The sequence below is a fragment of the Monodelphis domestica genome, chromosome 1 (assembly GCF_027887165.1).
Source record: "Monodelphis domestica isolate mMonDom1 chromosome 1, mMonDom1.pri, whole genome shotgun sequence".
NCBI lineage: Eukaryota > Metazoa > Chordata > Mammalia > Didelphimorphia > Didelphidae > Monodelphis > Monodelphis domestica.
The window spans coordinates 85,046,471-85,190,649 of record NC_077227.1 but is presented as its reverse complement, the minus strand read 5'-3'; the positions used below and the strand labels follow the sequence as shown (position 1 = coordinate 85,190,649).

At 35.8% G+C, this 144,179-nt stretch overlaps 1 protein-coding gene and 1 non-coding gene across 2 annotated transcripts; both read right to left on the bottom strand.

Moving 5' to 3' along the window:
- Positions 1–38,802: 38,802 nt before the first annotated feature.
- LOC130456654 (U6 spliceosomal RNA) lies at positions 38,803–38,906 on the bottom strand. Its single transcript, XR_008915719.1, has one exon. It is a non-coding gene; the product is annotated as a U6 spliceosomal RNA (small nuclear RNA).
- Positions 38,907–52,823: 13,917 nt separating this feature from the next.
- HTR7 (5-hydroxytryptamine receptor 7) lies at positions 52,824–133,451 on the bottom strand. Its single transcript, XM_007478827.3, has 3 exons — positions 131,982–133,451; positions 65,293–66,045; positions 52,824–54,595 (listed from the first exon to the last, which is right to left on the bottom strand). Exons 1-3 carry the CDS (start codon positions 132,548–132,550, stop codon positions 54,553–54,555), a joined length of 1,365 nt encoding a protein of 454 aa, XP_007478889.1. The 5' UTR covers positions 132,551–133,451; the 3' UTR covers positions 52,824–54,552.
- Positions 133,452–144,179: the final 10,728 nt, after the last annotated feature.

Here is a 144,179-nt window from a genome sequence, read left to right as displayed (position 1 = left end):
GACCAGTCTGCTATGTGTAAGGCAGTACTCCAGAGTTGTTTTTATTTGCATTTCTCTAATCAGGAGGAATTTAGAACACTTTTTCCATGTGTTTATTGATAGTATTGACCTGGTCAGAAGCACTTTGCAGATTCAAGTCCCCAATAGACTTAGAAGTAATATTGAAAATATAAGCACACAGACCTTTTATATATGTAAAATTATGACAATATCCCTGGGCAGTATATGAAACCTTCTTTGCTCTCTCCTTCCTTAATGGGTATGGTATCATTTCAGTTTTTAAATGCATATTCGGCATCAAAGAGGTTTTTTGATGCCCTCCAAAGCATACAAATATGGAGACTCAGTCATAAAACTGCTAAAGGCCACATGTTTACCTTATGCTTTCTGAGAGGAGACTGGGACAAGGAGAGAATGTATACCATGAGGGAAGCTCAGACTATGACTGGGGTGTTGAAATATCCCTTCCACTAAGTAGGAGGCAGTCAGTGTATGAAAGCTGATTTGATGGAGATTGAATAGGGTGAACAGTGCAACCTGACCAGAGTCAGAGGCAACCAATTGAGCTAGTAGAGCAAGATCACATATCAAAAGTGTGAAAGTGGGGCAACAAAAGCTAAAGCTGAGCATCTCAGGGTGTAACCATCCTCTCCCTTCTATTTAGATTCTCTCTGTTCATCCTTTCCTCTTAAAACAAGCTCTCCTCAAACTTCCTCCCACATTCCCAGGATTATTTTCTTCTTCTGGGCCACTTGAGAACCCCCAAGACAAGGTGGTCACATCTTCTTACAAAAGTTCAGGTCATAATTAGCTGCCTCAGGCATGTATAAATGGAAATTTTATATACTTTGGACTTCGTCTACTAGCATTCTTTTCTCATCCCAAAATTCCATTTTCCCTTTCTGCTTACATGAGTCCTTTACATTATGAGTTTTAAGCTGTGGATAGTACCTCCCTCATTCTCCTTTCCATGTGGAAGGCTGGTGAGCTCCCTCGGTTTCTCTAGCCTTTTACTTTCCCTTTGCTTCAAGTTAAATATTAATAAATATTATTAAATCTAATAATTGGAGTATTAAATATTAATTTTTAAAATCTACAGGCATATTTCTATAATCTACCTTAAGGCAACTAGGTAGGCAAGGGGATAGAGTGTTAAACTTGGAGTTGTGAAGACCTGAGTTCAAATCCTGACTCAGAGTTATTCATTGTGTGATCCAGGCTCCCCTGGGCCTCAGTTTCCTCAAAATATAAGGGTCGGATTTTATGGTCTCTAGGATCCCTTCTTCCCCTAAATTTGCTTATCCTTGTATGACTATTTCTTCACTTTGGGGATGTATTAAAGAGAAGGAAGAGAAGTTACATTGATTCCATTTGGGTCTAGATCAGGGATCAGAAAACTACATCTAAAGAGCCAAATCCATTCCATGGACTTCCAGTTCAGAATAGTTTTTAGATTTTTAAGTACAGTAAAACTTGATCTTAAAATATATTAAGAAAAACATTTCTGGCTCATAGACCATACAAAAATAGATCAAAGGACCCTGTTCTAGATTAATAAGGGAAAGCTATTTTTTATTTCATGTTATCCCAAAGCTTGAAGTGGTAGACTAGAATTGGAATGGCTCCCTCAATTCCAAAAATACTACTTTATAGCTTCAGGGATTAGCATAGAGTAAATGGTTTATATATTTCAAAGAATTTGGAATCCTTTCTATCTCTCATTCTTTTGCTCTCTCTCATAGTCAGCTCTTTGGTCACATAACCCATCTTACCTCAAATAGACTAATCCCTACATCTTGGCCTGTTGAAGTAACTACCTTCTTTGAGAGATCCCTACACTTTCAAGGCACATCTCAGATACCAACACCTTCATGAAACTTTCTTCTACCTCCCTTTCCCAAAACGAGTGATCTCTCTCCTTAAATTCCTCAGGAAGATGACATAGTAGAAGAAAACTCACCTTATAGTCATTGGACCCAAGATTAAATCTTATCTATGGTACTTTTCTCTCCCTGGCACCTTGGGCAAATAATTAAATCCCTCTGAACCTCAGTTCCCTCACTTCTAAAAGAAGAGGATGGAACTAGGCAATCTCTTATGTCTCTTCCAGCTCCAGATCCACAATCCTAGAGCCTTGATAACTTAAATTTGTACTCCTTTACTTTCCCTTTTACTTATATCTTTCTTTTCTTATGTATTACTTTCTTTTGCTTATATCATAACATTTGGGTACATGTTGTTTTGTCTATTGCACTGTAAACTCCCTAACAGCAGCATTTGTGTTGTATCTATGTTTTAATTAATATGTTTTAATGTTTGTATATATAATGTTTCAAATATTTTATTGAATTTAATTAAATAATGAGTTTAAACATGGAAGAAAAAGTCAAGGGTGAAAGGTGACAGGGACAATATAGAGAAGCTTGTATACATTCAAAAGAAGGGAAGCAAAGAGAAAGTCACACATATACACACATGCCAGTTTTCCCAACTTCCCTGTTTAATTGATTGCTTTACTGTTTTGCTGAATAAAATAAAACCATTTTGAAAAATGAAAGATTGTAACTAATCATGGGACATGTTGGGGAACTGTAACAATTAAAATAGTTGTCTGCCATAAACTGTGGCAGTTAAAAGAGTTGGGGTCATAAACTGTAAGAGTTAAAATGGTTGAGATTGTAAACTGTAGTGAGTAAAATAGTGGAAGATATAAATTATAGTAGATATAACAGTGGGTGAGTAAATTTTTGACCGCAGAAAATATGTTTCACTACAGTGTCTTGGTTTTTAATCAAATATAAGGTGGTCACCAGGGAAATATTCCAAATTATGAATATACCCAAGTCAACTGGGTTTTATAGAGAATTTAATTAATAATACAAAGAGGAATTAAAGAAAGAGAGAAAGAGTAAAAAAGAAATAAGTATGAAGGGCCTTAAGCCAACATGGCCTAGACCTGAGTCTTAAGAGAGAGAGATCAGTCAGTCAGTCTTTTATCACTCACCACAAGGTCTGTCTAAGCAAGGATTCTAGTGACAAAGTCTCCTCAGAGAGAGTTCCAGCCAGAGTCCTCCTCAAAGAGCCTTCCAGCCAGAGACTGTTTCAAAGGGCCTCTTTCAAAAGCCTCCAGAGGGAAAGAGTCTCCTCAGAGGAGCTCCAGTGAGACCTCCTTAGAGATTGTCCTCCAAGAGCTTCCCTTCTTCAAAGCCTCTCCCAAGAGCTTTTCTCCAAAAGGATTTTCCTTAAGCCATCCTCATGAGAGATTCTGCTTTTTTTTATATAGGGGGTTTTCTCCTATGTCACCTCCCCTAAGTTCTTCCATCTACCAATCACAGTAGACGTTTTCCAAGGGACAGCCCATTCTGAATTCACTGCTGGGCCGACTAATCCCTTTAGTAAGTTTGAATCAAAAAAAAAAAAAAAAACACTGCTGGGTCGACTAATCCCTTTAGTAAGTTTGAACCAGAAAAACTTCTGAATAAGTTTTCACCTCTTTGCTCCTGGCAAGTTTACAAGTTGCCTGACCTTTAATAGGTACTTAGCACCCCACTGTATTAATTCTAAAAATAGGCATGGCTTAAAGAACTTTTTGCCTCATTATAAGTATGGGTTAAAGTACTTTCATTGTTTAGCAAGGAGTTCTCTCCCCCAAAGCAGTCCCAAGTACGGGTGGAGCAGAGGTCCTCCCATTTCTGATCCAAGTAGAGTTCTCACTGTCAAAATGGGGAATGTTCCCCGTAGGGAATTGTTCCAATGGAGAATTCCCCAATGTGGAAATTTTTAACATTCACAAGTCTGAGAAATTTCAAGATTTACAATCCCCCCTGATGATCATTGGGAGACTAGTCTCCCCATTGATCATTTAACATAATCATTCTGTAATCCTAAATGCACTTCTAACTATAGATATACACAATATTCAATTTTTCTAAGAGGAATTATAATAGTGAGGGAGGAAATAGAAAAGAAAGCAAAACCAATGTTTTGCTAGGCGCATTGACAGAAAGCCAAATTAGGGGCAGTCCCTTTTGGCATAAATGTCTACATTTACAATAAATGTTCATTTCAATCAAAGTTCAGTTCAATCAATCAATCATATCCAAAGTTCATTCTTATTGTAGTGTAGGTTTTCTGCACCTTTATGCAACAATCCATTCTCTGGATATAGGAGTTTCAAGCTTCTTTCTTGAAGATCTTTTCTCTTTTCTCAAACAAAATCAAAGTCTTGGATTTTCATAAAAATACAATCTCAAACAAAAAATCAAAATTCTTAGATTTTAAATTAAAATACAATCCCACCTGAAGTAGGTATTTAAAAAACATTCAATTCAACTCAGAATGCAATGTTGGGTTATGGGGGTGTATGAGTCAATTATCAAAAGAATAGAAAAAATAATCAAAAACATAAGGAGAAAAAACAATTCAAAATAGGTCCTTGAATAGGTCAAATTTAAAGTAATTTCTATCCCACAAGTCTGTAGGACAGAATGCAGTAATATTTCATTTAGCCATTCGTAGCCAAGACTACAGGAAGTTGCCATAATATAAGAAGAAACGTAACTAAAATTCTATTTTTATAGGGAAATGTTATTCCCTTGTCTGAAATTTTTTGTCATTCTCAGGGATATAGGGAGCCAGCATGATAGTCAAATTTTGTACTTGTATGAGTACTTCACAGAGAGTGTACATACAAGGAAGTCCTACAACTTAATGTATGTCAAGCGTCGCAACCTCGAGTCTCACACTAATTTCCTGTGTGCTCTTTTTGGCACTTTTCAGGTTAAGTCTGTGCTCCTTGTTTTTTATCCCTTTTTTCTAGAATCAGATACAAATATTAATCACAGTCCTATAATATTTTATCAATAAATAGCAGGTTCCCATAGTTTAAAGCTTTTAGGTATATATTGACATTATAGCAAGAATATATATGTATTAAACTTCTATTACTGCAGAAAAATAATATTAATTATGTGTACCTTTAGTACAAGAAATGAGAAAAAATCAAATATTCCAATCAAAATAAAGAAAATAAATAATAAAAAATAAGGAAAAAATCAGTAATTCAATGTGTTCTCAAAAAACAGCATCCATTTGTCTATGGATTATTATCTCTAATGCATGCGATAGGTTACAGTCAATCAGTCTCAGTAGAAGATGCTTTCTTCACATGTGAGCAATGAATCCAAGAGCCCTTTTCTCCAACCTTTATAGATGTTGGAGTAGTTAACAATATTTGGAATGGTCCTTCCCATGAAGATTGAGTTGCTGCAGTTCGCTTGAAATTCTTAATATAAACTTTATCTCCGGGATTTAGGTCATGCAGAGAAAAATCTAATGGTCCAGCCTGTACTGCAGCTCCAGATTCATGAAGTTCACGTAGTTTGTGCTGTAACTCCTATATATAGGAAGCAATAGTAATATCTCCCCCTAATAGTGATGTATATGCAGGGGGAAAAGGTTTAGCCTGTATAGGTGGATGTCCAAAAAGCATCTCAAATGGTGAGATGTGTAGGTCTCCTCTAGGCCTGCTTCTAAGATTAAAATAGGGCCAGAGGTAGGATTTCAGGCCATATTAAATGAGTCTCAGTGCATAATTTTCCATTCATAGTCTTAAGTTCTTTGTTCATTCTTTCCTACTCTTTGGAGTGGAGACAAAATTGAAAATGGTTAATTAATATCAACAAAATCAATACAATCTAAGAAGAATCATCTTCTTTATATTTGGGACATTCCTTGGGCACCCTCATGAAGGGCACCTCTCTGAGGGTAATTAGCACCTTGAGTATGTTTTGGACGAGCTCCATTTCTCATATTTCATTGTTGGGTATTATCATTTTCTTCATTTGGAGCATTGTCATTATTTTCCCAGTTCCTATTTCTATAATTTTGTTCCTAAAGTTCTTATTTCTATAGTTATTATAGTTATTTCCATAATCATTATTATAATTTCTAAAATTTCTAAAATTCTGGTTTCTATGACCATTATCATTTCTATAGTTGTCCTGGTTTCTATAACCATTACCATCATTTCTATAGTTATTATTTCTAAAGCTATTATTAAACTGTGTATTCCTTCCAATCATCTTAAGAAAGGTTCTACATTCCATCATTTTGTGGCCCTTCTTCTCACAGAAGTGGCAAGTTACTGATTTATTTGTGAATTCCCACAAAGGGGCTATAGTCTCTCCCTTATTTTTCAATTGTCTCTTTAACATTTCAATTTCCTTCTTTAAATCTTCCTCTGATGTATTGTCTTCCTCAGGTCTTTTTACACGACCTTTATAAACATAGGTTGCTACTCTCCTCAATTCTTCAAGGTCCATAGAGTCCCAATTAGGACAGCTCATTCTAAAATAGTCTTTTACCACTGAACAACAATTCTTAACAAATTGCCTACATATTTGTCTAATGTCTCTTTCTCTGGATAAATCAAGGTCCATATATGTATTCCCTACGTCAATAAGTCTGTCCATAAACTGGGAGGGTGTTTCATCAATATGTTGTCGGTTTTTTTCAAATTTTGACCATTTTTCAGGTCTATCAGAGCAAGCTCTCATGGCTGTCAATAATGCTTCTCTGGCCTGGTTTAGTTTTGTGTAATCTAATTCAACATTGGGGTTCCAGTGTGGATCTTCAGTTGGCCAATAACTTCCTTTTTTACCTCGTTTTTGATTAGCCAGAGAGAAGATATTATTTTTCTCTCTCTTTGTTAATAATTCTTCTAATATATTCTCAACATCTAACCAAGTGGGGTCAAAAGTTCTGAATATGTTCTCTATTTTTTTTATAATTAATATTGGTTCGTCCTCAAATGATGGCATATCTTCCTTCAATTTTTTTAAATCCTCAGGGGTAAAAGGTGTATGATGTCTTACAGATACCAAGTTTCCATTTTTATTAAAAGTGGGTACTTCCCTTAAAGGAAATAAGCTATCTGAATTATTTGGTACTCCTGTTTCTACACTTCTTGCTCCATTCTCAGTGGGGTAACTATGAGAAATAGAAGAGTTGGGCACATTAAAGGAGAGGGTTTGTTGTTGTCCCATAGTGCCAGAAAAATCAGAGGTAGGGTGTGAATTCAGGTTGGAATGTGAACTTAAAGTGGATTGTGTAGGATGAGAAGGAGGAGCCAAGGAAGAAGTGTGAAAGGATACAGAGGTGTTTGGATTGGAGGAATCAGTAAGTTGTGAAGTAGAGGGATTAAGATCAGAAGTATGGGTAGGGTGTGAACTTAGAGTTGATTGTGTTGGGTCGGAAGCCTGGGTGGGGTGTGTACTCAGAGTGGGTTGATTAGAATTAGGGTTCTCTGAGGCCAAGGGGCCAGGGGGAGGGGTGGGTTCGTTAAGAGGGTTATTGTCCAGAGCAGGGTGGGACAGAGATTCTGATATTGTTCTTAACTCTCTGTTCATGCTTCTTATAAAAGCAACAATCTCTCCCTGACTTTCCTCTATAAGCTCCTGCCGAGTATTTAGTTCTTCAATTTGTTGAATATGAGAGGGAGCAATTGGTTGGTTTGACTGAGAAGTGAGTTCTTCAAGGAAATACAATATTAAAATTACAATAATCAAAAACTCAAGGGAAAGTAGTATGTCAATTAGCCATAATTGTCAATTATGCCAAATTATGTCAAATTATGTCAAAATGTCAATTTGCCATAAATTCCATGGGATGAGCCGTTTCAGAGAGACAAAGAATTCTATATTTATAAGATTGGTCATGGGGCTAATGAGCCAGCTGTTAAGTAAGCTGCAGACCAATGCTTGTACTAAGAAAATAACAAAGTATTTACTGAAACTCCAGTTGTTAACTAAGTTCTGAACTGTCTGTAACTCCATATTTCTAAAGTAAACACGTGGGAAGCAGGATTTTTTAGTCCTAATTTAGGCAGTTGCTAGCCAGGACCTTAGGGCCCTGTTGCTAAGATCTAAAACAGCTTAATTTAAGGAGAATCAAAAAGGTTTTTTACTCACCCGTTCTTGCAGCTGTATTTTTGAAGCCAAGTTAAAAAAAAGAAAACAAAACTGACTGATAGAGCAAGTAATAAAGAGAGAAAGGAAGCACAACCACATGAAGAACCCTCAAAAAAGGAATTTTGAAAGTTGATCAATATGGAATATTAGCAAATTTGTTTCATATATCTCAATATTAGTTTCCTCGTCTGTAAAAATGAAGGGGTTGGTCCTGATAACCTCTAAAATTCGTCTCAGCTTTCTAGACTTGGAGGTAGGAGATTAGGTTTCTACCTTGACTGTAACATTTACTCCCTGAGTGACTCTGAATAAGTCATTGAATCTCTTTAAACCTGTCTGCTTATCTGCAAATGGGAATAATAATACTATTAGAGGAACTACCCTTCCCCATCTGTGATTTCACTTACTGCAGTTTGTGTTACCCATGGTCATTACAAGGGAAGGAGGATGACAGGAATGGAGCTACTATCAGATGAGGGAGATGCCAGGGTCTGCAGAGGGGAGCAAAGGTGCTCTCTACACTGGACGTCTGCCCATAGCAACAGTCTGCCCACAGTGGTCTCTCTGCCCTTTAGATCACTTGAAGGGGTTTTAGAGGGAGTGTTGTAGGGAAGATCAGGTAGCTCTGAACCAAGGAATAAGAGCATGGAGAGAGAACAGTTCTATACAGTAAAATTAACATATGTATTAAAAGTAAAAACAAGAACTGTCCATGGTTTCAGTAATCCAATAGGGGTCTTGGAACAGATCTCCCAAGCAGAAGGAGAAATTACTGTATAGTACTGCTGTATAATAATGTATAATATATTTTATGATTACTGTATTTAATGTTGGTAGTGTATTACTATTGTGGTTATCAATTAAATTTTAGCATAGTTATGTAGTAGTAATAGTCTCTCGGTAACTGAGGATGACTATTGTCTTTGTGTGTTTTTGTGCACAAAGACACTTGTGCATGAAGATTTAAGTGGAAAATTCGATGCACAGAGACAGTCCCACTCTCTCAGCGTTGGAAGCCTGGTTCCAGTGGCACGAAAAGTCATTACATCTGGAGACTTCCTCAGCTGCATTGAATGGCCATGTTGTCTTTTGTGCTCCAACATGCCCTAAGCACTCCACAGTGCCTTGCTGCGTCGGCATCTCAGCCGTTGAACCTTCTTATTGGTTTCTTCTGTCTGTTCAGCTGAAGCAGTCTTCACATGCTGGGTGAGCAAAGCCCTAGTTCACAAGGGGTCCATGAAGACCCGATGGCTACTTTCACAAGGTTTAGCTGGCCTGTTGAAGCCGTTGCCCGGGGTGTAGCTGCTGCTGCATGCTAGCAGCAACTAGGAGCCACACACACACACACACACACACACACACACACACACACACACACTATATATATATATATATATATATATATATATATATATATATATATATATATATATATATATATATATATATATATGGCATCAACAGGTGTGTGCTCATTTCCAGAGTATCAGGCATTCATGCTAGGTCCCATAGGAGGTCTATCCTGATTCTCCTACTAGATGATGGTCCTTGAACCTGAAAATACTCTGCCCCTACTTCATATTTGCTTCTTTCTACACATGTTGTCTCTATACAATAGAATATAATAAGTATGAGAGCAGAAACTTTTTTCACTTTTATCTTTGTATTCTCAGTAACTGGCATACAGGTAGCACTTAATACATGTATGTTGAGTGTTAAGTGAAGCTATACCATTTAGGAAGAGGTTACCTAGCAGGAGGCACCATTATCATCATTCACATTTTTATATTATTAGAACTTTGAGCTCTGAGGATTAATAACACCCAAGAATCCAAACAGTGTGTTGAGATTTTTAGGGAGTGTATTATCTGGGCAATAGCTGTTGTTCTTGACTAATCCTACTTTATCCAAGGGGAATCTCATGCTGACAACTGAATGATATATAAATATATTTAGCTGTAAGATAAACTAGACAATTGGAGATGCAAGACTTATCAGTCACAGGGCAGGAGTGGGATTCTTCCTAGATTACAGCTCAGATGGTTTTGAAAGCAATCTGACTAAATAAGGAGACATACAAAATTAGGGGGACTTCTGGAATTTATTGTCCCACTTGCTCAAAATGTTGGAAAAAAGCATTGGAATTTGTGGTATAAAATCTATCTGAGATCACTGATCAAAAGTACAGTAGGGTACATGATAAAATTCTTTATTGTCCCAACACTGCCTATTTCCATATGTACTGCCCTTTACCTGTGCTTTATGTTTCCATATGTGATTTACACCTTAGAGCACCTTTGTTACAAAAACCCAGGGAGGCAGGCATTGCAAGTATTATTGTTCATATTTTACATATGAGAAAACAATCAGAAAGACTAAGTAATTTTCCCAGAGGTACTTTTATCAGAGCCAATGGAGAAATTCAGATTTCTAAGGGTTCTACACTCAATTTGGAAGGAATCATAGAAACTATCTAATCAAACTCCATTTTAAAGGGAAACTGAGGCTTTAAAAGGTTTTATTTGCTCCAGGCCATCCAACTAATAAATGGCAGGGACAAGAATCAAACCAAAGTCTTCTGATCCCAAATTCAGAACTCTCACTTCATGTTATGTTTATTATTTTCCTTCAAATTGTACTTCACATTTATCATTAAGAGAATCTTACTTTAGGTGAATCTCTTTGTCTCTGAAGGGAGAAATAAGAAAAGGATAGACTAATGCATATGTTCATATTTTTCCCCAAATTCATGTGATTATAATTCAATTTCTCTCTTCCAAATATCCCTTTTTCTATGGAAAGAACCATCATCTTTCCTTTGTCCCACCTTCCTAACCTCAGCATTATCCCAAAATCCATGTTCTTCCTCATCCCATAATTCAATTAGTTGCCAAATCTTTATACTCCAACCTCCACAAACTTTTTCATATCCCATTTCCTTCCAACTTCTTAAGCAGCTACTACCTTACTTCAAGCTCTCATCACCTTTTGACTACTTTATTTCAACAGCTTAACTGGTTTCCCCTTCTTCAATCTCCTCACAATCCAATCCATCCTATGCACTGATGCTAAAATAGCTTTTAGTACAAATCTATCCATTGAACAACTTCATCCATACACTACTCAACCAAACCTAGTGTCTTCTTATTATATCTAATATCAAATATAAACTACTCAGTTTAGTTTTTGAAACCCTACAGCACCTGGCCCCACTCTTTCTGAGCTCATTGGGCATCCCACTGTGATCCAGTCAAATGGGATTTTTCTCTTTTCTATTCCACTCTATGACCTGTCTTCATGCCTTTGCACTTCTCACTCCACTTTTCTAGAATATATTGCCTCCTCACCTTACTCCCCCCTTAAATGTCATTGATTGCCATTCTTCATTTAATATATAACTCAAGTATTTTCTTCTTCATGGAACTTTTCCTGATTACACTAAATGCTATTTTCCATCTTCTCAAACTACCATGTATTTAATGATTCTCTACATATTTGTATTTATTATTTTTATATAATCATATGTACTTATTGTCTACCCAAATAGGACATATGTTCTTTGTGAGTAGGGATTGCCATAATCTTTGTGCTGGTATCCCCAGTGCCTGATATATAGAAAAGTTTACAGTCATGTGTGTGAGTATCAAATAATTTCAGAGTTGGTTGCTATTATCACAGGCTAAAAGGATGGAACTTGGAAAGTTCGATGGCCAGGGAGATTATAAAAATACCCTAAGAAATTATGAAACACAAAAAAAAATCATCTGGAAACTGACTGAATCCTTCCTCATGGCTGTTAAAAATGGTCACTGCTCTATTATCATCTCAAGGTAGGAGATAATAGTTCCATTCTCTTAAAAGATTTTATTCTTAATCATGAAAGTAGCAGTGACTGCCTGGGCTTACCTAAAATCAATCCTTGGTGTATCCATAATCAATCTGGCCTAAATAAAGACAGCCAACCTTGGCTATTATTGTGAATAAACTGATTTAAATGGCTGATTTGAGCTCTGGAGCATGTTGATTTATTATTCAAAACATGCCAATTGCATAATAAATTGTGACCAGCCCTCCTTAGCTTGGCACTGAACCCTAAATACAAGGGAAGACAGATTTTTATGCATTAAAAGCTAACAACTAACAGGACGTAAACAAAGATACGGAATTATGTAATCTGATTTCTAACTGGAGGAAAGATTGGGGGCTTTCCAAGTTGGAAAGGGGAGAATGAACCAGTACAATTCTCTAAAATCATAAAGAGGGGTCTCTCTTCCCACCAACCAAGAGTCTGTATTCAAAAGAACAAAGAAACCAATAGACTAGAATGAAACCAATTTTAGATAAGACACAAGGGTTACTTGAGATGTATAATTGCAAGAAAACTCCTTGCATTAAATGGAGATTATTTGTAGGGGAAGGCCAACTCCAGTCTTTGGATCATTCACCAGTAATCTTGCCATTGATAAATATGAGAGTCTGTTCTCTACAGTATCATTGTCTCTTCACTGATCAAATTCCCCAGAAATTAATTCATTTGTCTCCTTAATTTTACTTTTTTAAATAATGTAGTACAATAGAAAATGTGCTAGACTTATTGGCAAAGATCACAGGTGTGAATGCTGGCTTTTAAATTTACTAAAGTAGCCTAGTTTCTTTGGTTTCTTCATCTATAAAATGGGGGAAACTTAGATTAGAGTACCTTTTCAGTCTCTTCCACTTCTAAGAACAAGGACAGAAATAAAAGTTTATTGCCTTTTTACTAACATTTTGTACACACTTCAGTATCATTTGGATTTGTTTATGAAGAAGCAGCTTGGTATGAAAGTAAATAATCCTAGAGTCAGCAAGTGACCTAGGTTCAAATTATGGTCTTGGCCCATCATAGATATGTGACCTTGAGTAAATTACAGCAGCTTTTCTCATCTGTATCATAAAAAGGGGGAATAAAATATTAGAAATACCTACCTCACTAAAATGAATGATGAGAAAGAGATTTCGACTACTGTGATGCACTAGTGCCAGAACACACAAAATGGCAGAGCTGACCTAAGAAAAAGGAGTGTCTCTCCTCCTTCTCACTCCCTCTGCTTCTGGGAGAGATAAAAAGTAAAAAGAGATAGAGAAAGCTTTAGTGTCCAACTGGCATTCAAGCATTAGAGGCAACTTCTGATCAAATTAATAGAAATGAAGGGCCAGCACAATGACAGATATTGACCCATAAGAGATGCACTGGAGAATTGTCTTCCCTGTAATCTTTATAGAAACCATGTTAAAGTCATGCCTGGCAGTATCAAATTATTTCAAAGTTGGCTGTCATTGTCAGGCTAAAAGGATGAAACTAGGAAAGTTGGCTGGCAGGGGAAATTATAAAAATTTCCCAACAAATTACTAAGCACTCAGCAATCATCTGGAAGAGATTGCTGGCTTACATAGCACTGTAAGTGCCCAAAGAAGCTAATAAGGTCAGTCAGAGGGAGAAAGGGGGTTATGGGAGCTGGAGATAGCAGATTATTTTCTTCATACTTCTCTATCCCCTCAAACAGAGCCTCTCCCCAGTAGAGAAATGGTCGGAAAAGTGAGTTACTTGAGACACACATTTGCCATAAGCCATGGAAATGGAAGAGAACTCCAGGATCCTCCACTAGAGTTGTAGGAGTTCCCCTCCTCCAAAAGAATCTCCAACCCTACATCGACATCTAGAAGCATTACATTCAACTGAATCACTACTGATATCGCAAGGATACCCAACATTCTATTGGGCAACAACAAAGAGAGGCATCATGCAGTGGCAAGAGACAGCATGCTGTAGCATCCCTACAGCTAGGGAGACTTGGGTTTGAATCTTGGCCCTAATATTTAGTTAATGCATAATAGCTCAAAGATAGAGAATAGAGAGGCTGCTCAAAGGTTCTCAATTCAAAATTAATATTTTAGATGATAAAACTAAGGCCCCAGGAAATTCAGTGACCTATAGAAAAGTACCAGAAGCAGAATTTTAGCCTAGTTTCCCTGAATAAGTCACTTAACCTCCCAGGAATCAGATTCTTTATCTATAAAATGGAGATGATAATAGTTGTATGACCTATCTTATAAGTTGTTGTGAGAAATCAGTTTTTATTAGTGCTATAAATGTGAATTTACTGTTATTTTCTTTAATTTGCAAAGCACTTTATATACAATACATAGTTTGATATATGCATGATATATACACATATTCATACATAAAAAGAAACAGAGAGAAAATTTGATCCACACAATTTTGTTATATCTATTTTACAGAAAAAGAAACTGAGGCCAAGAGAGGTTAAGTGGTTTCCATGGTCAGACAATTAGAGAGTGTTTTGGATGTTTGAGACAGATTCAAATTGAAGTCTTCCTGACTCCAATTCAGGCCTCTATCTATTATGCCACCTATCTGTTTCCAATTACTCTGACTCTCAGGTACCTGGATCATACTTGGTAGCTATTTTATGAATCAGAAAGAAGGAACAAGGGGGTTCTCCCAGTGAACACAACTTGAAAGGTAGTCAGAGGGAGTTGATTTTCACAGGATAAGGGCAGCACTGGAAGCAGAACTGCAGACAAAGGAGTGTTGACCAACCACTCCCAACCCCTGCCTACCGTGCTAGGTTCTGTGATTCAATGTAGAGTAACTTCAAGATCCCAGGAGGGGAGTTACACCAGAAAAAGAGCACTACAGACCCACCTTTTAAAGTTGCAGGTGCTAGCACCCAAAGGTCCATTGTGCTATGCCCTTTTAAACCTGCCCTGCTGCAGTACAGACCATAACCCAGGGCAAAATAGTTCACACTGCTGAAACTACCAGCATAGGAGAAAGATTAAGCAAACAGCTTCCAAAATTTCCAGGCAATGGGCAAACAAATGCTGGTAAGATGAGAAAACAGCAAAATAAATATTATTACTCAAAAATGTCTGTGGGAACAATCAGCAAAGCACAGAACAAATAGGAGATGGTGAGATCCAAGCAACCACATGATAAACTTTTAAAAAATGAGAATTGGTCTCAAGCTTGGGAAGAATTTAAAAAAGAATTGGAAATCACATAAGACAGGTCAAAGAAAATGGGGGAAGTATTAAAATAATCAAAAAAGAATATAACAGCTGAAAAAGAAAAATTAGTCAACTAGAAAAAGAGAAACAAAAATCCAATAAAGAAAAGAGGTTGTTTTTTTTTTAATAAACAGAATCAATCTAATGGAAAAAGAGGCAAAGAAATCCAATGAAGAAAAGAGTGTCATAGAAAGTAGAATGGACCAAATGGAAAAGGATGATAAAAAGGTCATGGAAGAAATTCAGTTCTTAAAAATTAGAATTGAGCAAAAGACATCAAGAAATAAGATCATAACAAAAGAATGAAAATATAGAAGAAAATATGAAATAAATATCTCAATAAAAAACATCTGACATGAAAAATGGATTCAGGGGAGGCAATTTAATAATTATTGTACTATCTTAAAGTCATAAAAGTCATAACAACAACCAAAAAAAGAGCCTAGACATCATATTACATGAAATTATTCAAGAAAACTGGCCTGATATTCTTGAACAAAAGGGTAAAATATACATTGAAAGAATCCACAGATCACCTCCTACAATAAAGCCCCAAATGACAACTCCTAGAAATGCAATAGACAATTTCAAGAGCTCCCAGTTCAAGGAGAAAATACTTAAAGCATCCAGAAAAAAAAATTCAAATATAATGAAGCCCCAGTCAAGATTACAAAGGATCCAGCAGATTCCCCACTGAAAGACCAGACAGATTAGAATATGATATTCTGGAAAGCAATGGATCTGGGTTTACATTCAAGAATCACCTACCCATCAAAATTGATTATATTATTTCAGAGGAAAGTATAGTATCTTAATAAAACAGAATATTTCCAGGCATTCCTGGAGAAAAGACTAGATTTAAAAAGAAAATTTGATGTCCAAATACAAAATACAAGTGAAACATAAAAAGGTAAATAAGAAAGAAAAAAATTACGGGCTTCAATAAGATTGTATTGCTTATACTATTATATGGAAAGTTGATATGTATAATTCTTAAAAATTGCTATCATTATCATAATAGGAGAAGTATACATAGACAGAGGGTGTGGGAGTAAGCTGTTTAGGTTGATATGTAAAAAAATCAGGGGTGAAAAAAAAAGATTGTACTAAGAGAAATAGGAAGACAGAGGTAAAATGGGGTAAATTATATCACATAAAGAGCCCTGGGTAGGGGAAAACTATTACAGTGCAGGAGAGAATGAGGATGGTGGCAGTAATACTTAAACCTTAATCTCATTGGAAATGACTTAGAGAGAGAAGAACAGCCAGATTCATTGGGATATAGAATCCTGTATTAGCCTATAGAGAAATAGAAGGGGAATAAAAAAGGGGTAATTGGAAGGGGAGTAATATAAGGGAGGGAGAAGTTGGGGGATGGTAAAAAGACTATAGAGAATCAGGAGGGGAAAAAGAAGAGTGGTGATAGGAAGGGGAGTAATATAAAGGGAGGGGGAAGTAGGGGAGTGATTACAAGCAAAACATTGGTGTGGAGGAAAAAGTGAAAGGGCAAGATTAAAAGAGGAATTCAATATGGAGGGAAATACACAGATGGTAATCATAATTGTGAATGCAAATTGAATGAACTCCTCCATAAAACAGAAGTAGATAGCAAAGTGGATTAAAAAAAGAATTGTATCATATGTTGTTTACAAGAAACACATTTGAGTCAAGTAGACATACACAAAGTAAAAGTATGAGGCTGGAGAAAAATCTATTGGTCTTCAATTGAGGGGAAAAAAACAGGAGTAGCCACCATGATCACAGACTAAGCTAAAGCAAAAATATATCTGAATAAAAGAGATAAGGAAGGTAATTACTTCTTGATAAAAGGTAGTGAAGATAATGAAGAATATCAGTACTTAAGATATATGCATCAAATGGTATAGCATACAAATTTTTAAAGGAGAAACTAAATGAGCTTAAGGAGGAAATAGATAGCAAAACAATAGTAGTGGAGAATCTCAACCTTCCCCTATCAGAACTACTTAAGTCAAACCAAAAAATAAATAAGAAAGAAATAATAGAAATGAGTTAAATTTTAGAAAAGTGATTTAATACACAATGGGAGAAAGTGGAATGGGGATAAAAATGAATATATTTTCTTTTTAAAAAAGCACATGACATATACACAAAAATTGACAATGTAGTAGGGCATAAAACTTCACAATCAAATGCATAAAAGCAGAAATAATAAATATAACTTTTTTCAGATCATAATGCAATAAAAATATAATCAATAAGGGTTCAAGGAGAGGCAAATTAAAAATTAATAGGAAACAAAATAATATAATTCTTCAAAACAAGTGGGTTAAGAGACAAAACACAGAAATAATCACTGACTTAATTAAAGAGAATGACAATAAGGAGACAATATATCAAGATTTGTGGGATGCAGCCAAAGTAGTACTAAGGAGAAAATTTATATCCCTAAATTCTTATATCAATAAAATAGAGAAAACTCAGATCAATGAATTGGGCATGCAAATAAAATAACTGAGGGGGAACAAATTAAAAATCCCCAATTAAAAACTAAATCAGAAATCCTAAAAATCACAGGACAAACTAATAAAATTGAAAGTAAAAGAAATATTGAACTAATAAATAACATTAGGAATTGTCTTGGGGGGGACAAATAAAAATAGATAGGGAATTGGTTAATTTGATTTTTAAAAGGAAAGAAGGAAATCAAATTAACAGTATCAAAAATGAAAACAGTGAGTTCACCTCCAATGAGCACAAAACTAAAGCAATCATTAGGAGCTATTTTGCCTAATTATATGGCAACAGATTTGACAGTCTAGGTGAAACAGATGAATATTTACAAAAAATGTAATTATTTAGATTTAGAAAAGAGGAAATATAATAGTTAAATGATCCCATTTCAGAGAAAGAAATTAAACAAGCTATCAAGGAATTCCTTAAGAAGAAAACAAATAAAATAAATACAGTACTAGTCAATCTAATAAAAAAAAAGAAAAGAAAATTAACAGTATCAAAGATGAAAGGGGCAATCTTATCTCTAATGAAGAGGAAATTAAGGCAATTATTAAAAACCACTTTGCTCAATTACATGGCAATAAATATGACAATCTACGTGAAATGGGTGCATATTTACAAAAATATAAATTTCCCAGATTAACAAAAGAGAAAATAGAATTCTTAAACGATCCCGTCTCAGAAAAATAAATTGAACAAGTCATCAAGGAACTTCCTAAAAAAAATCCTCAGGGCCAGATGGATTCACAAGTGAATTCTATCAAATGTTTAAAGGACAACTAATCCTAATACTATACAAAAGAAGGAGCCTTACCAAATTCTTTTTATGGCACAAATATATTTTGATAAAGTTTTCATTCAATTTCATGCCAATTGAGATATTGATTCCAAAAGACAGGCAGACCAAAAACAGAGAAAGAAAACTGTAGACCAATCTCCTTAATGAACATAGATGCAAAAATCTTAAATAAAATACTAGCAAAGAGACTACAGCAATATATCACAAGGATTATTCATTATGATAAGGTGGGATTTGTACCAGAAATGCAAGGCTGGTTTAATATCAGGAAAACTAACAGCATAATTGACCACATCAATAACCAAAAAAAAATCATATGATTATTTCAACAGATACAGAAAAAACCTTAGACAAAATACAATGCCTATTCTTATTAAAAGTAAGCATAGGAATAAAAGGGCCCTTCCTTAAAACAATAAGTAGTATTTGTCTAAAACCATCTGCAAGGGAGATGAGTTAAAAGTCTTCCCAGTAAGATCAGGAGTAAAACAAGGTTGTCCATTAACACCACTATTATTTAATATTGTACTAGAAATATTAGCTTTAGCAATAAGAGAAAAAAATTGAAGGAGTTATGATATGATGGTATACATGGAAAATCCTAGTGAATCAACTAAAAAATCACTTGAAATAATTAAAACTTTAGCAAAATTGCAGGATACAAAATAAACCCCAAAATCAGAAGCATTTCTATGTAATTCCATCAAAGTCCAATAGCAAGAATTAGAAAGAGAAATTCAACTTAAAATCACCCAACAAAATATTTGGGAATCTACTTGCCAAGACAAACCCAGGTATTATATGAACACATTTATAACAACACAATTAAAAAACACTTTTCACACAAAGAAATTTATATCTAAACAATTAGAAACACATTAATTGCTCATGAGTAGGACAAGCTATTATAATAAAAAAATAACCCTACCTAAATTAATTTACTTATTCCGTGCCACACCAATCAAACTACCAAAAAAGTATTTTACAGAACTAGAAAAAAATTCATCTATAAGAAGAAAAGGTCAAGAATTATCAAGGAAACTAATAGGAAAAATTTTGAAGAATGGTGAAGTAGCAGTATCAGATCAACAATCTGCAACTAGCTAAGAAATAAAAGTGTAGATCAATGGAATAGAGTAGGGGTAAATAACCTTAGTAATCTAGTGTTTGATAAACCAAACAATCCCAACTTTGGAGATAAAAACTCAGTATTTGACAAAAACTTCTGGGAAAATTGGGAAACAGGATGACAAAAATTAGGTATAGATCAACATCTCACACCCTATACCAAGATAAAGTAAAAATGCATTTATGATTTAAACACAAATGGTGATATTATAAATAAATTAGGACAACATGTAATGGTTTACCTGACAGATCTATTGAAAAAGGAAAAATTTATGGCCAAACAAGAGATAGAGAACTTTATAAGATGCAAAACCAATAATTTTGATTATATTAAATTAAAAAGGTTTTGTACAAACAAAACCAATTAAACCAAGATTAGAAGGGACATAATAAACTGAGGGAAATTTTATAAATTTTTTTCTGATAAAAGTCACATTTCTCAAATGCATAAAGAATTCAATCAAATTCATAAGAATACAAGTAATTCCCTAATTGATAAATGGTTAAAGGATATGAATAGGCAGTTTTCAGATGAAGAAATCAAAGTATTAATAATCACATGAGAAAATGTTCTAAATCCCTCTTGATTAGAAAAACACAAATTAAAAGAATGCTGAGGTACCACTTCACATGTATCAGATTGGCTAATATGATAGTAAAGGAAAATGATAAATGTTAGGGGCATATGGCAAAATTGGGACACTAATGTATTGCTGGTGGAGCTATGAACTAATCCAACCATTCTAGAAGGCAATTTGAAATTAAGCTGAAATGGCCATACACACACACACACACACACACACACACACACACACACACACACACACATATATATATATATATATATATATATATATATATATATATATATATATATATATATCAGTATTACTATCACCAGTTCTATATCCTAGAGATATAAAAAATGTGGGAAAGGACATATTTATACAAAAATATTGATAGCTGTTCTTTTTTGGTAGCAATAAATAGATAATTAAAGGGATGTCCTTCATATTGTAAACCTCAAAATTTCTCAGACTTATGAATGTTAGGGGTTTCCCCCATTGGGGAATCTTCTACTTAAAAAAATTCCCTAGCAGATGGTGAGAACTACTTGAGTGTGGGGGCTCCTTGCCTTGGGAATATCCCTACTCCACCCTACTTAGGACTGCTTTAGGACAGAGAGCTCCTTGAGAACAATGAAAAGTACTTTGATCCATGCTTATGGAAGGGACAGGAAGTTCTTTGAGTCATGACTGTTTTAGAATTGATACAATGGGATACTAAGTACCTATAAAGGTGGGGCAACTTGTAAACTACTTAAACCTAAAAGGGTGATAACTTATTCAGAGGTTTTTTCTAATGAAATTTGTCGACACAGCAGCATTTTTTCCTGACTTACTAAAGAGATTAAAAGTACTCAGCTGTGAATTCAAAATGGGAGGTCTTTTAGAAACATCTACAGTGATTGGTAGATGTAAGGACTTAGGGGAGGTAACAGAGAAGATTTTGCCCTTAAAAATAAGAGCTCAGGGAAGAGCTGAAAAGTGATTCTGAAACATTCAGATTGGAGAGACTCAGTCTGAGGAGACTGATTCTGAAACATTCAGATGGAGGAGGGAGCTGGTGAAAGCAGCTGAGATGCTGCTGGCCTGGTGTCATTAGAAATCCTTACTTAGACAGATCTTATGGTGAGTTATAAAAAACTGACTGATTTCTCTCTTAAGGCTCAGGTCTAGGCCATATTGGCTTGAGGCCCTTCATACTTATTCCTTTCTTACTCTCTCTCTCTTTCTTTGATTACTCATTGTATTGTTAATTAAAATCTCTATAAAACCCAATTGACTTGGGTATTTGAATAATTGGGAATATTTCCCTGGAGACCACCTTATATTTGATTTTAAAACCCAAGACACTGTAGTGAAACATATTTCTGCGGTCAAATTTGCTCACCCTCTCTTATGTCTATCACAATTTATATCTTCCACTATATTAATCACTACAGTTTAAGACCTCAATCATTTAAAATCTCACAATATGGGGAATGGCTGAACAAATTGTGGTTTATGATGGTGATAGAATACTATTGTATTGTAAGGAATGATGACCAGGATGATTTCAGAAAGACCTGGAAATCTTACATGAAGTGATGCAGTATGAGATAAACAGAAGTAGGAAAACATTGTAACCAGTAACAGCAATATTGTGGGAAGATCAACTGTTAAAGACTTGGCCATTATCAGCATTACAATGACCAAAAACAATTCTGGGCAATGTATGACAAATATGCTATCCACCACCTGAGAAAGAGATGTTCAAATCAGAATGCAGATGAAAGCATATGATTTTGTAATTGTTTATTTGGGTTTATGTTTGGGGGTTTTGGTTTTATAAGATTACTCATTTACAAAAATTAACAATAGTAAATATGTTATACATGATAATATGTGTATAACCCAGATGAAATTGCCTCTCGTTACCAGGAGGGGGAAAATAAGGGAAGGAGGAAGATAAGTTTCATCATATGATCTGGGAAAACTTGGGTGGAAATTTGTTATAACATGTAATTGGTGTGACATTCATAACTTTGAACGTGAATGGGATGAACTCCCCCATAAAACATAGGCGAATAGCAGAATGAATTAGAATCCAAGACCCTACCATATATTGTCTTCAAGAAACACACATGAGGTGGGTAGACACTCACTAGGTCAGAATTAAAGGATGGAGTAAGACCTTCTGGGCCTCAACTGACAGAAAGAAGGTAGGAGTTGCAATCATGATATCTGACAAAGCCAAAGCAAAAATAGACCTGATTAAAAGGGATAGGGAAGGTAATTATATTTTGTTAAAAGGGACTACAGATAATAAGGAAATATCACTAATCAGCATATATGCACCAAATGGTATAGCACCCAAATTTCTAATGGAGAAACTAGGAGAATTGAAGGAGGAAATAGACAGCAAAACCATATTAGTGGGAGATTTGAACCAACCACTATCAAATTTAGATAAATCAAACCAAAAAATAAATAAGAGGTAAAAGAAGTGAATGAAATCTTAGAAAAATTAGAGTTAATAGACATATGAAGAAAAATGAATAGGGACAAAAAGGAATACACCTTCTTCTTAGCACCACATGGCACATTCACAAAGATTAACCATACACTAGGTCACAGAAACCTGGCATACAAATGCAAAAAAGCAGAAATAATAAATTCAGCCTTTTCAGATCATAAGGCAATAAAAATAATGATCAGTAAGGGCACATGGAGAACCAAATCAAAAATTAATTGGAAATTGAATGATATGATACTCCAAAATCTGTTAGTTAGAGAACAAATCATACAAACAATAATTTCATCAAGGAAAATGGCAATGGTGAGACATCCTTTCAAACCTTATGGGATGCAGCCAAAGCAGTACTCAGAGGAAAATTCACATCCCTGAGTGCATATATTAACAATCTAGGGAGGGCAGAGATCAATGAATTGGAAATGTAAATTAAAAAAAAAACTTGAAAGCAAACAAATTAAAAACCCCCAGAAGAAAACCAAACTAGAGTTCCTAAAAATTAAGGGAGAAATTAATAAAATCGAAGGTGATAGAATTAATGAACTAATAAACAAGACTAGAAGCTGGGACTTTGAAAAAACAGACAAAATATACAAATTACTGGTCAATCTAATTTTAAAAAAAAGGAAAGAAGAAAGGCAAATTAACAGCATCAAGAATGAAAATGGGGACCTCACCTTCAATAAAGAGGAAATTAAGGCAATCATTAAAAACTTCTTTGCCCAACTATATGGCAATAAACATACCAACCTAGGTGATATGGATGAATATTTACAAAAATATAAAATGCCTAGACTAACAGAAGAAATCAAATTCTTAAATAATCCCATATCAGAAAATGAAATCCAACAGGCCATCAAAGAACTCCCTAAGAAAAAATTCCCAGGGCCTGATGGATTCACAAGTGAATTCTATCAAACATTCAAAGAAGAGCTAATCCCAATACTATACAAACTATTTGACATAATAAGCAAAGAGGAAGTTCTACCAAATTCCTTTTACGACACAAACATTGTATTGATTCCAAAGCCAGGCAGGTCAAAAACAGAGAAAGAAAATTATAGACCAATCTCCCTAATGAATATAGATGCAAAAATCTTAAATAGGATACTAGCAAAAAGACTCCAGCAAATGATCAGAAGGGTCATCCACCATGATCAAGTAGGATTTATACCAGGGATGCAGGGCTGGTTCAATATTAGGAAAACCATCCACATAATTGACCACATCAACAAGCAAACCAACAAAAATCACATGATTCTTTCAATAGATGCAGAAAAAGTCTTTGGTAAAATACAACACCCATTCCTATTAAAAACACTAGAAAGCATAGGAATAGAAGGGTCATTCCTAAAAATAATAAACAGTATATATCTAAAACCATCAGCTAATATTATCTGCAATAGGGATAAACTAGATGCATTCCCAATAAGATCAGGAGTGAAACAAGGATGCCCATTATCACCTCTATTATTTGACATCGTACTAGAAACACTAGCAGTAGCAATTAGAGAACAAAAAGAAATTGAAGGCATTAAAATAGGCAAGGAGGAGATCAACTCTTTGAGGATGACATGATGGTCTACTTAAAGAATCCTAGAGATTCAACCAAAAATCTAGTCGAAATAATCAACAACTTTAGCAAAGTTGCAGGATACAAAATAAGCCTGCATAAGTCATCAGCATTTCTATATATTTCCAACACAGCTAAGCAGCAAGAACTAGAAAGGGAAATCCCATTCAAAATCACCTTACACAAAATAAAATACTTAGGAATCTATCTCCCGAGAAAAACACAGGAACTATATGAACACAACTACAAAACACTCTCCACACAACTAAAACTAGACTTGAGCAATTGGAAAAACATTAACTGCTCATGGATAGGATGAGCCAATATAATAAAAATGACCATCCTACCCAAACTTATTTATGTATTTAGTGCCATACCTATTGAACTTCCAAAAATAATTTTTACTGATTGAGAAAATCATAACAAAGTTCATTTGGAAGAACAAAGGATCAAGGATATCCAGGGAAATAATGAAAAAAATACAGAGGAATGGGGCCTTGCAGTCCCAAATCTCAAACTATATTATAAAGCAGTAGTCATCAAAACAATTTGGTACTGGCTAAGAGACAGAAAGGAGGATCAGCGGAATAGACTTGGGGTAAGTGACCTCATCAAGACAGTCTATGACAAACCCAAAAACCCCAGCTTCTTGGACAAAAACACAGTATTTGATAAAAAACTGCTGGGAAAATTGGAAGACAGTGTGGGAGAGATTAGGTTTGGATCAGTACCTCACACCCTACACCAAGATAAATTCAAAATGGGTGAATGATTTGAACATAAAGAAGGAAACTATAAGTAAATTAGGTGAACACAGAATAGTATACATGTCAGACCTTTGGGAAGGGAAAGATTTTAAAATCAAGCAAGACTTAGAAAGAGTCACAAAATGTAAAATAAATAATTTTGACTACATCAAATTAAAAAGTTTTTGTACAAACAAAAACAATGTAACTAAAATCAGAAGGGTAGCAACAAATTGGGAAACAATCTTCATAAAAACCTCTGACAAAGGTTTAATTACTCAAATTTACAAAGAGCTAAATGAATTGTACAAAAAATCAAGCCATTCTCCAATTGATAAATGGGTAAGGGACATGAACAGGCAGTTTTCAGCCAAAGAAATCAAAACTATTAGTAAGCACATGAAAAAGTGTTCTAAATTTCTTATAATCTGAGAGATGCAAATCAAAACAACTCTGAGGTATCACCTCACACCTAGCAGATTGGCTAACATGACAGCAAAGGAAAGTAATGAATGCTGGAGGAGATGTGGCAAAGTAGGGACATTAATTCATTTCTGGTGGAGTTGTGAATTGATCCAACCATTCTGGAGGGCAATTTGGAACTATGCCCAAAGGGCGATAAAAGACTCTCTGCCCTTTGATCCAGCCATAGCACTGCTGGGTTTGTACCCCAAAGAGATAATAAGGAAAAAGACTTGTACAAGAATATTCATAGCTACACTCTTTGTGGTGGCCAAAAATTGGAAAAATGAGGGGATGCCCATCAATTGGAGAATGGCTGAACAAATTGTGGTATATGTTGGTGATGAAATACTATTAGGAATTATAAATTGGAGGAATTCCATGGAGACTGGAACAACCTCCAGGAAGTGATGCAGAGCGAAAGGAGCAGAACCAGGAAAACATTGTACACAGAGACTGATACACTGTGGTACAATCGAAGGTAATGGATTTCTCCATTAGTGTCAATGCAATATTTGCATTGGGATTTTTTTTTTTGCAGGGATCTAGGAGAAAAAACACTATCCACAAGCAGAGGACAAACCCTAGGATTAAAAACACTGAGGAAAAGCAACTGCTTGACTACAGGGGTGGAGGGGATATGACTGAGGAGAGACTCTAAATGAATACCCTAATGCAAATACCAACAACATGGAAATGGGTTCGAATCAAGAACACATGTGATACCCAGTGGAATTGTGCGTCGGCTATGGGGGTGGGGGGGAAGGCAAGAAAATGTTCTTTGTCTCCAATGAATAATGTTTGGAAATGACCAAATAAAATAATAATAATAAATATGTAATTGGTAACAATATATAAATACAAATATTTTAAAGATTTTTTAAATATTATTTTTGATACTGATTTGTAAAGAAGTCTATAATGATTATAGTCTCTGTTTCTTCTTTTAACTTTATGCATATTCACCTATCTGGAATACTTCCTTAAACCTCTCTTGGGAATATTGTCAGCCATCAATGTTTTAGTTAGACTAATAATCTGTACTGAATTCATTATCTTTCCCCAAAAATCTCTCTTCTCAACTTCCTTATTAGTGTTGATACAACCATTCTTCTACTCACCCAGTATGTTGCATGTCTTAGGTATGTTGAATGTCTGAGGCCAATTCAAATTGAAATCTTCCCAACTCCAAACCCAGGTCTCTCTCCACTATGCCCCCTGTTTCTAACTTGTGACTTTCAGGTCTCTTTCCAGGTATCATCTCAATTGTGTTTCTTCATTCTTTTAAATTCCTGATAACCAAAAGTCATGTCATTTCCACTTGGGAAGCCTAAGCAGCATTCTCATACAACTCCTCTTCTCTGACACTGCCATCACCCGGGTGCAAGCTCTCATCACCTCATACCTGACCTATTACAATAGCCTGCTTGTGGGTCTGCTTATCTCAAAACTCTTCCCAATTCCATCTGTCCTCCATTCAGCTGTCAAATAGATCTTACTAAAACTAATGCCTGAACATTTAACAGACCTCCACACATACTCTCTCCATGTTGAATGAATTCCAGTGGTTCCATATTGCTTCCAGAATCAAACTTAAAATCTTCTATTTGCCATTAAAATCCCTTCCTGGAGGCCCTTTCTAGTCTTCTTCCACCTTACTCTCTTTGACACATGTTGCAATCCAATGAAATTGGTCTCCCCACTATACCCTAAACACTCCATTTTCCAGCTCCAAGCATTCTCCCTAACTGTCCCCTATGCTTGGAATGTTCTCCCTCCTTATTTCTCCTTCCTGCTTTCTCTGGCTTCCATCAAGATCCACATAAGTATTATCTTCTGCAACAAGTCTTTCTCCTTAACCTTATTGCCTTTCCTCTGAGATTACCTCCATTTTACACTGTATGCCTCTTATTTGCATTTAATCTTACCAAAGACAGTTAGGTGACAATAGATAGAGCACCAAACCTGAAGCCAGGGAGTCCTTGAGTTCAAGTCTGAACTCCCAGACTTACTAGCTGTCTGACCTTGGGCAAATCACTTGACCTCTCTCTGCCTCAGTTTCCTACTGTTAAATGGAGATCATAATGGTATTTCCCTTTCAGGCTTGTTGTATGGATCAAAGTAAAATACTTAGCAAAGGGTCTGGCATATAGTAGGTGCTTAATAAATACTTATCCTCTTTTTCTCCTTCCCAATTAGACTATGAGCTCCTTTAGAAGAGGGATTATTTTTTTTTGTCTTTATTTTATCAGAGCTTGGCACAGTGCCTGACATAAAACAAGTGCCTAACAAATGCTAATTGACTGATTGATGCTACTAATTTGCACTTTCTATATTGTGTTGTAAGTGTTTTGTTATCCTATGTATTTATTATAAATTAATTGGGGCTCACAGTAGATTGTATGCCTAGAATTAGTTGCTAAGGAATTTGAAGTCAGAAATTCTCCTTCCAATTCTTATGAAATATTCTTGCCCTTGCACAAGGTCAGTTTGTGGCCTCATGGGAGTCCTTTCACTAAGGGCTGTGAGTATTAGCAGTTGCACAAGGTTGTGCTAACAGAAGCCACCAGATGATGCCCAGTGCTCAAGCTCTACCAACCCAATCAACTGAGCAATCCACAATAACACCTGGTCATCTACAAGCTTTTTTTTTTAAACCCTTGCCTTCTGTCTTGGAATCAATACTGTATAGTTCCAAGGCAGCAGAAGAGTGCAATGGGGGTCAAGTGACTTGTCCAGGGTCACACAGTTAGGAAGTGTCTGAGGCCAGATTTGAACCTAGGACCTCCCATCTCTAGGCCTGGCTCTTAATCCACTGAGCTACCCAGCTGTCCCACCATCTACAAGCTTTCACATCAGCTCAATACCAGCTAAGCAAGCTCAGAAACAATCTCCCCTATTGCACCAAGATTCCATATTTTAAATCTAGGGGAACATATTGATTATAGATATAACTAATAATTCTCTCTTGGCCAGTATCCCCACCCACTTGAATACCAAATCCCCTGCCTCCTTTTGCAATAGATTTCTAAAAAACTCACACATTCAACATAGTGGCCAAAAGCTATTAAATATGAAAGTAAAATATGACTATGCTCTGAACTTGTTAAACATACCCGTTTCTATTTAAGGTGTATTTTTAAACTACAAATAAACACATTCTTCTTTTCTTTGCTTTACTAGGTGAAGGGAAGGTAAATCCATTCAAAAGTTGTTATAGAAAAACATTATCAAGCAATTCAAGTTTCAAACTTACAGAGGAAAGAGAAAATAGCTACACCACATTTTAGCTCCCCATCTCCTTTGACTGGCCAGTGGCAAACCATACCAAAAGCTTTTCTGGGTTTGTAGAACTTGTCATGTTTTATATTTCACATTTTTTGGATTGGCCAGCAATTGCATATCTTGATGAAGCAAGAGCAGACCAGTCCATCCAAGTGTAAAATGTGAGATTTTAGTGGATGACTTTATATCAGTATATGTACTTTTATATGTTCCAAAGTTCTTTGCTTTCATCTACTATTTAGTTACTCCCTCCAATGATCTAGATTGCAACTCTTCTAATATTTTTAAAAGTGCTATACCCAAAGCATTTGCTGCCTAACATCCAACCATTGAACTGGGATTCAACATGGTATTATTATAGGAGGCTACAACAGAGCAGTGCACAGAATGCTGGATCAAGACCCATGAGTTCAAAATGCTTATTAGCTATATTACCCTGGGCAAATCATTTACCTTCTATTTGCCTATTTTCTCAACTATAAAATGAGAATAATAATAGCACCTACCTCCCAGGGTTGTTGTAAAGATAAAACGAGGTAACATTTCCAAAGCACTTAGCACAGTGCCTGGCACATAAACGACACTATGAAAATGGATAGTTCACCCCTTTATATTTGAAAAAGGCCTAGATTTGGCATGTTTTTGTTGTTTAGTCATTTTAATTGTGTCCAACTCTTCATGATCCCATTTAAGGTTTTCTTGGCAAAGATACTAGAATGGTTAACCATTTTCTTCTCTAGATCATTTTACAAGTAAAGAACTGAGGCAAATAGGGATAAAGTATATCAACAACAACACATTTAGTAAACGTCTAAAGCTAGATTTGATCTCATGAAGAGTCTTCCCAATTCCAAGCCCAGTGCTCTATCCACAGCACTTTTTAGCTTCCCCAAATATTAGGACATAGATTTTAATCATGGTGCAGTGGATAGAAATCTCTCCCTCAAACTAAGACAACAGGTTGAGTTGTCACCTCTTAAAGCATGTTGACTCTTAAGTAATCACTGAAGTCTTTCTGAGTTTCAGTATCTTCATCTATAAGATTAGAAGGATAAACAGATGACCTATGTTGTCATTTTTCAAATCTAAATCTATTATCCTATCTACTAATCCTGCCCCAAATGGCTTACCTCATCTTTAAACAATATCCTTTTGGTCTTACCATACTACACTTTGGCAGGACTTCTAAGGGCTTTGTTCCAGTGGTTTTAATGAAATTATGACATAATTTTATAAAAGATTAACTAGAAAGAAAATCCATAAAATCATGATCAAAATACACCACAAAAATGTATCCATTTTGAAATTTCTTACCTTTAGGCATATTACACTGTAGAATATATTGCCTATAGAGTCAAAGGACCTGGGTTCAGATCTTGACTTTGTCACTTTCTTTGTGTTAAATACTTTGCTGAACCTTTGGAGCTCTTGGTTTCCTTGTCTGCAACTTTACCTCACCTCTAAGATCCTTCCCAACTCTGATTCCATGAACTTAACATATTTATGATTTCTTACTATTCATTATGTTCAGATCATTTAAATAATTGAACCAAATTTTCTAATCCTCTCCTGGCTCTCTTTATGTACAATTATCCATCAAACTGATATACTTTCCTGTAAATTAAATTGTAATATAACAAGTTACTTAATCAGAAAAAAGTGTAATCAACAGTCTACTATGTCCATGGAAATATTTTAATAATCTAAATTAAAACCATCTAAAATAATGCACTTAGTGTTATCATTATATTTAGCAACTCTAGAATGCATATATGCCATGAGATTCACATGGATTGTGTTTGTATTTTATGATCTCAAAGTAATTTTCTTTAACTATAACTTAAATTTGCATTTTAATATCTCCCTACAGTTGTATGTAAGCAAGAGGAAAACATAACTTCTCAGTCAATTACATTTGGTGTTTTGAAAAAGAACATGGGAGATCATAACTGCATTCATTTAAAAACACTTATTAACCATCTCATGTTTACTAGGTGCTGGGAGATACACAAAATTTAGATAAGAAAGTTCTTTCATGTCATGAAACTTGGATTCTAATTGGACAGGGAGGAGAAGTACAAATGTATGATGAGTAGGGAAAACTGCATTGACAAGATAGCATTTGAAATAGGTTTTAGATGATAGGAAGGATATGGTGGAGGATTTTCCTCAATCAATAGGGATGGAAGTCCTTAAGAGAAGTTTACCTGTTAAGGAGTATCCAATGATTTTGGGGGAAAGATAGAAGGCCAGACTGAAAGCAAAGAAATGTATTAGTATGCTAATAAGTACTGCTTTCACCATATAGCAGTCCAAGCTTCCTAGAGTACAGATTTGGTTTATATAACCTTTCAGACCCACTTAGAGCACACAATCATCAATAAACTTAGGATAGATACATAAAGAATTTCATAGAGAGGGAGAGAAATATGGGGATCATGCAAGGGAAAAAATGAAAGTATATAGAGAGCACCTGGCAGGATTTATTTTAAGAAACCATTCCTTTTTCAAGGAAAGGAGACAAGGGAATTAACCTTTTTTTTTTTACATATGCTAAAGAAGTCCATTTAGACAAAAGTATGGAAACTCTTATCCAAGGACAAGCAGTGGTAACATCAGTGAATTTTACTTTAGTTCTCGTGTAATTTGTTGAATTTTATTTCTCCTTACTTTCCACTATTAGGTTATCAGGTATTTGGAAGATATCTACACTGTTAGTCCTTCAAGATGTAACAAAATAATTGTGCTTCCTATTTCCCCCTCAAATAATTCAACAAGCAAGGAAAGATCTATTGCAGGAACTATGCATATTCTACCTTGACTGGAACATAAAGTGTCTAGAAGGGAGTAAGTAGGATATCTGGCTAGAAAGATAATCACATTTGCATCATGAAGGCCTATGAAAGTCAGGAAAATTGATCTGAAATTTATTTAACAGCCAATAAGGAACAAGATTTTTTAAAAAGAAAACAAATGATATAATGAAATCTGTGCATGAGGAAGATTTTTCTTGTAGTAGGACAATGGAGGAAATGGGGGGAAAGAGAGAATAAAGGCTGAAAGACCAATTAGGAGGATGATAAAAATATATGAGTGGTCACTGGTGGCATTTAGATTAGAAAGGGAAAAGATATAAGTGTTGTATTGGATGTGCCATCAAGAGTAATTGGAAACTTCATGGATATGATAGGGATTCTAACCATAAATTGTCAAATAATCACAAGGTTTAAAACCTGTAAGAATGAATGAGAAAACTTGGGAGAGATGCTGATATAAATCACTAAATCGGGCAAAAAGCTTTGGAACTAAAGAGAATAAGCTCAATTCTTAAAATATTGAATACAAGATGTTGGTGGAATGTGATTCAGGGACCCCAAAAGAATTGGGGCTTAGAGGGGTCACTAAGGCAAGCTTGGGGCTGCTCCTTTATAGTGGTCAGCCTCTTGGAGGTATAAGTATCCCAGTGAAAAAATAGATAAGAAATTTGAGGATGGGTCTCCAGTATTAAAGAGCAAGACATATTTAATCACAAGAAGGAACAGAAATAAAACGGGAATAGAATAGTATTAGTCTCTGTGACAATATGTGTTAAAAAACAAACAACCCTATGTAGAAGTTCAGAGAGAAGGAGTTCTTAACACTCGTGTTGTGAATCCTTTTGGCCTCAGATTTGAATATTTTGATACTTACTAGTTGTGTGACACTAGGCAATTCACTTAACCTTATTTGCCTCAGTTTCTTCAGCTGTAAAAAGAGCTGGAGAAAGAAATGGTTAACCACTCCAGCATTTTTGCCAAGAAAACCCAAAATAGAGTCACAAAGAGTTGGACGCGACTGAAACAACTGAATGACAAAACTGTGCCAAAGAAATCATAGGTACAATCACTATTTTATTACTTTGCTTTTATTAATGTAGCCCATAATCATTTTGGTTGTTAGTTGTTTTCAGATTTTTTTGCATATGTTTGGCTTGTTTGTTTTTGAGTGTGAAAGTTAGGATATCATGCCTTACTTAATAGTTCATTCCTTCAAAACATATGATTTTTGCAACCCCTTTATAATTTAATTGCTAGATGGTCTTTGAGAGTTACTACAGCTGAAAAAAATCACCACCCTACAACCTACATTATGAGAAGCCTCTTTCAAGTTGGGCGGCTTGGTCCTCAGATGACAGCCACAGTGACCTTCCATTACTCTTTCCTAAGTGAACATTTTCTCCCTTGGCTGAATTGACCAAGGTTTTCACTCTAGGATCACAGCCTTTGGGAACTCAGGATCACCTCCATGCCATGATAAGATATCAGAGGGGGACTTTTTTCCTCCCCAATGTTAGCATTTTAAAATATCCTTTTCTCTTCATTGTATTTACTTCAAAATACCATATGAATATTTGATTTGTTTTCTCCCTGTTGAATATTCTCCTACCTCCCCAACAGATGTTTAAACTTTACAAGGACAGGAATGACATCTCCATTCATCTTTCTATGTAATCTTCATTCCTTATTTGGGGCTTTGCCCATAGTAAATAGTTTTTTTTTTTATTGCACTGTTAGATTATTTAAAGAATACATTAAAGCTCCTTAGCCTCATTGAGAGAGACTTCTAGTCTAAATGTCTACTTTTCAGGATTCAGGATCTGCCTTTGAGGGTTTATGATCTTTAAGGCACCTATTTTTTTAGTGGTCTAAGAAATAGATTAACAACAAACTAGCCAATGTTTCTCTCAATTGGTTCAGTCAGAGAAATATTAAAACCTTGGAAATAGGCTTAAAAGCAGAAAACATAAACCCTACTGTTAGGTAACTTGTAAGAACCCTGTGAGTAAATGACTTAATGGGCAATCTTTTATACTGAAAGAGATTCATCAGGTGTTAAGTATAGCTCAGCTACTAATATAATATCACCTTTTCACTGAAAAGCCATTTATGAGAGGGTTAGTATGATTACAGTGGTGACTCTGAGAATTAGTCATTGTACTCACATCTTTGTGATCTGGAAACTATGAAAACTCCCTCCCACTTCCCACTGGATATGTACAGAGAAAGCAATATAGAAACCTTAAGCCATTACCTCCAACATTAGACAAAACTCCTGTGGTTTCTAACTAATGGCCCCACTCAATTTTGCCTGAGGTTGTTGGTAAATGACCATAGGGTTCTGCTCCAAGATTGGCAGAAGAAAGAGACAAATCTGAAACTGTTCAAAATGGCTTTAATTAGGAGTCTCTTCTGAAATCTACTCTTTGCAATGGGGGCCTCCAATGAATCTGTGCTCAGTTTAGCAAAAAGAACTGGCCCTTCAATAGATGAAGAAAATTTCCTATATAGCATAACAGTCTTATTGGCTCATGGTTTTGACATTTAAGATAACAATTTTGTTCATATTCCTGTACCTTAATGCAAATCAGTTACTGGATTGCAACCTGTGAATACTGAAATTTCTCAGACTTGTGAATGTTAAAAATTTCCCCATTGGGGAATTCTCCATTGGAACAATTCCCTACTGGGAACATTCCCCATTTGAAATGTGAGAACTCTACTTGGATCAGAAATGGGAGGACCTCTACTCCACCTGTACTTAAGACTGCTTTAGGGGAAAAAAACTCCTTGCTGAACAATGGAAAGTACTTAAACCCACACCTAAGCCATGCCTATTTTTAGAAAGGGGTGCTAAGTACCTATAAAGGTCAGGCAACTTGTGAACTTACAAGGAGCAAAGAGGTGAAAACTTACTCAGACCTTTCCTGATGTGAATTACTCAGAAGTTTTAGTCTACCCAGAAAAGGTGAGAACAAAATGTGAATTAAGAATGGTCTGTCCTTTGGAAAACATCTACTGTGATTGGTAGATGTAAGAATTATGGGGAGGTGGCAATGGAAAAATTCCCTATATAAGGAAAAGAAAAAGTCTCTTAAAAAACAGTCAGCTGGGAAAGGCTGCCTTGAAGGGTCTCTCTCGAGACTCATTCTAAAACATTCAGATGGAGGATTGAGCTGCTGGAGGCAGCTGAGATGATGCTGGCCTGGTGTCACTAGAATCCTTGCTTGGACAGATCTTGTGGTGAGTGATTAAGGACTGACTGATCTCTCTCTTAAGACTCATGTCTAGGCCATGGTGGCTTAAGGCCCTTCATACTTATTCATTTCTCTCTCTCTCTCTCTCTCTCTCTCTCTCTCTTTCTCTGATTTCTCATTGTATTATTAATTAAATTCTCTATAAAACCCAGTTGACTTGGGCATATTTCATAATTGGGAATATTTCCCTGGCAACCACCTGATATATTGATTTAAAACAAAACACTGCAGTGAAAACATATTTTCTGAGGTCACACATTTACTCACCCACTCTTATATCTACTACAATTTATATCTTACAACTATTTTAATCACTACAGTTTACAATAATCAACCATTTTAATTCTCACAGTTTATGGCAGACAACTATTTTAAATGTAACAAACCTCCTGCTAAGAATCAAAGTTTCATGAGGACAGTCATCAAGGTGGAGTGAAATCTTCATTGCTTCTTTTCTGGAACACTGTAATAATCTATAAATAATTTCTTCTCACCTTCATTTTTCCCACTTCTCCAAACATTGTTAAAACTTTGAAACTACTTTTCAAAAATGGACTTTCTCAACTATTTACCAGAAAGGGCAATAATCACTAGAGTAACCAGGTAGCTAAGATTTTCCCTTTTTCTATATTTTTTGTTTCTTACATTGTCAGAAATAATAACACTTACTTTTTCAGATCATAATGCAATAAAAATTAAAATTAATAAGGGTTCATGGAGGGAGAAATGAAAAATTAATTGGAAACTAAATAATCTAATTCTTCAAAACTGATGAGTCAATGAACAAACCATAGAAACAATTATTGATTTCATTGAAGAGAATGACAATGAGGAGACAATGTATCAAAATTTATGGGATACAGCCAAAGTAGTACTCAGGGGAAATTTTATATCCCTAAGTGCCTATATCAACAAAATAGAGAAAAAGGAGATCAACAAATTGGGCATGCAACTGAAAAAAAAACTAGAAAAAGAAGAAATTTTAAATCCTCAGATTAAAACAAAATTGGAAATCCTAAAAACCAAAGAAGAAGCTAATAAAATTGGAAGTATAAAAAACTATTGAACAAATAAATAAGATTAGGGGCAGATTATTTGAAAAAGAAATAAAATAGATAAAGTACTAGTTAACCAAATTTTAAAAAAAGAAGGAAGAGAATCAGATTAACAGTATCAAAAATGAAAAGGGCAATCTTACTTATAATGAAGAGGAAATTAAGACAATTATTAAGAATTACTTTGCCCAACAATATGGCAATTAATATGACAATCTAGGTGAAGTGGGTGAATGTTTACAAAAATATAAATTGCCTAGATTAACATAAGAGAAAATAGAATACTTAAATAATCCCATCTCAGAAAAAGAAATTGAACAAGCCACCAATGAACTCCCTAAGAAAAAAAAAATCCCAGAGACAGAAGGATTCACAGGTGAATTCTATCAAACATTTAAAGAACAACTAATCCCAATATTATATAAACTATTTGAAAAAAATAAGCATAGAAAGAGTCTTAAAAATTCTTTTTATGACACAAATATGGTATTGATTCCAAAGCCAGGCAGAGCAAAAACATAGAAAGAAAACTACAGATGAATCTCTAGAAAAGAGATTACAGCAATTTATCACAAGGATTATTCACTAAAACTAGGTGGGATTCATATCAAGAATGCAAGACTGTTTTAATATTAGGAAAACCATCTGCATAATTGACCATATCATCAACAAAACTAACAGAAATCACATGATTATTTCAATAGATGCAGAAAAATGCTTTTGACAAAATACAATACCATTCCTATTGAAAACACTAGGAAATATATGTATAAAAGGTCTTTTCCTCAAAATAATTAGTATTTATTTAAAACCATCAGCAAGTATCATCTGCAATGGATATTTAGAAGCCTTCCCAATAAGATCAGGAGAGAAGCAAGAGTGCCTATTATCACCACTGTTATTTAATATCATACTAGAAATGCTAGTGGTAACAAATAGAGAAGAAAAATAAATTGAAGGGATTAAAGTAGGCAATGAAGAAATTAAACTATCACTTTTTGCAAATGATATGATGGTATACATAGAGGATTCTAGAAAATCAACTATAAAGGTAGTGGAAATAATTAGAAACTTTAGCAAATTTGCAGGATATGAAATAAACCCATATAAATCATTACCATTTCTATATATTTCCAAAAAAACTCAGCAGCCAGACTTAGAAATAAAAACTCCATTTAAAATTGATCTAAACAATATAAAATATTTGGGAATCTATCTGCCAAGAGAAATGCAAGAATTATGTGAGCACAACTACAAAACATTTTTCACACAAATAAAATGATCTAAACAATTGGAAGGGCATTAATTGCTCATGGGTAGGATGAGCTAATACAATAAAAATTATAATCCTACCTAAATTACTTTTCTTATTCAGTACCATATCCATCAAACTATGAAAAAAACTATTTTATAGAATTAGAAAGAATAATAACAAAAAGGCATCTGGAAAAACAAAAGATCAAGAATATCCAGGGAACTAATGAAAAAAAATGTGATGGATGGTAGTATGGCAGTACTAGATCTTCAACTGTACTATAAAGCAGTGATAATCAAAACTATATGATACTGGCTAAAAAACAGAAGGGAGGATCAATGGAATAGACATGGGATAAATGACCTCAGCAATTTAGTGTTCAATAAACCTAAATATCTTAGCTTTGGGGATAAGAACCCACTATTTGACAAAAACTGCTAGGAAAATTGGAAAACAGTATTGCAAAAATTTGGTTTAGAGAAATATCTCATTCAGTATTCCAAGATAAGTTCAAAATAGTTATATGATGAATATAAAGAGTGATATTATAAGTAAATTAGGTGAACATAGAATAGTATATCTGTCAGATAATGGGGAAGGAAAGAATTTAAGACTAAGAAAGAGATAGAGAACATTATAAGATGTAAAATGAATAACTTTTATTATATTAAATTAAAAAAGGCTTTGTACAAACAAAGCCAATGGAACCAAAATTAGAAGGGAAGCAACAAACTGGGGGGAAATTTTATAACAAATTACAAAGACAAATGTCTAATTTTTAAAATATAGAAAGAACTAAGTCAGATTTACAAGAAATCCATCCACTGTCCATTTGACAAATGGTCGAAGGATATGAATAGGCAGTTTTCAGATGAAGAAATCAAAACTATCAATACATATGAAAAAGTCTTTTAAATCCCTCCTGATGAGAGAAATGCAAATCAAAACAATTCTGAGGCACCACCTTATACCTAGTATATTGAACAATATGACAGTAAAGGAAAATAATAAATGTTGGAGGGGATGTGGCAAAATCGGGACACTAATATATTGCTGGTGGAGTTGTGAAGTGATCCAACCATACTGAAGGCAATTTGGAATTATGCCCAAAGGGCTTTAAAAGAATGCACACCCTTTAAACTAGTAATACCACTACTAGGTTGATATTCCAAAGAGATTTTTTTTAAAGGGAAAGGACCTGTTTGTACAAAAATATTTATAGCTGCCCTTTTTGTGGTAGCAAAAAATTGGAAAATGAAGGGATGCTCCTCAATTGGGGAATAGCTAAAAAAAATCATGGTATATGATGGCAATAGAATTCTATTGTACTCTAAGGAATGGTGAATCACTTGATTTCTATAAGACCTAGAAATACCTACATGAATTGATATGGAGTGAAATGAGCAGGACCAGGAGAACATTATGCACAATAACTAAAATATTGTGAGATGATCAAATGTAATAGACTTTTCTTCTAATAGCAATGCCATGATCCAGGACAATCCAGAGGGATTTATGAGAAAGAATACCATCCATATTTAGAGAAAGAACTGTGGGAGTAGGAATGCAGAAGAAAAACATATGATTTATCACCTGCTTATATGGGTATATGATTTGGGGTTGGAGTTTTTAAAGATTACTCTTTACAAAAATGAATAATATGAAAATGAGTTTTGAGTGATAATAAATGTATAGCTCAGTGAAGTCGCTTGTCTGCTCTGGGAGGAAGGAGGGAAGAGGGAGGGAGAAAATGTGAATCATGTAACCATGGAAAATTTTTTAAATAAAATTATATTGAAAATAATTAAAATTTTAAAAAATTATAACACTTCATGAATTTGTATGTTATCTTTGCACAGGGGCCATGGTAACCTTCTCATGTATTGCCCCAAATTTAGTGCATATGCTGCTGAAGCAAGCAAAAATCAAGACTCTCAAAAATAATGTATTTATAGAGCTTTATTGTCTCATGATATGGCTAGTCACAGAGATAGAAAGTACTATGCAGGAGAAATTTCCAGAGGTCATAAGGATTTCTCATGTTGAACACAAGAATCATTCCATACAGGCCTTCCTTTTATTATTCCTCCATCTTGCCTCTACGAAATCATTTACTATAATGATAGAAGGATCCTACCTTACTTCACTCAGGTGTAGACCCCTAAACTAATAGCCAACGAAGAGCCCAGCAGGATGGATATTCCCAGAGTGGGATTTTGAACCTAGTTCTGGAGAGTTATTGTGAATATGAGTTAGGGTGGTTCCAGAAGCAGGATAATCCTATATAGCAAATCTGTCAGAATAATTAATAGGATCATAGACTTAGATCATAACCTTAAATTCAGGAATCAATCCCTATGATTTGATATCTAAGTTGGCAAGATTCTGAGTCCCCAGTAGAAGGTTATTATGAGATAAAGTCCAATCAGAAGGTGATAGCCACAGGGTCTAGTTGGGGAAAAGTGTGTATGTGGATTCATTCAGCAGTGTAGAACTGATCATCTCAGTCTTTTGTTAAAATCTTTCGGTGGTTTCCTATTGCCTGTAAGTAAAGTTCAAACTCTTTAGATTGGTATTTAAAATCATCCATAATCTGATGCCATTCTATATTTCCAGGTTTATCTCATATTACTTACTTCCATGTCCACTTGGCTATAGCCACATGATGATCTATACATGTCCTGGGCTTTTCCACATCTCTTCCTTTGCGCATTCAAAAGAGCTTTGTTTGTTGATCATTTTATTCCTAGAAGTTGCCCTACTCCATACCCTCTCTACCATTCCTTGAGACCCAACTCAAATGCTACTTGCTTCATCATACCCATTCCTGATACTGGGTCAATCACAAATGGCCTCTCCTTTCACTCATCAGCCCTTTGATCAAAGATATTAATTATTTTATATTCAGCTATTTTTAAAACTCTTTTTAACTCTTATAATATGGTTTATTGGTTCCAAGCCATTATGGTGGTAAGGGCTAGGCAAAGGGGGAGGTGGTCAATTGACTTGCCCAGGGTCACACAGCTAGAAAGTGTCTGAGGCCAGATTTGAACCTAGGACCTCCTGTCTCTAGGCTTGGCTCTCAATTCACTGAGGTACCCCTCTTCTACCTATTCCAGCTATTTTTATAAATTTTGTATTCCCCAACTATACTGTAAGAGACCCATAAGAGTAGGGACAGTGGCTTATCTATATTTATACCCCATTCTCAAGGAGTCTCTACAGCCTTAGCATTCCAGGGTCCTATATAACTTCTAGGAGGTCACACATCAAATAATAAAAAGGAGCAGAAAATTCTTTCAGAAATAGTGGTCTCTCTAAAAAACAACACCATAGATTATACCCATTATTTTAATATAATTATAGTATTATATAAGGTCCCTATCTCGCATGATGGATTATCTAACTCTTTCCCTCTCATGAAAGATGCAATGGGAACTCTTTTAAATCTCTAAACTGAGATTTCCCTTTCTTTCTCTATTTCAATATTTTCTTTCACCACCTAACCTATTCTCTTGTGGTCTCTCTTCTTGAGAGGTTACAAAACACTTTCCATTCATTGTTTATTCTTAACTTAATAAAATTACATCATACATTCCCCTCTCTCTTCTTCCTTCCTTTTTCCCTTTTATGTATCCTCTTATTCTGAAATTTAATCTCACAAAACACTGGTTTAGATATAGATGAATCATCCTAAGGTTTAGTCAGAAACTACATTTTAGGGTTGCTCCTCCACTATCACTTCTATATAAATTCAATTTTCATTCATATATCCTTACTCATTTTTAGAAAGAAATTGCTTAATGATATCTCTGGGTTATTTTGTTGTTGTTACTGTTGTAGAACACCATAAATGTCTTTAATAGTTTTTTTTTTCATTTTTCCCTCTTTGGGCTAATTTATTTCATTACTTATGCTTTCTTTGGTTGTTGTATTTCTTTACCCTTTTTTGCCTGTTTTCTGAAATGTTTACAAAGCAAACTACTTTTGTGCTTTGTTTTCTCTTGGTAGAAATGCTTCAAGTATTACTCTCATTGATGGCCCATCTTTTTTTTAAATTGATGATTAAGGTTGGGTTTGCAGAGTATATATCAAATTGTATTTCAATTTGGGTTCCTATGTAATTACAAATGCATTTTATTTCTTTCTGTATTTTCTATTAGTAGAGAACAATCTGGTGTTATTCTGATTTCCTATATAATTGAAAATCTTTCTCCTAGTCACTTGCTGAAGATGTTATTTGCCAATGGAATTGTTCAATTTAGCCACATCATGGCTTGATATTTGCAAAAGAGTTTTTGTTTGTTTTCTGGATTTATTCTGCAGAGTCTTTTGATTGGATCCTTGTTTTCTGTGTTCAAAAGTTCTGGGCAGTTTTCTTGTGTTATTTCAAAGATTATAGTGTTGAAGTAAATACCAAATGAAGATTTTTAGTGAAGCTATCTATCAGCTTGTATATGACAAAATATGTTTTTTTTTAATCACATGCCATTCCAAAGATATTTTGATGTTTTGGAAGTATTTATTGACACTGGATGTCTCCTGGATACCATAGATAAATTATTTTCAAAACAATTTACTACTCACAACAGCAACAACTACCAGCAAATAAATCAGTCACCAACTAACAAACCAACAAAACACCACCAAATGAACCAGAAATCACCACATATCCATTCAATAACCCCCAGGCAAACCAGCAACAAACAAACAACCTACCTTGTCTTGTATTAAGTTCCCCATTTCTGTTGGTGGTAGTGCCATCTCCCCTTGGCTGGCTGACTCTTTTTCCACAAAATCTTTTTCATGTTCTTCTTTTCTTCACTCCTATTGTATTCTAGTTTAGTTCTTCATTAACTCTCAGATGAACTTTTGTAATAGCTTCCAAACTTGTCTGTCTTGCCTCCAGTATCTTTACCTCTCATAGCTACTCAAATTTATCTAATTTTCATGTCTGTATATGCCACTTCCCTTTTTAAATTCTGTTAGTGACTCTATAGTATCTTTTAAGATAAAATAGAAATTCCATATCTTGGTATTTTAGTCCCAACTTATCTATTCATACCAATAAGAAGGTTCAACGGCTGAGATGGTGACGCAGCAAAGCACTGTGGAGTGCTTAGGGCGTGTTGGAGCACAAAAAACAACACAGCCATCCAATGCAGCTGAGGAAGTCTCCAGGTGTAACGACTTTTCATGCCACTGGACCCAGGCTTCCAACACCGAGAGAGTGGGACTGTCTCTGTACATCGACTTTTCCACTTAAATCTCCTTCACGCACAAGTGTCTTTGTGCACAAAACGCACAAAGAAAATCGTCATCCTTGGTTACCAAGAGACTACTACTATACTAGTGTTCAAGTTTTCTGTCTTGTCATGTTGTTCTGGGAGATAAGTTCTCCCTGTGCATCCTGTCTGAAATCCAGTTTTTATTTGCAAAAAGAACATGTTTTCTTTTAATGTTATTGCTTTTTGCTTCTTATCTTCTAAATTGTCTTTCATTTCTGTGTATTTGCATTCCCATTCAGTTGGACTCCCTGATTTCTTTGGTGAGATTCACTACTGTAAATTCAAATTTTCATTCTGCCAATTAATTATTTTCATCATTTTTATTTCTCTTTTTAGCCATTCAAGGACATCCTGCTAGGGTCCAAAGCTCTCTTGGGAATCCAAATGGTTCTATAACTCATCAAATATTGATTCATTGTCCTTTGCCTTAAAATAGTTATGCAGAAAAGTTTGGAATCATTTAAATGTGCTGAAAGTAATGTTTTTGTTTTATCATCTTCATTGACCTATCACTATTTTCTTCTTCCTCTTGGATGACAGGTTCCCTAAAGGTGATGGCCCTCAAGGCTATTACAATATCCTCCCATACTGGGGGATTCCAAGCCATATGTCCCTTAGTTCTCTGACCGACTGTTGCCACCCCAGGCAACCCACCTTCTTATACTTCAACCTGATTAGGGGTATAAAAATAGACTCAAACTCTGGACTTCAAACCCCACAAGTCCTTGCTCAACTTCCCCAAAATGCTTTGTAATCTCACAGAATTCTGAGGTGGGCCAAGATCGAGACGGGATTTAAGCTGATTGCAAAGGCTTTTGGGGCTCTTTTGGACTTCCGTTTTGGAGCAGACATGGCTCTTTCCATAATGTAGGTGAAGTCTTGGCTAGGCCTCTCTGGCCTAGGCACGTGTTTCTTATTCTGTATTTTCTTTAATCTTTAACCTTTAATAAACCTCTAAAAATATAATACTCCTTACAGAGAGAAACTAATTTCTACCTGCCTCAGTCTCCCCTAAATTTTAATCTTTACAGGGGAATGGGGAAAGGGTTGGGAATTTGGGAAGGATCAGTGTTGAGTTGTTCTGGCAGAGATTAGAGCAGCAGCAAAGCAATTATTGAGTAGATTCCAAAGTACAAACCTATGGGTCTCATTTGTGCAGTCCTGTCAGAACATGGAGGAAAGGTTTCTGAATAAACATATTTGGGACTAGGGATGAGCTTCCTCTACTCTTAATCCATCAGGTTGTTGTCTCATTAGAATTCTTTCTGTCATGGCCTGTGTGAATGGCTGCAATCAATTTGCCTTTTAAACATAATTATTTTGTAGAAGTTTGACAGGTCACAAGAATCAGAAAATATGTCTTGTCCTTCACTCTTTTGGTCACATGATCTGGAAGTTCCACTATAGAAGTTTTAAATGTGTTTTTAATAGGTCTAAATAAATCATATTTGTACAACTCCCCTGTTTTAGACTTTGATCAATTGACTTCATTTTGAAAAAGATTTTGCTATGGTCAGAACTTCAAAGCTAACAGCAGCCCAATTTATAGTCTGCCCTACATTCTTGCAAAGCTATTGTGATGGTGAATCACCTTTGTAATCATTAGAAGCTCTGTGCTCAGGTGCATTGGCTTTATTAGGGACTCCTCATGGGGCCTTATCTATTTTCCTCCTTACTTGAAAAGGAGACAGCAAAAAAAGTTAGAGTGGACTTAGTTAAGATCTCACCTGCAGAATCCTTGGAGAAAGCTTCTAATAACTGCAAGGAGCAATGGATTTTTGGAGAAATGATCTTATTCTTCAAAGCTCACTGAACCTTGAGTCAAAAGAGATGTAAAATAATGATGAGTAACTTTCCAAGGAGGCAACTATTGGATGAACCAATTACAATGAAAGAAAATTTTTTTGTCTTCCAAGAACATATCAGAAGACTTCTGAAACTTTTCTTTTAGCAGGGGAAGATATTTTTATTTTATTTTAATAATATTTTATTACATGTAATTACATGCACATTACATGTAAAACAATTTTAATATTCATTTTTTTATATCTTGAGCTTCAAATTCCCTTTATCCTTCCCATCTCTCATCTCTCCCTGAGATAGCAAGCAATCAGATGTAAAATTTACATGTACAGTCATGTAAAATTTTTTCACATATTAGTACAACTTTCATAGAAGAACTCAAATAAAAAGAAGGAGAGGAAAGAAGGAAGGAAGGTAGGAAGGAAGGAAGGAAGGAAGGAAGGAAGGAAGGAAGGAAGGAAGGAAGGAAGGAAGGAAGGAAGGAAGGAAGGAAGGAAGGAAGGAAGGAAGGAAGGAAGGAAGGAAGGAAAGAAGGAAAGAAGGAAAGAAGGCTCCCCAATTCTCTTACATGATCATCCTTTATGTCTGAATCATGCACCCATATTGACCTTATCATGGTATACAGTATGAGATGCTGATCTGTCCCCAATCTATGCCATACCATTTTCAAAGTTTCCTAACAATTCTTGTCAAATAATGAGTTCTTATATTCAAAAGCTTGGATCTTCTAATTTATCAAAGTAACAAATTGCTATGGTCATTTATTACTAGATATTATGTACCTAACCTATTACTAGATCCACCACTCTATTTTTTAGCCCATTCCATATAGTGTTGATAATTACTGCTTTTTAATGAAGTTTGAGATCTGGTACTACTAGGGTACCTTCCTTCACATTTTTTCATTAATTGCTTTGATATTTTTGACCTTTTGTTCTTCCAGGTAAATTTTGTCATTATTTTCCAAGCTGTTTAAAATAATTTGGGGACAGTTTGATTTGTATGACACTGAATAAATAGATTAATGCAGGTAAAATTGTCATTTTTATTATCTTTTCTTGGCCCAACCATGAGTAATTATTATTTTTCCAATTTTTTACATCTACCATTATTTGTGTGAAAAGTGCTTTAGAATTGAGTTTATATAATTCCTGAGTTTGTCTTGGTAGTTAGGTTCCCCTGTATTTTATATTATCTACCATTAATATAAATTTAATTTTTTCTATTTCTTGATGCTGGACTTCATTGATAGTATATAAAAATGCTGATGACTTGTGTGGGTTTATTTTATATCCTTCAATTGTGCTAAAGTTATTAGTTTAACTAATTTTAGTTGATTCTATAAGTATGCCATCATATTATCTGCAAAGAGTAATAGCTTTGTTTCTTCATTGGCTATTCTAATTCCTTCAATTTCATTTTCTTCTATTTTTACTAAAGCTATCATTTCTAGTACAATAATGAATAATAGTGCTAATACTAGGTAGTCTTGTTTCACTCCTGATTTTATTGGGAAATCTTATAACTTTCACTATCACTACTAATTAAAGGCAAGGGCTTCCAAAGAGAAAGGCAGATTTGTTAAGTGAAAAGATAGTCAAGATGATGGTGCCTGATATTGGGATTTAAATTTTAGGACTCTAGTCAAGGATGAAATATGTCCAGTAAGAGCTGGAAGGAATCCATTTCCTTGGAGTTTTATAAATTTAATCCAGTGAATCTATTAAATTAAAATCAATTTAATTCAAGAGAAAAGGGAAAGTGAAGAAGAAAACTGTTTATGAATATCCACTGAAATAACTACCATAAAGTGTAATTAGAGCAAAAAAGCTTCCAATAAGTATATAAAAACTAAAAGCAAGGAGAGGTAATGAAAGTAAAATCCAGGAGAATAGTACGGCACTATAAAAATAGCATTAGAAGTACAAAAAGGCTCAGAAAATTAAAGCCAATCCAATGGAGGATTTTTAAAATATTGGGGAACCAAGGAAGATTAAAGATTGATCTATGGGGTGAATGGAACAATGATAAATATCAGAAGGAAAATAAAACTGCTAAGATATTTACTTCCATTATTTTCTCTTCAGAGTAGAATAACCTTTGTACCACAAAGGAGAGAACAAAAGTAGTTAATTGATGCATATGGTAAGGGGAAAATCAAAAGACATCATCCTTACTTGTTTTAGGTGAAAAGTTCTAAATATCTAATTGAGTCAACCCACAACAGATGCAGGGATGTCAAAAGTTCATTTAGTTTCTAGTTCATTAGAAACTTCAACTGTAAAATATGCAGATGTACCTTCTAATGAATGTGTGAAACTTGTCCAAAGTTAGCATTAGCCATGCTCATTGGCTAACATCCAAAATATTAAGAAAGTCATCATTTCTGCATTTTGCTGACTAACATATGCTTCAGGTACCTTGTTATAATTTGCATTATTGAGATGGGTCGTAGATCTTTTTCCATATTGCTTCAAGTCTTAATAGGTCATTGATGTGAATTGATTTATATTGTGAATCAGTAATGTAAAAGATGAATCAGTTCTGGACATTAGTCCTATGATACACATATAGTTAAATCTTTTCTTTTGAAACCATTTACTTTCTGTCTCAGTAATATTGCTAGACAAAAAGGTAAGGGCTAGGCAAACAGGGTTAAGTCACTTGCCTTGGGTCACACAGCTAGGAAGTGTCTGAGGCCAGATTTGAACCAAAATCCTGCTGACTTTTAGACTTGGCACTCTGCCCACTCTGCCAGTTAGCTGCCTCCACACAGTTAAATCTTGCTTCTTGATTTTGCACCAGGCCAAAGAAGGCCCTGAGGATGGCAGCAAGTTGAAGAGCATCCACATTGTGTATATTATTCATAAGATTATGCCCATAAAATTGATTTGTATAATATCAATAAATCCAAATGTAAGATCAATTTAATGTGAGGCTTCAAAATAGGTTCCTTGAAGTCCAAGAACATAACTTCGACAGTAAAAGACCAGAAGAAATCAGTGACAATATGTCTGTGTGTATTTTCTCTGATATTATTCTACAATTACATATAAATTATTTAAATACCATTTTGTATTTTATTCTTTCTTCTACTTCATTAGCATAGATAAATGAGAGTTGACCAAGTGATTGATAAAAATTTTGATTTACCAAAATTCTTGAGGAATAGGATACTCTGGGATGACTTAGGATCACTACGGTGCCCTATGTTCTGAGGCCCAAAGTTTCCTCCTATCCCCTTAATTGCATATGTCTTACCAGTTGACCTATTTGCATTTGGCCATGCTTGCCCTGGGGTATCTGAATGGCTAGTTATGACTCTGTCAGTGACAGAATTTCTGTTCTCTGAGGACCAATATAGCTGGAGAGATTAATCACCAGGTAGGCCATAGAGCATTGAATTTCGGGGCCACAACAACTTTCAAAGACCAACTATGAAGATGAAGTAGAGTTGCCTTCTATGTCAGAGTAGAATGAATACCCAGACTTCCATATGGTATTATTGATCCTAAAGTATTGAAATAGCTCAAAAGTGGTGGTCCAATTTTCTGCCTCACTAAATGTTACCTAATACTTAAAAAGACATATTGATGCAAAATAGAGTGCTGGATCTTGTATCTAGAAGACCTGGGCTCAAATTGTACTTCTGACACTTACTAGCTGAGTATCCATGAACAAATCACTTAACTTTCTGACTCTCAAGCAATACTCTGCCCTCAAACCTGAGATCTGTTGGTGAAAGGAGTTCCCACATTGATAAAAAAAAATCAAATAACCTTGATATGTTAGGAATTCAATTTGAACTTTATCTGATAACTAGAACATTTTCACTAGAACTAAGTCATCCTTTTGTAAGGGTTAAAATATTAAAATGTTGGATGAAATATATGAGAAATGTGGTCACCATAAATTATTACTCAAGTCATGGCCATGGAGCCTCCTCCAAGACAAGGCTAGTACCTCCAGAAAAGCCAGGAAAAGGGAGTCAGCCTTTCATCTTACCCACATGGTAGTCCTAAAGGAAAATTGAAGAGCAGTCCAAGGTTTCAAGCCAGAGCTCCTCCAGGGCCAAGTTGAAGGTGAAAGACCTCGTCACAGGAAGTTCTTGCCACTTTTAAAGACTCTTCCTTTTGTCACTTCCTGTGCCTTCCTTCCACTTTACATGGACCAATTATAGTCTATACATTTTCTTAGAACTGGCCAGGGGGGGCAGTCAGTTGATTCTTATTTGTCACTCACTATAGCACACATGGATCACAGACCTCCCTATACTTACGGATAAGTGAGGTGTACACACTTCTGGTGATTAAATCTAAAAATGGCATGAGGAAAGTTAATCCCATCTTCACACTCTGGGATACCATTTATCATAGGTTAGACATGCTTACCCTTCCTAGCTCTAGGATTAAATTGATATTTAAAAGTGAGTCATCATTATTGTCATTATCCTTATTGGCAATCATAATGGAGAATAAACAAAAAGGTCCTCCAAGTCCAAGGCCCAGTTCAGACCTTTTCCATTACATCACACATTGGTGAAATATCCATAATGAATATCCTAATCCCTGGCTGGCATATCCCTGACATCCTGCACACTCTGCATCCAAGCTATCTCTCCCTACTCTGCAGACATCAGCCTTCCAGCAGGGGATCCTCAGTTAGGGAGCTTAAAAGAGCTTAGATAGCCGAAGGAGGAGTGCACCTACATACAAAGAGCTTAAGAGTGAAGCCAGTGACAACCATGGGGATGGGGAGAGGCATGCTGAGTCTGTGACAGGTGTGGAAGTATCAGAAAATTCATTTTAAGCTCAACCAAAAATTTTAAGAAATAAATATTCCTCCAGTCCGAAATCCTTTCCATATGGACCTGAATAAATGAAACCTATCGATGTCTAATCAAAATTCTTAGAAAATTATATTCTCCACTAAAATCCTTGCCCCTCTTTCTTTTACAAGTGTCAAAAATGACAAGAATGAAAGCTAAGGCCACCAAAGAAATGGATTAACGGGGTAACCAAACAGACCAAGAAATATATCTAATTAAGATTATTACCTTCCCCTAAACTCAGAAGGGCAACATATTTAATATCCCTGGGCCTCTTTGTAAATCTGGTATATCCTATGAATCCTTTCTCAAAATAATGTTGTTTTTTTTTAATCATAATTGAATAAAATGGTAAATGTTAGAGTTAGTAAAAACAAATATGTAATTTATTTTCCCTTCCAAGTAAATGAGGTCTGTGTCACCAGGTTACAAACCTCTGAATTAGAATAATGATGAACCTGGCAGCAACTAGGTAGATATGTGAATTGAGAATCATTCCCAAGGGCAAGACACCCTGGGTTCAAATTTGACCTCAGATACTTCCTAGCTGTATGACCTTAGGCAAGTCACTTAACCCACTTTGTGTAGTCCTTACCACTCCTTGGAGTCATATGCAATGCTGGTTCTAAGGTAGAAGGGGAGGAAAAAAAGATCGATGAACCTCAGTAGTACCCTCTTTCCTCATTTCTGGAATTGATTAAGCAGTGGTGGCAAATTCAAATGTGAAGGCATCCCTGAAGCTCATTTATTGACTTAAAAAAACTGCAAATTAACATTATCTATGTTGACTTGTATTTTTTATTTATTTGGTTAAATATTTCTCAATTTTAATTCCATTTTAATCTGGTTTGGGGTGGTCAGAGTGAAACTGAGTAACTTTAGAATAATGATTTTCTACAGGCATTTCAGAAAAATGAAATAATTAATTATAGTAACTAAGTGTTCTGTTTGAAGAAGCAAAATGTTAGCCTTGAGTTGTGTAACTTCATTTAATATATTGTGAGATTTGTTTCCAGGTACTCTGATACATACCTGTAATCCATACTACTAGAAGAGGCCAAGGCTGGTGATTAGCTTGAGTCAGGTGAAGCTCTGAGCTACAATATCACTAAAGTCAACCATTGTATAAGTCTGGCACCATTATGGTCAGCCAATTATAAAAGTGAAGGAACCAAGACACCCAAGAAGGGACAAAGCTGTTTCAAGTTGGAATCAGAGTGGGTCAAAGCTGCCTCTAATAAGTAGTAGGATCATGTCTGTGAGTTGCCATTTTATTTCCAGTCTGAAAAAAATAAGGAGTCTCAATCTCAAAATAAACAAAAATTTTCTTTATCCAAGATTCCTAAAAATGTTACTTCAAAGTTATCTTATATTAGCGATGTCTAAGGTCATGAGGCATTGTCAGTTTGGACATTTTTCTCTCTAAACTAGAAACATGACATCTTAGAATAATATTAAATTAATAAAAATTATTTCAGAAATATTTATGCCTATAATACAGAATAGGATATTAATGTATGCCAATGTGCATGTAGAGGCACATGTATGGGTATGTATGCAAATATACACTTACATGTGTGTGCATATGTGTATTCTGCAGACATCTAGAGTACAAGCTTTGTCCAAACCAAATGGAGAAATGAACATGTACACCATGGATTGAGCTATGCTATTTTTCTTTGGGATTATCAATCTGGTTGAAGGCACAAAAACTGTTTGGGAACCACTGTATTTCTTGAGGGTTTCATCCTCTTTCTTTTGGAATTATATTTATGAGATGCCTCAGTTACTTCAATGCAGTTTTCTTGAAGCCTAAAATAGCAAAAATGTGTGCTTCTGCAAAGAACTTTTCTCCTACCTTTTCCTGTGAGCAAGGTGCAGCAGGTTATATATAAGCAAGGATTTGCCCAAGATCTACTCACTAATAAGTAGAAGTGCTAGACCTTAAATACAAAGCTTCAGTCATTAATTTACATTGCTCTGGCCTCCGCACCAAACTGTATTTTCTCTTCAATAATTGCATGAAATGAAACATTGACCTATTTTCTGTCTGAGTAACCTCTATGAAGAGTCAGTATGCTAGAAGGTAAAAAATGCTGGCTTCAGGAGGCAGAAGATCTGGCCTCTGATTCTAATTCTACTCTCATCAGCTGTGTGATCTTGGGCAAATCACTTGGCTAGATAACTATTAGAGATCAATTTCTTCACCTGTAAAATGAGGGAGCTGGGTTAAATGAGGTCCTTTCCAACTTTACATCTATGATAGGAGATAATCCCATTGATTCTTACAATTTTATAACATATAAGCCATAACAACAATTCTGTCTCTCAAACCCAATCAACAATTAAAAAGTGAAGAGAAAGAAGTGATATTATTTTGAATGTTGATTCACCCCTCAATTTTTAATTCCATTTGGTGGGGAATGAGCAGGATTATCATTATATGTTATATAGGTATAATTCATTTCTCATTTGCCTGAAATAATAATGATAATTACAATGGTCTATAGATTGTGAGTTTTCTAATTAGCCGTGAAATCTTTGATAGCAGGGACTGTCACCTTTCCTTGTATCCCCAGCACTTAGCATAGTTCCTGGGACACAGAAAGCATTTAGTAAAGACTTATTGACTAGTTGATATTTATAGAGCCATTCACAATTACACAGTATTTAAGAAGGTCCAAGAACAAATTTATTTTATTTTATTTTTTTCTTTAAAGCAACCTAAAACCTTAGAGATCATCTCGGCCTGGTATTCTTAACCTTTTACATGTAATGAATCCTTATGGTAATGTGGTGAGACTTATTGACCCCTTCTTGGAATAATGTGCAAAATAAAATACATAATTACAAAAGAAACCAATTATATTGAACTACAATTATCAAAATATGTATTTTTAAAAGATAAGGTCACAGATCCAGGCTAAGAACCTTTGATTCAATTCAATTCTTTCATTCTACAAATCAAAAAACAAGCTCAGAGAAGGGAAGAAACTAAGCTGATATAGTCAGTGAACAACAGAATTGGAATTCAAGACCCCATCTCTTGTGTTCTCACACCATCTTTCAAGGCAGACCAATTTCATTATGTGAAAAAAAATGTAAAGAAATGGTCCGGATTACTCCTTAACAATAGAGGATGAAAATGTATCATTCACATCAAATATAAGATCATTCTTCTGAAACTCTTTAGAAACTTCCTAAAGTGGGTATTCACCTAAATACTTGGCAAGTCAGAGAACATTTTGATCAGATAATAAATGTAATAACCATTATTTGACTAAAACTATGTAGTTTGTATTCCCAAATTGGAGCATGGCTTCAAAAAAACATTCAATGAGGTTTGGTAATGTCAATATATAGCTCTATAATTGACCCTATTAACAAAATATGTTTGCATTCATAAGTAGGGGGCATTATAAATACAGCCAATAAACTGTCCTTACTTATATGCCTAATTGGTCATTATCTGTTTCCTAGGTATGTGTGGGCACTGCACCAATATTCAACTACCATGAAAAAATGTCATTCAAAAGAAAGGTTGTTGGCTGTATGCAGACCACAAAATTAAATTATGTTTGCCATTGTTACCTGTCGTCCATTTAGTAGACCTGTCGTCTGTTGTTGGGAGCCCTCTAATTCTGCCATTTTGCTTTCAAAAATGGTTTCCCCTCTCAGATTACATTATATCTCCTCTGTATAGATATTATATGTACTTAGCTATGCTTATGTTTTTCCCCCAGTGGAATGTGAGATCCTTGAAGACAGGGTCTGTTTTTGCCCCTCTTTGGAGCTTAGCATCATGTCTATGCCATAGTAGGAGCTTAATAAATATTTTTGACCAATTGAATGATTTCTGCCTCAATGGCCCTTTAGGAAAACAAAACAAAAAAAAAAAAACAAACCATTAACCTTATTGCAGTTATAAATACTTTATTAGATTTAATGTAATAAAACATTTTCAAATGGAACACAACATTCATCATACTATAATTAATCCTTTAAATTATTAATATAATTATATACAATTACTCTATGAAGCCTGCCATTAATATATTGATATAGCTCAGGCTAGAAGGCAAGCACCCACTTTCTCTTTTTTCCAAGACGCAGGTGCTTCCCTGGTTCTGGTAAGAGGCAAAGCCAAAGTAAAATCATGCATGTCTGGAGCCCCTATTAGAAAGCCAAAAATCCCGGGGGGTGCATCATCTCCTGTACTGTAGGAAAAATTGTCCATCTGCTCCTAGGGCTCCCCATCCTCCATCACCTCTCCCTTGGGTCTACTCTCAAGTATTATGACCATTCCTATGTTCTGCATTTACTGAACCTCCCAGTTTGACAAGTCAGATCAATGACAGGATCATTTCTGTTTAGCTATGCCCTGATTGTCGACCTTACATGAATTAGAATTGCATCACCCAAGGCACACATTTGCTTTAAGATATGGGTATCACAGCGAATGAGCCCAAGACCTTCTCAGGAGCTTTCATCCAAGGCTCTAGAGCACTCTAGCTCTTCCTTACTCCTTTCCCCTTCAAATTTGTATCCCAAAGTTGAGCATGATCATGCCCAAAGGAAGCAGTTCTTCACACTGAACATTCAGAAGCATGCAGGGGGGACAAGCATGCCAGCTCTGAAGTACCATCCCACTGATTACAAAATGGTATCCACTAGTTATTGGATCTAGGACACCAGAACATAAAACAGTATTTCAAGGTTTGGGAATCCCACTCTGTTCTTTCTTTTCTTAATCTTCCTAGCACCTACATACATAGAAATCTTAATGAATTCTTATTGACTAGCAGACTGCTTCCAGTGAAGCCTTTTTTTAAACCTTGGATTGGTATAAAACTTGGGAAATGAATTATTTTAAACCCTCAGCACCCCTAGGAAGAACTGTTGGGAAAGGGAAACCTGTGGCTAGGTTTTCTGGCCCTTTTCAACCTTAATTCCATCCTTGAGACCTATAGGAACAATAAGTAGGTCAACACATAAAGTACTTTTTATGGGAAAGACACAGGGGCCTTGGTGAAAAAGCCAAACTTCTTGACATGGGCTTTAAATAAACAATGCCTTGGGACGAGATTCGTATTAGCAGACTACAGTAGCTTTAAGTTTATTTTCTAACATGGGCATGCAACATTTTCAACACTTGACTTACCAGTGTTTGCTTAAAAAATATCTATTTGTCATACAACAAAATACAGCTTTTTTTCACCAATGATCCCTGAATAATCATAATAACATCTTGCCTCAGAAGCATGGGGACTGTGAACGAGGACTTCCTTTCACTTACAAAGACTTAGACAGATGTGAAGCACTAGAAACTGTTTCCATCCTCTATGGAACTCAGTTTTATCAATGTGCTTATTGCTAAAACATGATCTTGCTGTCATAGGCAGACAATGATTTTCATTTGTACACAATAGCAGTGATTTACAAATGGTAAGCAAGCAAGAGAGAGGGAGAGATCATCCCTCTCCAAATCAGTGCATGTCATACAATGGATCATCCACGTTGATGTCACATTTGAATGGTTCCTCCCACAGGAGAAGCTACATTTTGAAAGCCAGAAACTTCTTCACCAGGAGTGAGTCACCTCTTTCACCCCTTGTTGATTTCAGGCTCCATCATTCTGCTCTGCATCATGAATCATGACTTTTTTTCCGACAGTAGTCAGAGTTTTGTCTGTAAAAAACACAGGAGAGAAACAGGCAAATGATTTAGCAGGACCATGAACCAAATTTTTCATTTCTCAGTGGATGGACTTAATTTTTATAGAATCAAAGTAGCTGAATCAATTGAAGTTTCTAAACGGATTAGAGGTGCTTAGATTCCCTTTTTTGTCTTTTTCCTGATTTTCATAAGCTGCCGAGCACTCAGGATATTTACGAAGCTGTTCTGAATAACAATCTAGAAACTCACTTTTGTGACAGATCTGTAGCAAAAAAAAAAAAATCCACTTAAAATTGCCTACAAAATGGAATGGTATTTACCTTGTGTGAAAAGAAAAATGATGAATAATAATGAGCCTGGCACATTATGGAGGCTTTCTGGAACAGCAGAAGGAATAATGAATGTAGAGTTTGAGGATTTGAGTTTTCAGTCCAGTGAAACCTCTCTGCAACTTATAGGACCATTGATCTAGAGCTGGAAGGGACCTCAGATGAACTGATTCAGCATTTTAGCTTAAGATATGAGAAAACTAAGGCCCAGAGGAATTAAGTCACCAACTTCTTTCTCAGTTAGCTAATAAGTAATTATTAAGAACCTACTGTATTTCAGACACTGTGCCAAGTGCTGAGGATACCAAAAAAAGGGACAAAAGATAATACCTGCTCTTAAGATGATGCCAGTCTGGTAGGGAAGCCAGTTGTTCATCTTTTACATTTCTTATTATTTCTTACACATATTATTTCTTATATTATCTATCTTTATGTTTCCAAAACTAAGAGGCAATGTGACATAGGGGATAGAGGGCCAGTTTTAAAGTCAGAAAAACTTGAGTTCAAGTCCTTTTTCTGACATTTACTGACTTTATTACAGTGGACAATTCATTTAGCCTCCCAGTGTTCTACACATCTCTCTAAGATCATAAATCATAGAGAATTAACTAATTTGTATTGCTAAAGATAATTTTCTCACCTGGGAGACTAGCCCTAGTCCTACACAGAAAAAGTATATAATAAATATTTCTCTAGTTAATGATAAACAGAAAGAACACTTTCCAAAAATATTTCACCCCTCTACTTCATCTTTTTTATTTTTCATTGTTATTGTTTTCAAAGAGAAAATGTATCATGAAAAACAAACTTTCCAGAACAAGGCCACATATCCTACCAATAATTTCACCACAGCCACCACTAAAAATGGCCACAAAAAGTAAGTGACTGGTGCTTTTTGGTAGAATCGGTAAATCTAAAACATAAATTCACTTTTGTGAGAATTTATTTTTCACATACTGTATTAATTCTTATATGTTAGGTAGAATGTATTCCTCCTTCTGGGATCTGGATGAGAAAATACATCTGCATTTTCTTTGTCTTTGGGAATCCCAAGGAACATTTTCCTTTTTTAACAGAATTTGGTTAATCAGTGAAGAGGAGAAGAACTCTTTTCCTGCATATGTGACCTGTCCACCTGGGAGATGGGGAGGGGTAGATAAGATTGATGGACCACCTCTTACTTAGCTACCAATAATTAAAGATGTCTTGGGATATTCAGGGGAGAGCCTGAATGAGCTCCTAAAATTCTATTTATTATGCTGCCTGAGCCAGCTCAGGTTGGCCCTTGTCACAAAAAACCATGGAGAACTATATCACTATACAGGTTATAGTACTCACCAAACCAAAAACCTGATGAAATTATAAACTTATATTCTTACCCCAAAATAAGTCTCTCAAGATCATTTTAATCATAATATTTTGGAAGGCAAAAACTGTGTGGGCTCACTCGTTTTTCAGGTGCATTTCTTTTTTCATTCTCACACTACACTATAAATTTCATTCTCCTTAAGTTCAGGATTCTCACAAGCTTTCAAGATAGAAGGAAACTTGAAAGTCATGAAGGACAATGCCTCCTTTTACCAAAAAAAGAAATTGAGACCTAGAGGGGTAAAGAGGCTTGGCCAGAATCTCAAAGCTTGTAAGAAGCAGAGACACACATTCAAATCCATTTCCTCTGAGTCCAAATATGGTGCTCAGTGTTCTTTCCTCTGCACAATGATGCTACCTCAAGTCTAGATGATTATGAAAACATAACTGTTGTCCATCTCTCTTCCCTTCAACAAGCCTTCCATACCACCAACAGATTAATTTTCCTAGAATATGCATTGTACTATTCTTATGCTCAAAACTCTCTAATAGTTTCCCATTGCCCACAAAACAAAATTCAAAGCCCATAGCTGGATGCTCAAATGTTTTTCAGTTGAGTTCTAACCTCTCTTTCCAGCCATATCTGTAATTATTCTCCACTAAAAATTCTCTGTTCCATCCAAACTAGCCTCTATACATGAAAAGGTCATGCTTTTCCCTCTAGCTGGAATATCTTCCTCTCTTCTCTCTGCCTATTCAATTACTACTCATTCCTCAAAGCCCAGCTCAAGGCACACCTCCTCCATGAAGCCTTTAGTAATCTTGCATCTGAACTCTCATAAATTCACTATCCATCCCACTTAATCTGAGCACTTTTATTTCTGTCTTTTACTGTCTTTTTAGTGTGATTTGTCTTCCTCTATTTCATATAGAAATGAATTTGAAAATTTCTTGAAGGCAGGAAATATGCCTTCATTTTCTTTTTATCTCTTGTGATGTCTAAAATAGTGGCATATCCATAAAAGGTATGTTGCATTTACATAGCAACTACTAAGTGCTAAATTATTTCATTTGATCCTCACAAAAACTCTGCAAGGAAATGCTGTTATTAGACCATTTTACAGATGAGGAAACAGAGACAATTTTTTCCTATAAGGCCAACCTTGCAAATTGTTCATATATACATGTATGTGTGTATGAATATGCATGTATATATGTATAGTGTGTATACGTATATATATTTGATCTGGGGCTGCTATTCTTTCATCTTCCATAACTGCACATTTCCCAAAGATTTTTGTGCATATATATATGTATAAACACACTATATATACATGCACATATATATATATATAAATATATACAGGCAAATCACCCTGAAATAGCCTTCAAGAACATAAACTGTAGCATGTAAACAAGAGAAAATGAGGAGAATGTGTATCAAAGAAATAGCAAGGCATTCCTGCTCAAAGCTGCTGTCCCTTAAGGCACTAAAATTCTCTTACTCTCCTAGCCCAGCAAGGTCAAAAAGATAAACACTGTTGGGCTTCTTTTGTTTACTATCCTTCCTATGAGGTTTGGAAACTTAAAATCCTGCTAATTTTATGTGTGGTAAAAATATGAAGATTTGCGAAGGGCACCGTTCCAAACTTTGTCAAGCAGGAATTATTCAATAGCTTCAATGACACTTAAAAGTGATTATCAAGTACTTTGAAATATAAGCTGCAAATTAACACAATTGAATTTGCTTCCAATGGTTCCTGCCCACACACAGTACAATGCAGGGAGAATATTGTTCACATTGCAGTTAAATATCATTGGTCCTTTTTTTATTTTTAAACAAAAAGCCCTTATCTTTCGTCTTAGAATCAATACCGTGTATTGGTTCCAAGGCAGAAGAGCAGTAAGGGCTAGGCAATGGGGGTCAAGTGACTTGCCCAGGGTCACACAGCTAGGAAGTGTCTGAGGTCATAGGGGAACCCAGGACTTCCCATCTCTTGACCTGGCTCTCAATGTACTGAGGTGCTTACTGACCCCACCATTGAACACTTTTCCAGAAGACAAATAAATGCAAGAATATTATGTTATTGGGCACAAAGTATCTTCTTCCTATTCCACCTCTAGTTCATTTTGTGTATTCTCCAAACACTGAATAACAAGGAAAGGATAGTAAATGGGTAGAGTAAATGGGAAGCCACTGCAGAGTTTATGAAAAGTCAAGATGATGGGGACATATAAAAGTGACTCATGAGTAAACTCAGAAGGGAAATTCCTAAAATCAAAAGGAATAATAGGGAGTACCCAATGTACTGGCCACATTTTAAAGAAATGCCTAAAATTGTTTCCTAGGATCTGAGTCCCCCAACGCACATATTAAAATGAAGGAGCCTTCCTTTCTGGAATCATGAAGAACTGAGTTCAAATTCAGCCTCAGGCACTTACTAGTGGGTTGACTTTGGGTAAGTCACTTAACTCTTTTTTGTCACAGTTTCCTCATCTGTAAAATAATCTAATAACAGCACTTACCTTGCAGAGTTCTTGTGAGGATCAAAAGGATGAAATAATATTTGTAACAAGCTGAGCACAGTCCTTAGCACTTAGTAGTTGCTAGATAAAGGCATATTCCCTTCCCTCACGGTTCCCCCACAATAGTGCCAGAAATCAGAGTCAATCCTTGAGTTTGTGAAGACATAGCCATCACACCCCTAATTACTCCTTCCTTTCTTTGAATTTGTATTTAGCACTTTGGACCTCTCCTTTATAGAGATATTATAATTTTTAGTATAGTTGTTTGTTTATGGAGACTGACTCCCTCAATCAAAAAAAAAAAAGAGAGAAATGCAAAACCATTACCCTGAAGAGCTAATTAATCCAAGTTAGACCCCCGAGAAGTTTTAATATATGGCAAAATGGCACACAATTGGTATTATCTTTGATTCCATTTAGCATGTCACTATCCACATGCTGAGAATGGCCTTTGAATTGGTACCCAAGATGCTAGAACTGCCCCAGAGTCTTGGTATTGGTTCCCTGACCCCCATCAGAATCCCCACCAACTGCTAACATGATCAGCACTTGATCTAGAGTAAAAAAATGTGAATTGTAATATGTATTCCTTCCTACATCAAGAAAAGTTATTAGAAATTGAGGCAGGTTCCAAAATATGAATTAATACATGTATAGTTCAAAATGGGAATTGATGAACACATTTACATAATATTCATAACTATTAATACAAAATATTTAGAAAAATAAATATTTGTATATTTATCCATTCACATCTCATAACCTCCTACTCAGGATAAGACTCTCACCTACTATATTCTTGACAGATATTATCTGCTAAAAATATTTAAAGTGATGGGGAACAGCCCCTACCTAGCAAGAGAGCCTATTTTGTTTCATTTTTAACAGCTGTAAAAAGAGGAAATTCTTCTTTATATATGGGGTTGAAAATAACATTTTCATATACCATTTTCCCTGCTACCCTTATCTTTTGACAATTTTCTTTTTATTTATAAATATTATCATTGACTAATTACTCATCAACTCCCATACACCCAGTCCTGACCTATTGAACCTTCTTTGTGATAAATAAGTAGAGTTAAATTAGTGAAAAAAATAGCCCATTGACCATGTCGGAAAAGGGAAGCCTTATTCCACACCTAGAGTTCCCTAGTCTTTAACTTCCTGCCCAGAGATTGTCACATTTTTTCTTTCATTAGATTAGTATGAAGAATGATGGGAGGAAGAAAAGGATAAGAGGACAAAAGCCTGTTTCCCCATTTTGCCCACATGTAGACCTTCCTATCATGGCTCTCTTGGAGTCATACTACCAGAACATTATGCATTTTGTCTTTTCCACTTTGCTGCTATCTTTGGAAGAGAAGGTTCAGAGAAACCCCTAGTTCTGCTGCTCCAGTTTTAAATAGAGCCTAAGCCCTAGGCATATGAGGGAGGAGCCCTATGCTCTGTTCTTTTCCTTGAGCCTCAGAAGCTTCCTTGATTGAGTGCACAGTTGGGCTCCTTTATGGCACATCTGATCATTAACCTGCCATTAGGGTAAGCAAGAAGTAAAGGAAAAGATAAAGAATTGAAACAGTAAGCTCTAGGTCAGCACCCTAAGCATCTCGCTTTCTATTTACCCAGATTGCTTGGTTTTTGTTCTGTTTTTGTTTCCCCCCCCTTGGGAAAATTGCTCCTCTCTCCTTTGGAATTCCAAGGAAGAGGTCAGGGAGATTTCTGAAATACTGCTTAGCTGGAAATGAAAAGAGAAAATGCAAGCAGAAGAGAGCAAAGGCAGAAAAAGATGGATGTCAACAGCAAGAACTTGCTTGTTCAACCTGATAAATTTTCAGCAGCTAAAATGCAAGCTCCCATAATGCAACGGAGTGTCTGATTCTGGGCATAAACTCTGACTGGTTTTGTAAAATCTCATTAATTTACTTTCCACTAATTGGGAATTAGTGGTGTTCCAGATGTAGGGCCAGGCTGAAGATTACCTTTGTGCTATGAAAGATTTACTAAGCAGAATAATCATGTAAGCAAGATTGCAATAGAAATGTTAACCTTCTTAAGGAAATTCTTTTGGGGGCACTTTAAGCATAGATTTGCATATTATTCTTCTGCTGATCCTCTTCCTCCTCCTCCAGTTTCATTTTTTCTCTCTGCTGTTCACTCTGCAGTATCACTAAAATATCTCAAGACTTAAAGAGTGAGAAGACCTAAATTTGAATCCCAAGTCTGATACTGCCAACAAGACCCCAGGCAGGTTAATCCACTTCTTTGAGACTTAATTTTCTGATTTATAAATTGGGAGAAATGAGGCTACCACCATTAACTTCACAAAGATGTGAATGTGTAAGGAAAGCCCAGAGCATTGTTGTCAATGTGAACAAATTTCTAAATCATTTCCAATCAGTTATTCTCTTCCAGAAACTATGTGAAGTTGGACAAGTCTTTTAATCTCTCTTGGTCTCAGTCTATTCATCTGTAAGATAAGAGTTAGACAAGATTATTTCTAATTTCTTATTTCTGTTTCTGGTCTTTTCCAGGTCGAATAGCTTATCATTATATTCTCTATTCTCTCTTTCTTTCTTACCAATCTCAGAAGTTATCATTACAACTAAAGGTAAATCTCCATGTCCTCTTGGTGCCCAGTATTCTGACATTATGGGGAGGAGGAGATTACTCCAATATTTTCTCCTCCCTTTAAAATATCATCAATCTCTCTGCCATCAGTGGCCTCTTACCATATTCCTTCAAACATACTCAGGCCCAATAAGGTTAACTGGCCTGCCTGCACCATACCTTGCTCATAGTAGAAGCTTAACAAATGTCTGTAGATTAATTGTCAAAGATCACACAGATAGTAAATGGGAGAGGTAAGATTAGAATTCCGATCCTCTGATTCCAATCCAGTATTCTTTCCATTGTCCCATTCTTCTTCTCTCCTACTAACCACCTCCATGAAACTCTCTTCACACATGCCAATGCAAACTTCTTGACTTTGTTTCCCAGATTCTTCCTCCTCTTAACTCCCATGCATCCCCTAAAGCTCAGTCTTGAAACATGTGTCTGCTCTTTCAGTCCCTTCAGGTATCGTTATGCTCCATCACGCCTTCTACTTTCTTTCACCTCTAGCTTCATGAATCCCAATTCTACTTCTTCGGCTCAAATTCCAGCCTTGTATTTCCAAATGTCTAATGGGCATTTCCACTTAGATGTCTTCATTGTCAACATTTCTAAAATGGAAGTCATTACTTACTTTTCCAAAACAGCTTTCCTTTCCATTTTCCTCACATCAATTGTTGGTGTTGCCATTTTTCTAAAATCAGTCTTAGAATTACTTTCTCTACCTCTTTTTCTCTATATCCACCAGTCACCAAGTCCTATCATTCACTCTTCACAGCCTCTTTTATTTACCACTTTCCAACTCATTTCTCCAGCTCCCACCCTAGTCTAAATCTCTCTCTCACACACATTTAGGATTATGGCAATAGCTTTCTTGGTGGTCTCCCTGTCTTCAGTCTCTCCTCTCTTCAATCACTCCTCTGCTTCTCGGTTCATCTTCTGAAAAAAAATATGTTCATCATAATCCCTGCTCACAATCCTACAATAGCCAAATATCTCAATTTACTCTTTAAAAGTCTCTGTAATGAACCTCTGACAAAGGTTTAATTATTCAAATTTATAAAGAACTAAATCAATTGTACAAAAAATCAAGCCATTCTCCAATTGACAAATGGGCAAGGGACATGAACAGGCAGTTCTCAGCCAAAGAAATCAAAACTATTAATAAGCACATGAAAAAGTGCTCTACATCTCTTATAATCAGAGAGATGCAAATCAAAACAACTCTGAGGTATCACCTCACACTTGGCAGATTGGCTAACATGACAGCTATGCAAAGTAATGAATGCTGGAGGGGTTGTGGCAAAGTGGGGACACTAATTCATTGCTGGTAGAGTTGTGAATTGATCCAACCATTCTGGAGGGCAATTTGGAACTATGTCCAAAGGGCGATAAAAGAATGTCTGCCCTTTGATCCAGCCATAGCACTGCTGGGCTTGTACCCCAAAGAGATAATGGACAAAAAGACTTGTACAAGAATATTCATAGCTGCGCTCTTTGTGGTGGCCAAAAATTGGAAAATGAGGGGCTGCCCGTCAATTGGGGAATGGCTGAACAAATTGTGGTATATGTTGGTGATGGAATACTATTGTGCTCAAAGGAACAAAGAACTAGAGGAATTCCATGGAGACTGGAACAACCTCCAGGAAGTGATGCAGAGCGAAAGGAGCAGAACCAGGAAAACATTGTACACAGAGACTGATACATTGTGGTACAATCGAAGGTGATGGACTTCTCCATTAGTATCAATGCAATTTCCCTGAACAATCTGCAGGGATCTAAAAAAAAAATACTGCCCACAAGCAGAGGATAAACCGTGGGAGTAAAAACACCGATGAAAAGCAACTGCTCGACTACAGGGTTGGAGGAGATAAGACTGAGGAGAGACTCTAAATGAACGCTATAATGCAAATTCCAACAACAGGGAAATGGGTTCGAGTCAAGAACACATGTGATAACCAGTGGAATCATGCGTCGGCTATGGGAGAGGGAAAGGCGGAGGGGAGGGGAGGGAAGGAAAAGAAAACGATCTTTGTTTCCAGTGAATAATGTATGAAAACGACCAAATAAAATAATGTTTAAATAAAAAAAAAAGCAAAAAAAGTCTCTGTAATGTGGTCCTACCTTCCTTAACCAATTTAATATCCTGATTTTCCTTGAGGCAAACCTTTTCATAGGAGCCAGTCCTGATTGCTTAATATTTACCACCAACCCTCACTATATTAATCACTGTGGTTCAGCCATGTCTAACTCTTTGTGACTGGCAAAAATACTGTAGTAGTTCATAATTTCCTTCTACTGACCATTTTATAGATGAAGAAATTGATGCAAATAATGGTTATACAAGGTTATAGAGCTAGTAAATGTTTGATCTGTACTTGAACTCAGGTCTTCCTGATTCTAGACCTGGTGTTCTATCTACTGTGCCACCTAGCTGATATTGAGATATGATGATATTAATAACTATTTTCATGCCTTTGATAATGCTATTCAAGCTACCTAAAATACTCTACTCTCCTCTATCCAACTTGTACTTGATTTTTAGAGCCAACGAAAGTCCTACTTCCTCCTTGAAGCCTTTCTTGACTCCTCTAACTGATAGTGATCTTCACCTCTAATGCCTAACCCAGTTCATCTCTGTCATCCAACTAACTTTATTATGTTTTCTCCTTCCCTATTTGTCTATTTAATGTTTTCCCAACTATAGTATAAGCTTCTTGTCACTAGGGATTATCTTTATTTTTGGTATATCTCTGCATAGTTAATAAAGCATGTACAAATTATTCTCATCTATTTTTAAAATCTGGTTCTGAAAAATGTCTACTGTTCTGATGAGCTTGATTAGAGTCATTATATGCCATTGAAAGAGTAAAAACTGTATTTCTTTTAAAATACTCCAAGAGTCAGACTTTTCACTGTCCCAATTCATCTGAATTAGTGGAGCTTTCCACTCAATACTTAGCCTCTTCTTTCATTCCTAATACAGCATTTAAAGTACATGTTAACCTACATTTTTGGACATAGTGAATGAAAGGATTTGTTTTTGCTTAGCTATGCATACACATTATGTGCATTTGTTTTTTGTTTTTCCTTTTTTCAGTAGGGACAGGAAGTAGAGAATGTAAATACATGTTAATTGAAAAATTACATGTAACAGATACATATATACATTTTAAGTACCTATCAATTACCTTCAGGTATAAGTAAGTAAGAGGGGGTCTTAGCAATATGGACTTATGAGTAATTCGCTTTCTGGCTTATAGTCCTTGGAGGCTGTGTACACAGAGATTTGTCCAAAGGCACTTAAAGAAACCCTGTACCTCCCTACCTCATGGAAAATTTGAGTGGTAACAGATATGGTCCACAGGGATATTTAACAAAATGCAGTCTGCGGTAAGCAAAGAGGGGTGACAAAGCTTGAAGCATCATCTCTTGGTCACGGGGTAATAAGAAAGGAAAAATCATCAAGATTCCTGGTCCTTTTTATCTGAGTGGGAATTTTCCTTTTTGGTTTACCAACTTGACTGCAAGCCATTAGAAAATAAAGCTACTTTCTTCCATAAAAACACACCATTCCACTACAGGCTAGAATGGCTACTGAAGACTTTTTAACCCAACTCTCGTTTTTCAGATTAGAAAATTGAGACCCAGAAAATTTGTGTGACTTATTCCCAATAAGAATTAGGTTCAGAGAAGATAGGTTAAAGGGACGAATCAGGATTTGAATCCAAATTCAGTATTCTTTCCTCCACTTCACATGCTTATGCAATATCCTTAATTTTATTTGGCCTTTGAAGATATAATAGATATTGAACAAGATGGGAGGGTGGGGCGGGATTGTCCTATTTGTGGATGAAATCTGAAACATAAGATAATAAACATGTGAGTTGGAGAATATCAAAGGACATGAGCAATGTAAAGAATGGCAAATGACCTTACAGCACAAATTCAGGTCTCTCGGCCAGCTTCAGAGCTTCATGCATCCCTGCAGCTGAAAGTTTCCGATTGATATTCCTATATCGGCACTGGAGCAGGTTGCGATAGGTGGTCCTCAGGTCTCGGTTGAAGAAGGCATATATAAAAGGGTTAATGAGGGAGTTTGCATAGCCTAGCCACAGGAATGTTCTCTCCATCCACAATGGGATGCAGCTACAGGAAGTCCCACAGATAAACGGTCTTGCTGTCGAGAGGATGAAGAAGGGTAGCCAACACACAGTAAAGGCCCCAACAATAATCCCAAGGGTGGTGGCTGCTTTCTGCTCCCTTTTAAAGATGGAGATATTTTTCCTCTCCTGTTTAAGGAGTCTGGAAAAATTGGCACACTCCTCAGGATCCTTGTGGAGCTTCACCATACCATTAACTGATATTACACCTTCGTTATTTTCTTCAACTCGAGGGAACCCAGTGAATTTGTGTTTAGCAGCACTCCTCTTAGCAGCTTTATAAATCTGATAGTACATGAAAAGCATCACAGACATGGGGATGTAAAATGCAACAGCAGTGGAGTAAATGGTGTAGCCAAAGTCCTGGCTGATTAAGCAAACTTTATCATCATTGACATTCTGAGCCCAGCCAAAGAGAGGAGGTAAAGTGATGGAGGCAGAGAGGAGCCACACAGAAAGGATCATTTTGGCCATACATTTGCCATTCTGTCTCACAGGATAGGTCAGAGGTCTTGTTATCCCAAGGTACCTGGAAGAAAAAAATGCAAAGTTATTGGGGTGAAAAGCTGCAGAGAAGAAGAATAAACATCACACATTTCACATCATCGGTAAAATTCATACCCAACTTAACTAAATCAGCTGGGCTCAAGGATTTTCATTTCATGGGTTAGTTACCCTCTATAGCATAATAGTCTAATATGATTATCCTTAAAACCTTGGTTGATATAGGATATATGTTCTACACAATTCTATGGTTCATGTGGAGAGGTCTATAGAGTCTATGTGCACCAAGGTTTGAACGATATTATAATTTGTTCTTGTTTCTTCAGTAGTTATATTGTCAGCTGAAATGAAATCAGTTTATCATCTTCACCATTTGGGGTGAGATGAAAGCAATATCTTTATTAGATCATGCAAAACTTTCAAAGCAGAAAGGAATAATCATTTCAGAATTTCAGAAGATACAGATCATAATGTTTAAGACATAAGTGATAATGTTTAAGTCTTAAATGATAGCATATGACAAATAGAACCTCTGGTTGTCCTAAGTTCTATAACTATCAGAACAAAGGACATATCTTCAAAAATTTTCTTTTAAAAATCATCAGCTCTAAGTGGGTGTTATATAAAATAAAATAAAACCTCCACAATCTCTGTCCTTAAGGGGTTTTCTAGATTGCCCTCCAAAAAAATTAAATAAGCCCTCAGAAAATAAATGAATAAATATATACAACAAAACATCTTTGCCTAATTCAATTTCTTTATAAGTATCTGGATTTGGCATTTTCCACTTTAATTATTAACATTAGATGTGATAAACACTAGTAATGCCACAATGGCTTGAGAGTTAGTTTGTTATGATGCTCATTTCAAAATAACACAGGAGGAAACTTAAACTTAACTTAAAAACAGGTTTTATTCCCAAAATTCATTTGTAAGGCTCTGGTTTGGAAGTTGAAACATATTCTCCCATAAAAATAAGGGTATAAAAAGGGGTTCATAAATCATTTTTGTGTAATGAACCCTTCAGATGTCTGATGAAGCTTAGGCACTCTTCAGAATAATATTTGTGAATACATAGAACAATGCATAAAATAATAAAGGGAACCAATTATAAGCATTGTTTAAATGTAAGTGCATAGATCCCATGTTAAGAGTCCATTATTTAACCCTTAGATAGCTGAAATAACAATTCCTCACACATATGTGAATAGTAGAAAAAATGCCATTGCAATACTAGTAAACAAAACAGAAAACCAATAAAACTACATAAACAATTTAATTTATCTTTCATTCCGTTACTCCAGGAAAATCATATTTCATTACATTAAATTAGGAGAGGGATAAAGAAATAAGTCAGGAGCTTATTCAAGTGGCAATTCTGAATCTTTTAGAAACTTTCAAGGTTGATGGCCTGCCTCTTTTATATCTAATATCAATTGAAAACTTATAACTTCTCTTTCCTTTGATAGAGATGCATCGGTAGAATTCTTTTCATGCTTGTCACCTCTAGTTTGTGTCATTTTTGGTTCCTGAATGGAACAAGAGGAAGAACTGATAAGGAAGAAAGATTTTCCTGAGGATCAAGAAATGGAGGGGAAGGCAGAAGTTGGTTCCAGGGGATGGATATATATGTGTGAAAAGAGATTACTGGAGTGGAATTTACTTGAGTTACGGGAGGTAAAATGTAGGAAAAAGAGAGAGCATGGCTAATGCAAGAGCTCTCTGAGGGAAAGTAAAAATGGTGCTGAAGATACAGCAAGTCAATCATTTCCCTGCAACCAGCTTCCAAACAGTGCCATCAGCATCCTGGGGCAATTTGATTGGTGGATCAGCTCAAGCAGAGAGAATAAAAAGGTTCTGTAGCCCATTCTGTACTTTCCCAGAATTGAGTTCAAACACGAGGACTTTAAATGGTTTCTTATTTCTTTGGTTCTCTTGCCCGAACCCAATTTAAATTTTTTTTTAAATCTGGGAAAATCTGAAGTTGTGAGGTCTAGATGTTAAATGACTCACTATACTATCTATACAGGCCATGCATAGTATTCAAATAATAATACAATCAATCAAGATAGAAATTAATAATAAAATGACAGAAGAAACTGTATCAACAGATATTTCCAAATATGTACAATCTCACTCCCCTTACCTGCCAGCGTGGCTGGAAAAACAAGTACTTCCAAGATTCATCAGATCAGAAAGATGGAAGGGGAGAAGCTGAAACCTTCAGTTCTAATTCATAAAAGCCAGAAGCAAATGAATATAGTGTTCAACAAATCCAAGGACAAGAATCATTTGGTGTAGGAGAGCAGTGTAGGGCTCATTATATGACAAAACTCCTGGGACATTCGGATTCAGCCTAAATCAGTGTCTCACACTACCATAAAAAGCTCCAAATGGATAAACAACTTAAACATAAGATGTCATATCAATAAATAAAACAGGTGAGAAAAGGAGATACTCTTCACTACACATCTATAAATATACGAAATAATAATAATGAGAATGGGGATAATCTTACTTTACTCGTGTTAGAAAGGTCTCTAGTATTTCTCCATTATGATAATGCTATAATTATCATATAAAGTAGATAATCATGCTTATTCACAAAATAGATTTATATTTTTATTTTTATACTTTTATATTTATAACTACTATATTTAGATCCTACTTTCAGGGACTTAATATTGGGATAAGCATAACCCAAGAATGACATTCTCCTTAATGGATTTACTGACATGCAACTTAAAGCTTAAAGAATAAAACTTAAAACTTAAGGAATTTAAGAAATTAAGATAATGCTATAAACTGATTTTAGATATTTTTACAATTTATGAAATAAGGTTCAATTATTCCTTTGTTTTAAAATGTTTCTTAAAAAGACATGTGTTGTCAAGTTTTAAAATCTGTCCCTTATGGTTTTGTGGTTTAAATTTTAAAAAAAATCCTTACCTTCTATCTTAGAATCAATACTGTGTATTGCTTCTAAGGCAGAAGAGGTTAAATGACTTGCCCAGGGTCGCATAACTAGGAAATGTCTGAGGTAAGATTTGAACCCAGGACCTCCCATCTCTCAGTCTGACTCTCAATCCACTGAGCTACCCAGCTACCCTCTTCCAAAATTTTTATTAATAGTCTATTATATTTATCATTTTCTTGAAATTGAACATATGTTCCTAGTATAAATTCAACCTAATACATACTTTGTACTCTACAACTTAATATAGACTATATGTTAATCATAGCGTATAACCTATTTTTAATTGTTCCTGTTTCATTTTTATTAATTTTTTTCAATTGTTGCAAGGATATAGAGTAAAAATATTGCTTAATAGTTTGTCTTTCCCTATCTTTCCATAGTTTATATATCAAGACCATGTCTATAAAAGTTGGGGGGTTTTTTTGCTATAAAAGTTAAGTAGGGTACCTTTTTTCTCTCTTTTTATAAGCAAATGATGTAATTTCAAAATTAGTTGTTCTTTAAATTTGGCACATTTTACTTTACAATCCATCTGGGTCTAGTCTTATGGAATTTAGCAGAGTTCAATTTTTTTCTGAGACCAGTTTAAGTAAATTCTCTACTTGTTTTACAAGTTTAAGAATTTAGTATTTTTGCAAGTAATCATCCATAACATTTATGTTATCATTTTTACAAGAATTGGCATAATAGTTTCACATCTTTCCATTATTACTTTTTCACATGCCATAAATTTTCTTTTTCATTTTTAGTGTGATAATTAGGCTTTCCTTTCTTTTTATCATATTACCTTATGTTTTATCTATTTTATTAGTTTTTAGCTCTATTTATCAATTCAATATTTTTATTCATTCTGATTTTCCTATAATTTGATTTTTAGAATTTCTAGTGTAGATGGGGATTTATTATATTTTGTCTTTTCTATTCATATTTTTCCAATTTAATGCTCTGTTCTTTATAGAAATAGTTTGATGAGAGTGCTTAGAAATATACATTTTTGAAGAGACAGAGCCAAGATGGCAGAGTAGAGACATGGCAAGTAAAGTCCTCCAAGAATCTCTCCAACCCGGGAAACAACAAACTGTAAAAAAAATGTATAATGTCTCTGATAAAGATCTAAATTCTCAAATGTATAGAGAACTAAGTCAAATTTATAAGACTGCAAGCCATTCCCCCATTGACAAATGGTCAAACAGTGTGAACAAGCAATTTCCTGATGAAAAAATCAAACCAATCAATAATCAGATAAAAATGTTCTAAATCACTTTTGATTAGAGAAATGCAAATAAAAATAACTGTCACACCAGTCAGATTGGCCAACATGGCAGTAAATGAAAATGGTAAATGTTGGAGAGGAAGTGGCAAAATTCGGACACGAATGCATTGTTGGTGGAAATGTGAAATGATCCAACCATTCTGGAGGGCAATTTGGTACTATACCCAAAGGGCTATAAAACTGTGTATACTCTTTGATCTGGTAACACCATTACTAGGTCAGTAATCCAAAGAGGTAGTAAAAAAAGAGGAAAGGATCTACTTGTCCAAAAAAAAAATTGTGGTCTTTCTTTTTGTAGTGGCAAAGAACTGGAACTGAGGGGATGTTCGTCATTTGGAGAATGGCTCAATAAATTGTGGTACATGTTAGTGATGTAATAGTATTGTTTTATAAGAAATGATAATCAAGATATTTCCAGAAAAAGCTGGAAAGATCTGCAGGAACTGATACAGAACAAAATCAACACAAGTAGAAGACCATTGCACACAATAACAGCAATATTGGATGATGATTATCTGTGAAAACTTGCCTACTCTCAGCAATACAATGATCTGGAACAATTCTGAAAGACTTATGACAGGGAATGCTATCCACCTCCATAGAAAGAACTGTTGGAGTCATATTTCACATCAATGTATTTATAGTTTTATTCAGAGGTTTTGATTATGTATGAGTTGACACAACAATTAACAATATGAAAGTGTGGTTTGTATGACAAGTTTTTTTAAAAATAAAAAAATAATGAATGGGGCTAGTCCCCTAAAAAACAATAGTGACAACAAAAAAGAATAATCTCTGACCAACTTTAAAGTAACACTTCAAAACAAATACTAGAGAGTGAGAAACAACCAAAGGCTATGGTGAAGTAACTTTTCTGCAGAAAGTAGCTTGGCAAGGGATATAGGACATTACAAAATGTAAATGTACAAACAAAACCAATGCAACCAAAATTAAAAGGAATGCAACAAACTAGGAAAACACATTTATAACAAAATTCTCTAATGAAGGTTTAATTTCCCAAATGTATAAAGAACTAAGTCAAATCTACAAAAAATCAAGCTGTTCCCCAATCAACAAATCACCAAGGAACAGGAATAGGCAGTATTCAAATGAAGAAATCAAAACTATCAATAAGCACATTAAAAAAGTATTCTATATCCCTCCTGATTAGAGAAATGCAAATAAAAACAACTCTGAGGTACCACCTTACACCTAGCAAACTGGCCAACATGGCAGCAAAGGAAAGTGATAAATGGAGGGGAAGTGACAAAATTGGGACACTAATAAACTGCTGGTAGAGTTGTAAGTTAATCCAATCATTCTAGAGGACAAATTGGAATTATGCCCAAAGGGCTTTAAAAGGATCCCTCTGCTTTAGTCCAGCTATACCACTGCTGGGGATAATAAGGAGAGAATAAAGAGAGAATAAGAAAAAACACTTGTACAAAAATATTTGTAGCCATGCTCATTGTGGTGTAAAAAAATGGGGGGGTGTCCATCAATTGGGGAATGACAAATTGTGGTATCTGGTGGTTATGTAATACTGTTGTACTGAAAGGAATGGTGAACTGGAGGAAATCCATCTGAACTGAAGCAACCTCCAGGAACTGATGCAGAGTGAAAGGAGCAGAACCAGGAAAACATTGCACACAGAAACTGACACATTTGATTGTGGCACAATCAAATATAATAGACTTTTCTACTAGCAGCAATGCAATGATCCAGAGAATGATCAATCATACAAAAAAACTAATCAGAGATAAATTATTATGGAGACAAAAAACAGCAAGGAATAGACTCAGAAGGGGACAATAACATGAAAGCAGCTACCTGAAAATCTTTAAAGAAAAATGGAAATTAGTCTTGGGTTCTTGGGTCCTGGAAGAGTCAAAAAGAATTTCAAGAATCAAATAAGAGAGGGACAGGAAAAATAGGGAAGAGAAATGAAAGTGACACAAGAAGAAAATAACATCTTAAAAAGAATTGGTTAAATGGAAAAAGAGGCACAAAAATCCAAGGAAGAAAAGAGTTCTATAAAAAGGAGAATTGGCCAAATGGAAAAGGGAGTTTGAAAGTTCACAGAAGAAAATAATTTCTAAAAATTAAAATTGGGAAGTAGAATTATTTTTATAGAACTAAAAAAATCACCTGGAAGAATAAGAGGTCAAGAATATCAGAAGAATTCATGAAAAACATGTGAAGGAAGGTGACTAACAATACCAGATTTCAGACTCTACTATAAATTAGTAATCACCAAAACAATCTGGTACTGGCTAAGAAATAGAATGATAGATAAATGGCACAGGTTAGGTACACAATATATAGAAATAAATGACTTTTGCACTCTAATGTTCCATAAACCCAAAGATTCCAACATTGGGGAACTATCTATTTGGCAAAATTTGCTGGGAAAACTAAAAAGCAGTATGACAGATACTAAGCATAACTTTTACCCTATACCAAGACAAGGTGAAAATAGGCATATTATTTAGACATAAAAGGTGGTACCATAAGTAAATTAAAGGAACATAGAATAGTTTACCTATCAAATCTATGGAGAAGGGACAAATTCATGACCAGACAAGAGACATAGAGCATTATGAAGTATAAAACAAATAATTTGGATAATATTAAATTTAAAAGGTTTTGTCCAAAATATCAACATAATCAACATTAGAAGAAAAACAACAAACTGGGGGAAATTTTACAGCAAATTTCTCTGATAGAAGTCACATTTCTCACCTATATAGAGGACTAAGTCAAATTTATAAGAATATGAGTCATTCTCCAACTAACAAACTAACAAATGGCCAAAGGAGATGAACAAGCAGTTTTCAGATAAAGAAATAAAGGCTATTAATAATCAAATAAAATATTGTAAATCACTTTTGATTAAAGAAATGTAAATTAAAAAACCATCTTACACCTCTCAGAGTGGTGAATATGACAGTAAAGGAAAATGATAAATTGCAAGGAAATTTGGAACTATGCCCAAAGGGCTACAAAGCTGTGCATACCCTTTCATCCTGTAATACCACTACTAAGTCTGTATTTCAAAGAGATAAACAAAGGGGAGGACCTACTTGTACAAAAATATTCATTAGCAACTCTTTTGGTGGTGGCAAAGAATTAGAAACTGAAGGGATGTCCATCAATTGGGGAATGACTGAACAAATTATGCAGCATGCCAGTAATGGAATACTATTGTGCTATAAGAAATGATGAACAAAATGATTTCAGAAAGAGCTGGTGATATCTATGGAACTGATGCAGAGTGAAATAAATAGAACCAGGAGAACATTGTACACAATAATAGCAATACTGTATGATGGTCAACTATGCAAAATTTAGCTACTCTCAGCAACACAATAATCCAGGACAATTCTGAAGGACTTATGACAAAGAATGCTATCCACCTCCAGAGAAAAAACTGTTGGAGTCAAAATGCAGATCAAAGCACACTATTTTTTCTCTTTAGTTAGTTTGTGTTTATATTTGGGGGTTTGGGTTTTATAAGTATTCTCTTACAACAATGACCAATGAAATGTTATGCATGATTATACTTGTATAACCAGATCAAACTGCTTACCATCTCTAAGAGGGAGGGAGAAAAATTGGATCTTATAGTTTTGTAAAACATGTGGGAAATTGTTAGTACACATAATTGGGAAAATAAAATATCTTTTAAAAATACTTTTGAAAAAGGAAATGTACATTTTCTAGTAATTGCTTCAACTCCATTCTGAAAGTTTTGGTATGTTGCATCATCATCAATAGTTTGAAAAAAATTATCTATTATTTCTAGAATTTGTTGTTTTACCCACAGAATTCTTTAGGATCATGTTGTTAGCCTCACTTTAAATTTGAGTTCTTTGTTTAAATGAATTTTATTGATTAACATTTCACTTTCATTGCATTATAGTCAATAAAAGATCTGTTTAATATTTTTATTCTACTGCACTAGATGAGGCCTTTATTCCTAAATACATATTCAATTTTTAACAGGACTGTTCACAGGTGAGAAATTTGAATATTCTTCCTGACTCCAATTTATTATTTATTGGAGATATTTCACATTCAATTATTCTAAAATTCTATTCAATTTCTTATTTTCTCTCTTATTTATCCTTTTTGTTACATTTATTTAGATACTCATAGAAGTTACCAATTATTTTTCCTGTCAACTTCTCACTGTGACTTAATTGGTTTCTCCTTTAAATACTTATATTCTATGTCATTTGATGACTATATATTAAACATGATATTATTTAAATATTATTAGTGTTTTTAAACAAAATATAGTTCCCTGCTTATCTCTTTTAACTATGTATTTTCATAAATTATAGTTTTATCTGAGATCACAATTGTCTGCTTTTTAAAATTCTCCTGAAGCCTGATAAATTCTGCTCCAAACTTTCATTTCAGCTGTTTCAATCTTTATTTTTCAAGTGTATTTCTTAAATAACACACTGTTTGATTCTGTTCTCTAGTCCATTCAACTAATATCCTCTTTCATGAGTAAGTTTATTCCATTCACATTGTTACAATTGTTGGTTTTGTTTTTCACTTCATCACATTTTCTTATAATTTTTCCTCCCTTTATCTCCTAGACTCTTTTCTTTATAGAAAGGTAGATAGGGAAACAATAGGAATGTTATCAACACTAATAGTCTATAGATAAAAATAATCGGATCACACTCCTTTGCCTGACCTCTCTTCATATTCCAGGAAATCATCACCAGTTCTTACTTCTTTTCCCTTCTCTCCTTTTAAGCCTTCCTTTGTGACCCATCCTTTGAAATTACAGTTTGCTTCTTTGTGAATAGATTTATTTCATCTCTGCCTTTCTTCTTAAACCCCACTCTCCTTTTCTTCCTGTCCCTTTCTTTTTCTCTAATCAGTTTAATATATCTTTGTTTGTGTTTCTGTGTGTATATATATGTTCAAAACTCATTTGCCTGATATTTATGAGAGGCTCATCCCCTTCCATCCATGTCCTTTATTTTCATTGTTTTTATACTCTTCTGGTACATCCCAATAAAGAGAAATAGTAACTCTCTCCCCTTCTTCCTCATTTCTTACCCAAAGAAATTCCTTTTCTCCTCCATTTTTACCTCTTATTCCCAACAAAACATAATATAACTATCCCTTCACTCTCAGGACTTATGTTTGTCTTTCTTTATTCCCATGACCCTTGAAGAGAACAGAATTCTGATGGGACATTATCTCTTTTCTTCCTAGAAGAATATAAGCACTTCCTCATCATTTAATTATAGCCAACTGCTCAAATGTGTTTACCTTTCTAAATTCCTCTTATATCCTATATTTATGTTTCAAAGAAATTACCCATCTGTTATTTTATCAGGAATGCTTCAAGATCCTCTATTCTATAAAGGTCCATTCTGCCATGTATAACTATTTAGGTTTTGCAGAGAACCTTTTTCTTTTGCATTTTGGAAAATCTTATTGTGGAGGAGTAATGACATCCATTCCATTAGGGTAGATATTAAAAATAATATTAGGACAATTCTTTAGTCTGAAGTCCTTGGTTCCACTTAAATAAAAAAAAAACTTTGTCAATTTTCAATCAACATCCTGTCCTGAAAATCCTCTTTACATCTTTTTCAAAGCCTAGCCCATTTCTAATAATAAAGCAAAGTTCAAGGAGAAATTGTTCTCAGAGAAAAATGGAAATAGGTCATAGGAAACAGTGACTAGACAAAGACAGAAAGGTCTTGGTTTATCCATTTAAGAGTAGTCCATGCCTTTGAAGTGATGATCAGACTAAGAGAAGGAAGAAGTCTTTGATTAATTAAATTAAATTAAATTAATTAAAATGTTACCATTTGAAACATGGGTTCCATGGCATTGCTGAAGCAAAAATAGATGCCAGGGAGCATAAAGAGGGGGTGGGATACCATTTGTTTAGTTGAATCAAAGATTGAACTTAGTGATCAGAGTCTATTTAGTGATAGTCAATGGATATTTTAATGACATCTATTATGAGAGGGAAAGATTGGTAGAGGCTTAAGAGTCATAGAGCACCAATAGTTTTTGTATTTATTCTAGAACTTCCTTCTTCAATGTCAGCCTTGTTGAGATTCTGAGATTCTAAAGCTCAAATTGTCTTATTTGATGAACATAAGAATTTTTTTTTGCATTCAGAAATCCAGACAAATAAAGTCATGCTCAATGACAATTAAGTCTATAGTTAGTATTTAAAGAAACACAAAGCTTCTAATTAAAGCATATTTTCCTTCAAAATGCAGTTGTCATTCCTTCCATTCAGTGTGCTACAATTCTTAATATTATGATCCCAAAAAACATCTACGGTAATTCTGTAAGTTTCATAAATCTAAATTTTTAGTACTCATCATATGAATTCTTCATATTAATTAGATATTGTGAGTACATTTAGCACTTTTTCTGGAGTGATGTTTTTTAGGGTTGTTTTTTTTTAACCCTTACCTTCCATCTTGGAGTCAATACTATGTATTGGCTCCAAGGCAGAAGAGTGGTAAGGGCTAGGCAGTGGGGGTCAAGTGACTTGCCCAGGGTCACAACTGCACCTCCTGTAACAACTGGCATCCCATGCCCCATGTGCTACAAACTGCACCTCAGTCTTTGGACTTCAAAGCCACATGAGGGTACATCAATTAGATGATAATGCACAAAGACAATAGTCATTCTCGGTCACCGAGAGACTACCACTATCTCTATCCAGGGTCACACAGCTCGGAAGTGTCTGAGGTCAGATTTGAACCTAGGACTTCCTATCTCTAGGCCTGACTCTCAATCCACTGAGCTACCCAGCTGCCCCTTTTTTAGGGTTTTCCCTTGAAAAAAAAATTCTATACAAACTTTTAACAGTGTCTGGGCAACAAAAATACCCAAATACTATATGCTAAAGAACTGTGTGCTTCTAGCACTATGGGGTGCCATTAAGCCAAAGTAAAGAGCAAAATAGGATTACAAAGTTATAATTTTTGCCTACATAGAAAATTACATCTGTTGCCTATGCCCTCAGTCTCATTCTTTGTAAATTGTTGGGAATGGTTCATTAGATAAATAAATTCTCCTGGGCTTTTATAATTAGAAAATAAAATTTCAGAGAAAAATAAAGAGGATCTTAGAAGTTTGGGGTAAAGTAAGATTAAAAGGAAAAAGGAGATACAAGTCCCCTCCCTACGCTTATAGCAGAATGGGAAGGTTATCTCCCTCATCACCTGCTATTCAGGTAGGGGACATGAGGGATTGCAAGATCATAGGAGCATAGATTTAGAGATCTAAAGGGCCTTAGAGATCATTTAGCTCAGCTTCTCCATTTTACAATGTAGCCAGCACCAATTGAGGGACTCAAAGACCATTGACAAATTGATCCGCCCCCCCCCCCCTCTTCTGGGTGGTGTAATCATATAAGGAGGGAGGCGATTGGTAATCAGCTGATCAGTGACTAATTACCGGCCCCCCTTGAAATAGATGGAGAAACTAAAATCCCAGGAGGATGACTTGACCTTGTCTCACAGATAACAAATGTCAGAAGTAGCATTTGAACACATCTTCCTGATTCCAAAATTTGGCGCTTTATCCTGGAAACAACAGTCTATAGGTAAAGGAATGTTGTATTTAGCCTTAAGTAAGGTATAAAACTTAAGGGAAAAGTATAAGGAAAAGATCCATTCAGGAGTAATTGAAGTGTTTCACTTCTCAGAAAAGTTTGTGACTTTGTATTACTTAACTGAATATGAAAAAGGCCTGAAGAAACAAATAGTGACCTTGCCCCTAGAATACAAAACAAGCTGCTCATATCCATTGACCCTAAGCTCTCATTTCCCAAAAGACCCAAGAGGATCTGAGAAATGTACCTGGTTGATTACCTTTAAAACTTAATTTAATTTAAAACTAAAATTTAATTTAATTTAAAATTAAAACTTAATTTAAGTTGGGGTCTTTCACCTTCACCTAACTCTTATCCAGAAAGATACCACTGAAAAGGAGAGGCTATCTCTGCCACCACTGGCCTAGGAGTTCCTAAACCTTTGAGCTGAAATCCTAAGAAAGCAGAACTGAAAAAGTTAGGTCAAGGACCCCTGCTCTTTATAAAATAGCATCATGGTACTCTAGTTTGTAAGATCTCAGAAGAGAAAGTACAGAATCTTCCAGCCAGACCTAAGGCTAGAGGAGGTGGAGACTTCAAAGGCACACATTGAAGAGCAAAGCCAGGGAGTCTAGCAGTTAAATCTAGCCAACACAGAGATATTCCTTGAGGATCCATCCCAGCAGCCAGGTGACCCGTCTGGCCCCTCTCCCAGTCACACTCGCCATCCAGCAGAGAGTCCACACACTCCAAGGGATAAACGACATTGAGCCAACCATCTTGCTGAGATATCATGCTCTGTGGGCTGCTAGACCAGAAGAGCAATAGGCGAACTCATTCATCCCCAACACCAGCTTTCTGCCTCATAACTAACTTTGTGAAGATTTCCTGGAGAAAAAAAAAAAACAGCCCTGAGTCCCTACTGTTCCAGAATTCTGAGTGTCCCCTCCATAGGCCTTTTACCATTGTGTTTTTTTAGGTCCAGAAGACCTAAAAGACAAATCCATCCTCAGGAAGTTACTAGTTATCTGAGGCTGGGCAAGTTGCTTAGCCTATGTCTATCTCACTCTCCTCTTCTGTAAAATGGGAATGCTAATAATAATATTATTATTAATTATATAATTATATATAAAAATCATAAAAATACATAAAATATATTAAAATATAATTAATGATAATAATGATAATAATAGCACCAACCATGAAGAGCTGTTGTAAAGATCAGATGAGACAGAATAGAACACTTGGCCAACCTTAAAGCAACATGGAAATGCTCGCTTTTATTCTTATCAGTCACCCACAGGTTTATCCCTAGAAGCTGATGGAGATCCATCTGGGACATGCCAATGCCAGTGTGAGTTGGTGGAGTGAGCCTTGAGGGGGCTACATGTGATTCCAATAGCTCTACTGGAAGTTATTTAAAAGCAAGAAGCCTCAGGGCAGTATCTGTTTATTTAGACAAATCTGAAAAATGTAGCACAGTAGCATGAGAAAACTGCAATCAGAATTAAGCAAGATTAGAAAATGAAGATATATTCTGTTCTGGGTGTGAATTTGCATAGGATTAAAGAATGAAAGAATTGGTAGAGATTATGGGAGCCCAGACACAATGCATGGAGAAGAGACATAGAGTCAATGTATAAGGGCAGCACTATGGTCTCACAGTTAGAACTTCCCTTGACTCCTGTATATTCTAGTGTGGAATAAGTTGCAATGAAAAACTGTGGCATTAATTTTTTTCATATTGAATTTCATAAATTCATTAAAATTTTTCATATCTGAATTGTGAACTTTTAGGTTCTTCTATTTTCAGTTTCAGGACAACTTTCCCAGAGGGTGAGTTGTTATACTGGATGACCTAAGATACTAGACAGCATGACAACTAGAATAATTTTAGACCTAGCCTATTATATTTAACTTTTTTTAATTCCAAACTTAACAAATGTCAAATAAAGTAAGCATTTCTATCAAAATGCTAATGCTGGGGAAGAGGATCATATGTGAAACTATGAATCACTATTATAAGCAGCTCACTTTCCTTTTAAAATATATTTAAATTTAATAACTTTCAAAGATGTCTCATTTATTTGTAATTCTTTCTAGGTCTGACCTTTTTCAAATTAATTGTTTCAGAAAAGATTCAGCCATTCAGGAGACTTTTTGTTAGTGGTTACCTTTTCCTCTTACTTATGTATACACAAGAAATACATCTCTTTTACAACAATTTGATTTCATTCACATGAATTCCCTTTTTAACACTGGAGACTAGCATTCTTCTCAGGAGGAAGGAGGGCTCTACTATTGTGATTTTATTGATATAGGGAAATCTGAGAGGAAACTTCCTCTAGCAGTGTAGATCTGCAACTCTTCTGAAAAATGTAGCATCTAATGGCATTGGAGTGGAGATAAGGGTAGAGAGGAAAGTTGATAGAATAAATGACTTATCCATGATCATGTAGCCAGTATATGTTAGAGGCAGAACCTGAAATCAAGTCTTGTGGACCATGAGGACATCCCTCTATCCAGCAGTTGTAACCTGCCTTCACACCTTATCATATGATATTCATGAGTTTCGGGATTGGCTTTGAATGGAGGAGGGAGTGGAGGAATCATCTGGCAGGTCAACCCTCTAGTGAGGAGCTTCTCTAAAGCTAGAAGGGAGGGCTGGTCTTCAGCAATGAAGATAGTCTGTCACTGGTGCTGGGCTTAAAGGCATTTCACTTTGATAGGATAAAGAATGTAAGTGCCTTGAGGACAGGACTATTTCACTTGGCCCCTGTATATTCCCAGGTCCTGGCACACAGGGGTAGCTTAATAAATTCTTGCTGATTGATTGGCTTGGCGGAGCTTATATTTTACAGAGGTAGACTTTGAGAGAGGTGACAGCAACAAAACAAAGCAACAGAGGGAGTCTTTAGGGGAATATATAGGAGCAAAGTTTTCTACAGCTTCTTCACTGACATAATTTCAGAAGGGAAAGTCAAAAAATCCCTAGACCATTGACAACAAAAATATAGTTTTATGATCAGAATGGCCTTTCTCCTAAGTGACCACAGTTGTGATATTAGGAGACAATGGGAAGGCCAACTAGCTCATAAAACTTCCTTCTTGCTGAAATCTGAGGATTGAAATGTCATTGTTGAAATATGTTTCTCACATTTAGCCTTTAGCTTGAAGGTCTGAAACATAAAAAGACCTGGGGGGAGTAATCCTAAAAGCTGTTCCTCTCCTTTGTTCCTATTAGAAAGAGAAGAAATGATCAAACAAGGGGAAGACAAATTCCACCAACATCCTAATTATTACTTGAGACTATTTTTGCCAGTAGGTACTCTATGAAGGAAACCCCAACTTCATTTTACTTAATATGCTTCCAATTCTTGATGATGTGCTCATGATTCACTGTAAGACCTTACCATCTCTGTGGACCTTGGTTTTTCTTTTTCTAATGTGAGGGGGTTAGATTAGTTGATTTTTAAGATCTCTTCCAGCCCTAACAGCCTAGAAGTCTAAAATTATCTGTAAACTCTGGAGTCTGCCCTTCCTTCATCCCATAACCTTTGATGCTGCCACACAACAAGCTCAGTAAAAATCCCAACTTCTTTGTGTTAAAATATATATTTTGTTCTTAACCAAGAAGTTTGTTTTAACAGAACTTTTGAAATTATCCACTGAGGAAGAAATGTTGAGTTAAAAAAACCTAAGCTTGAATTCTCAGTTTCCTCATCTGTAAAATGAGGAACATAGATCAAAGGATCCAAAAAACTTCCTTTCTATTCAAAATCCTATAATCCTTAGCCTCAGCTGCTTACTAAAAATCTGACCCTATTTAAGTCAATGACTGTCTAATAAATCCTCCTTTTCTGATATTTAAAGTGGAAATTATAATATTCATACTACAGTCACTACTTCTCTACAGGGTTCAGTGCTTTACAAATATTATGTTTATGTTCTAGGAAAAGTGAAGGTTTAAAAAATCTGTTGAATTTTAAAATAGAGAGAAATCATCTACACTTTAGGACAAAAGAGAGGATCTGATTCATATATTCAGTACATGTATGCCAGTCATCACATAGAGTGTTGAAAAGGGGACAGAAGAATTATAAGATATTCTCTTTGACCTCCAGAAGACAACAAGCTAAAATGATGAAACATTTACATTTACATGAACTTTAGTAAAGTCAAATAAGGCAGTGTATTACAAGCAAGCAGAATATAAGAAGAGATTATCTCTGAATGGGCAAAAGGTAGAGATCAGAGAAGGCTTCCTGGAAAATATAAGTCTTGAGCTGGACTTTGAAGGATGAGTAGGATAAACAGAAAAGAGAATGAAGTTTTTAAGGTGAAAGAAATGGTGTTAGCATTAGGTCTTCTTTGAATCTACCTCTCTCATTATTCCATCTCTCTGAATCTGGAACACGAATGGTCTCAGAGTCTCAAAAGAAGTCTTGTTTTACTGATCACTATTAAGTCCATTCATACTCACCATCATCCTCATACCTTCTGTATACATAACTTTTGCATCTGTGGGAATACTTTTACACTCAGAATTTCCTGTGATCCTCAACCTTGTGAAACAAACCTGGTGGTTATCATCATCATCAATCATCATCCTATTTCTATCTTTATTTTAAAGATGATAAAATTGATACTTAGAAAAGTGAAATGCCTTATTTTAAGTCACACAAAAAAAATTAGTAAAAGGCAAAGCCAGACCTCCATCACAGGCTTGACACTCAGACTGATGCTCTTTCTCTACCACAGTCTCCCCAACTACCATTACTACTTATGCTAGCTTTATAAAAATCTATGATCCATCTAAGGGTAAAATAATATATAGAAAATTCTATCCTTTTTGAAACATTAAGATAATCCAATAATGCAAAGTTAATTTTGATTAAGCCAACATTTAATAATAATAACAATTAAACAATAATAAATAATAACAATTAAAATAATAATAATAATAAATAATAACAATTTAAAATGCTTTCCACATAGTTATTTCATTTGATTCTCACAATGATCCCATCTGTTAGGTGCTTTTTTTATCTCCCCCATTTTGCAAAAGTAAAAGCTTAGCCTGAAAGAGAATGAGTGATGTCAAGAATAAAAAAAAAAAACTAGTAAGATGTCTGAGAGAGAACTTTTAAGTCATGTTTTGCTACTGTGTGATATAGAAGGCATTATACTAAGCACTGGGAATAGGAAACAAAATGTAAAAATATATGCTCCAGCAACAGAAATATTGTTTGAAGAATAACTTGTGTATGTCTACCTCCAGTGAAAGAACTGATAAAATAAAAGTATACAAGACAAAATTTTAATGTACATATTTCTTTTTGTCAAATGATGCCTTCTGTAGTGCAGGGAAGGGAAGGAGATACCTGGGAATTTTATTGTAATGAACAAATTAACTAATTGAGATATATTAATCAAAATATATAATCAAAACACACACATATGCCAGACTCGGGCTTTCCATGGTCTGGACTCTATGTTCCTATTAATACAACTTATGGCTGAGTTTGTCCATGTCAATTCTATTTCAGTGCCTCACTATGGATAGAGGTAGTCCTCGGTTCTTGAATATTATGCCAACTTGTTTAAATCCTAGTAATTTTTTAAAAGCTGGAAAGGAATCAATGATAGAATCAGCAAAAGATTTGTCTGAGCACCAGTTTATCTGAATTTGGAGTGACTCATCATAAGAAGTCTGCCTATCAGGTAATATAAACTGGAAGGTGAGTCAAGAAGGACAACAACTCATTAAACTATCAGGGGTTGTGATTGGGAATAGTACTGAAGTGGACAAATTCAATCATAGATTGTATGTATTAATAGGCTCCCAGACCATGGGAATCATAAGCCTAACTGTATCCGTGCTGCTCAGATATCCAGAATATTTGATTTTTGTATCCCTAGTGCCTAGTATAGTGCTTTCACAGAGTAGGTACCTAACATATGTTGATCAAATTGAAGTCAACTTTTTATTCCATGATTTTTTTCTTTGAATGTTATTGTTTAAAAAGACAGAATTCTACCTCTTGGGTAAGAGATTTCCCTAGAGAGTTCTTAGGTAACTGGTGGAGAAAATACCTACCTAGGTGAAATTGATAACATCAACTGAAGAAAAGGAAGTATGAGATTAGAGTTCGCCTTTCAGCAGCGACACCCCACTGTTGCCTCATATTGGGAGGTTGAAGGAAAATCAGGAAAGCTCATTGTCATAGTAACCAAAGAAAGAGAGCTTCAACAAGGAGATGATGGACAATGTCAGATGCTGCAGAGAAGTTATAGATAATGAGGAATGATAAAAAAAAGGCTCTTAGTCTTGGCAAGAAGGACATCACCAGTGACCTTTGAGAGTGCCATTTCCTTTGAATGGTTAGGGAAGGAAGCAAGACTGCAGGAAGTTAAGAAGGGAGGGAGGGAGGGAGGAAGAGAATTTGAAATGAAGACAGTTGTTCTAAACTATAAATCCAAAAACCTGTCAGAGAAAAGAACAAGAGAAGTGAGATAATACCTAGAAGATGGAGCTAGATTGACCCAAGGTTGTATTGTTTTTAATAGGAAAAGAACTCAACATATTTAAGTATCACAAATTTCCAAACCTACCATTAAATTTAAACAAGAAGCATAAGCAATGTGCAGGATGAAGATATTAAGGGGAAATTTTATCACATTCAAATTATAGAATGTTAGATCTGAAAGAGACTTTAGAGATCATCTAGTTTGACCAACAACCTCTTTATTAAATATGCACTTTAAAAAATGAAATAGAGCACCTAATCAAGGAATTTTAATTTTCTCTAAAAACTGGAAAACCAACAAATGACCTAACCTTTGCAAAGGACAGTGCCTTGCAAAAAGAGGTGCTTAATAATTATTAGTTAATTTGGCTTAAACCTCCAATTACTATACTAGAAATCAAAGGAGAAATAAAATGACTATGTAAAATTCAATAGACAAAATAATTGAAGAGTTAATATTTCAAGGAAAAAAAAGCAAAACTTAACATGTAAAACAGACACACTACTTAAAAAGAAATTGGAAAATGGTTATTTTAGGGACAAAACTAATTTTTTTAAGAAAGGAAATCAAAAAGAAAATAAAAGAAACTTTCTTTTTTAATACATTAAGATAACATTATAGTTTCCTTTCTCTCAAGATGGCAGACAAAAAAGAATAAAATTCCAAAAGGAAAGAAGGTAAAAAAGTTAAGGAAAAAAAAGAGATGTGACTGCACATGTGGTGAAGAAGTCTTAAAAGCACTGCACCCTGAACCTGGTCCTGGCCTCAAGGATGGGTAGATACTCTCACTCTGCGATATATTCCCAGCAATTTATGTACAAATGGAAATATGCTACAAAGGAAATCCATATAGAAAGGGAAAAGAAAGAGAAGGTACTGTTGTTATCTCAAAGTCAGCTGTTGCTGATAAGAAGGAATGGAAGTGATAAAGATTCACAAAATTTCCAAGTAATATTCTATTGAGGATATGCCCAGAAAGCTGTTAAATCATGGCAAAAATCCCTTTAGCCAGCATGTAAGAAGATCTCAAGCATCCTCATGGCACAGTTCTGATCATGTTTACTAGCCAGAGTAGGTAGCTACTGGTAACTGGACCTCTGATCAACCATGTTCCTCTGTGAAGCACCTGTCACAAATTTATCATTGCCACCTCTACCAAAATTAACCTTTCAGGTATAAAAATTCCAAATCATTTTACTGATGTTTATCTCAAGAAGAAGCTGCATAACAATAGCTACCAAGGAGAGTTTCAACAGAAAAAAAGAAAGAAAAACAAGATCACATAGCAGTATAAAGCTGATTAGAAAACAGAGGACTCTCAGATACTGGCCAAAATCAAGGAAATTCCTCAGCACAATGGCAACCTGCATTCTATATTCTCTAAGTTTGGATTCATAAATTGGTCTTTTAAATACCTTGCAACAACCTCTTATTAAAATATATAGAATGGGGAACAGCTAGGTAGCTCAGTGAATAGAGTGCCAAGCCTGAAGTCAGGAGGACATAGATTCAAATCTGGCCTTAGAGTTTTTCCTAACTGTGTGACCCTGAGCAAGTCATTTAATCACATTTGCCTATTTCCTACTTTGCTTCTTCCATGGAACCAATACTTAGTATGGATTCCAAGACAGAAGATAAGGGTTTTTTTTAAATAATAATAATAAGAAAGGTTTAAAAAATAAAAAATTGAGAATTGAAGAAAAAAGATATTATAATAGACACCTTTTTGGAGAAGATACTAGGACATTTGTAAATATTGAAAGTAGCAAAGTATATACCCCACAGAGTACTGAACTTGGTGGCCTGAAAACCTGAGTTCAATTTTGCCTCTGATGCTTCCTAGGTCTTACTAAGCCCTCTGAACCATAGTTTCCTTATCTGTAAAATGAATTAAACTAGATGGCCTTTGAGTTTCCTTGCAACTCTAAACCTCTGATTTTATGTTTTAAATTGACAAAATTCAAGGAAGTAATTGACCAATCAACAAGCTTTTATTAAAGGCTTACTATGTGACAGGTACTGTCCACACTAAGTACTTGGGATAAAGTCTAAAAACAAAAACAAAAAACAGTATCTGCCCTCAAAGGGATATGAAGGAATTCAACATCTCTTTGGATACCAAAGAACTGAAGAAAATTCAGAAACACCTAAAAATAAAGCCTCAGTTCTAAAACTGTAGTAAAAATCATACACACTCATAAATTTAGAGTTAGAAGAGATCTTAGGAGCTCAAGAGCTCAAGGAACAGAGGATTACAAACAAGGAAATGAATTGTATCAAAGAAGTTATCATAATTTTTTTTTTTAACAAAACAAGTTCACAGTCTCCAGGTTAAAGAATCTCTGATCTAATTCAATCCCTTATTTTCCAGATGAGCACCAAAGAAGTCCAAAAACTTGCCCAAAGTGTTACAGGCAATAAATGTCAGAACCAGATTTCTAGCCTAGTTCCTCAGGTTCCAAATCTCCCATTCTTTCCACCATACTATGCTACCTCAGTCTGGTCGATACAATGCTTTCCAAACGTAAGTGTGCATGATGTTTAATTCAGTATTATCTTCTTCTATTTGCCCATATTTTCTAAGCTCATGCTCAAAATATCCATTCTTTTTTGAAAACCACAATACAGTCCTTTTTTTACTAGTGTTGAAACAATGTTTATATTTGTGATTGTGTCCAATCTGTTGTTCATTATTTCAGCAGAATAAAAATTCTAAAATTAGGGATTGAGTAGAGGTTTGAATACTCTTCTTTGTTTCTGAGAAGTAATTAATGCACTTTCCAGAGCTCATTATTTATATAGATATAGATATTTTTTCCTCTTAAAAAAAGCTTTCTCTTTTTTAAAAATGTATTCTTTTACATTTTTCTTTCCTTTCTCCTCAGACCTTTTCTAATATGAATACATCTTTATTCTGGCTCTAAATGTTATATGAACTTCAGTAACAGCAACAAATTAGAATTTTGTTGGCCAAGTAAGCAAAGGCTAAAAAGATGGCATTTTGGAGAGGAAAATATGCCATTCTTCTCTTACAGGTTCACACTTAATCTAAGAATGAATAGAATGGAGAGTGGAAGGATGGAGAGAGATGTGATATCCTCAGAAGAAAGATTTATTTAGTTATAAGAGATAAACTAAATTGGAGAGGAAGAAATGGAAAATAAGTGTATGTTGAAATCAGAAAGGGCTCCAAGGGGGCAGGTAGTGGGAGCCAGAAACTAGGAAATAGACAGAAAAGTAACCCTCTTGATTCAAGATGAGAATTCAGGGAAATCTTGAAGAAAAGGGGCTCACTCTATTTTGGAAAATATAGAATAGGGGAATAAGATAATGGGAAAATTAAAGAAATTTACCAGCCAGAGAGCAGAAAGGCAGCTGAATAGGCAGAAACTTACTGAAATCAGTCCCTAAGGTCCTTATTAAAATGTTGATGTAATGGAGCCTTCCTGAATTGATCCCTCTAGATGTCATCTGGACCTTGACCATAGGCTCCAGAGGCAGGGGCTAAATTGCAGCTAGGCCTGTTGGTATCTCCATTAATCAGAGATTATTTTGCTTTCAGCAATTTTTCATAGATTTTCATGTTTTTTAAGCTCTATTATTCTCATTTATAGAAGTCATGCTTTCTGCTTACTGTTTGCATTTTTCCTCAGTTTATGAGAATCTGTATGCAGTTCCTTCTATTGGGCTATTTGAAATTCCTGTTTGCCATTTATTTTTATGCTTTTCACATGGAATATTAGCACTCAACTTCCTAAGCCATTTAACTTTAAAAGGGTACTGGCTCAAAGTCCTCCATAACCCCCCCTCTCTCTTTCCCTTTTTTCTCTCCGTTACTTCCTCCTCTCCCTTCCATTGTCTGTTTAAAATTTGAGACAATTTATTTAAAAGTAATGTGCTATTTTAAGAATATATATATTGGTTTGCAGACTTGCTTTTTTTTTGAAGGAGACATATATACAAAAATGAAAAATGAAAAAGCACAGTCCCAGGCTTATTCTTTCATTCTTTGCTAGAAAATCTTACTGAAATGAATGAGCTTGCTATCTCACCTTAGCAAGCATTAAAAACTGTAAGAGAATAATTTCTCAATGATTCCAGATCTCATAGAGCCTGGGATTCATCATTGTTAGTTGTGTTTATACAATAAATTAAGCATAGAAGATAACAATTCCAGTCATTTCAGTGTTATGACTACTCAAATTCCCTGGGGGAGAGCAAATTGGGATAATTAACCTGGTTTGTTACTGATTGGGGGATAGAGGTAGAGAAGGAGATTCTAAAAGGACTGATTAAAAGAATTTTGCATGGATGGGACCCCAGAAATATTTAGCACATAAAAAGGAAATGAAAGAGGATCATTTCCTCTCTTTTTATCTGCCAATATCATTGACTGCCTGAGCTATCAATAAGCATCAGGTTGGCAAGCAACAATTTTAATTGGCCATTACCCTCTGCTAAATTACTTTATGTTTATTGGCTTAACCAGTGAGTGATAGAAGATACGGGAACAGTACAATGCTGAATTCATCCTTCTCCTAGCATTTCTCTTTCCTTATAGACTCATAGAACTTAAAGCTGAATCAGTAGAGCTTTTTAGAGGAAGGCGAACATGAGAGTAAAACAGCATAAAACTATGTCATGTAAGGATATACTAATCCTACTAGAGATAAACTAAAGAAGAAAAGAAAAAGACTTGGAGGAAATATTATTGTTGACCCCAAATATGACAACAGTTACTATCTGGAAGTAGAGAGGCACAATGGAAAGTAATTAATGAGCTAGACTTGTAGCCAAGAAGATCTGGATTCAATTTCCATCCCTGACACATATTGGTTGTGTGACCTAAAGCAAGTCACTTAACCTTTCAATGCTCTACAACTGTAAATTGCAGAGATGGTGCTGACCTGAATTAATAAAATGTCCTCATCTACATTAATGAAACCATAAATATCTGTATTCCAATTAGACTTGGGCCCAAAGGAGACAACCAGGACCACTAAGTAGAAGTAACAGAGAGGCAGATTTCAGTCCCAACATAAGGAAGATCTTTCTAACAATTAGATGTATTCTACAATGGAATTGTTCCATTAAACAAGAATCAAGTACTTATTATGCAAGGCTGATGCCCAGGCTAGCAGCTAGACTCCAGAGATACAAAAACAAAGAGAAGTGAATCCTGTCCCCAAGGAGTTTACATTCTACCAGAGGGATATAATCACAGCTAAATATATGCAAAATAAATTCAGGAAATGGAGAGAACTAAGAGTTGATGAGCTAAATCTTGAATTAAGACCTATGATTTTCTCATTTGAGGAATTTCCTCCTTTCATTCAGTTCACAAATCCTTTTAGGAGATTATGTTGAGGCACCAAAGCAGCTGAAATCACAACTCTTTCAAGATATTGAAGTAAAATATTTTCAGCTCAATTCAATAAATATTTCTAGACCATTTGACCAAGAAAGTGAACCAACTATTTTCTCCAATTCTCTTGGCCTCTCAAATTTCCCCCAAATGCAGAAAATGAAGTAGTTTCAGATATCTCCATAGTAAAAGACACCAAGAATCCCTATGAATTCAAAACTGATGACTCAACAACAGAAAAGATTAATCCCTAACTGCTTACAGGCAGCTCCCTCTCCCATGCCTAACCATTCTCCTACAGAAGTGTTGCAAAAGCCTAGTCAAAGCTTAGAATAACTCAACCCAACATCATTTCTCTCAAAGCCAAGGAAAACCAAAATGTGGAGGCTTACTCAATTGGGACAGCAACTCTGTACTACAACAGAACTCAGCCAAATGGAGCAGAAATGTGAGTGAGTAGGTCACTCCACTAAGCCTTAGGGAAAAGAACTAGCTCCCCTAGCTGGGGCTATTTTTGTACCTCTAAAAGCCACTTGGGGCAAAAAATCAAGCCCAGTGAAACATGAATTGCCCAGTCCTAGAAGAAGATGAGCTAGCTTTGAAGACTAGAGCCCAGGAAAACCACAATTAAAGGAAAAAGAGGCAGAAAGTAAGTGGGAAGGGAATATAAACCTGGGGAGGGAGGCATATGATATCTAAGATCTCAAAAGGAAGAAAATTAAATTCAATAAGCATTTATTAATCACCTAACAAGTTCTAGGCACTGGGAATACAAAATTGTTTTCATGTAATGATTGGAAATGAAAATGAAACCTATTTTGTAAAGCAATTTGGTATTATGGTAAGAAAGAGATTAAAATGTGATTAAAATTTTTTGATTCAGAAATCTCATTCCTATGCATACACATCAAGGAAGGGGGAAGGGGAAAATGTATATATATATATATATATATATATATATATATATATATATATACATATATATATAGTTTTGCTAAGTATTTTTAAACAAATATTATCTTCTTTGATTCTTATATCAATCTTATTAGATAGGTGCTAATAGGGAAACATGGAAATATATGAACTGATACAAAGTGAAGCAAGCAGAACCAGAAAAATAATATAAATAATGATCATGAGACAGGTAAGTGACTCATTGGATAGGAATAGCACTGGAGATAGGGTCCTGGGTTTATATCTGGTGTCAGATACTGCCTAGCTGTGTGTCCCTAGCCACTTCACCCCTGTTACCTTGTCTTTACCATTTTTTCTACCTTAAAACTAATACATAGTATTGATTCTAAGACCTTAAGTAAAAATTTAAAAGTAAATAAAGACCACAACAACATGATTGGAAACAACAGTGACAACAAAACAATCAAAACCTGGAGTGATTTACAGCTTTGTTTGGTTTCCCAAATCTAAGTCAGCCTTCCCTCCTATTCCCATAGCACCATTATATGTGGATATATGGCATCTGTTCACATCATTAAAATTATATAAACCAAGCTTGGTTCTAAAGAAGATATATGTGGATATATCTCCCTCCCTTCGTTACAGGGGGAAGAGTTGATAAGTAAGGAATATTGAATTTAATGTCCAACAGTAAATTCCCTGGTTAATTTTTATTATTTTTTTCCTCTTTGTGTTACAAGGAAGAGCACTCTGGGAAGAAGAGACAAGTGACAAACTGGGAAAGGAAGATAATATGAAAACAAAAGATATCAGTAAAGATTTTAATCTAAATTTTAAAAAACAACTTCTAGCACATTGGATAAATTCTAAAGAGATTTATAGTAAGACATAGACAAGAAGCATAGGACAAGAAGGAGTGAGAGGGCTATGATCTCTTTTGATGAAGGGAATATCAGAATATTATAAAGTGATCAACTCAGCAATATTATAAATGCATGCTCCATCTTTGTAGTGCCATCTCAAGCACTGATAATTCTAGACCTTTTATTAGAATATAAGCTTGCCAGAGGAAAGGTATGTATGGTTCTTCTTAGTTTATTATGCTCCCTACTCAAGGGTACCTCTCTCAGAAAGCCCTTAAAAATTAACATATTTAAAATACTTTGCAAATCTTAAAGTGCCACATACATGCTAATTATCATTATCATCATTATATAATTATTCAGAAGATCAATGGAACAGCTCATAGGAATTCTTCTAATGCCTTCCCTCTGTTAATGATTTCTCATTTATTCTGTATATGTGTTTTCTGTGTAAAGTTGTTTGCATGATGTCTCTTCCATTAGACTGTGAGTTTCTTGAGGGCAGGGACTGTCTTTTGCCTTTCTTTGTATCCCCAACACTTAGCACAGAGACTGGCACTTTTTAAAGTAGGAACTTAATAAATATTGACTGACTCATATTCAAAAAGAAATCCCAGGGCATGTCAGCCCCATCTCTGAACTTAGTTGTTGTTGTTTTCTTAGAAGACAAATGATTAAGGAGTGTGGACAAAAGCCAATCAATTCATCACTCAACATCATAAATTCCACACGTATCAATATGCATTCCTCTCATCCAAACATTTGGTGCAATTACCAAATGACTAGAGGGAGAGTGTATCCACCTCATGAAGGAGCTCCATCCATCACCTAAGAAGCAAAAGTGTTGACTTGTATTCCTTATCAGTCTGCTGCTAAATATCTTCATGTTTCATTATGCAGGTCAGTGATTTTCTAATCCAACAAATGCACTTGGGATCTTTGAAGTTAATAAGGAAGCTAGAAGTAGGGTTTAGGTTATCATTTCTACACATTTTCTCCTTGATTTTATGCTATCCTGGAAAAGCCTAAGAAATACTTAAGACAGAAGAAAAGCAGACGAAGGAATCAGAGTGATAAATAAACATTTAGAAAGCCTAAAAGAGTTTAACTTTCCTTATTCTCTGTTATTACCTGATTTCTCTAAGACCCAGAGGTTCATGAATAATACAGGAAATGTGTGAAATGCCACTTCTCTGGAATAAGCAGGGCATTAAGATGCAAATTGCAGCCACACAGCTCGTTGCTTTTAATGTGACAAAATCAGCTCTTCTTATTCCTCATCTTGACATTTGCCTTGAAGGGCCCTGTCCAACATAAATGGGCAGGGGAAAAAAAGGAAATGCAGGGATTGGACTCCCTCCACCACCACCCCTAAGCAGAGCCACATGATGCCAAGCTACCAGGGAGAGATTCCCAGACCCCAACTCAGAGTCCTGGAACTTCCTTGGCCTCAGAAGTCAAGGTCATTGTCTGGCAGTCATGCCCTCCCACAAGCTGGTACCTCCCTACCAAACTGACCTTATATGATTACTTCACTCCATATTAACTCTGCTTCCACCATACAGGAGTACCCTTTGTCCCCCAATGCTGCAGTGTCTTTGTTCACTCCTCTCCTTCATCTGGGATGTCAACTTTTCCTCTTTTTATCTACTGAATACCTGCATCTCCTTTGAATGCCACTTCAATTTCCAACTCTTTAATGAATGTTCCCAAGGCAGAGTGCTAGACTTTGAATTCAAATCCCACTTCAGATACTCAACTGTGAATTGATGAGATTAAGAAATTCATTGCATCTCCAAATTTGCATTCAGCTTCTTGTTTGAGGGATGCTAAATAGAATAACTTGATACATTTTGCAAATCCCAAAGCATTATTGAACATCCAGGATTTGTGTTAATGTGTGTGTGTGTCTTATACCAGGACTAGAATGAGGTCCAGGGGGGCTAAGATCATGTGAAATTGAAACTCCTCATCTTCCCCAGCACCTAACACAATGTTTATTGAATTAAACTGGAACCGAAACAGGAGGCAGCCCCCTACTTTTTCAAATGAGGCAACAGACTGAGAAAAGCAAGTGACCTGTGCACTAGCTGGTAGTATAGACTCCTCCTCAGTTTACCAATAAAGCTAGCTACCTATTAATGACATAACAAGTCTGGTTGAAAACCAGTTATGTCTTGGGGATTTTAAGCTTCCTCAAGGTAGACTTCATGAGGAAAAAACAAGCATTCTTTAACAGAAAAGATGCCTGCTTAAGAATGCTATGGTCCTGCCTAGAAGAAACTGGGTGAACTAAATATTCTTTAAGGTCTCTACCTTATTTAGGATTCTGTTATGAAATTGCTCAGGCATGAAGCAGTATCAAACAAGTATTAGCACCATCTAGTGGTCAAAAATGAGGAATCCGAGTCCACTTTGTTTTTTCTAGGTTTCTGATATTGACTTGCTATTCATCTGCATCCTCAGGCAAGGCCCAGCAACAGGCTATAGCAATTACCTGGATAAATCAAGCCAAAAACTTACTTGACATCAACGGTGCTAGAGAGTCTTTTCTGTTTGTTTTTGCCAGAACTATTCAGACATCCCCCATTACTCCACTGTATTTTGAAGAGAGCAATATTGGAACATAGATTTAAGATCAAAGAAATCATCCAATTCAGTGATGAGGTTACTGAGGACCATGAAGATAAGTGGAAATTAAGGTGAATGAATATAACTTAAGTGATTCTCCCAAGATCACACAGGTGAGAGAGAGCCAAGCAGCCAAGATTCAAACCTAGATTCTCTGAAACCTAATTCAGAATTCCTTCTATTGTCTTCTGGGGGAGATCTCAAATTCTTGGGGTGGGGGTATATTTGAAGGGTGAATCTAACATATTTAAAGATTTCTGCATCAGTCCTGCCAAAGCCAATTATCTAGTTGCAACCGAGGATGGATTGTAGAGAACTACAATATCCCTTAGATACAGATTGCTCTTAACTCTGTTCTTAAATTCCCTCTATGCTTCTTATTACTGTTCCCTTGTGTCTGACTCTTTATGATTACATTTGAACTTATCTTGGCAAATATATTAGAGCAGTTTTCCATTTTCTTCTCCAGACCTTTTTATAGGTGAGGAAACTGGGGCAAACAATGTTAAATGACTTGTTCAGGGTCACACAACTAGGAAATAGCGGAAGCCAAATTTGAACTTGGGCTTTCATGAATCCAGTCCTGGCACTCTATCTACTGTGCCACCTATTTTCCCTCTCTGGCAGTCAACAAAAATATGGAATGCTATTCTATTATACTAGTCTAAGAGAAAGTTAAAGACATAGCCCCCTACTTTAAATGGTATGTAAAAGAGCACCAATCTTCCTCAGTAGAGGAGTTCCCACCAGGAGTTCCTAAAATCAAGTAAATTCAAATTTCCTAAAATCTCATTACTGTTTAAAACTGTTAAGGACTGGAAACAAATACTTTGTGTGTGTATATATATATATATATATATATAGAGAGAGAGAGAGAGAGAGAGAGAGAGAGAGAGAGAGAGAGAGAGAGAGAGAATGGAGGCAATTGCTTTGTTCAAATAAGATCATGTGTATAAAGTGTTTTGTTCACTTTAAGGTGCTATATAAATGTTAGCTCTTATTATTCAGCATCTCCCCACTCTACCTTAGCCCACCTCCCAAAAATCCAGTCTGCCTTAATAATGTGTCTCAGACTAAAAGACGTTTATGGCTTAAAATTTTTGTAAGATTACCTTGATTCTTCTCCTCAATTTGGCTCAAGGTAGATTTTAATACATAATAACTATTAAGGGAAATGATATTTTGTTAAAGTAAATATCTTGTATTCTGTGCCACATTTCTCAAGCTGTGCTATCTCTAAGTATATATTGCCAACTGTTATTGAGGAAGGACTACATCTTTTATTTTCAATTCTCTAGAGACCATCTAGAACCATAAGTTTGCCACAGAACTTTTTTTTCGATTTTAAACATTATTTTTACTTGGTCAATTTCAAACATTATTCATTGAATACAAAAATCATTTTCTTTTCTTCCCTCCCCTCCTGCCACCCCTCCTATAGCTGACGCGTGACTCCACTGGGTATCACATGTGTCTTTGATCCAAACCCATTTCCATGTTGTTGGTATTTGTGCTAGGATGTTCAGGATGTTTAGAGTCTACATCCCCAATCATATCCCCCTCGACCCATGTAATCAAGAAGTTGCCTTTCTTTGGTGTTTTCGTTCCCACTATTTGTCCTCTGCTTGTGGATAGTGTTTTTTCTTATAGATCCTTGAAGGTTGTTCAGGGACATTGGACTGACACTAATGGGGAAGTCCATTACATTTCATTGTACCACAGTGTGTCAGTCTCTGTGTACAATATTTTCCTGGTTCTGCTCCTTTCTCTCTGCACAAAACTCTTTTGATCTGAGAAGAGGATTCTGCACTTTGATATAAAAGAAGTAGTAAGGACCAGGAAAGGTTGAGAAAGACAACAGGAAATGTCAGTAGGAGTTCTCAGTGGCCTTTAAATTCACTATGTTACCTCTATTACATTGGGCAGCCAAGAGATGCAAGGGCTAGAAGCTGAATCTGAATTCAAGGAAAACTCATCTTCATGAGTTCAAATCTGGCCTCAGACACTTACTAGCTGTGTGACTCTTAATCTTGTTATGGATAAATAAATCACTTTGCCCTGTTTTTCTCAATTTCCATATCTGTAAATGAGCCAGAGAAGGAAATGGCAATCTATTCCAGTATCTTTGCCAAGAAATCCCCAAGTGGAGTCGAAAAGAGTTGGACACCACTGAAAAAATGACTGAACAATATGTTGCCTTTACCTCTTGGAATCCCTAGTTCATCTCAGTTACTACTTCTTTCAGTAAGATGTCCTCTTCCTTAGTGGTTAGTGCACTCCCCACTGTGCTCCCTCAAACGACTCTGTATGTGGTGAGGAGTTGGATTGGAGCCTTCTCCATGGAGGCAAAGAGTATATGCCCAGCTCCCAGAGAAGTGTTCCAATTATGGTATATAGTAGGTTTTGGATTGGACACTTAATAGAGCTGGACTCCATGGGAAAGACTGCAATTCAATTAGCTCAAAAGAGCACTAAGATTTGGGGAGTAACTTTTATTTAGTCTTTACTCATTCATGTACATGTTGTGTCTCCCCTAGTAAAATATAAGATCCTTGAATGCTGGGACTGTTCTATTATCTTCTTTGTATCACCAGCATTGAGGAAATAACTTTGAATATAGGGTCAGAGATATGGGCCATATTTAAGATTTCCCTGGAATAAAGAGCTCCCAAATGAGGAAACTCTCTCTTACCAAATGACAAGCTGAAAGTTGGCTAGAGTACTAAAGGTTAATTGACTTCCTCAGTGTCACACAGCCACTATGTGCCAGAGACAGGTTTTCCTGGCTCCAAGGCTCATTGCCTGTCCACTTAGCTACACCTACTCTCACCTATGTGCTTTGAATAGGAGTAAGAATGACATTAATAGTGAACTGAATTGAATTAAATCATAGCCTCAAAATGGTAGAGCTAAGAGGGCTTTTAGAGGTTGCCAAGTCCAAGTACTTTAATTTCAAATTGGAGGAGATGGAAGGCTAGAAAGAGAAAGTGACTTAACCAAGGCTTCAAATGAGTCTGGGTCTCCCCATGGGCTATATTTCTACTGTTCAAAACTAGGTCAGGAGAACTTTGACCAGAGGTTGATGAAATTTTTTAAGCCACAACAATTCATGGTGACCTTCTAACTAAGGCATAGAAAGGTTGTGAGCTAAATCTATTGAAGAAAGATTCTGAGTGGGAAAAAACAACAACCTGGTTTCACAATACTTTTGTGAAAATTTATTTTTCATCTACTGTATTAATCCCTCTACATTAGAGAATATTACCAGGTATCCCTCTGTCTGGATCTGGGTTAGAAATACCATCCAGTCCACTGCTTTTTGCATTGTCTTTGCCCTTGAAATCCCAAGGAATGTCTTCCTTTTTAACAGAATTTGATTAATAAATGGCAGGGGGAAAAGAGTTCTTTTCCTGCCTACATGACCTGTCAGCTTATGGGGATGGGGAAAAGTTGGATAGGTTGATAGACCACCTCTTAATTAGCTATCACCAATTAAAGATGCCTTGGGATGTTCAAGGAAGGGGCTGAATAATGAGCTCCTAAAAATCTATTTATTAATCTGCCTGAGTCATGTCAGGTCATCCTTAGCCATGAGAAAGCCATGGGGACCTATAATGCTGGCCTAACCAATAAACCTGATATAATCAATGAACGTGTATTCTTACCCAAAATTAGTCTCTCAAGATAATTTTAAACATAAAACACAATGAAGCAGTATCAACCATGAAAGCATTCACTATGAAGGTGTTTGACATGTCTGCTGTCTGTCAGGCTACTAAATAGGAATAAATGAAGATCATTAGTTTGAATTAAAATGGCATTGCTTTCTTCTTGAACTTTATCCCATAGCACAGTTACACAGAATACTGAAAAACAGCATAAATAACCAGCAGTTACCCAATTCTTTTGGTGCTCATTTCTTTCTTTTTTTTTAACTGTTTCCTTTTCTTTCCTATCAGCTCTTCCAGACTAGTTGATTTTAGTGACAGTCTGTGGGTGATCAATGATCTCTTGAAAGACATGGAGAAAAATCTAACCAAGGGCTATTGGTTGCATGCTATTTTTGTATACTCTGCCCACTGTAAAACTAGATGAGAAAGATTATCTGGCATGAATGCTTCCAGTTGAACTAAAGATCCTTGGCAGCATCAAAGCTACTTCCTAAAGCCAAAACCCAGTCAAAATATCCTCTTTTTTAAATGATAAGTAAATTGATTAAACAGCAAATAGGAATTGCTGTCATTCAGTGAAAATGAAAAATGGAATGAAAAACTTCTTTTTTTCCCAGCTATAGAAATAAACCTGTAATATGGTTCTTGCAAGAAATAACCTGTGAGATGCCTCCAGTTTTTAGCTCCTCTACTCATCCCAGAAAAAAAAAAAAAGAAACCTTTGAATGAAATCTCCTGGCCAAGATAATACACACAGAAGAAGGACATACTTTTTTTTTAAACCATTACCTTCCATATTGAAATCAATACTGGGTATTGGTCCCAAGGCAGAAGAGTGGTAAGGAATAGGCAATGGGGGTTGAGTGACCTGCCCAGGGTCAGTCACGCAGCTAGGAAGTATCTGAGGCCAGATTTGAACCTATCCACTGAACCACCCAGCTGCCCCCTAGAAGGACATATTTCTGAGTGTCAGTACTATTCTGTGTGTGTGTGTTTCTGTCTCTCTGTCTCAGTTTCTGTCTCTGTCTGTCTATCTGTCTCTCTCAGTCTTTGTTTCTCTCTCTCTCAGTCTTTGTTCTCTCTCTCTCTCTCTCTCTCTCTCTCTCTCTCTCTCTCTCTCTCTCTCTCTCTCTTTCTCTCTCTCTCTCTCTCTCAGTTCCTGTCTCTGTCTGTCTGTCTGTCTGTCAGTCTCTGTTTCTGTCTCTCTGTTTCTGTCTCTCTGTTTCTGTCTCTGTCTGTCTGTCTGTCTGTCTGTCTGTCTGTCTGTCTCTCTCTCTCTCTCTCTCTCTCATCCCTCTGGCCCAGAAATAAGAAATGTTTATGTTTATGGGCAGAAATACCAAGTTCATTTGTATCCCCTCCCAGTTCTTCTTTGAGTTGAGGCTTCATTCTCAAGAAATGTGAATACCCATAACCTTCCTCTCCTCTGCTTCTTTTGTCAGACTTGATAAGGCACGTTTCTGAGATAGGGAGAAGTTCCATTTTCGCAGACAGGAAAGCTATGGGATCCACTTTGCAAACCTTTCTGTCCTTACAGGGGAAAAGTCTCCAGGGACTGTTTTTCAAGGTAAACAGAAGAATATTATTATAGCACAATGAAAGAACAGAACTTAGAATCAAAGAACCTCATCCAAATCCTACCTCTGTCACAGACTACCAGTGTGACCTTGGGCAAATCGTTTAATCCAAGTCTCAGTTTCCTCATCTGTAAAAATGGACTAAATGATCTCGAAGGTCCTTTCCTGTGCTAAATCTAAAATCTATAAGCCTAGGAACTGAGCTACCTTGTTTATGGCCCTATATTGGGTGCTGTGGAAAATTAAAAAATGAGATATGATCTTAGACCCTATGCTCAGAGACCTTGTAATATAATTAAGTTGATAAGAGGTCTTTACATAAAAACATAACATTACAAGGTAATAAACAATGAAACTAACTGCCCTGTACTTGCATCCCAGGTTACCTCAACCATGCTTCTCTAATGTACTATTACAAATCAGTCTACTCCTTCCACTGTGGCCTTCAGAACTCCCTTTCATGACTAATTCATTTTTAGATGCTTCTTTTCATGCTATTTTCATCTTTATCAACCCATCTGACCCCATAATGAGTGGGGAGTACATCCTATGGTCCACAATAAATGGAGAGACTGATAGGTCTAGACATATCCACACATGTATGTGCATGCATGTATTCATATGTACGTGTTATATATACACATACATATATATATAGTGCTTATGTAACAGATTGTCCTACTATCATTGTCTCTATAATCTTCAGTCTTTCCCTATCTTCTGGTCTATAAGCTTCTTTCCCTTCTGCTACAAGCACTCACAAGCCTCCCTACCCTAAACAATCTCATTATCAGTGCTGTATATTAGCCTTTATCTCTCCTCCCCTTTTCAGCCAAATTCCTAGAAAAACCTAGCTGTACTTGTTGCTTCCTCTTCCTCTGCCTCTCTTCTAGCACGTCTACAGCCTCACTTCCAACTTCACCAATGAATTGAAATGGCTCTCTCCTAAGTTATCAGTGATCTCTTTGCTGCCAAACTGATTTCCTCTTTTCAGTACTCATCCTTCTTGACTTCTACAAAGCACTTAAGTTGGGGTACATGGGTGGATTTTGGGTGGGGGCTTGAATTTAAATGAGAAAGAATATATCTTTATTTTTAAACCCTTTCCTTCTGTCTTAGAATTGATACTAAATATTAATTCCTAGGCAGAAGAGTGGTAAGGGCTAGGCAATGGGGGTTAAGTGACTTGCCCAGGGTCACATATCTAGGAAATGTCTGAGACCAGATTTGAACCCAGGACCTCCCACCTCCAGGCCAGGCTCTCTATCCACTAAGCCACCTACATGCTCCATACTTTTATTAATCTCTAATTGAAATTTAGCATTTCCTTCAACTGGTTCTTTCACTTATGCTTATAAATATTATTACTCTAAGATCTCCATAAACTTCTTCAGACTGTTAAAGGAATCCATGACACAAAAAGGTTAAAAACTCTTGTTCTAGAGGATTCTTGTTACTCTCTCTTCTCTATGTTTTCGTGACAGCTTCTTTCTCCTCTTTGTCTCTGTCTCTCTGCTTCTTTCTCTTCTCATCACTCTTGTCACCTCTCTTATCACTACTCCTCACTTGCTAGATCATTATCCATATCACACTCCTTAACTGTGGGTGTCTCTCAAAGCTCTCTCTGGTATCCCCCATCTCTCTTCACATTACACTCTCTCATGAACACCAGTGGATCCAAATATCATCTCTGAACCAATGACTTTCAGACACATATACCCAGCCTTAGTTCCCCTGAGCTCCAGTTCCATATCACTAAACTTCCTAGTGGACATTTCCAACTGGATGTACTCTAGGCATCACAAACTAAATATGTCCCAAAGGAGAAATCATTATTCTCTTTCCCTACCAAAATCCTCCCTTTCCCAAATACCCCTACTTCTGAGGAGGAAGTGCATTCTAAACATGGGAGATGACCAGGACAAAGGCACATATGGGAAATGGAGTGACATGACTGATGAACAAATAGGAGACAACTTTGCTTGGGTCAAAAAGTGTGGGAGAGTAATGTTCAGTGAGACTCCAAAGATAAATTGGGGCTAGATTGTGAGAGATTTAAAAGTGAAACATAGGCATTTATACTTTATTCTAGAGAGAATTGAGGCAGAAAGACCAATTAAGAGATTGTTGCAATCAGATGGTAAGTGCCTGAATTAAGGTGGTGGCTGTGTGAATGGAGAGGAATGGTCAAATTCAATAGATATTGTAAAAGTAGAAATGGCAAGGTTGATGGACTGTTTGGGCCAGTGGGGTAAAGATGAGGGAGAAGTCAAGAATAGGGTTGAGATTATGAAGCTAAGATAGGAGAAGCATAGTGGTGCCTTCAACAGAAATAGGGAAGTTTGGGAGAGGGAAGGTATAGGGAGAAAGATAGAACGATAATGTTTAGACCCAGTAAGCTTAAGATTTTTCTAAAACACAGTTTATGAACTACACACAATAGAGAGACTATTAATTTCAGAATTTCAATATCAAATGACAAATTTTATAAGCAGAAAAGGAAAAACCTTTATATTTCTGGAAATAAGTTTTAAACTATGTGAAAAAGCCATGACACTGTGCATATCCTTTGACTCCAGTTCCCCAAATAAATCAAAAAAAAGAGGAAAAGGATTGATATATACAAAAATGTTTATAGGAGCTCTTTTTTAAAATATGAAAAAACTGGAGACTAAGCAGGTAGCCATCAGGTGAAGAATGGCTAAGCAAATTATAGTATATGAATATAATGGAATATAGTTGTACTATAAGAAATGATAAAAAAATATAAAAAGGTTGTTTCAGAAAAGTCTAGGAAGCCCTTTATCATCTGATGCATAGTGAATGAGCAGGACCAGGACAAATTAAATGATAACCTCAAAATTATAAGAACAAGCAATGTTGAAAGACTTAAGAATTCCAGTCAATACAATGATTGACCATGACCCCAGAAAACTAATCATAAAATGGGCCCAGAGACAGGAGATCCTTGGTTCAAATTTGACCTCCATACAGAGAGGTGTTTGCTTCAAAGTAACATATTTTTGAATAAAACTAATGTGAGAATTATTCTTGCTTAACTATGTGTATTTCCAATAGGGGATTTTACTAATTGAAACCTAAAACATAAAAAACATTAAACATAATTGGAAAATGTAACTTAATTTTGAAAAATACCTTGAGCTATGAAGGAACATCAATTTCATCAATTTGAGTAATTCAGGATGGCTCTCTAGTCATCAAAAATCAGAGGAATTAATGGAATAAGATATCACAAAAAGTTATTGATGGAACTTCTAAAAAATTAAGCCCTAGCATTGAAGTCAGAATCCCTGTTCTGTCACTTTCTACCTGTGACACTTTGGGAAATTCACTTCCCTTCACTTTTCCTCACTTTCTTCAACTGTAAATAAGAACCAGATCATTTTGAAGCTTCCTTCCAGCTCTATATCTCCTGGTATTACATATTTAATTTAGTAGTCTTAACACCCTCTCTATGACAGAGAATGCAAAAAAAGCTTATGTCAAGAAGGCAAAATTGTATTATATTATTTCTCTGCTGTATTCCACTCTAAACATCCAACCAAATAAAGCAGAAAAGAAACCAGCTAAGGTCATGAGGTGATGCCCCATTTTTCTGGAGGACTTCTACATGCTTTATTCTGAATAGGATGTGTCAAGAAGAGAATATTCATGCTGGGTTTCTCCAATCATCATCTGAATTTTTATTATTACTCTTTTTAGAGTGGATTTCCAGGAAGTCATGTGAGTGTTCTAATAGTTTTGTATGACTTTTGTGGTACTGCCTGCCCTTTGCCTTCTCTGTTGGTGAATCCCTGGCTTTAAACTCTCTGATTAGGACCATTTCTCCAACTTATCTCAGGCCTTGAATATCAGCTCGCCAGTCCCTCTGGTTATAGACTATGGATTTCAGAGAATGCTTTCTCTTCTTCCATCCTGAACCTCGAATCTTCTTGGCTTGCCTCAAGTGGACCCAGACACAGCTATCACAAATTTGGTAAAGTAAACAGTTTTATAACAGATGATTTCTCTGGCCCGGGACATGTAAAATACAAATTTTATAACAAAAGAACTTTGCTATGTTCTATATCAGCATTTTTAGTAGGAAGACGTGAATTCTGAATTATGCATTTGGAGCATAGTTCCTTTGAGCATACTTGTATAAAAATGATCAAAAATTTAAAAAAATTGTTTTAGAGAAATATTTTTACACTTGATTCACCTGGGCAGCTAGGTGGTACAGTGGATAGAGTGCTAAGCCTGGAGTTAAAAGATCTATCTTTCTGAGTTCAAATCTGACCTCAAACACTTATTTGCTATGTGACTCTGGGCAAGTTAGCTTAATCCTGTCTCTTTCAATCTCCTTAGCTATAAAATGAACTGGAAAAGGAAATGGCAAACCACTCCAGTATCATTGACAAGAAAACCCCATATGGGGCCACAAAAAAGTTTACCCAATTTAAAAATGACTGAACAGCAACAACAAAGCCCAACCCCTTCTTTTATAGATGAAGAAATAGAAATGTTAAGGGGCTAAGTAATTTGCCCAATGGGACAGAGTAAATCTGGGACTCCAAACTCCATATGATTATATTGTCCTATTATCTTTCAACTCCTCCATCACTTGCCTCACTTCAAATATAATTATCCTTAAACAAAAACTCACTCAATATTTTAAACCAGTCACTCTGACAGAATTATTCAGGTAGGAAGAGAAAAGAAACTAAAGTTGTGCTCAGAGTGCCTTCTGCCTTCTGCAAATGGGTTCAAAGTATTTCTTCTCACTCAATTCACTATAGCTGCTGAGTGTTACCTATTTCTATACTGGAATGAGATTTCTAACAACATATTAACAATGAGAAAATCCAATATTATGATCCAATGTTGAAATTTCTTGGAGTTCCTACTGAAAGCATTTTACCTTATGATATAGAAAGGAATCTAGAAGTATATAGAGTAGATAACAGTACCCAGAAGATATGTAAAGTGCAACATTCCAACCTATACATCTATCTAGGAAGAATAATACTAAATAATAATGAAGATGGTAGCCTACATTGATTTATACAATGCTTTATAGCTACAAAATGTATTACATTCACTTTTCTTTTGAATCTCCATGACAACCTTGTAACGTAGATTAAAAATTTTTTTATTCATTTTTTACAGTTGTGAAAACTAAAGCTCAGAGAGACTGAAGGTGTCAAAGATTTAAAGTTGGAAGGAAACTTAAAAGACAGGTTGCTCAAACTCTTTATTTTACAGATGAGAAAACTGAGGCCTGAACAAGTAAGCTGACTTCTTCATCACATAAATGCCATATAGCCAATAAATAGAAGAACCCAGATTTGAACCTAGAAGTTTGGACTCCAAATCCAATGCTCTTTCTAATATACTTTTCTCATCCAAACTGGTAAGAAAAAACAATAATTCACATTTATGTAGTAGTGCTTTACAATTTGCAAGTCCTTGCCCAAAGAATAATCTTATGATAACTTTTAAGAATCAAAGTAAATGAAGAATGGACTGCCCCAGGACTTGATGGGTTTCCCACTGGAGGACTCCAAGCTGAGGTTAGATGACAACTTATAGGTGTTGCAAGATGAATTCTTGGCCAGATATAATTTGGATTAGGTGACTTCTGGGACCTCTTATAATTCTTAGTACATGTAATACTGTGAAATGGTTGATTCAATTATGACCATCTTCATGTTACTGAAGAGGAAACTGAGTCTTGAAGAGTTGAGATATCCTACCCAAGATCCTCAAATTAGTAGTGTAAGAACTGAGGTTCAAGAGCAGATCTTATGAATCCCTTTTATGCTTGTTTTTTTTTACTTGCAAAACACACTTCCATATTGGTCTTTGCTGTAAGCACACTCACAAAACCAAAAACCCAAAATAAAATCATAAGTACACTGATGTAAAATATTTGATTCACATCCATCCAAGTCCAATATTTCTTTCTCTGGAGGTAGATAGCATTCCCTGTCATAAATTTTTCAGTATTGTCCTAGAACATTGCATTGTTGAGAGTGGTCAAGTTTTCACAGTTGCTCATCATACAATATTGCCATTATTGCATACAATATTCTTTCCATTCTGCTTATTTTGCTCTGCATAATTTCATGCAGATCTTTCCAGCTTTTTCTAAAATCATCTTCTTTATCATTCCTTATATAACAATAGTATTCCAGCACCAACAGGTACCACTATTTGTTTACTCATTCCTCATCTGATAGGCATCCCCTCAATTTGCAATTCTTTGCCACAACAAAAAGAGCAGTTGTAAATATTTTTGTACAAGTAGGTTCTTTCCCTTTTTTTATTATCTCTTTGGGATACAGACCTAGTAGTGGTATTACAGAATCAAAGAGTATGCACAATTCTATAGCCCTTTGGGCATAGCTCCAAACTGCCCTCCAGAATTGTTGGATCAGTTCACAACTCCACCAACCATATATTAGTGTCCCAATTTTGCCACATTTCCTCCAACATTTATCACTTTTCTTACTTAATCATATTGGACAAGCTGATAGATGTAAGGTGGTACCTCAGTGTTGTTTTAATTTGCATTTCTCTAATCAAGAATGATTTTATATGATTATTGATGGCTTTGATTTCTTCATCTGAAAATTGCTCATTCATATCCTTTGACAATTTGTAGTCTTGTAGTTTGTAGTCTTGTAAATATGACTTAATTCTCTATAAATTTGATAAATTAGGTCCTCATCAAAGAAATTTGTTATTAAAAAAAACTTCCCAGTTTGTTGTTTCCTTTCTAATATTGATTACATTAATTCTGTTTGTATAAAAGCTTTTTAATTTATTGTAATCAAAATTATTCATTTTATATCCTATAACCCCCCTCTAATTCTTCTTTGTTCATTTCTCCAAAGATCTTCCAGGTAAACTATTCTATGTTCCCCTAGTTTAGTTATAGCATCACTCTTTATATCTAAATTATATATCCATTTTGACTTTATCTTGGTATAGGGTATGAGATATTGCTCTCTACTTAGTTTCTTCCATACTATTTTCCAATTTTACCAGCAATTTTTGTTAAATAGTGAATTTTTATTCCAAAACCTGGCGTCTTTGGGCTTGTCAAACATTAGGTAGCTAAGGTTGCCTTCTATATTGTATATCTAATCTATTCCATTGATCTATCGTTCTATTTCTTAGCCAGTACAAGATTATTTTGATGATTACAGTTAGAGATAAGGTACATCTAGGCCTTCTTCCTTCACATTTTCTTTCATTAGTTCCCTTGATATTCTTGATTTTTTATTCTTTCAGATGAATTTTATTATTTTTTCCAGTTCTATAAAATAATTATTTGATAGTTTAATTGGCATGTCACTGAATAAGTAAATTAATTTAGGTAGAATTGTCATTTTTACTATATTTGCTGGACCTACTCATTAAAGGTTAATATTTTTTCAGTTGTTTAAAATTGACTTTATTTGTGTGAAAAGTGTTTTCAAATTGTATTCGTATACTTCCTAGGTTTGTCTTGGCAAGTAAATTCCCAGGTGTTTTATATTGTCTAGAGTTATTTTAAATGGAATTTCTCTATCTCTTGCTGCTGAACCTTAATGGTATTATATAGAAATGCTGATGATTTATGCGGATTTATTTTATATCCTGCAACTTTACTAAAGTTATTAGTTATCCCAACTAGATCTTTAGTTGTATCTCTAGGATTCTCTAGGTATACCATAAAATCATCTGCAAAATGTGATAGTTTAGTTTCTTCTCAGTCTACTTTAATTTCTTCAATTTCTTTTATTATTCCTAAAGCTAGAAATTCTAAAACAATATTAAATAATAGTGGTGATAATGGGCATCCTTGCTTCACTATTGATCTTATTGGTAAGGCTTCTAACTTATCACCATTGCAGATGATACTTGGTAATGGTTTTAGGTAAATAAGACATCATTTTAAGGAATGAACCATTTATTCCTATGCTTTCTAATGTTTTTAATAGGAATGGGTTTGTAGTTTGTCTAATGTTTCTTTCTGCATTTGTTGAGATAATCATGTGATTTCCTTAGTTTGATTAGTATTGATATGGTCAATTGTGCTGATAGTTTTCCTAAAATTAAACTAGCCCTGCATTCCCATTATACATCCCACTTGGTCATAATGAATGATCCTTACAATATAGTTTCCTTGCTAGTTTTTTATTTAAAGGTTTTGCATCTATATTCATTAAGGAAATTGGTCTATAGTTTTATTTCTCTGTTTTTATTATTCCTGGCTTAGGTTACAGTACCATATCTGTGTCATAAAAAGAATTTGGTAGAATTCCCTCTCTGCCTGTTTTCCCAAATGGTTTGGAAAATATTGGGATAAGTTGTTCTTTAAATGTTTGATAGAATTCATTTGTGAATCCATCTGGCTCTGGGAGGTTTTCCTTATGGAGTTCATTGATGGTTTCTTCAATTTATTTTTCTGAAATGGGATTGTATAAGTATTCTATTTCCTCTTGTTAATCTGGGCAATTTATATTTTTGTAAAGATTCATCCATTTCACTTAGATTGTCAGATTTGTTGGAATATGATTGGTCAAAATAGCTCCAAATGCTTTCTTTAATTTCCTCTTCATTGGTAGGGAGTTCATCCTTTTTATTTTTGATAATGATTATTTGATTTTCTTCTTTCTTTTTATTAATCAAATTTACCAATGCTCTATTTTATTTGTTTCTTCATCAAACCAACTCCTAGTTTTATTTATTAGTTCAATTGTTCTCTTATATTTCAATTTTATTAGTTTCTCTTTTAATTTTTATGATTTCAAATTCAGTCTTTAATGTTGGGGATTTTTAATTTGGTCTTTTTCAAGTTTGTTTAATTGCATGCCTAATTCATTGATTTGTATTTTCTCTATTTTATTGATGTAAGCATTTAGAGACATAAATTTTCCCTTAAGTACTGCTTTGGCTGTATCCCATGAATTTTTATATATTGTCTCCTCATTGTGGTTCTCATTAATGATTGTTCCTATAATTTGTTCTTTGATCCATCTCTTTTTTTACATTAGATTGTTTAATTTCCAATAAATTTTTGTTTTCCATAGACCTTTTTTGATTATAATTTTTATTGCATTATTATCTAAAAAGGATGCATTTATTATTTCTGCATTTGGTTGTAAAGTTTTTATGCCCTAAAACATGGTGAATTTTTGTGTCAGAGCCATGTACTGCAGAATAATAGTTTATTCTTTTCTATTTCCATTCAGTTTTCTCCAGAGATATATTAGTTCTAACTTTTCCAAAATATCATCCTCTTCTTTTACTTCTTTCTTATTTTTTGATTTCACTTATCTAGATATGAAAAGGGAAGTAGTAGAGTTTTACTGTCTATTTTCTCCTGAAGCTCATTTAATTAATCCTTTAAAAATCTGGAATCTATATCATTTGGTGGGTATATGTTTACTGTTGATATTATTTCATTGTTTTGGGTTATTTTGCAAAATGTATGTCTTTTTAATCAGATCTATTATTGCTTTAGTTTTGTCTGAGATCATGATTGCTACTCTTACTGTTTTTATTTCAGATCATGCATAATAAATTCTTCCCCAACCCCTTCTTTTACTCTGTGTGTGTCTCCCTGCTTTAAATATGTTTCTTGCAAACAACATTTGATAGGATTCTGGTTTTTAATCTATTCTGTTATTTGCTTCCATTTTATGGGTGAGTTCATCCCATTCTTATTCACAGTTATGTTTTAGTAACTGGGTGTTCCACCACTCCCTTATTCGAACCTTTTGATCTTGTTCTTTCTCCTTTTGCTCTGTCCCTCCTCATAGTATTTTGCTTTTAATCACCACCTTCTACTTCTCTCTCCCTTACATTACCCCCAGCCTCTCCATTTTATTCCCCTCCTACTTCTCTATAGGGTAAGATAGTATTCTATATCCAAATAAGTATGGTTGTTATTCCATCTCTGAGCCACTTACAATGAGAGTAAGGTCTAAACATTAACCATCACCACTCTCATCTTCCCCTTCACTGTAATAGTTTTTCATGTCTCTTTAGAGGAGATAATTTATCCCATTCCACCTCTCCCTTCTCTTTTCTCTCAGTACAATCATTTTTTTACTCCTTAACTTTTTTTCACATATTGTATCAACCCTATCAGTTTACTCCTATAGCCATTCTCTATGTATTCTCCTTCTAACTACTCTAATACTAGAAAAAAAATTTTAAGAACTATAAATATCATCTTTCCATATAGAAATAGTTTGACCTTATTGAGTCCCTTCAGTTTTCTCTTTTTTTATTTGCTTTTCTTGGGTCTTGTATTTGGACATCAAATTTTCTGTTTAGGTCTGATCTTTTCATCAGGAATGCTTGGGAATCTTCTATTTTATTAAATTATCATTTTTCCCCTGAAAGACTATACCAAGTTTTCTCTAGATAGGTGATTCTGGGTTGTAAACCTAGATCTTTCACCTTCCAGAATATCATATTCCATGCCTTCCAATTCTTTAATGTGGGGACTGCAAAATCCTGTGCAATCCTTAATGAAGCACCATGGTGTTTCAATTATTTCTCTCTGGATATTTGTAGTATTTTCTCCTTGGCTTTGGGGCTCTTGAATTTAGCTATAATATTCCTGGAAGTTGACATTTGGGGACTTATTTTTGGAGGTAATCTGTGGATTCTTTCAATTTCTATTTTAATCTCTTCTTCAAGGTTATCAATGCAGTTTTCTTTGATAATTTCTCATATTATGATGTCCAGGTTTGTTTGTTTGTTTGTTTGTTTTTAGTCCTGGCCTTCAGGTATTTCAATAATTCTTTTTTTTTAAACCCTTACCTTCCGTCTTGGAGTCAATACTATGTATTGGCTCCAAGGCAGAAGAGTGGTAAGGGCTAGGCAATGGGGGTCAAGTGACTTGCCCAGGGTCACACAGCTGGGAAGTGTCTGAAGCCAGATTTGAACCTAGGACTTCCCGTCTCTAGGCCTGGCTCTCAATTTCAATAATTCTTAAATAGCCTCTCTTGCATCTTTTCCCAGGTCAGTTGTTTTATAATGAGATATTTCATGTTTTCTTTTGTTTTTTCATTCTTTTGATTTTGTTTTATTGTTTCTTGACATCTTGTGAAGTCATTGGCTTCTAGTTGCCCCAGTTCTTCTTAATGATTTTCTTCCATGAGTTTTTTTAATCTCCTTTCTCATTTAGTCAATTCTGCTGTTATTTCCTTCTTACCCATTTTTCCTCTACCTCTCTTAATTGAATTTTGAAATTCTTTCTGAGTTCTTCCAAAACCTGAGATCAATATATGTTTTTCTTTGAAGTTTTGCATGTGTTTGCTTTGCTTTCACTGTTCCCTTCTGTGTCTATGCTGTGCTCTTCTTTGTCTCCAAGAAAATTTTCTGTGGTTAGTTGTTCTGGTTTTTTACATTTAATTATTTTCCCAGACTTTCACTTTTATCTTAAAGGTGGGCTCTGTTCTCAGGGTAGAAAGGACACTTTCTTAAATTTCAGCCCTTCCTTAATAATACCCTTAGCTCTATTTCTGGGTTTCTGAAAGTTTTAGTTCTTCCAGAGTAATATGATTGTTTGTGTATTGGAAGCTCTGAGAGACACTTGCACTGACGATTCAGTTACTCCCTGAGACTGCTGATGTTTTACAGAGTTCAGAGCACTGAGCCCCAATTTGCTAGAGCTCAAAGCCTCAGCTTGAGCTTGACCCTAGCCTCAGACTTGATCCAGGCTTTTGTTCTCACATTGGACCATATCAGGTCAGGCACCAAGTTTACTGTCATGTCCTGGGACCTATAATTTCCCCTTGAGCTTTGGTAAGGGATAGCTTGGTCTGAATTCACATAGACCAAAGTACTGGGGACTGTCTTGCTCTAGGGAAATGATGGCAAACCTTTTAGAGACTGAGTACCCAAACTGCAACCCTCACATCATATGTGAGATACCCCCTTAATCCAGACGAGGGAGGGAGGAAGTACTCCCATTGGGCTGCTGGGCAGAGGGACAGGTCATGTGATAAATGTCCTCAGCCATGGTAGAGAGGGAGAGGGGAGTACCCCCCTCTGGTATGAATGCCATAGATTTACCAATATGGGGTAGGACATGGGGCCTCATTCTGGCCTTACATAGACCAGATGTGCTACATGAATGGCCTCATGCTGGGACTTTGCTGAAGCCTTGGGCTGGGGCTTGGAACTTTACAGGATATGTGTGGGATTGTACTGCTACTGGCTTTGGCAGAATCTCAGGGTCTAAAAGTTGGCTTGGGTCCAGGTTCAGAACTTGGAGCAGTAGATGTAGGGCGGGGGTGCAGGGCTTGCTGTTGGCTTCCCCAGCGCTCTTTAGTGTAGCTTCCTGTGGGCTGTGTTTCTCTCTCACCCCAGTGAACCAGAACCTCTCTGCCTATCTTTCAAGTTGTTCTCTGCATGAAAATTGCTTCTCTCTATCTCCTTGTTGTTTCTTTCATTCCAGTATTTGTTTTGAGGAATTATTTTAAGGTTGTTTGGAGAGGATACTCATGGTAGTTCAAGCTCTACCTGCTTCTATCCCACCATTTTGGCTCTGCCTCCCTACTTCTAACCTTTAAATTACCCTTTTTCTTTCCTTATATCATTGCCTCTCAAGATAGGATCTGAACTCCAGTCCCTTACTTCCTTGTCTACTGTTCTTCTAAACTTAAATTTAGGAAGACATTAATTCAAAGTTTGAATATGACACTTAGAAAGGGAGTAACCATGATCAAGTCACTTTGCTTCTCTGACTTAGTTTCCTCATCAGTAAAATACCCAGAGTTTCTACCTAGCAAAGTTATTGTATGACGCAAATGAGATGATATATGTGAAGTAATTTTCAAACATTAAAGCATTGCATAAATTGTCAGTTATCTATGATTTTTATCACATTAATCTATCTGTAATTCCAAAATAAAATTCCATTCTTTTACCAGAGGGAGAATTTTGCATAGGAATCTCAGTTTTGTTTTTTTTAATTTAAGCTTTAAAATATTCAGAGAGCTTAGAAATAGCAGCTATTTAGAACATCATTCAGGACTACCCATCCTTATGACCAGGCATTCTAGATGACTAGGTCAGAATATTTCACAGACTTGGGTGGTAGGATAGCATACATAATTGTATTTTAAGCCAATGACCTAAATTCATTTTCTGACCATCACACTAAAAAGGAGTGGGGCACAGAGGCAGAAACTACCAGTGATAAGAAGAAAGTTAATGGAAACCCATCAAAGCTTAAATACATAAAAGAGCCCATTTGGATGTCAAGGCTAGGTGGATCTGAGAAAGTCATGGTGGAAAATGATAAGCTACTAGAATCAATAACTTTGTGGATGCATGGTCACTGGTAAAATAGCTATAACACTAGAGTATGTTTGTAACATATTATTAAAGGATCATGGTCATCAGGATGTGGCCAATTAGAAATTTGAAAATAAAACATGACTGCTTATGCCATGTGTTTATACCAATTATAATACCATTTTAGGAGGATCATAAAAATAAGGACGGAGGATCATAAAAACTTAAGATAGGGCTCATTCTTTCTCCAAAACAGACAATAAACAAAGAGTGAACTAGGTCAATAAGTTATTATTTAAATACTACTCAAACTAAGAGATATATAATATAGTATAACAAAATAGGTATAACTCTGAGATCAGAGTTCTAGTTCTGATTCTAACTTTGTATGACTTTGGATGTTTTAAGTCATTTAAATTAAATCTACCACTCTAGGCCTCGGCTTCATTACCTATAAAATAAATAAGTTAGAACAAATGACCCCTGAGATCAGACCTTCAGAATTTTCTATCCCTAAATTTCTATAATTCTTATTTTCCACTATGCCCAAATGGCAGCAGGTATTCTAGAGGGGAATTAATTATTCAGCAAAAAAAGAGATGAATAGTCATTCCCAAGACCAGGTTCATAGATTTAGAGTTGAAAAAGACCTTATAAAATATATAATTTAATCCCCTAATTGTTAGATTAAAAAAAAAGATTCAGAATAACATAAGTGCAATGGCTCATCCAGAATCACATGGGTAATGTAATATTTATTGGGAAAGGATGGGGAGGATATGAAAAACCAGGAGATAAAGGGAGGTTTGTAGTAGGATATGGAGGAGTTTAAGGGGAGAAAGGGAATATTGCTTGTGAAGCAAAGGAGAGAGATGCCCCCTGCTGAGAGGAAGCAGCAGGGGTCCAATAAGGTCTGTTTGTCGTTGAATGACTGAACTGATGTTCCGCTCCCTCTATGACCAGAAAAGATAGTCCACTTATATGACTGCAAATTCAAATAACATAAAGTTTAATAATCCAGTTGGAACTGGAGTTTTTCCTTAGCTTCAGAGTATAGGGCCAGGCCCTAGAGGCTGGTGGAGGGTTTTCCCACTTCCGTCTCCTCTATATCAATCCAGTTTTGTATACTTCAGAATCTTAGCAGTAGACAGAAAGCAAACAAGAACAGTTCTAACTTTCAGAAGTGATTGGGCCTGAATCTTTGGGCTGAACCAAGAAGAGGCACACCACTCCAGACTGGGCTGAACAAGCTCCTCCCTCCTCCAACACCAGGAAGGAAGTCCTACCCAGCAGGCTGGAAGTGCTAGTCACTAGACCCAACTGCCACTCCCAGCAGGAAGGAAGTGCTAGTCACAAGACCCAACTGCCACTCCCAGTTGCCCCTTCCCCCACCAACTGTCAGTCTTGTTTCCTTTCCACAGTAATAAGTATCAGAATAAGGATTTCAACTCAGGTCTGTTTATTCCAAATCCAATAATCTTTCTCCAGGATCACATTGTCTCACTACATTCCTCCTGAAGTTTCAGATCTGGAAGGAACTATGTGTGTCCCAAAGTGTGAATTCCTCTGGATAGGTCCCAATGCAAGAAAAGCACTAATTACTGCCAACAGTGGTATGACTTACCCAGAGGGTCTGTTCTGAAGGAACTAGGTATCTAGTAGCAGAGATACCTATTTCCATGGGGAAAAGCAGTTGGATTTACCTATCCACCATTCTAAAGTACAACAAAAAGAATCATTGATGTGATAAAGTAAGCAGTAGTTTTTGGACCATCTCAGAAAAAAAAAATATTAGATATATAATCAAATTGCCTAGAAACTTAGAATGCCCATTTTAATGAATCAGAGTAGAGACTATAATAAAGTGAATAATGGAATTTCGGAGTTCATTGCATCTTCTACTGATTAGTCCTAATTCTTCCTCTGTATCAAGCAAAATAAGACTAATTTCTCTTTCATGACAGTTCTTCAAATACTTCAAGACAGGTAGAATATGTCTCCTGTCCATATTTCTTCATTTCTCCAGAGTAAATACTCACACTTCCTTCAACTAATCTCCATATGGCATAATTTAAAGGCCTTCCTTCATTCCAGTTACCCATCTCTGGATTCCTTCTAGCTTATAAAAATTCTTCCTAAAACATGACACCCAGAATGGAATACAATACAAGGTAGTGGTCTTACCATAATACCATCAACTATATAATCCTAGGCACTAGATTTTTTTGTTGCTGTTCAGTCTTTTCACTCAAGTCTAATTCAAGTGACCCCTATGTTGAGATTTTGTTGCTAAAATCCTGGAGTGATTTGCCATTTCTTTCTCCAGTTCATTTTACAAATGAGGAAACTTGAGGCAAGTGACTTATCCAGGGTCACACAGCTAGTAAATAGACTACATAAGTCTTCTTGAATGTCACATTATTTTATGGACTCATGTTGTACTTCCAGACACTAACTGCCACATCTTTTTCAGCCGCACTTCTTCCATAATTTACCTGTGAGGTTTATTTGTTGAACCCAAGTGCTTATAAAGTTTTATATTTGTCAGTATTAAGTTTCATTTTATTTGATTTAGCAAATATTCTTGCCCTTTAAGGTATTTTTCATTCTAGCTCTTTTATCCAATATGTTAGCTGTCCCTCCTAGCTTTGTGTTATCTACAAATTTAATAATCATGTCACTTAAGTCTTTATCTAAATCAATACCCACTAAAATAAAAAGATACACTAACTAGTTCAATAAGAACAGACATTTTTCATCTGCAACTGTTATTTTTCATGCCCCCAGGAAAGAAATAGCATTTAAAATAACATGAAAAATCATAATAATGGGATACTTTATCTAACCCAGAAATCATCATTTTCTTTAGTTCCTTACAAATCTTATTGAGGCAAAAAAGAAGATTATTAAAAATCACATTGTACCTCAGTTTTTTAAAAATGGAATAGATAAATTACCCCTCAAATATTTGCAACCAGAAACCAAAATGGCCACTTCTTTTATAACAATGATAATGATGATGACAATGATGATGACAATGATGATGATGTTGACAATTCATTTAATAAAGGTCACATCACATTGAAATTTATTGAAAAACAAGACAGATACTTCAATCTTTTAAAGCTCACAATTTACATGTCTCAATAAAGTAACTTCAATCCCTCCTGCTAGTTCCTTGAGGACTAAGACTAGGACTTATTTATCTTTATATTTTTCACAATACCTAGGTTAATACTTAAGACATAGTAGTTATTCAATAAATATTTGAAATCAATCTTATACACATCAACTACAAATCAAGTCTTTCTGTCAGTAATAATGGGTTAAGAGAGGAATTTAAGGAAGAAATAATTATCTTCATACCGAAATAGAACATGGAGTAGATATACAAAATATAAGCTAATGCCAAGCATGATGAGGCATATCTATAATCACTGTTAAGACAGGCTGAGCCTGGAAGATGTCATAGGAGAGACTGAGGCTGGTGGATGGCTTGAGTTCAGGGTTTGCAGTAGGCTAAGCCAATTAAGTCAATTGGGTGTCCACACTAAAAGAGGAGAGGGAAGAAAGAGAGGAAAGGAAAAAGGAGAAAGAAAAGGAAAAGGAGAAATAGGAGGAGAAGGATAGGGGAAAAGATTAGGAAAGAAAAGAGGAAAGAAAAGGAGAAAGGAAAGAAGAACAGCAAGAACAAGGAAAGTAGAAAGAACAAGAACAAGAAGAACCTTAGTGTTTTCCATGATTTAAGTTTCCAGGCCCAAACAAGGATAATCTCTTACAAAATCTGGCAAGTATAACTATTAAGCTACTAACAGTGATCTAGAAATATGGAGGACCAGAAAGTTGCCTCAGTAATGGAGACAGGAAAATCCTGCCCTGCTTTTCATCAAAATGGAAGAAGGTATAGTCTACAAACTATTAATTGAGAAGCTTGACATTGATTCCTGGCAATAAGAGAAAACAGATTATTGAAGGGATAGTTTGTAAGCTTTTGGAAATCTCTAAGAATCAGCATGGTTTTATCAAGAAAAAGTCATGTCTCATTTCCTTCTTAATGAGGTTACTAGATTAGTATGTCAGAAGAATACTATAGACATAACACCTAGATTTCAGCAAAACACTTGACAAAGTTTCTCAAGATAATCTTGTAGACAACATAGAGAATTGTAGGTTACAGCATAGTCCAGTGAGGTGGATTCTGGATTAATTGAATAACCAACCCCACAAAGTAGTCATTGTTGAGTTAATATCAGTCTGAAAGGATGTGTTTAATGGAGTGTTAACAGAAACCTATCCTCATCCGAGTGCTGTTCAACATTTTTATCAATGATATGGATGAAGCAACACTTGGCATATCAATTTTTCACAAAACAAAAAGCTGAGAGGGATAGCTAACATGTTGGATGACAGATAGTGCACAAAAAGATCTCAATAGACATGAAATATAGACCAGATTTAATAAGTCTATCAGTCAACCTAAAAGCAATTATTAAATGTTTTCCATCTGGCAGGTACAATGTAGACCATTCAAAGAAAGGCAAAAATGGTCCCTGTCCTCAAGGAACTTACATACTAATGGAGAGGTAACATTTAGATAACCAGGTACAAACAAAAACTTTACAGAGTAAATAAGAGATGAACTGAGAAAGAAAAGTAATTAATCTGATTTCGGGGTATGTGGAGACTAAGAGAGTTCTCCTGGATGAGGTTCTATTTGAACCTAGCACTGACTGAGTCCAAGGAAAATAAGTAGAGATTGAGGAGACAAGGCATTTCAGGCATGGGAGATAGTCACTGCAAAGGCTCAGAGATGAGTGAGGGAATGTTGTATTTGAGGAAATGGAAATTCCAATCATCAACACAATTTACTACTGGCTAAAAAATAAGACTGGTGGATCAGTGGCATAGATTAGGTACACAATACACAGTAGTAAATGATCACAGTAATCTAATGCTTAATAAACTTAAAGATCTAAGCTTTGGGAGGTAAGAACTAAACATTTGACAAAAATTGCTGGGGAAACTGGAAAACAGTTTGTAGAAATTAGGCATAGATATTAATTTTATATAATTATTTTAATATTTTAATACAATTACCTAATACATCTCATGCCATATGCCAAGATAAGGTCAAAAGGCTAAATGATTTAGCATAAAGGGTGGTATAATAAGTAAATTAATTGAGCATGGGAAAATGTAACTGTTAGATCTATGCATAAGGGAAGAGTTTGTGACTAAATAAAAGGTACAGAGGATTTCCAGAAGTAAATTAGATAATTTTGATTATATGAAATGTAAAAGCTTTTACACAACAAAATTAATGCAGTTAAAATGAAAAAGAAAACAAGAAATTGGGGGGGGCGGTCTACATCAAGTTTCTCTGATAAAAGTTTCATTTCTCAAATATATAGGGAACAGAGCCAGGTTTACAAAATACAAGCCATTTTGATAAGTGGTCAAAGTATATGAACAGTCAATTTTCAGAAGTAGAAATCAAAACTGTCAATAGTCATATAAAAATGCTCTAAATCACTATTAATTAGGGAAATGTAAATTCAAACAACTCTGAGGTACTACCTCACACCTGTCAGGTTGACTAATATAACAGAAAAGGAAAATGACATATGCTGGTGGGGATGTGGAAAAATCGGGACACGAATGCACTGTTGTTGGAGTTGTAAACTTGTCCAACCATTCTGAAGAACAATTTGGAACTATAAGCCAAAGAGCATATTCTTTGACCCAGAAATATCACCACTAAGTTTATATCCCAAAGAGATCAAAGAAAAGGAAAGAGGACTATTTACAGAAAAATATAGAATTTCTTTTTGTAGTGACAAAGAATTGGAAATTGAGGGGATGCTCATCAATTGGGGAATGGCTAAACAAGTTATGGTATATGATTCTGATGGAATACTATTGTTCTATAAGAAATGACAAGCACAATGGTTTCATAAAAAGCTGGCAAGACATACACACTCTTGCAAAGTAAAGTAAGCAGAACTAGAAGAACATTGTTCACAGTAACAGCAATATTGTAAGGATGAGTAATCGTGAAATATTTAGCTACTCTGATCAAGACAATGATCCAAGACAATTCCCAAGGATCCCTAATGGAAAATGTTATCCACCTCTAGAGAGAGAACTGATGAGCTCTGAATGAGAATTAAAGTATGTTTCTTTCGACTATCTTTATTTTTATTGTTTTACTTCATTTGCATTTTCTTTTGCAACATGACTAATATAGAGATATTTGCTTAACCACACATGTATAATGACAATGAACTTGTTTGACTTCTCAAAGAAGGAGAAAATTTGGAACTCAATTTTTTTTATTATTGTAAAAAAAATCTAATGAAATAAAAATAATTAATGGGAAAAAAAAGAAGCAGCTAGGTTATAAAAATAAATGCCGAACAGAGGGGATTTGTATTTCATCCTGGAGGAAATAGGGAGCCATTAGAGCTCACTGAGTAGGGGTTAATATGATCAGAGCTACAATTTAGAAAAATTACCAGGGAAGCTTGGTAGCACAGATAAAGTGTCAGTTCTGGAGTTGGGAAGACTTGGGTTCAAATTTGGACTCAAACAATTCCTAGTTGAATGATCTTGGGTAAGTCATTTAACCGTGATTGCTAAGCCCTTGCCACTCTTCCACCTTAGAGTTGATATTAAGACAGAAGGTAAGGGTTTAAAAAAGAAAGAAAGGAAAATTACATTGAAGGCTAAGTAAAAGAAGGAGTATGTAGAACTTAAGGCAGAGATTTACTGGAAGGCTACTGCAGTAGTCCAAGGAGAAATAATGAGTTCTGGATGTAAAATGAGATTGAATACAGAAAAATGTAAAGTTCTCTACTTGGGTTTAAAATCTCAATCTCACACTCATACAATAAGAGAGGCTTAGCTAGATAACAATTCACATGAAAAGGCTTTAGGAGTTTTGTGAGCTGAAAGCTCAATTTAAGTCAACAATATGACAAGGTAGCAATAACAAACAAAAAACAGCTTCAGAAGTCAATAAACATTTACTAAATTCTGGTTCATTAGAGGGACAAAGATATGGTTCTTGGCCTCAGTGAGCATTAAGTCTAATGGATCCTTTTGGTAACCTTCAGCTGTAGTAAGAAAGGAATGAATGGTATCCAAAACAAAGTCTTTTGCATTCCCACTCTGTTTTGCCTTCATCAGACCATATCTGGTGCTTTTACGTTAAGTTCTAACCATCATATTTTAGTAAAGACAATGACATGGCAGAATACATCAAGTGGAACAAAACAAGGATACTAAAAGGGACTACAGAGATCTGGAGCAGAATCAGAGAATGCTTATTCTAGAGAAAAAAGGATAGAGGAAAAACATGACATCTGTGTTCAAGTATTTGCAAGGTTGTCATGTGGAAGAAGGATTAATATTATTCTACTTGATCACAGAGACCAGAACAAGGAGCAATGGAGAGAAGTAGAGTCAGATTTTTGTCTTGAAAAAGGGGGGAGGGGATGCTTAACAAATAAAGCTGTCCAAAAAAATAGAATGAACTAGGTTCAAAGTTAGCAATGATCAACCATCATCACTCTCACCTCACATTTTTATTCCACTGTAAGCCTTCCAAAACACTTTTTGTGGAGGCAGTCCTGTGAGGTGCATACTGCAAATCCTCTTGTCTCCAAGAAGAAACTGGAGCTCAGGGAGATGCATGGACTTGTCCAAGATCACATAGAAGTCAGGCAGAGCCAAAAGCTGGATGGGCACATCAGATAAATTATAGAGGAGTTCTCTATACTGAGGGTCTTTCTACAGTATAAATTGAACTGGACAACTTCTGTGGTCCTTTCCAATTCTGGGATTCTGCTGTAATGTGCCAATCTATGCAGGTGCTGACCTTGCCCCCCTGCCAAAATATAAGTTGTTACTGGAATAAGAATGGGTTTTTGAATTAGTGTTAGAGTGGGAACATTGCAAGTTCTTACCCAAACCATCCATATACTTCCTTATCTTCACCTCCCACTACAGGTATATAAAGACCTACCAATATATACACATGTATATTGCACTGAATGCAAGCAACCTACAACCTGCATCTATCCACTTCAGCAGCATCCAAAGCCAAAGAAGGAATGCATTTAGCAAAAACAATCATTTAATACTGCACCATAAAGCCACAAATATTTTATTTTTAATCTATCAAAAATTTTGTTTATTTGTAGATCATCTACCTCCTTTGCAGTAAATAATGGCACTATCCCATCCACCTCTATATATCATTTAGCACTTTGCTGATACTTCTCTTTAATCAATATTAATAATTAATATTATTTGCTTGTCTCTCATAAGTCTCCTTATCAAACTCTGAACCCCATGTGGGCAAAAGCCATGCATTTTCTACCTCCAGCACCATGAACAATGCTCTGGCATATGGAAAGCATATAATAAGTTTTATTGTTGAAGTGGTTTGATTTTGTCTTATAAAGAACATCTCTTGAGTATATAACCCTACATCCCTCAGCCAAAAGCTTTTGTTTTATTGGCATCCACCAATTTTTACATACCCACAATATGAACAGTGTGCACTTGCCCCTACATTTCCTAAATCAAATGACTCTGTTGCCAAATATGTTTATTCATTGAAAATTACAATAAATGAGTGGTTCAGGGATTTTTATTTGCTTTCCCCTCCATTTTCACCCTGCACCATAGCAGTGATGATGACAGGAAGCCAATTCCTAGTGCTAAACTACTAATAATTTGGCCACACAAAACACTTTGCTAACATCATTGCTCTGCGTATCTGTATTGCACAGAAGAGTGACTCATCAGGTGGCCACAGATTGATGGAATTATCCCCTAAAAACCATCCAATTCTCTTGGCTCTGATTCTACATGTCTCCAATATCCTGAACTTCATTTTGTTTCCCAAGTAAACTTTTCTACAGTAACACCAGGATATAAGTAGGAACAGGTCAGAGTAGTCTAAGAGGTCAGGACTGAGAGAAAGATGAGCATATATCTGGAGTTGGTTGGCGAGTCAAGAAGGAATCCAAGAGTCAAGGCCAAGTCAAGAACTAAAGATCCAGAAATTCAGGAAAGTACCTCAAGTGCAAAGTATAAGTTCTCAGGCCAAGGATCTATGATATTATGAATGGAAGGATGAAAAGAACTCCTAGTCTAGATATTTCCTGGGTCAATGTAGATCAGCACATCTGTACTTTCAGCTTTGAGAGAAATGCTTGGGCACAAGGAGGTTAAATAAAATGAGATCAGACATGCAGCTAGTATCCTCAACTGGCAGGATCTGAACTGACATCTACTTGACTCTAAAGATGGTCCTTTATACAATTTGCCATGCTGCCAGTAGTATCCATATACATTTGAAAAACAATAATGCATTTACGTGCAAGGTATTATTTATTCACTCTAGGGGAGGGATGTTTGTTTATTTGTCACACTGTGTATTTTTGTGGAGCTAAATAAAGGTTGGAATGACAATGCCTAGTACATATTTGAATTTGTAAGTCTCTTGCAATAATTCCATGGACCCCAGGAATTACTGAGGTTCTGCAGCTAATAGGTTGGAAACCATCACACTTAAGTTACTTCTTGTGGAGATTTAAAATGTAGTTAAATGGAGTTGTTTGAAAGTTGGTACAAATTCAGTTTCATGCATTTGTATATAGTTAGTTTCTGTAATTTCACAGAGAAGAACTTGAACCATTCAGAGGAATAACAGAAAAAAAAATTCTAAAAATTAGAGTTGTACAACAATGAGACAGCCACCTTGGAAGATAGTGAGCTCCCTCATTTAAATCAGAGGATCATAGATTTATAGCTACTGATGACCTTAGGAGTTATTCAGTCCAATCTTCTCATTTTACAGGAGAGTAAGCAAAGTTACAAGGAGGTAAAGTAATTTATCTAACATTTCACAAGTAGTAAGAGGCAGAGAAGCAGTCAGAGTTCATGTCTTCTGATTCTAAATATCTGCCCTCTTTCCATGCCAATGTGTTAGAACTGTGGCTTGATGATAATCCATTAAGGATATTAGAGAAAATGCATTTTTTTTTATTTTGGGTAGCAAGTAAGAATAGATCTAGGTCACTTTCAGTTCTGAAATTCTCTGAAATTCCAACAGAAACTCAATTCAAAGACAAGTTGTCTAAATTTTTTTTTGCTACACTATTGTGTTTCTAGACACTTTGATCCTCTGAGAGCTAAAAACTATGGAAGTCTTTGATAAAAAGTAAAATACAACATAATTGCAAAGAGATATTATTAAGGAAATCAATTTTTATGTAAAAGAAGGGGGCCTATCAGTAACAGATTTCAAACTATATTACAAAGCTAATCATGAAAACAATTTGGTACTGGGTGAGAAATAAAGTGGTCAATCAACAGAATACATAATACATCCTCCTGTTTTGGAGGTGAGAACTCACTATTTGACCAAAAAAAACAACTGGGAAAATTGGAAAGTGGTCTGGCAAAAACTAGGCAAAGATCAATATCTCACACCATATCACAAAAACTTATATGATTTCTACATAAGGTGTAATATCATTTGCAAATGAGGGACCAAGGAAGAAAATACCTCTCCGTTATTTGAATAGGGGAAGAGTTCATACTAAAACAAGAGATAAAGAGGTTCATAGGAGGTAAAATAGCTTACTTTGATTACAGAAAAGTAAAAAGTTTTCACACAAACAAAATCAATTCAGCCACAATTAGAAGATAAGCAAGAAATTGAGGAATACAAATTTTAAAGTAAGTTTCTCTGATAAAAGTCACTTTTCTCAAAAATATGAGAAAAAGGGCCAATTTGTTAAAATGAAATTCATTCCCATTGATAAATAGACAAAATATATGAATAGGTAGTTTTCAGAGAAAGAAATTAGTATTTAACACCATATAAAAATGTTCTAAGTCACTAATAAGAGAAATTAAAATTAAGACAACTTTGGGATACCACCACATACCCATCAAATTGGTTAAAATGGCAGAAAAGAAAAATGACACATGTTGAGGGGAATGTGGGAAATTAAGTACATTAATTCAATATTGATTGAGCTGTGAACTGGTCCAAACAGTCTGGAGTACAATTTGGAACTATGCCCAAAAGTATGTTAAACCGTGTCTACTCTTTGACAGCAATACTGCTATAAAGTCTATACTCAAAAGAGGTCAAAGAAAAGGGGAAAGAATCCATGCATAAAGAAAACTGACAGCAACTCTTTTTTCCCCAAAGAATTGGAAACTGATTAAATGTCCATCATTTGGGTAAAGGCTGAACAAGTGATGGTATATAAATGGAACAGAATACTAACTATACTGTTAGAAATGATGAAGGGTATGATTCCAGAAAAAACCTGGAAAGACTTATATGAACTAATGCAAAGTGAAGCAACCAGAACCATTAGAATAATTTACACAGTAACAATATTATAAAAACAATCAACTGTAAAAAAAACTAGTAACTCTAATAAATACAATGATTCACTACAACCACAAAAGACTCATGATGTAAACTGCCATCTACTTCCAGATAGAGAACTGATGGACTCAGAGTGCAGACTGAAACAGTTTTTGCTTTATTTTTCATGCCTTTTTTTAAAGAAAATTGTTAATACAGAAATATTTAGCATAACTTTGTATGTGTCATGTGTATCATATTTCTTGATTTCTCAGTGTGGAAGGAAGGGGATGGAGGAAGGGAAAGAATTTGGAACTGAAATAAAAATTTTACATTAATAAGAAATTCTTTGGAGTTGTAGTTCCTTTCTAATTCTTTGTGCTCAATAGGTCACTAAGTCCTGACAGGCCTTCCTCTATTAACACCTCTTGAATTTATCCTTTCTATTCCTTTTTCATAGTCATCACTCATAAATAGAATATCAATTCACGGGTTGCTGCAAAAGCCTCCAAGCTGATATACTTGCCCCAGGTTTCCTATTTCTAATTCATCCAACTTTTTTCTGCAAAGCCCATTTTCATCATGTCATTTCTCTGTTCAAGAACTTATAATTTCTTTTTGCTCATCAGAAGAAAAAAAATCTAAACCCTTTAGTCTATTAAGTACTTCATCAACACAGTTCCCATTCTATTAGTCTATCTCCTTTATTAAACATTGTTCCTACCTCCCAAACCCATCTTGCTCCTCCTACTTTTATCAAATTAGCCAATCAAAAAAAAATACTTCTTATTGAGTGATTGCAATACTGTGCTAAGTCCTGGAGGAGAAGCAGAGGAGTTGATGCAGAAAAATACTGACCTCACCCTTGAAAAGCTTAGAATTTGAGATGAGACATAAACACATAGTTAAACCATGTAATTGACAAAAACTGTTGATGAAAATGATAAAAGAGCCTTCAATAAATTGTCAAATTGATATTATTAATAGTAAGCAAATTGTTACTGTTCAGTAACATTCCCATTTGAGGTTTTCTTTCTTTTTTTTAAACTTTATCTCCCATCTTGGAATCAGTACTATGCATTGGTTCCAAGACAGAAGAGTAATAAGAGCAATGGGGGTTGAGTGACTTGCCCAGATCACACAACTAGGAAGCATCTGAGGCCAGATTTGAACCTAGGACCTCCTATCTCTGGGTTTGATTTTCAATCCACTGCTCCCCCTCATTTGGGTGTTTTGTTTTTTTTACAAATATACTGGAGTGGTTTGTCATTTCCTTCTACAGCTCATTTTATAGATGAGGAAACTGAGGCAAACAAGGTTCAGTGACTTATCCAGGGTTACATAGCTAGTAAGTGTCTGAGGTCAGATTTGAATTCAAGTCTTCCTGACTCCAGGTCCACCACTCTATATAATGTACCACCTAGCTGCCCTCTATAAGTGGTGATACTGGAGAGAGAGACAGAGAGACAGAGACAGAGACAGAGAGACAGAGGCAAAGACAGAGACAGAGAGACAGAGGCAGAGAGACAGAGAGAGAGAGAGAGAGAGAGAGAGAGAGAGAGAGAGAGAGAGAGAGAGAGAGAGAGAGAGAGAGAGAGAGAGAGAGACTGTTACCAGAATAATGGCTCAGCTAGGATCTAAGCTGGGTTTTGAATGATGGGTAAAATTTTAAATGGGGAAGGCATTCCAGGGTGGGGGAATTAAGGCATAGACAGAATTATCTTTAATATCCTTCCCAGTTCTAAGTCAATGATTCTAGGAAAGATGGGCACAAATGCCCTGAAGTAAGAAAATACAAGGGTGTTTGTTCAGAGAGTGAGCAAACCAATTTGGCTAAAGTGGAGGGCTCTGTTTGGAGGAGTAGTGTGAATAAGGCTCAAATGGTAGATTAGGGCTAGATTGTCCTTAAATGTCAGCCTAATGAGCCCGTACTTTATCCTGTAGGCAATGAAGAGCCTCTGAAGGTTTTTGAAGGGGTAAACAGTGACACAGAATGATGTTTTAAGAGAAATCTTAATATGTGAGATGGAGTCAGAAAGACCAGTTATTAGACTGTGGCAATTATCCAGGCATGAAGTAAAAAAGCTTTTATCACTTCATGCCTTTCTTTGTGCTATTCTTCTCATCTAGAATATTTGCCCCTCTCAGGCCTCACCCAGAATTTTATTTGAAATTCCCTTACATACTTATTAGGCTCTATTTTGGGCTAGAGTTTTCCGCCTGTGTCAGTAATTGGTCAATAATAACAAAAAGGAATCTTTGAACTCATATCTTGTTTAGAGGTAGCCAGGCAGAAATTAGACATAGTTCTACCACATGTCTACCTTGAACTCTGGATCTACTGCCTAGATAATTTTGGAGAATAGATTATTTCATATGAATCATTATTTTTTTTGATATATCAACTTGGCCTCTTACCATTAAATTCAGTAAGACAGAAAGGAAAGCATGCTGCACTGAGAAACAAGAGACCTTGGATTCTAGTTCTGGTTCTAAATTGAATGAGACCAATGATATTGAGCAAGTAACTAACACTTGATGAGCCTCACTAAATACAATAAGAGTGCTAGACTAGCCATGAAGTCCTTTAACTCTTTGGGCCTCAGTTCCTCATCCATCAAATAAAGAAATCAAACTAGATAACATCCAAGATCCATTCCTACTCTAAGGTTATGATTTTATGACCCAGTCATTAAAAAGGAGACTTTTATCCTTAATGGTCTGTACCAGTGGTATCAAAGTCCAATAGAAAGGACTCCCTGCAGGCCACATATTGACTTAGAAAAGCACACATCAACCTTAACTATGCTTTACTATATTCACAGTTATTTTACTAAAAATTATCCCAATTATATTTTTAATATGTTTCAGGCTACATGCTACCTGCCTTCTGAGTTTGACACCTCTGGCCTAGACTGATTTGAATTACTTATCCAAATTCTTGACCTGAGTATACCACTGGCTTATTCACTGCACCTCACTAAGCCTCAGTTTCCTCTTCTGAAAAAATGAGAGCATTTTAATTTATTAACCTCTCAATACTGTTCATGATATTGCAACAAGATCAAACAATAATAGTATGCATTTATGTAGCATGTCACAGCTCCCAAGGGACTATTAAAAACACTATCTTACTTCAATCTCCTAAAGCCATGTGAGATTAATGGTAGTAGCAGAACCTCATATCTCTGTAGTGCTTTAGAGTTCCCAAATCCCTTTCCTCACAATTACCCTATTAGGTGGATAGTATAAGTATTATCATTCCCATTTTTTCAGATAGGTGACTGAGACCCAGAGAGTTATTTCAATGACTTACTAAAGATGATTTTGTGATTTGCCCAAGATCACACAGTAAGTAAAAGAATTAGGACTCCTCAAACCTAGGTTTTCTACCTCTCAATCCAATGTCCCTTACTCAACATTTCAGTTGCCCACTGATTCTATATTTTTCTTTTACTCCCTCTTCTCAATAGCCTATCCTGTACTGCTTGCTGCTTTAATAAGTTTCTCAGTCTCTGTCAAAATGTATGTGCAAGCTGAAAATTCATTCTGAAGCTGTATATGAACATTTAAGTTGGAAAAGAAAGGTTGTGTCAGGGAGCTAGATAGAAAGACTGCTCACTGCACAGCAAAGCACAATAGGACAGCAGCCAGAAAGACCAAAACTCAAAACAATGATCCAAGAGAATGACTCACAGTACCTGGCTTCCAAGGAAGCCCAGAGAGAGTTAGGCATCAGCTCAAGTCCATTACCACATAAAACTGAATATGACAAAGGTCAAGGCAGCTCTTCTAAATTAGCTAGACTGAAAACTTGTAACAATAGAAATACAAGGAGTCCTCAGAAGTGGGGATGAGGGTTGGGGTGGCATTTCATCTCTGGGGAATCTATCTATGCAGATTAGTAATTCATCTGTAATTAACAGTCTTAGAAGATTTCCAGGAGACCCATAGAATATAGGTCACTTGCCCATGCTCTTATAGCTAGAATGTATCACAAAGAGGACCAGGGTCTTTTGGACTCAGGTAGGGTCTTCCACTCACTACTCTAAGACATGTAAGGACTGCTTATGAAATTGGAAATTAATTGGTTCCAACAAAGCAAAACTATTCAGGTTGTTTTGCTCAACCTAATTCTAGAATCAAAGTGCATCTAGAAAAGAAAAACAACAGAAAATGGTTTCAATTATCCCAGTTTGGGATCAGTAAAGTCCATTCAGGGGAGATGGCTTTCTGCTTCTAAGGCAAGGGTTCATTACCATCATGTGTGTGTCATGGACCCCTTTGGGAGTCTTATGGATCATCTATAGTTCTCTTCTTAGGATGTTTTGAAATTCATAAAATAAAATATGTAGAATTGTAAAGGAAATCAATTATATTGAAATACTTATCAAAATATAGAAGGAAAAAGAAGTTCACAAACCCCAGGTTAAGAACCTGAGCTGTAAGGTCTACATCTAATCAATGACTTTTCAAGCCAGCAGAAGTCTAGAACTTGTCTTTCCAATTTGTATGGAAGGTGGGGGAATAAATGAGAATCAAATAGAAAACAGAATTAGTGTGTTACATTTCCTCTTCTGCACTTGAGGAAGATTCCCAGAAAGATTGTGTTCTTTTAAAAGTATCTTTGAATTTCTTAGAATGTCTGCTTGTAGGAAAGAGAATGCTTTAAGATCTGACATTTACACAATGTTTTCAAGCTTACAGAGCAAGCTTTCCACACATTACTTCATTTGATCCTCACAAAAACACCATAAGCTAACTACTTTAGGCATTTTTATCTCCATTCTACAGCTGAAGAAATTGAAATTCAGAGAGGTTGTGACTTTTCCATGGTTATACAACCAAGCAACCAGGAAGAATCAACAGCAGGATTCAAACCCTGGGTTCATCTGATTCCAAGTCCTACCACTATGTATGTATGTGGATGTGGATGTATATACATATGTATTAATCAATACACACATAATGGGAAGTATCTTTCTCTGTTCTCACCTGAGTCTGGTTGTTTAGGCCAGAAGCCCTCAAAAACTATTACTTAGACATAAAAGGCAAAAAAAAGGGGGGGATAAGGCAATTCATCTATGAATTCAAAAGGAAAGTGGAGTTTTATTATCTCTGCATTACAGCATACTGTTTAAATGATGCATTTTTCACAGGTTTGTATTTTATAGACCATTTTCTACCAATTGCCATTTTTCTACAAGGTAGCTGATTGAACCTTTGAAAATTACACCCTTTAGAAATAATTCATCTCAAGGGAGAAAGAAAAATAGCATTTCACATTTTTCACCTAGTGCAGTCCAAAACAAAAATAAATAGGTGGTTGGAGTCTTCCAATTTCATCAATCCCTAAGGCTCAGCTGAAGTCAAAATCCTCAGATTCCAAAAAGGTAGCCAACCATTTTTAGACTAAAGTCTCCATTGAGAAGGCTATCTCCCATTGGAGCATCAGTTTGTGGCAGTAAAATAGCTAATATGAACAGAAGACAAGATTTCAGATGCCCAATGACACAAGAACAAATTAGAGGATCCATCCGCTAAAGAGAGCCAACTTCCTCTCAAGCTAACTACATTCTTGTTAATGCCAAAAAATTACACCTGCATATTGAGTGAAGAATATGTTTGGTTAGTGTAGCACTCAAAGGTTGTGCCAAGAGAAGAAATACTCTTACAGACTGCTGCATATACATAATGGGATGAGTGCATAGCTTTTTACCAATTATGTAATGAAAAAAGATTACAAGCACAGCATTTGTAGGATGAATCTTTATATCTGATTGTACTTCAATTACTTTTAAGGGAATTCAGTCTTGCAAATAATTCTTTTGGCCAATACAGTTGTCAAACTACTGCTCATTGAATTGATTTTTATCCTTTGCGGTAGCAGTCCACACTCTTCCTCCAGTCAACTCCAGTCAATACCATATACTCATATGTATCTGATTTTTTCTTAACTACAGCAATTTAAACTTTACATTCCAAGCCTGGAGTTAAATTCCAGGTGTATGCAGTGCTCTTAAAATAACTGCCCTTTTTTTGGCTATCAGAAGATTCTATTGTAATTATAAAATGACAGGATTTTTTTTTAAGTAATCTAGTTTCCTTACTAAGGAACACAATTTTTTTCTATAAAAGTTCAATAAAAGATGCTCTTTTCTATCTTTCTCCTTATTTGGTCATTCTAAACCTTGGGCAAGCTTAAAATAACTGAAATGTGTTCAACGTCAACATTAGATGAGTAACTTTATTTTTTAAACAAAAAAAGAGAAACCTTATTACATAAGACCCCAAAGGAGCTAACATTCTAAGTATAAAGACATCAATTTATTACTCAAATTTTTACAGTTCTGAAATTTTAAAATTTACTAAACCTAAGTAAAAACACTGTTTTCAATCCTAAATTTAGTAGCACTTAATGTATAGTCTAAGAAAATACTTTAAAAGCACAAAATTAAGTTATAGCAATTTTTATTAGCAAGCATTTATTAAGCACCTACTATGTGCCAAATGCTGTACTAACAAAAGCAAAAGTAGCTCTTAGAAAACAATATTCTGATGTTAAATTATATGGGGGCCAAAAGACTTTCTTTTCCTCCTTATACCTCTCAAAGCACTTCTATTTACATACTTGTCATAGACTAATTTGTATTACAGTATATCCCCCATATATATTATCTCCTCTGTGAGACAGGTGCATGTAATACACAGGACTGCAGAGACTATATTGTATTTATCCCTCTACTTCTCCCAATGTCCTCCATAAGGCCTTGCATTAAACAGGTCTTTAATAAATGTTTGAATCAATGAGTGGTTCCAGTATGCCATGTTTCTAGTTTTAAAGATAATTCTAGGTCCAAAGAATTCTAGGATCATGGAATCTTATTTTTGAAAAACTCCTTAAAGATCATCTGGGATGACCTCTTACCCCAGGCTTGAATGCAGCACCCCTAAGAGGTAATCATTCAGGCTTTCTTTGAACATTTCCATTGATGGGAAGTTCACTGGGAAGGATGCCAGAGAATGATCCCAAGAGAAATGACACTAGAAGACTAGAGCTAAGAAATTCTGCTTAACCAATGATGTGGTCTTAAGTGTATATAGCCTTCTGTTTCTACTGGGGAAACTTCAAGACATGAGCCCAGAACTATCAACCACTACAGCAGTGAGATGGGAAGAATGTTGTGATAAATTATGTGCTGTTGATGCCAAAGCTTCTGAAAGTTTTGCTTTCCCCATTTCCCAGATGATCCCTCAGTGAGTAGAGATTGGTCCCTGGAGATGAATTGATTATACAAATGTTTAGGATGGCAGTCTTTTCTTGACCTATTTTTTAAATAAATTATTTACTGTTTGTGAAAGCACTGGAAAAAAATGAACTCTACTGGAAAACTGAAAGGATTCATATTGTTGGGGGTGAGGAGAGGGGAATAATAGAGGGAAGGAATTAAGGATATACGAGAGAAAAAGAGAGAGACAGAGACAGACAGAGACAGAGACAGAGACAGAAAAAGACAGAGACAGAAAAAGACAGAGGCAGAAAGAGACAGAGAGACAGAGACAGAGAGACAGAGTGAGACAGAGACAGAGACAGAGACAGAGACAGAGACAGAGACAGAGACAGAGACAGAGACAGAGACAGAGACAGAGTAAATGGGAGAACCAAACTATTATAATTGTACTTTGGTATACTTAAGATCAGCATCTCAGTTCTGTCCTGAATCTGTTTCCCCCCCTGTAAGAGTCTGTCTCTCCGTGTGACAGCATCCCCAAAAGGCCAAGGAGCTCTTACTTTCACATTCTAGCAGCCCTACCCGACAGAGCGGACCAGCTCCCACCACTTGCTTACCTATCAATGCTGATCACACAGAGGGTCATGATCGAAGCGGTGCAGCACATCACGTCCATGGCGATGAAGACGTTGCAAAAGAAGTGTCCAAAGATCCACTTGCCTCCGATGAGGTCCGTGACACTGACAAAGGGCATGACAGCCACAGCCACTGAAAGATCGGCCAGGGCTAGCGACACGATCAGGTAGTTGGAGGGCTGGCGGAGCTTCTTGACAAAGCAGACGGAGATCACCACCAGGCAGTTGCCCGCGATGGTGAGCAGCGTGATGAGAGACAGGATGGCCCCAATCACAACTTTCTCGGTATTGCCATAGTTGATCTGCTCTCCGCAGACCGTGTCGTTGTCAGAGGAGGCGCCTGGCTCTGGGCTGGCTGTAACCTCCTGGATCACCTGCAGCAGATTTGGCTCCCAGGAGCCCGAGATCATCCCGTCGCTGCCACCACCACCACCGTCCGGGCTCAGGTCGCGGAGACCTTGTCCCACCTCCTGTAGCAGGAAGGAGCGGAGGCTACTGTAGTAGCTTGGGTCTGAGACACCGCCGCCGCTGCTGTTGATGTCCATCACCATTTCGGTCTGCGCTACCCATGGAGTCCTCTCCCGCGCTCCCCCAACCAACCCTGCGCTCCGGCTTCTGCTGGGCGGGGGTCCTCACTTCGCTTCCTATCCGCGGCCAGTGCCAGAGCCCAAGAGCTCAGCCATTGGGGTAGCGGGGAGCACTGGGGCACGGGAAGTCCTAGCCAGACCCAGCCTTTCCAAAGCCTCAGTACCTCGGGGTCTTCGTTCTCCGTGCGGCTCTCGATAGCTGTGCTCCTCCACTCCTAGAGATCTCGATTCCACTGGGATCCGAGGGGCCGCTGGCTGCTCTCGTAGCTGCTGCTCCTGCCACCACCACCGCAGCCACTGCTTCTAGTGCCCAAGTGGCCACCAAGCGAAGTTGCCGCGTCCTGTCCCGCCCCGCCCCTCTCTCTTCCTGGCCCCCAGCTCGCGGTATCCTCGTTCCCCACCCGCCGCCCTTCTTCCCTCCCCCAGCAACCAGTAGCCCCCTCCGGCGCCCTGGAGGGAGCGTCTAGCTCAAATAGGGGCTTCCCTCCTTACCCACCCGAACGTTGCCCAGTCTTCTAAACAAGAGACTAGGATTTGTGTGCAATCCTGGAAAGCACCTTCTCTGGGATCCCAAGGCTATGGCTGGAGGGCAGGCAGTCTCTGGGTCAAAACTGGAGAGCCTGTTTTTCTATTAAGGAAGACTAAAGCACTTAGGAGGAAGGCTCCTGTCCTATCACAGTCTAGCGAAAACCTGTTTCATTGAGCCTCCAGGGCCCCTGGCCGGGTGGAGGTGGGAAAGGGCAAGAAATCAAGCCTAGGCTCAACTCCCCCTTCCCCCATGGAAAATTTGAGAAGAAAGTGCACAAAACTTGATTCCACAAAGACAATGAAATTGTGTGTCTGTTGAATATTAGTGTTCCTTTTCAGAGGAAGATGTTGAAGAGAGGAGAAAAAAGCCCGCATAAACATGAGAGGACAGGAATAAGAAAATATTTCATTATATTTTACTCCCTATGATGCTTTGTGAATGGTGGTCCTTTAACCAATAAAATGTAAGGACTTTGAGGGAAGGGATGTCTTTCTTTTTCTTTCTGTCCATATATTTCTTACTATTTTCATTACCTTGAGCAAATTATCTCTCCCCACTGGACTTCAGTTTCCTCAATTGCAAAAAAAAAAATGTGGGGATGGAACTGAATTATCTACTCTGTCTTATAGCTTTAAATCTCAAGATTCTATGCATCAAAATGAATTTAATAAGAGCAAAAAAAGAGCAGAGAATTTCAGCCAGTTCAGAAGAGTATAGGTTCAGTGGGTCAGTAAGTCAATCAGCATTCATAAAGCATTCCCACAAGTGTGTGTGTGTGTGTGTGTGTGTGTGTGTGTGTGTGTGTGTGTGTGTAGGAAGAAAGGTTAAAAAGAAATTGTCTCTGCCCTCAAGGAGTTTCCATTTCATACAGAGTAGAGGTCATCTGTGAGAGGAAAGCCCATGAGCCCTTGTGTATGGAGAAAGAGACTGACAGAATGAATGGGGGGGAGGGGGAGAAAGAGAGCTGGGGGAGGGGGTGGAGATGTCAGGTGATAGGCTAGGGGATTCCAGGTATGGAAGACAAACAAGTGCAAAGTTGAGTTGGGAGATAGAATGTTCTTGTTTGAAGATCTGCAAGTAGGCCAAGGTAACTGGATTGATTATGGTAGTACCTGTTAGGGAAGGAGTAAAAAGGCTAAAAGTGTAGGAAAGGGTCAAATTATAAAATGCATGCCAAACAAAGGGGTTTATATTTCATCCTGAAGGTAATAAGGAGCCAACTAGAGCTCCTTGAGAAGAGGGTTGATATGGCAAGATCCAAACTTTAGAAAAAATGACCTGAACAGATAAGGAGTGGTGAACTGTAGTGCAGAGGGACTTTAAGGTAGGAAAATCAGGTAGAAAGCTATTCTAATAGTCCAGGGAGAGATGTTGAGGACCTAAACTAGGGTTGTGGCTGAAGAAATGGGGATATAAATGAGAGATACTGTGAAGGTAGAAACTACTTTTGTCAATGATTAAAATATATGGAGCAAGTGAAACATTTAGCATAGTGCTTGGCACATAATAGGTGCTTAATAAATTAATGTTTATCGAGTAAGTGAGTGAAAATGAGGAGTTGAGAATAATACTAAATCTCTGGGCCTGGGTAATTGGGAGGACAGGTGCCCTTGACAGTGACAGTTTGAGAGTAGGGGAGATGTGGGGAGAAAAGAGTCAGAAGTAATGAAATCTGTCTGGACATGTTGAGTTTGGGATGCCTGTAGAGCATCCAGTATAAGACTATAACCCATCACAGGGTAACCAAACCCCTTGGGTTTGCTCCCTCCTTTGGCATGAGAGCATAACAGCTCTAAAAGGCATGCGTCTTTTATATGTCTCATCCATTTTAATGTGGAGGTGAGATATTAAGGGGTGCCATGCCCTTTAGAAAAACTTCTACCTTCTGAATAAGATATCTCATGCACTACATTTTTACAAATACAAAAATGGGCAATATTTAGGCACTTCACTTCAGAAAGCCCTTTAAAATCAATTAAATTTTTAGATCATTAAATTTTTCTGGACCTTTACAATGGTATTTTCTCCAATTCAGTCATATGGGGAAGTACAAACAAAAATAATGCAACAGAACACATAGCCAACAACCAAAATATAGTAATTTAACAAACAAAATTAGATCCTCAACCAATACAATATGTGTGACAGGATACAGGATACTGAATTTAAGAGTTCTCCCCCCCCCCTTTTTTTTTTACAATTCCAATGCTCCTTTACAGAGATTTCTTTGTTATTTTCCAGTTGTATTTCCAGATCATCCATGTTACTTTCATTTTTGAGTTTTTAATTCAGCTCTGAATTCAACTAAACAATTGTCTTGTTTCCTTTTAAGGTAGAATATATAGAGTATTAAACCTATTTCACAGGCTATATAGATACTATGAAATGTCCTCTGAACATATGAGCCATTTTAAACTGAGAAAAGCCAACAAGTTTCCAACCTGGGTTATGTTGGTAAAATCCATGTTAAATGATATAAATTTACTTATTAGATTCATTGTAATTTCTGGGTTTTTTTTTTTACTAGTAGATGTTGCTATTGGTTAGGGTCAGAGTATTTTTCAAGGATTTTTCAAGGACTTTATAGCAGAATACAGGCACGCCCTTAATCAACCAGCCTCAGGCTAAAAGGATTTTTAAAAGACTCTAAGTGATTTTGAAAAACAAAAATTTGGACTTACCTTCTCAGGTGAAAATTGCAGAAACAGAGAAAGGGCTGATGAGATAGTAAAGGAAAAATTAAGAAAAGTGAGGGAAATTTGAGGGTACTTGTCACAGCCTTCATGGTTTGTCAGAAATGTAAAGGTTAAATTTAATAGTTTGATAATACTTTTATGAAATTATGTGGTCACCAATATTTATTATATCTCAAGCCACGAAATGTATTTATAAATATTTACAAAATGGAGAGAAAATAATAAAGTAGAGAAATGTAAAGAGATTAGAGATGTTATCTGTCCTGTCAACCTAAATGTTTACTCTGGGTCTGCTTAATCCAGGCAGAGATTAATTAGCTCTCAACCAGGAAGGCTGGTGGTGAGTAACCAAAGTGTTAACTCCAACTAGGCAAAGGGAATAAAGGATTTCGTTTCACAAATGTAAACTCAGAATAGACAAAAGGAACAAAGAATTCCATTTTCACACTCTGACACCCCACTTCTTATAATAATGCTAAAATTCCTCACTCCAAAAAATAAATAAATATGATACAAACTAAAAATTAAGAAATGGATAAGTGTTAGGAGGTTAAACTTCTAGTCAGGGTATCATGGAAGGCTTCATGGAAGAAGTGGCACTTGGACTGAGTATTGAAAGATAATTGGCAACAGATGATAATTAGAATGCATGAATCCTTATATCTATATCAAGACATTATTTTCCCCCTTTTCCTTAATAATTACAATGGGACATGGGAGTTTGAGATATATTTTGAAGGTGAAGGATGTATGCAACAATCATGTGCCTTTGTCTACAATCCCTCTGTTTTGTGAGGTTTTAAAATAATTGAAAAGCACTATGTCCTTCCTAATTTGGACTTTCATCAAATATGAAAGTATTCATAGGGCAAGAAAGCCAACCTAGCTGAAGCACAAGGAAAAATAAGATAGGAAACAGCAAGTGCCAGGAAAATCAAGCAACTACTACCACCTTGACCACCATCTCCCTTCAAACTCTAATGAGGAAATCAAGAGCTCTAAGAATAGTAACATTAAATAATAATATTAAAGAAGAGGCATGACTATGTGCTTTGCTGATACACCAAAAGGACCATGGGATTATTCCAATTGATTTGTGGATGAAATCTTCCATATGTTATTCTCCCCCCCCCCCATTAGAGTTGAGGCTTTGTGAGAACAGGGACTGTCATACTTTTCCATTTCTATTCCCAGCACTTAGCACAGTGCTTTGTATATACTAAGCAGTTGATACTTTATTCATTCATTCTCTTAAGACTTTATTTTCTATTGCATTTATATCTATGTATGTGTATGTATATTTATATTTATTATACATACTTTACATTTCTCTGAAAGACAACATCCAGATTGTCTATCAGTGAGTCTTCTAATTCTCAAGAGGGCCCTGTGAGAATATTTAGTAGAGAACTAAATAAGTATCCATATTATTTTTCCCATATCACTTTTCCATTAAAACTGTTACTAACAATTCACTAATATTTAAATAAGTTACAAAGTAATTTTTACAACATAGGGGTGATAGACTTGGAGCAAGAAGGGGGCACACAGATAGTCTAATACAATTTTATTTTATAAAAAAGGAAATCAGGGCACCAGAGTTGTGATAAATTGTTAAGTGATTTGTAAGTAATAAGTAGCAGAACTGAGTCTTGAACCCAGACACTCTAACCCCAGATCCACCATTCTTTCCACTGTACCATTTTGCTTATTATGATATGTTCTCCCAACATCAATCTGCAGTAGATGATAAATATACCATCTCCTTCTGACATCTAAAAAAACTAAGGCTCATTGAGGTAACAAAAGTGAGTCAGTAGTGCAGCTGAGACACTTCCCAAGGGGATACCTAGAACTCATGTACAGATAATTCCAAAGATAAAAGGCACATAATTTGCAAACTGTTTCTTATATTAGCCAAAAATGACATTCTAAAAAATGTGTGCTATATCTAGGGACTCCATCTAAGCTATGATGTCCTATGAAGGTCTTTTGGTCCTATGATATGTAAGCCTCAGAAAAGATCCAGATATCCACAATAAAAGTCATAGAATATCTATTTTTATTATTTATTTTATTTTTCCAATTACATGTAAAAACAAATTTCGACACTCTTTTTTAAAAATTTTGAGGTTCAAATTCTCTACCTTCCTTTTTCCTCCTTCCTTGAGAAGTCAAGTAATTTGATATAGATTAGATACGTGCAGTCATGCAAAACATATCTCTAAATCAACCATGTTGCAAAAGAAAACAAAAAACAAGAAAAAAAAACAAGAAAAATAGTCTAAAAAAGTATGCTTTGGTCTGCATTCATATTCCAGCACAGAACACCAACTATTACTGAAAATGTTGAGATACTGATATGATAATGAACTAATTTAAAATAGTACAGACAAGAGTTAGCCTATCCTCCACCAAAAATGCCTATAAAAATGAGACCTCAAATTTCTGCTCCCCTCCCCAGCTGTCTTCCATCTCCATCTGGGTCCATGTTCCCAACTCTTATCCATGGCTAGGTGAGCAACTCTCCACCCATTTCCCTACACTGCCTGCTTTTCTCTATCATCCAATCCTCATCCCCTCATCCCCAGTGCTACCTATCTTTGTATCTCTTCCCACTTTTTGCCTGATCCACATTCCCTATAAGTATGATTGCAATCTTACTTCCCCCCACTGCCATTGTGGTCTTTTCCAGCTAATACCCAAAGAACCAGGGTGTGCTTACCCTCATTTTATAAATGAATTAGCAATTCAACCCTCTGCTCATATGTAAATTAAGTTGATTCAAATTTGATGAAGAACCATTAGAGGCAGCCAGGTGGCACAAGGGATAGGGCATTGAGTCAGAAAGATCTGAGTTAAAATTTGACTTCAGATATTCACTGTCAGTCCAGGAGGTCAGAAAGGCCATCTTCCTGAGTTCAAATCTGGCCTCTGACACTTAACACCTTTGTGATTCTAAATAAGTTATTTAACCTTGTTTGCCTTAAATATATAAAATGAGCTAGAGAAGGAAATGGCAAACACTTCAGTATTTTTGCCAAGAAAACTCCAAATGGAATCATGAAAAGTCAAACATGAATGAAAAGACTGAAAACAATTCACTATCTATGTGCCCCTGCACATGTTACTTAACCTGTCTATCTCAGTTTCTTCAACTGTAAAATGGGGCTGAAAATCATACAAAATATCACAGGGTTATTGCAAGGTTCAAATGTGATAATATTTATAAAGTGTCAAACATGGTGACTGGCACAGAGTAGAGGCTATTTAAATGTTTATTTTTTTTCCCTCTATATCATTCATCCTCCTCTTTCCATTACCACAGCCCCCATCCTAGTTCAAGACCTCATCATCTCTTAGCTGGGCTAGTGTAAAAGCCCCTTCCTCAGTCCCTCTGTCTCAGGTTTCTCTCCTCTCCAATTTACTTTCTATACAGTTACAAAAATCATCTCTTTAAGGGAAAGTCTGATCATGTTATTCCCTTACTCCAGATCCTTTTGTGTTTCCCTATTGCTTTTAGGATAAAATACAAGTGCCTTAGCCTGGGATCTAAAGCCCATTACAGTTAGATATGACCTGTCCTTTTAGATTTCTCATGCTATTCTCTTTCAGACAGATCAGCACATCCACTTTTCCCCAAATTCAGCATTCTATCTTTCATATTTGTGCCATAGAATAGACAGTATATGACATTTAGCAGAAAGTGGAAAGCCCTGTATGATCTTCCCACCCAATGAGAGACAAATGAATAATGTCATATATCAGTTAAAAGAAGAAGCAGTTTCCTCCTCATTTTCTTTCTTCACTCTCTAGATGGCATCATATAGCATCAAGGTGGCCTTTTTAACCTCAGCACCACTGGAGACCCTGTTCACATGATAACCATTGCAAAGGTTGGCATTCTTGTGCCTGGATTCCTAGCTACATTTTCTGCTTTTGTATTTATTGTTTCCTGGACTTAGGTAAATGAACAATGCAATATAAATAATGATATCTTTAGAGTCTGTTGCTGTTAAGTCTGATCAGAATTATAAGAAAAGCAATTACTAAAGCAGTTGTACTCTGATTCAGAGTTCTGAGCACCAGTTGTGTCCCTTTTCAATGTGATAAGCTGTTAAATACTAGAGAAAAATGAACAGCAGAACTCTCATATTATTTAAGGACAAATGTAATTTACCCGATTATAGACAGAGGGTGAAAATTTGGTGTTCATTCACAGACTTAGAAAGACATTGACACAGACAGAATGAGAGGAGATTGCTGATGAAAGGATAGATTTCTCAACTGCATCACCTAAGTCTGAAGCTGGAAGGGATGAAATTTATAGATGCTATTGAGTACTAGGTCCAGTTGTACAGAGGAATAGACTGGAAGCAGACAATCAGAGAAGTCACTAGGCACATCAACTAGTTTGGTGAGACAAAGTGCCCAGTGAGGAACAGATCAGTTACAAAATGAATTAATTTAGCATCAGAAGTATCCATGCAACATAGAAATTATATCCTCAAAAAACTAAAAAAAAAAAAAACCCTTACCTTCCATCTTAAAAATCAACACTGTGTATTGGTTCCAAGGCAGAAGAGTGGTAAGGGCTAGGCAATGGGGGTTAAGTGATTTGCCCAGGGTCACACAGCTAGAAAGTGTCTGAGGCCAAATTTGAACCCAGGACCTCCTATCTCTAGGCCTGGCTCAATCCACTGAGCCACCTAACTGCCCCACACAAAGGGACTTTTAAGGACAATTCCTGACACAGAAAGAAGATACCAAAGTTTACATTTCCAGAATTGTAAATTATCCTAATTATTTGAGTTTTCTTTACTTACCTGTTTCCTTGGCATATTTCTGTGTTTGTTTATCCTGTCTCACAGATACTGAGAACATTGGTGGAATAGTGTGACTCAGGTTTAAGTAAGTGTAAATTGTGATGTATCTAATAGTCATGAATTTACTGAGACCTAGGATATTGGTATTACTTCTTTTGTCTTATTGTTAAGAAAATGGCTTATGTTTAAATTCTAAAATTGTCATTACTATAAATGGTTGGATTTGTGTAAAAGTAAAGAAATCAGTAGAGGCTTTAGAACAGAGTAGCAGGTAGGGCAAGCGTATTTCTCTTCATAAGAATTACTCCTAATGTCCTGAGACAATTCAAATATAACACAAGGTGACGGTTCTTCCCAGGGAACCTAGATCTGTCAGTATGAGAGCAGTATAGTTTGCAACCCAGAAAGTAGGTAGGTATCCCCACGTCAGGTGAGAGCCTTGATTATGCACCCATGACACTAAGGTATCATGAAGCATCCCAACTTTAAAGATCCAGAGGTATTAGGTCCCATAAAGCCAGAACTGAATGACCATACAGGAAGCATTCTCAGTAACTACTCTGGCACTCATAGAGAAGATTGCCCCTGACAAGAGAATTGTTACAAGCCTGACCATTTTACCAGGAGTTGTTTGAATAGTGCAGAACTAGATGAAGTATAAAATGTATAATTAGGAATTCTGCATGTTGTTTTATGTACTCTGAGGTTTAAGTATCAATCTTCTAGGATATTGTTACACTTGTTGTAACAGTAATTAATGAATCCTGTTTTAAGTTTTTGAGAAATGTTTAACGTTTTTATTATGTATAGAAATTTATTACCTGCCATGATTGATTACACATTGTATATATTTTACAGAAACCCTAGACAGGGACCAATTTGTTAACTGGAGAAGGAGGAAAAGATAGGGGTATACTGAACTGAACAGGCTATGAAATAGTGTATGAAAAAAGAGCCTGATCCCTCTCATTAAAGGCCAGGTTCTTCTAGAACTTTTCAGAATCCAACCTCATGCTTGACTCCAAGGTAAAAAGAAGTATTCTTCTGTGGAGGAGTGAGTAAGACAGTGCTCCGGTCTCTGTGGCCCCGGCAGCAGTTCCCTCAATGTTGGAATATAAATCCTTCCTCATTGCCATCTTGTAAAATCTTCACTTTTTTTTAAAAAGACTATATCGAAGGGCCATTTTCTATGCAAAGCATTTGCTGATCACCCTTATCAATAATTCTCTTTTTCTCCTGTAATTCACTTGAATTTACTTATCTGTGACATACCCTATCTTCCCAGCAGAATGTTTTCTTTTTCTGTACCCCCAGTAACTATGCCCTGATTTGTAACTAGCAAGCACTTAATGAATTCTTGATTAACCAAGTCCTAAACTGATTCTACGGACAATGTAGCTATTAGTCAATGAATTATTTATCCTCACATAAAGTTAGGGGTTTGGTTCAGAACCCTACTTAAGTTCTATGGAACTATTCTTCCACTTCAAACATCTTTAGCTATGCTCTCCTGAAACTTCTCTTCCTCTTTCAGTTCTCCCATTGTTTCATTCAATTAAGCTATATTATACCTCCCTTTAATCTCTGTATGATATGGAGAAATTAAAAAAAACAATAACCTTAATACTTACTTCTACTTTACTTAACTCTCTAGGAGTATGGTACTAAATCTCCCATTACTATCCTATTAAATAATAATAATAGGAATTGGAAAGGATCTCAGAATCCATCTAGTTCAATTCCATCACGTTACAGATAGAGAAATTGAAGCCCAGGGAACTTAAATGACATCTCCATGGTCACAAGCTAGTTAATAGCCTAGTCCAGGTTTGAATTCAAGTGCCGGGATTCCCAAATCATCATTCTTTCCTCTGTATCAGACATATAATAACTGAACTTGGAGTCAAGGAGACCTAGGTTTGAGTCTCACCTCTTACCCTTATTGGCTGCATAGTTATGAGCAATTCATACAACCTCTCAGAGGTGTAGATAACTTCCTAAAATTTGTCAACTGTGTTATTTTTGGGTGATGATCATAGGCATGTGTAGATCAAGATCCAGATGAGCCTGGGCATACCAGCATGGCTAGTGTTTCCTCTATGGCTCTGGAGGCAATGAGATCCTGCCAGGACTCATGGGTCTAGAAATGCTATAGCAGTATCACTTCAAACGTTTTCCCTCCCATCTCAGCTATCGTCAGATATCACAGCTGGAACATTACCACTCTATCTCTATTCATCATCAAAAGAGGATGGTACTTATTACTTTTTTCCTCCTCCTCCCCTGACTCTTTTGCTTTCTTTTGAAGGCTGTGCTTCTTGATGCAATTATTGTGTACGCAGGCACAAAGCCATATAGTAGACTAATATCCTGGAGCTTTTTCCAGTTTCCTTTCCTTGTCACTGTTAAAGGGTACTTGAAGGCTCTCAAGAAATTTTCCATTAAGAGAAGCCCCTTTCTATTACTCTAAAGCTCTCATCAATAATTTCCACAGAAAAGGTCATGTAGGCAGTTTAGGTCATATAGTGGATACAATGCTAGGTCTGGAACCAGGAAGACTTCAGTTCACATCTGGACTTAGAGACACTTTATAACCATGTGAACTTGGGCAAATCACAACCCTTGTTTGGCTCAATTTCCTCAGTTGTAAAATGGGGATGATAAAAGCACATACCTTCCAGAGAAAGTGTGAGATTCAAATGCGATAATATTCATAAGGAGTTTAGTAGTGCCATAATAGGTACTTAAATGCTTGTTTCCTTCCTTCTAGTCCATCTTTGTCCTTGAAAAAGCTATTAGCATTAGTAGTTGGTTTTTTAAATTTCATAATCTTATATATAGATTAAGCTTATTTATTATACAATGTTATCAAAATATAAAAATTAATTTTGGGGAAAACTTTAGACAGAAAGTCATTTCAATCCTAAAGACCTCAGATTTCCCTTGTTTTTTCTCTCTCAAATCTAAAGTAGCGCATGTCCACCATCTAGTGGAAAATCTTATCAGTTCCACAAAACAAAATGGAGTCTCAAGACAAATTTCTGCCCACATTTTAAAGATCAAATAGTATCAAGCATCGAACTATAGTTGGATTTTAAAGGATGGGAAATAAATCACCATTCAATCTATTTGAAAACCTCATAAGATTATGTACTGAACACTTATCAACTGGGATATGGCACATATTTTTTAAATTTTAAATCATTTATATAAATATCTGCAAGGTTTTAAATATATATACACATATGACATATATTTATATGTTTAAAATGAAACATTTGTCAGAGAAATTTGCTGCAATAATTTTTCCAGTTATCTCTCTTCTAATTTAAGCTAAATCTGGTTTTGTTCATGCAAAAAATATTTTTTTTGTAATCAAAACTTTCCATTTTATCTTGTGAATCTCTTTTCCTTGATCTCTTCTGATCTATAGTTCCCATGATGTCTTCTGATCTATAGTTCAGGAAAGTAAATTTTTCCTTGTTCTTCTGATTTATTGCAGGTACAACCTCCTTTTATATTTGTTGGGTATTCATTTAGAA

Excerpts from the sequence above, each read along its gene's own strand:
- HTR7 (XM_007478827.3), bottom strand. The coding sequence starts at position 132,550 with ATGGTGATGGACATCAACAGCAGCGGCGGCGGTGTCTCAGACCCAAGC. Across the intron at positions 66,046-131,981 it reads TGTGTGATCAGCATTGATAG|GTACCTTGGGATAACAAGAC; the intron begins GTAAGCAAGTGG and ends TTTTTCTTCCAG. Across the intron at positions 54,596-65,292 it reads GAGAGACCTGAATTTGTGCT|ACAAAACTCTGACTACTGTC; the intron begins GTAAGGTCATTT and ends TGTTTTTTACAG.